Genomic DNA, 144,179 nt, shown 5'->3' with positions numbered 1-144,179 from the left:
ACAGCTATGAGCTAATTCTCCTGTATACTACTTTATAGCTTTGGAAAACTGTACAAGATACTAAGGAAATTAGTCATTCTGACATTCAGAAGAGATCTCTTTTTTGAAAGCTTCATCATTCTGTGTATATTGTCGAAGGTGTACAAGGTGTTTGAGAGGTAGATTACAGGCAACAGGCCAACATCTCCTGAGATAACCTGGTGGAAACTGGTATCTAATTAGTGGATTAAACCATTTCTTATTTATTAGTGCCATCTTCTATTATATATTTATTCATCCCCCATTTTAGATAGGGGAAGTGTCAAATAACAGCAACTTTGTTTGTTACAGAGAAATCAATTTAAAAATGCATTGACAAATCAAAGACTTTAGAGGACATAAAAGTATTACAAACCATTTAACAAACATAAACTATGAGGAAATGGATTTATTTGCTCAAGAGAAAACATGTTCTTAACAGTTTCCATTTCTAGAAAAAGTGATAACAATGATAGATTATTTTCCATGTCTCCTACTGCTAGAATAATACAGGAATTGCTTGTATTTGCAGCAAATATTTATGCTTGATATTAATAACTTTTTATTTTTTTCTTTAGCTTTCTGGTGAAACTGAGGTAGAGCAGCTACCAGGAAAGGCTGTGGTAACCTGTTTCACTGGATATATTTCAGGGGCTAATTCAAATATAAATAACCCATAGCACAGTACTAAGACTAGGGGAAGATGTTTAATAGCAAAAATGAAAGGTGAGTGCAGAGCTATGAGGAAGAGTCCCTTGAATTTTGCTGTATGCAGAGGAAAAGAACAAATTAGTTGACCAGCTGGACCCCATCCCACCATGATGCATTCATGCTGGGTGGACCTTAGGAATGAGTCTGGGATTGGGATAACGAAGGAAAAAAATAGTGATCAAAAAAGTGAGCTGAGGAGAGAAGAAGATAAGTAGCATCCAAAAGTATGTCACCTTGAACAAGCCATAGCAGAATTTACAAGCAAGTTAGGCAATGAGTCAGCAAACGGGACCCTAGTGGGATTTTCGGAAGCACTTAGACACAAAGAATGTAATTTTTCATCTGAAATTAGAGTCTAAGGTGCTTTAAAAATTTCATTTGGGCTACGTGTGTCTGTAGGGATGGTGTTACCTTAAAAATATGACCTCTCAGCAGCCCACTTTTCTCCAAAATAGAATAAAAACAGCTCTCTTGCAGCTGCCTCTGAAGACAATGTTGTTAAAAAAGGAGTCTGAGATTCTCAGGTACTGTGTTATGAAAGCTACAAAAGCAGCAAAAATATCACTCTTCTTGTCGGTGTTCATGGTCAAGTGTGGGCCCCAAAACTCAGCTCTGCTCCTGGCAGGCCATAGAGACAGAACAAGTCAATTAAAATGAAAGAGTCACTGCAGCAAGAAGACTCAGTAGCCACAGCTACTCTTGACCTTGACATATTTAAACCTGAATCTAAGGTGCAGTTCCTGTTATGAACTATGGTTTTTGATCTGATCTAAAATTGGGTGGGATTTAGCTTCAGAATAACCCATCTGACTTCAGGTATTTACACGAGTGCTTGTATATAAGCTGCTGTTCAGTGGCCACATAGACAGTACTGTCAGTGCAGCCTGGACATCTGTCCTGTTCATCTTAAATAAGAAAGCTGCCTAAATTTAGATACTAATTGCTATTTAAGATATCTTCAGGTTTCCAAAATGTCCACTAAAGGCAGGCAGAAATGCATGAGACTTATGGGAGATTACCTGCCCTGGATACCCCCGCAGTGTCTGAAGTGACATTGTTCAGCTATGTTTAGGGCCTTATCTTGGGTTAGATGGATACATCTGCAGACTACAGAGACTGTGGTGGGAGCCTAAACGTCTCTTGACAGGTGTAAATCCCCACCCAGAGAATGACTGCCTTACCTAACTATATTTTGGGTAGATAATTATGTGATAGTTTCAACTACAACACTTACATGGACCTGCACCTCTGAGCAGCATTTAATAAAAACATACCCTTCCTTCTCAGAATACACCTCTCTGAGCCCATGCAAGAGCACCAGTTTCAGTTTGTTTTGGCTTCTTTCCCTGTCTATCAGGAGATAAGATGTCCAGTTGCCCTCCTCTAAACTTTGGTTCTCCATTGTCCCTCTAGTTAGCACAAGGTGATTCTTCTCCATTCCCAGTACATTATCAGTTGATCTCTAGCCTGAGAGCACAGTCCAAGTTTTGCTGAAAAATTGAATGCATTTACCACTTTTTTATGATTTTCCAAACCTGAGACCTTTATTGAGTCTCCTGCTCCCCACAGAAGATGTTAAAATGCCATATACTTCTGTAAAGAAAAAAGACAATATATAATTTATGTCAATTATTTATACATTTCCTTTTTATTATTTACTTTGCTGATACAATCTGATTGCTAGGGATAGTAAAGGGCAGAGACTTTAGCTGAAATAACTATCATAGAGCACTGGTTAGTGGGTAGCAAAGCAAAGCACGGGTTTTGTGTTCTTAATTTTCTCACTCCTGACAGAAGAACTGGAAATCACAGCCACACGTACTCTCTTAGTACCCTGCCTAGGCATATATCAAAGGCAATCAGTGCCATTTTGGTTCATTTCTGCAGAACTGCAGGGAAACATTTTGGTGCTTAAAAGACTCACTCCGAACACTCCTTATTCCTCATACTTTGGCCTCCTTTAGTTTCCGTAAACATTCCTCTTGAGCTGCAGAAGCAGCAGTCAGCCAGCCTTGGATATGTGTGCAACTATTAAAGACCCTTCCCAGAAAGATGCTTGGGAAGATATGCTCTTGTTTGACCCTTGGGCCCTTCATCTACACTGCAATGAGTCCTGTAATCTGGGATACTTTATTGGTGATTCAGAAGCAATAGGTTTTTCTTCTTTCCTTTTTCTCTATAGTTGTTTTTCTTAGCATATTTCCAGGCCTGATGCAAAGTCATTCTCAAATAATCATGTTTGTCTCTATCATTAATGAAGGCTGTACATGCCACACCGGTGTGTTTGGTGGCAGTTACTGATTGATTGATTTGTTTGCTGTAGAACAAGATTATTTTGTTTACGCTGAACTTTTGGTATCTCAGTTTTCTGAAAGGAAAGGAAGGAGAGAAAGAAGGAATAGGAAGAAAAGGAGTGGCAGGAAATCTCATGGGGAGCCTTGCAGACTTATAACCTTGTTGCAATGGGCCACCAACACTTGTTCCTAGTGCAGGGAAGGCAGGGTGCCCGAGGGGCCAGGGGAGGTTTTGTTCCTAGAGTCTAGGAGTGAAGAAGAAGGCGATGGACAGGGGCCGGTATGCTGTGCCAAACACATTGGAAACTGCAGCAAGAGAGACAGGACTGGGAGGCTGGTGGCAGGCACAGCTTGCCTGCTGGGGGTTACATCCATGGAGAGGTTTGTGCATGTGCTGCTTGGCACATGGAAAAAACTTTCTCTTGTCAAAGCACAACAGTGTGGAGCAGGACTGCCCTGTAGTGGCTCGCTCCATGCAAACATCCCAGCTCCACAGAATGGACCAAACAACTTGACAAAACATTTGGCTGAAGATGCGGAGAAGAGCAGGTTTGAGAAGTAGAAGGCAGGAGATAGTGTAGTGTGTGTTTCAAATACCTGTTAGCTCTCCAATGAGCAGTCTTTCACAAAGGTTTAGTTAAGTACTAAATAACACTTTACTTTTAGGACAACTGCTGTTTTTTCACTGACCCTGAGACACACACTTGAGTCAGGGGCATGGCAGAGTCAGCAGCAGGCAACAAATATGTTGAGATGATGGGGTGAAGAAAGAGTATGGTCAGGGATTTCAGAGTAAATATAAATTTAGAAATGGAATTATTGTTGGATATTTAGTGTTCCTGTGGAATAGGCAACAACACAGTCTTCTCTAAAGGTCTCTGTAGAAACACTCACTCAATAAAATCATGTTGCACCCAGTTTGGGTGAATTCCCATTCATCTGCATCTTTTCTTTTATCTTAATTTTCTGAGCCCCTGATTCAGCACTGCAATTACAGAGACATTTTCCTCCTGTGCTCTGCAGACTTTCCAAGTGATGTCTAATTTTTCTATCATGCTATCCTATTGAATCTACTTGATATGAAAGAGCATTTAAATAACAGGGCTAGTGGATGACAAATATATCTTTTAATACCTTCAGTCACTTTTCACAAGTATCCAGGTGGGTTATATCAGCCTGTTGTGTTTGTGCAGTACATTCAAAGGCATATAGTGTATACATACATGGACACTAATCCCATTCATTTTGGAGAGGTCAGGCTAAAATAAATTCAAGTCAAATGATCAGAGATTTGTTTCTAAGATGAGAAAACAAATAGATGAGATATTACTTAACCTTCCTTTGTAGAATATTAACTGAAACTGGATTTCACTAGATGTCTAAATTCAAGTAGCTAAGTTAGGCAGAAGAAATCCCATTCCAACACTGCCCATCTCACTGCAACAGTGGAGATAAACTGGCAATTTAATGGTGGAAATATCTTGAAGTCTTTGGCTAAAGATAGGGTCAAGAGGTTAGTGGTTATCCTGTAGCTCTTAGCTTTTAATTCAAAAGCCAGGCCATATTTCCAGATTGTAGATAACTCTGTGTGACAATCAGTGATAAATTATGACAATTTAATAGCAACTGCCTTAAATAGAATACCAAACCCCAAATATTTGTTAATGTATCAAAGAACTGCATCTGTCAAAAATATGAGTGGGCCATCATTCAAACTTCTGTTTCAGTTCCAGCACTGCAGAGAGCCTGTGAGAACCACAAAGAAGACAGTGCAGTCCCTGATGTTGTTCCATAAATAATTGACCCGCCTTACTGAAAACATTTTAAAAATAACCTCAGGATACATAGGAATAATAATCATGTCCATTGCGCCGGCAATAACACTTAGGATAGTCTAGACAGATTCAACATGATAGACCTTTGGTTAGTTGGAAAGTTTAAATCATAAAGAATTTTTAGTGAGATAAATTGACAATTTTCTGCTGAAAGTGAAAAACAAGTTTGCCAGCCTGGTCTGTAATATGTAATTGTTGCCTGTGGGGTAATGCCAGGTTACCATGTTAAGGTCAATTTAGATGATATTCAGTCTTCACACTGACATTTGACACAGATTTATTTTTAAGACTAAGGTCAAGTTCTAGTGTAATAACCTATGCTTTCTCAGTCAATATTTATGAACATGACTTAATTCCCCCAAGTCTGTTTTCACTGATTAAAAGTCCCCAAACTATTAATCTCATACTCAAGTCAAAACCTTTAAAAACCAGAAAGCATGCCTGCAGTTATGATGTTGTCTCTTTAAAAATAACAAAGGAAGAGGCTAGAAGATAAACTTGGGATAGGCATGCTGTTTATGGTACATGAAACATTCCTCCTCCTAGTGCAAAAAGTGCTTGAAAGTGTTTACCATTTGATTAGTGTTTCAAAATGAGCAGAACTACTGGGAAAGAAAAGAATCATATGGAACCGCAGTCTCAGTCTTCAAATTTAACCTGCTCTGGTAACCCAGACAGTATTAAACCCATTGTTGGTTTTAATTGCTCATGCTAAATATGTCTTGCTTAGTGACCTCTGCCACGTTGCAGAACCCTGATCAACAGTTTTCAGGTATTGTGAGTCTCAGTAGACATGAAAGCTTGTTCTAGAGCAACTACTACTTTTATATCTTTCATAGGTTGGAATCCTGAACTGTGTTATGCATCATAATTTGATTCAAGTAGATTTAGAAAGTGCAAATATTAGAAGGCAAATAAACAGTATGGAATTCTGACCTGTCATTATTTCCAACAAGCTTTAGTAAGAGATTTATGGGTGTTCAAAAGAAGGCAAGATTTATGAGACAGAGTAAAGGGGTGGCATAGAATGTAGCATTTAGTAATAATGTTAATTTTTCTAGTGAATTACTTCATAATCTGTGGTTAAAAAGGTTTAGTGAAGGAGAATCTGGACAGCTAATGACACTACCTTCAATAAAAGGAGTGAAACCAAAACCTGGGGCATTCTTGTTCTTCAAGTCCTCTAGAAGGTTATACAGTAGGCTGCAGGGAAAGGGATTGAGATAATGAAAAGGTACCACAGAAAAATCAGCAGATGGAGGTTGTCCTAAAATGCTAAATGAAACACATTTATTTAAAGTAATGAGTATTTTATGATGAGAGATTCCACCACGATCAATTTAATGGTTTTAAAATATTAAAATGCATTGAGTCCAGGGAAGGCAAAAGTATTTTAAATATAAATCTATTGATTATAAACCTAAATGGGGAGGCTTTGTACAGTCAGTTCAGAGAGACACAAAGTTAAGGAACAAGAACACAGTCAGAGGTCTTTAAAATAATTGCTTTTGATCTAAGCACTTAACCAAAAATGCAGGAACTTAAGGGATGTATCAATTGTTCAGGATGACTCTTTGACGTTAATTGGAAAATAAATGCAAAGTCCTTTTCTTCTGAATGCACTGTGAATGAAACAAGAGACAGCATCTTAGGAAAGTGAGTACACTACTAAAGGAGCTTTTTAGTCAGTGCTAATCCCCAAATCCCCCCTTCTTAAAGCCAGTTTTTAGGGCTTGTTCAGGTTGTGGTGTTAATTTTTCTTTATTCTTATTTCTCTTTGGTGTTTGCACTATAGGATCAGGAAACATTTTGCCTTCTGTCACGTTTGATTTCTGCTCTGCTTTGGTCCCCAGGTTTATGCATACACACCTTTGCTGGGTTTGATTGAACATCATTGGCAAGCTCCAACATCCTCTGCACAGGTCAAAGTAGTACTATATTCACCTATTTGAAATAGTTTTTGCCAACTCATCATGCTACTATAAGCTTGGTATTGATTGGCTTTATTTTATTGGAATGGCTCATTCTTACCACTTAGGGCTTTTTACTCCCAGAATTATATCTTTCTTAATCAATGCAAAAAAATCCCAAAACAACAAAATGTGAAACTTTCTTGACTGATGGATGGATGCTAGACTTCTAAAGAACAACGGGAAGCTTTCTTTTTCACTGTAAAATGCCATGAATTTCTAGACCTTCAATATAGTCAATCTAGGATGTGGTAAGTAGAGTTTAACTATGTGCTTAGAGGCAAGCACTTGCCTGAATGCTTTGCTAAATCAAAGCTCAAGATATTTGTAGACCAAAACATGCTGTGCTTAAAGGAGGAGATAGACCATTTTTATTACAAATGTTTGTACAGTTTAAAAAGTGTTATTGCATTTGTTCTCTCAGCATGAGTTACTTTGTTGTCTGGTTCTCTCTGCATTGCTTCTGCTGCTGTTTCCAGTCTGTTCATGCCCTACAGGAAATACTTACAAAAGTAAATCTTGCTGTAATTTTATACTATGACATTCTAGGGTTCTGTGCACTTGTTTTAGTGGACTTGATTTAGAAACCTGCAGTTTCTAACTATTAAACTTTTTATTTTCTTAACTTACCTAATTAATGTCCCATTTGGCCTATCCAGCATCCTATTAACTCCTAGTGCTGAAGTGACCAAAAATAGCAGTGGTTGACCATGATACATGAAAACTGTAATAACAAAGAGTGACGTTCACCTCTGTGTTGCAAGTGTTTATCCAGAAATTATAATTTATACTGTAAGCAATGCCATGAATCCTTTGGCCATGTCAGTTAAGTAGTGCAGATATGTCTCATAGCTTTGCCATTAGCTCTGTTCTGCAACCTGGCAAAATTCCAGCTCTCTGTGAGGATGAGACCTGAGCGTGACCATACACCAGTGTGCCCTTGTTTGTTTTGAAAGGAAGTCTGAATATATGGGCTGGGAGAAAACCATGGACTTTTCTAGGAAGTCTCTTGGTCTGCATAGTTAAGGTCCATGGCCATCTCACAAAATGTACCTGTCCAGTGGTGCAAATGTACTGACTGAAACCAGCAGGAATCACACTGCTGTCTTCAATGGAGTATTAGATAAAATAGAATTGGCATTTGCCACCTCCGCAGGAAAGTCTTAGCACATCAAAAGTAGTATACTCACTGTTGCTTGTGCAGGCTGTTCAGGAGTTGACAGCTGTTAGAACATAGTCGACTTCTGTGAAAGATCAGTGAACTACTACCACTCATGCTGGCTTGGTGGCACAGGGTGTGAGAAAACCAGGGATGCTTACAGGGCACTGGAGTCTCACCAGTGCTGCTCCTGGGTGAGTGGCACTGACTACATGGGCTGAACCAGCCCTTCTGCTCATACTGGGGATGCTGCTGCCTCTTGTGTGGGTTAGAGAGCTCCATAACTGGAGTGACTAGATCAGGCACAACTAACAGCCCGGTTGTTGGTGCACTGAGATCAGCTCAGGTCCATCTTGTTTACTCTGAGCTCCTGCAATTGAGCAAATGTCGAGCTGGTTCAAGCTGGCTTAGACAGAGCTGGCTCAGACAGAGCTTCAGTCACGGCATGCTGAAGGACATGGTTAGTGGTAGACCTGGCAGTGCTAGGTTAATGGTTGGACTTGGTGATCTTTTGCAACCTTAAGGATTTTGTGATATTATACCTGACCATTCTAACTAGGCTTGAAGACCTAGACACTATAAAAATCAAAGAGATATTGCCATTAACTTCTTTGTAACTTCATGGCCACAAAACTTTATAGTTTCATACACACATTGATACTAATGTCAGTTTTCCCAGATAGCAACAGAAACAAAAGAAAAACTGAGATCAGTTGCTAATAACACTGAGATCGTGGGTTTCATCCTTGTATGGGCCATTCACTTAAGAGTTGGACTTGATGATCCTTGTGAGTCCCTTCCAACTCAGAATATTCTGTGAACTGCCTTTTTGCAGCATGAAGCAAAATTGTCTGCAGTATTTATTTCTTCAGTACTGATTTTACTGGCATTTGAATTATGCCAATAATTTTTAATGTGTTCATGGAATATGGTTAGAACTTTTATGGAAGTAATGCAGAAGTATTTGTTTGTTTTCTTTCCCTTTAGAATTTTTCCAATTAAAGAAACAGCTAACTAAAAACCATTACCTGATTCTACAATAACTATTGTAATTTCAACCGCAAGAGGGAGAAATTTTTAATAAGAATTTACAGCTTATAAGCATATAAATTGTTTAGTGATATATTTGCAAAAAAGCCCAAGCCCACGAGCTTTAATCAGTCAGATGAACTGATGTTTTATGAAAAACAAATCTCAGGCACTAGTCTTTTATAGACTACTATATATCTGATATGTATAGATTTACTGAGGCCAGGAAAAAGTGGGACTTGTTCAAAGAGCTTGCTGGTTAGACAACCTGTTCTTTCAAGACAGTTTCTTTTGAAAGCTATTTTCCTAGAAATAAAATTAATGGGTTAATACGCCCTTCAGACTTTTTCATGGAATACCTAATTATATTGGAAATGTAAATTCTGTACATGCAGGGCCACCATCTCATTTGACTACAGGAAGGACGAAAAAGGATTAAGTATTTGCCTATGGTTTCCCTGGTGGTCTCATTTTGTTACCTAGTTAATGGTGTTTTACGTTTTAAAATCAGAACAAAGAAGAAAAATCCCTGTTCTGAACATACAGCGACAGAGACTTCATCACTCACATCATTCTGCAATAACAGCAGCTGCACACGAAGACTGTAAGTCAAAGTGAGAGGTAACCCACGACCTGTGAATCACAGCTCTCGACTTTTTCAACTTGAGCTTTAACAACTTGCTCTTCCACTTTTAAAGCACTTTCTGCATGTGATTGCTTTGTGAGATCAACTATTTCTCTTTGTCCTTTGAATAACCACTTCTTTCCTCACGGAAAATTTTCCATTTGAAAGAAGAATATGTAAGAGCACTCAGCCAAGTCAATCTTTTTTTCTTTTTTTTCCCCCTTTTTTTGATCAAACACTAATTGAAGACAGTTACAAAGAAAATACTTGAAGCCTTGTTTCCATCTTTGCCGTCAGAACATTCTTAAAAATAGCTGCAGCTTCAGGGAAACAAACTCATTTCTGTTTATGTTTTATCTTGACTCTCAAATGAAAGACAAACAAAGTAATAGCTTGCTTAGGAAGACATTGAAATCCATGTATTAAGCAGCAATGTTCATATTCCACAAGATAATTTTCATTCTTATAGCTAAGATAAATATTTTCCTCTGACAACATTGATAAGAATAGCAGACGAAATGGCAACAAGCTCAAAACTATTTTATGATCAAATACCAAACAAGTAATTTAATAATCCAATTCCAAATGAAGCAAATGAAACAAGTGTTACAACACAGCACTTGCAACCTTACTGGTATTTGTACATTACATTAAAGAAAGGCTGTCAGAAATCAAATTCTTGCTTTTTTTTTTGTTGCTCATACCAGAATTTAGGCCCTTTGCTATGAATGGTGGTGCTTAGAGGCTTAAAGACATGACACTGGTTTTGGGCTAAATAAGGGATGTTAGGTCTGCAGTTAACACTACTCTTGCCAGGTAGCGCTGGAGCTGCCCACAGGTTACAGCCCGACCGTGAGGGTAAAGAGTACGGCAGAAATCACAGTCACCCAGTGCCCAGTGGAGTCCCAGCCCTGCTCCCCACTCTGTTCTGCTGAAAGGACCTGTTATTGTAGCTGTCTATTAGCTTTCTTCCTACAGTAGTTTCCAACATCTTTAACAAACTACAAATTTTCTGCCAGCAAATCAACTTTTTTTGCCAGACAGATTCATCCTTTCAGTACGTCAGAAATTGTCACCCATAGCTCTTTCGTTTGTGATCAGCACCTTCGTTTAGACTGATGTTGAGGTTCTTCCCTTTGGTCCTGGCAATGTGCAGGAAGTTAACTGCTGCTATATAACACTTAGGCAATTTGTGAGCAGGTACTTACAGGACATGGAGACCTGTGTTCAGGGCGATAACACAGTTGGCAGAAGAGGGGACACATTTTGCCTGCAGATGGACAGTGTGCCACTGCCACTGAGGTCACCGGGAATCGCCTCTGGTTCATTCTGCAACTCAATCCATTTCCAGGGCTGTAATGTGAACAAAATCAGCATTATCCTCTCACTGAAGGGAGTAATGATTTGGCTTATTGTGTGCTTTAACTAAATTCCCATCTCCAGATTCTTCCAAGTATCTGACCTGTAGGTGTCTGCAGGCTCTAAAATGCAGTGTATTTTAAACAGATTTCCTACATCTCCAGCATTTCCTGACCTAATTTTGAAATGAGGTGGAGAGAGGGATGTTTAAGATCCCACAGCCCCACATTGCACGGGTTTTTTTTATTGTCAGGATGTGTATCCTTAGCACTTTGCAGAGAGACTTCCAAGTGTCACAGAACTCTATGTAATGCCTCCAGAGATTTACCTAATTTTGAGCATCTGTTCCCCTCTATCTCACGCATATTTCAGAATTATAAATCTTAGTTTTATTGAATAGTGCTCACTAAATCATAAGTTTTTTTTAGTGCTAGGAGAATATACCTCATAGGTACTTCTCTTTTTTGACAATAGTCTTCTTGCAGTTACTTTATTTTAAATGACTGGTGAATATGAATGTTGCAAATCCATAGCAGTGTGATACTCTTCTCCCTGTGACGGTGTATTCTATAATAAAGTTACTGTGGCAAACCAGAAAATCAAACAAAACTGTTTAATTGTTGTTCCTGTCCCTCAAGAAGCAAAGACTGAACAGTCAGTGAATCACTGATTTTATTCTAATAGCTACCAGTATTTATAATGTTTATTTTCAACATCCACATCCTAAATGTACATTTTAGGAGTAAACTTTTGTTTTGTTTTGTTTTTGTTTTGTTTAGTTTTGTTTTTAAATTTTCTTTTTTTTCAACATATACTCTAAAGTATGTACTCTAAAATTTCAGGTCATAACCCTTAGAAGCTTAAAAAAAAGCAACTAGTTCCTTTGAAGTAGAAAACATATAGTAAAATTGTCCATGCATTTCTAGATAAGGCAAATCTTAGATGTGATGAGCTGATCACTGTGCAGAAAGATTTACTGGATGTTAATTTAAAACCAGAAGCTGAGCTCACAAAGCAAGACTTTCTACATTTTCATTATGGCTTCCTAAATTGCACTCCTTCCATCAAGGTTACGCAGTTTATTAAATATTCATAAAACAGAGCATGGAAAAAAAAATTCTAATTGCAAATAAGTGCAGTTGATGTAGATTATTAATGATGCATTATTTATGATTCCATTTGTTAAATTAAGACAATAGAAATTGATGAAAGACATTAAGTGGACCAAAATTTAAGGTAAATTTAGCACAGAATAATTTTTTTCTCTGTGTTCTCTGATGGATAGAATTTCTTGGCTTGTAGAATAAGTGTAAAAAAGACTGATTATTTCTGTCTGTCTTAAATCACCATTGCCATATGATATACTGACATTATTATTAAATTTTAAGTGTCATTATGAAAAAAAATTAATAAACAGCCTTTCTGTATTTAGGGAGAAGTTCTCAACATCAGACAACAAGGAATTTGTTATATTGACAAGCCCAAGCAGCTGAATTTCAAATTTAGGCCACTACTCTGTGTCTGAGAAGAGAGGAAAGCTCCTGTTTGCTGGGGACCTGAATTGCAAATAGATGCATGAGTGGCCTCAAACTAGTGGCAACTTAATGTCACGTGGTAACAACAATGCAGGGAAAACTACTCAGTTCATTTGGTAAAACCAAATCATAATCAAAATATTTTATTTATTTATTAAAAGCACTTAATCAGCAATCAGTGTACAATAGATTTAGTATCAATATCAACAACACAACAGAAAAGCCACAATATTAACACCTACAGTTTTTTAAATATCCAAATCCATCATTTTTGTTAGGAGGCTAGAGGGGAGAGGAGCTGGGTAGAGGTAAGGAAAGCAAAGGCAAACCCCTTTCCCTTAGAAGGTGCAAAATTTCTTCTGCTGAACCAAGCATGGCAAGGTTATGAACAACCTGATGTCAGTGTGAGTTACACTACTGAATAAAGAATTCTAAGATTTCACTGGAACCTCCTGTATTTGGAGCATTTCTCCTCTTGATCACACAGGTAAAGGATTCAGCTCCTCTAGAAATCTCTACGCATGAAGAGGAAGATTTTCAAATGTTTCAGAAACTTTCTAATTTATAGTCCCACTGGGGTATTAAATATCCATTCCCTTGCACTCTGAAATCTTTCTTTCATGTTTATCCTAGGCTAGTTCTGTTTCCTGAGTGGTGCACAGTACGTCTGAGACATGCCTACCTAGCTAGTGCTAGATTAAGATTGTAACCTCCAGTTTCCTATTCCAGCCTATAAATCTGTAATTAAAATGAATCACACAATATTTCTTCTTCTTCTGCTACCCCTGAATTCCCATGACTAGAAAGTTTAAGAGTTTTTAATTAAGAAAGATAATATACTCACTGAGACTAATGAGACATGCTGCTGAGGGCTGCTGCAGAACTGAAACCCTGCACGAATATTAATTTGTCCTATGATATGAAGATTGAACATTTATATCATGCAGGTTTTTTATTGACTGGTGGAATTATTAAAGAAACTATTGAGATTATCATATGAGTCCTGAGACTGTTGCATTTTCTCACAGTGAGTAGCAAGGTCTGGACAGACTGCTCCAGTTAATACTGGGTGTCATAAGACATGAGTATGTGACTTGTGCCTTTCACATATACTACTGAATACAGCCATGACATGACAGAAAGTAATTACAGTGAGGCTCCCACATTCCCTTGTAGGTGGTTAGGGTTTGAGCTGCAAGGTTAAAAAAGGAGATGGACAGATACTTTATTATAAATGACATGTCTAGGAGGGACAGAACTGGAAAAACTTCAGGGTACATAAGGGTTGGGGAATCTATTAGCAAGCCAAGATATTATATGGTGAGATGCTGGAATGCCATCATGGTCGTTGATACTTTTTGAGAGACACTAACTGAGCATGCTTTACTTCTATCTGCTGTTTAATAATTTCCTCCAGCTTCTGCAATACAGTCAGAAAAAGCTGCTAGTGGGAGTCAGTGATCCATGGAGTCATGTCCTTTCCCTTACAGCAGCAAATCATCAAATTCAGGGGATTCATAGTTGGGAACCTTTTTTTAATTAAACTCTGGATGATGGAGAAGAACAAGGTTGGCTTAAAATATACATACAGTATAAAAAAGGTATTGAGTAAATATCTGGATTAAAAGTTCCGTTTAAAAACATTTAACCAAACCTGTTTTCCAGACTTGATTCTAAGTGAAAACTCTGGATTTCATTCTCTCAGTTTCACTAGTTTTCAGTGTATTACAGAAAGAGTTAATTCAGTTTCACAAGTTTACTCTGTATTACAGAAAATATTATAATATCTTATACTAATATTATATTTTAGACTTTTATTCATGACACCCCACAATTCTTTTTTAAATCATTGTAATGCATTTTTTAAATCATGGAAATATAGAATAATTTTTTTAAGCTCCAAGGTAGATAAATCATAGATGTTTGCAACAATATCCATCTTGTCTTGGATAAATACAGAACAATGCTGAACCAGACTGAATATTGAACAGAGATGAAGGTCTCTCTAAGGGGTAGCTGAAGCTTGGGGAAGGTGTTTTCATTTTGGACCGGTGTTGTTAATTACTGCCAGAGAAATATTGACTCAGAGTTAATAATAATTCATTTAATCAGGCACAGCTCAGTTTGGGTTGCCATTTTCAATTACTCAAGTGGAAATTTAGGGTACTTAAAGCCCTGTTTCATCTCCAGTACAATCAAACAATTGTGGTGATTGGTTTAAGGTTGGACTCAATGATCTTAGATGTTTCTGTGAAATATTTGCTATATGCAGGTGTTTTCCTATACCTGAAACTTTTGCAAGAAGCATTCTGTAACTCATTGCATTCATTTTCAGTCAAGTATATTTTGATTGGCTTTGCCTTTCTTCAGCTCCAATTTCTTAAACTGATGATCAGTAAGAACTGGCAGCATCCAGTAAATAAACTCAGTGAATGCCAGAGCTGGTCATTCCTTTGGTGTGGAGAAAAAGAACATACAACATTAGAAGTAATCTCTAAAATTTGGGAAACATATCTGACTTCACTGTGATGAGGTCATGGTTTAATGTAAGAGAGAAAGTTTGAGGTTTTCTTAAGATAAGGGGCTTTGATGTACATGCCTGTTCTGTCAGCTGTCTCTGGTCATCAGGGTACCTTGGTGAATGAAGTATAATTTTAGTGTTATCCTGGATGAATGGGTAAAAAAATCACATTGGAGCAGGTGTTTCTTTTAATAAAAATGCAGAGAATAAGCTCCATTGTCATACCAGAAAAATAATTTTTCCAACAGTCATCCTGAGACTTTCTCTGTTTGCTATCTCTTTCCTAATCCTTTTTTTTATGGTACATAAATGCCACAGGTTTCTTGGCACTCCTGCAGTGAGTAATGTTCAAATGAGGAAGCCATTTGGCAGTGAGCAGAGATTGCCCTTTGACCATTTGCCCCAGCCTCTGTGGAATGTGTACATTTCTTTTCCTTCTCTTAGAGAGATTATTATTTTTGTGGATGGCTGAGTGATAGCAATTTGAACCAAGTAGTTTCAGACTAATTTTATTAGTATTTCTTTTTGGCCTCATCTGTACCAGTAAAATAACTGTGTCAGGACCTGTTCTTGGCATGGAACCCAGCTGGCACTGTTTGACCACATACACATCATGAAGCCCTTCCATCCTCAGAAGGGTATGACTCCATCCAGACTACCTCTTGGGAATATTTCCTAACAAGTGCTAATTTCCAAATTATTTCTAAGATTTTCTTGGGATGATGTTTCATGGCATGAGCCAAATGTGAAAAGATTGCTCCAGAGACTTCAGGAAAAGGAGTGCTCAAGTTCCAGCAACTGGGCTTGCTACCCACCATAATTAATTTACTAGTGCATGTCTCTATGACATAAAGTATATCACTTAAATCCAAACCTTCAAGGTCAAAGACACCCACAAATTTGAGAGGAAACACAACACTTTAAATACATAGAGACAACAACCCTTCCGTGACCCCTCATCTGGAAATGTAAGTGGAAGTCAGGTTTTGCAAGAGCTACTGTAATACAACTAACAGTAATGTTATCCTGGATGGCCATCCCTGCTTCAGGAAAACTTATAAAAATACACCTCCTTGCTGAAAGCTGACACTTTATTGTAGACCCGTTGTGACAGCAACAAGCCTCATGGATGTCTGTGGCATGATATGAATTCTCTGTGGTCCCAAGACCAGCCTCTTTGTGCCAATTTTATTTTTCTAGCATACTCTAGGAAGGATTATGCAATTACATTGCTCATTTTTAGTGCCTTTTTTCTTTTTTCCTGCTGCTGTTTCTTTGCAAGGGTCAGTTCATGAAGCCACTGCAGAAATTCTGGGAAACTGCACTGTGGCTTGATCGCACACTCTTTAAAGGACAGTGGTAGCTGAAGTAATTTTTTTCTTTATGTTTTTTTCAATACATGAAATATGGCTTTGGAGAGGAATTAGGAAGCAGAGAAGGGCAGGCAAAGGGGGGAAGCACTTGTGTTCCTCTCTGTGTGTAATTGAGAATAAATCTCCTGAATTTCTCCTCTTAGCTGTCACATACCAATAAATTATGTCCTAATGTAGGTGCCAAAATAGATACGGCTTGTGATATTCTGTTTCACCATCAGCCAGCCACTGGGCTTCTCTACAGCAGCAGTCTCCAGACCTGGTTTGATTATTATGATCACTGTTATATAAAGTGAGGCTGGTATTATTATTGCTGAAAACATACTGGACTAAAACATAATGTGTTATTGAACTTGCAATAGGACTGAAACTAATGTTTCCAAAATGAGCTGTCTGGACTAGAGTGGGCTCTTCTGGACCTTTGAGCCAGCAAACAGGAAGACAAGTTCTGAAATCTCTAAATTTCCAAATAAGAGAATTGTCTAGAACTTTCTGTCTCATGTGAACTAGATAGGGGCCTGGTCTGTTTGGCTCCTTACAGGAGCATCATCATCATCATGGCTGGGCTTCACGAACGAAGATTTGGGAAGGGCTCTACCCACGTTTGTTGCAAGCGCGTTGGTGGCTAAAAAGGCCAATATGAGATAGACATGTCTGGTTGCAAAAGGCACAGCAGAAAGATTCCTTAAGTGGTATATTCTGCAAGGCACAATTCTTTCTGCGTTGCCTTTTCTCAAGGGTGATCCTGTGTGCTTTCTCAAAAGCATCAGCAGCGTTATAGATGGTGTGTCTCCAGGCCTCCTGACTGGAGGCAGAGTAGACCAGTTACAGGAGCAGAAGGTTCTTAATCTACAAAATCCTTCACTAGGCAACAAAACACTATACTTATATATTTTTAGATAGGACATAGTCTTGGGGGGAGGTCTTGTGTGAGGGGAAAACCTTTTTGTTTCTGTGTTGCTGAGCAGAAATATTGCACTGTCATGGAATATTTTTTTTAATGGACCTCTTCTCATCTGACTTCTGAATAGGCTTTAAGGAAAATTATGTAAACTTTCAATGGCAAAGAAAGTCTATTAGTGTCATCTTGATTCATCCTGTAGCTAAAAATACCACAATGGAGCTGGAAAAACATATTCGAATGGACTGATTTTGTCAGAAAAAGTAGGTTGCCAAAATGTAAACTTATCATGGGAGAATATTCATTTTGTTCTAATGTTGAAAGAGAAAGTGTTTTAAATATATAATAGATATTATTTCCACTTTTAAGAGAATTGCCATTCAAATTTAAAACCACTTAAATGAGGCCATTTTCCCCCCCATGGGTGCGAATGATTAATTTTTTTATCTTGTAACAAATATTTTAATGTATATTACAATTTTTAATTGAATTTCCATTTATGTGGCAGTGAATATAAACGAGACCCTCCTGGGATGATGGAAAATGGAGAATCCTTTATTAATGGCTGAACAAGTTCCTATATTTGAAAAAAGGCATGGTAACAAAACATGGGGAGGTCAGTGCAGTCCTGTTCAAGCACTTTAAAGCTTCTTCCTGGGACACTTCTAATTGGTCATCTTTTCGCGGGCTTCCATCAAAACTTCAGCTCCCAGCATACATCGCGACCACTACACAACAAGCATCCCGTATTAACTTGCTCGTAACTGCACAAATTTATATTAAACTTCTGTGTTTCTGTGGTAATGTAGACTAAAAAGCGGGAGAAATAAATAAGATGGTTTTATTGAAAGCAGGGATTTCCATGGTTACCTCATGTTCAGATACACGGAGGTCATTTGAGGATATCGAAGAGCCATTTTGTGGTCAGGAGCTGGTGGATTGCAAGTTGTTCTGGTCACTGTTACTGAGCGCTGCTTACTGCCTTGTTTGCTGTTCTTATTGTTCTGGTTGTTCTGATCATTGTTACTACTGCTGACTTACTGTTTTGCTTACTGGTCTAGTAAGAAGGCAAATCAGAAAGTATGTAAGGCAGTGAGACCAGTTTGGGCTCACTGCCAGGGGACCATGCAGCCGGGGGCAGGGAAACAACCTGGTAGGTGGATGGGAACAACCAATGAACTGTACCGAAAGGCAAAGATTGCCTTTTGAGGAAGAGAGGAGCAGGGCCTGGTATGGGAGGTGTGAGGGAGTGGTTATGTAAATTAAGAGACCTTAAAAAGGCTTGTCCCCTCCCAGTCAGGTGTGCTTGAACCACCTCACAACTTCGGTGGGCCCAGCAATAAAGTTCTTTGTTTCACTTTATTTGGCCGTCTCCAAAATTTTAATTAGAGATATTTCTGACAAAAGGTAACTCTAGAATTTTATGTGGAGTGAGTTGTTTGAAGTCTTAGCTCTGTTGCACAGTTCAGTGTGTTCTTGCTGATGAGCTCAGGCTGCACATCACCCCTTCTCCCTGGAGGCTCTACCGCTGGGATTACTGACTTGGCAAATGTTTATAGCGAGAAAATGGATTGCCCGGCCTCAGCCTTTTGTATATTCTCCACTCTGAGTAAATTGAATTAAAATGTAACTTCTAGGTATTTACTACGCGACTGAATTGCATGAGACATGTTTACACAAACTGTTTTCCACGTGGATGATTGCTGAGATATAATTAGAAGAAAATCAGATGTGTACTGACTGCTCCCTAGGCATGCCCAGGACTCCTCTGTGTCTCCCAGCCAGCTGGGTGCTCCCATTGCTACTGGGGAGGGATGCTTTTGGAGGGGAGGCATCATGGGCTAATGCCACACACCAATTGCTGGGATTTTAAGTGCACTGGAGTATTTTACATCTGTTTCTGTTTTAAAATACAGCTGAGATTTTTCAGAGGTCTAGGTATATAGGTGTATATAGAAGGAAAAAATTGCAAGAAGTTTACTGTTGTCTTCTGAATATTCCCAGTAATTAGAAAAACGTTTAGAATTCTACCAAAATACTGGGATGGTCTTTTTTTTTTTTCAGTTGTTCCCCACCATTTTATTATATCCTCCCCCTTAATAGCTTAGTTTATACATTGCAATTTTTTTTTCAAAATCAATACATTGGTAAATAAGTGAAAGGAGTCTTCTCTTCAATGGAGAAATGATGGTGCTAAGCACGTTTAGGTGAATGGGCCTATTATTTCATCCATTAACACCAGCTAATTTTATTCAGCTGATGTTAATGAGCCAATAGAAAGGAATCACAAACACCTCCTAACGACTGTCCTTAGACTGGCCAAAGCCACTTAACATGAAAGCTGACCTGACTCATCACAGGCTCACACTATGGCTAAACCTGATCCAGTGAAAGGAATGAGAATGGGCATCAGTGGCTAAAAAAACCACCCATCTAATCAGGAGCAACCTGCACAAAATCTGATTTAGTGTGCAGAGCTGGATCTTCAAGTCCTAACTCTGGGATGCAGACATTGCCTGTTGTGATAGATATTTGTGACAGATATAGAGAGGAAAACCTATTTAGCTGATAGTAAAGCTGGTAAAATTTCAGTAATCATCACCTAAATGCAAAAAATAAATGCTCAGGTAGAAAAAAAACCAGAAAATAGTTAAACTTTTTTACTTGCTAAGGATTATTTTTTGCTACTAAAGTCTGATTTATTCTATGATCCTACATTCAGGGTTTTTCTCTGTTCAAATATGCAAAGAATGTCACTGCACGTGATGACTGCACAGCATTCAGAAACCCTGCCTCAGTTTTTAAAATCCTTTTCATTCCCTGTAGTGTGTGTGCCACATCATTCAACTACTGGCTGTGAAAACTGCTACCGTCTGACGAGGCACTTGAGGGAGTCTGAAAAGAGAATGATTGTCTTACCCAAACGGATGTTTTAAAAGCTAAGAAGGCAAATTGCACCTGCAACCACATGCTGAGAGTCAAAGCCAGCATTTGGTCCAGAGTTCTGCAATGATACTTTAACGTTCCCTCTTTAGCCTTCCAAAGATTCCTCTCCATCCCCTAAGGTAAAAAGGATGAAGTCCATACAATTCTGCTATAAAAGAAAGATTTTAATAACCAGGAAAAGAAGCAGCACAACTACATTTAGTAGAACATAAAGTTTATTTGGGGTGCATAGACATAATATTTCTGGATTTGACAAAACACCCATAGAACTGAAGCTTCACAGACATGAAGTCACAGAGATGATGGACATTAAAATGATATAACATGATATGTTAGCTCATCTAAACAGAAAAACAATATCACCCTCACATTGAATTGTTGATCTTAAAAAAAGCAATGGAAACACAGAAAGTTAGAATCCAGAAAGAGGGGGAGTTGTTTCAAAGGGGGCTGACATACTGCTTCTGAATTTCAAGGGCCATTAACTTATTATCAAATACAGTGAGGCACCTGCCTTGACATCTGGCTTTTCAAATCTATCTGTAATGACCAGAGAAATTGAATTTAAACTCTACTGCTACTGACAAGTGCTTTTCTTAAGGGAAATGCCCCAAGGATATTTATCATAGGTTAAAAAAAGAAAAAGGCTGCATTTTATTGCTACTACATCCACTAAAAACTTTACTGTTATAGAGCAGATTTTGCAAAAAGCTGTGTAAATTGCCATTCTGGTTAGCTTGTTTTCTTTAGTAATTATAAAGGGAAGGGATGGATGACTGATGACTTTCAACAAAGTCAGATTATTAGAAGTCATATACACAAAATGATGTAGTTCATTTTTAAGATGCAAAAAAAATTTGTCCCAGCTGTCCTTAATGTTTGTAAACTGTGGAACTAAAATTTATAAACCATAATGTAATATGAGGTCTAATTTAGGCTTTTAAGATGAGCCTAAATTCCCAGTATAGTGAGGGGACAAGAGTACATGCCTTTGAATGCCTCAGATGAGATCCTGTCTTCCTACCTTAAATTTAATGAGGGAACTTTATTTAATCTTTAGCCTTTCTTCAATACAATCTTGGCCTCTGAAGTCAATATCCGGGGACAATGACACATACAAAATCTGGTTAGCTGGTGAGCTGGACAATTGTATCAAGAGTCTCACTCTTGATTACTGGATACTGGCACAATCCAGAAGAGCTTCACCCTGGTCTGATGGATTTAAGAAAGTTTGGTGAAGGCAGTAATGAGTTCAATAGGACATATCTGAACATGAGAAGTTAGAACATAGTTAGAGCATGATTCATTTCTTTCAGCTTGTAATTTTTGAAAAGAAGTACTTGGTAAGTGATGCCTTAGAGCTTTTTGGATTTTTTTAACCTTTGTAGATTTTAGAAGTAGTTGTGTAGTAAATGTAGATTTTAATGTACCTGTATTATATCCCTTACCCTGTAGCATAATGTTTATACATACCCAACCCTATTATCCCATTCCATATCAATCCCTCTACATTCTGTTAGTGTGTTTAGTCTTCTTTTCAAGACAGAATTGTAGAAAAGCCTGGACCAGAAGATATCACACAGACACAGTGATCTTCAAGCCCAGAACTTTGGAGGAACTGCAAGGACTGTACTTGCAGTGAAGAAGATGAAGATGAGGAAGAAGGAGTCCCATATGCCCCCCAGACCCAATTCCCAAGGAAGCGTGCTGGGAGGAGGCAGAACTGGGCAGAGCCAGTGGGTGGACAGATCTGGGATTGGATGGTCCTTATAAAATCATAGAACCACTGTCTGGGCAGGGAGTGTCATGTGTATTCCCTGGCCTGTAGGCTTCATTAAAGGATCTACTCTCTTTATTTTGTCTTATACACTAAATTGACCTGGAGTCTTCTCCACAGTCTCTTAAGGCAACATAAGCACAGCATATGCCTGTCTATCATTGTGTCACTAGTTAATGTTAGACATGGCTGAATCATTTTAGGAGAGGATTATATTTTTACATTCTTGTTAGCAGATGCTGTTAGATAACAATATAATACTACTGGCACAGCATTTTGTTGTGTTACACTTTCTACTTTTTTCTTATTTTTTATCTTTCTTCATGAAATTATGCTTCTGCTAGTGATGGATTTTGCAGTAGAGCATAACTAGTGCACATTGTTTTGTTATTTCATGCAAAATTTCATATCTAAATTGCATAAGTTACCATTGCCCTGGCATTCTAATTGCATGGTCCACTAGACTCCAATATCCTGCAGCATGAAGCATTAGTCAGTATAGAAAAAAACAAATGTTCAGCTGCTCAATATGAAGCTAAGAATACAGTCACTAGTGTGTATTAAATGATGCTCTTCTTGCAAGTAGATGAACAGGGCATTTTTCTGCAGACTGTACAGTTTCTTTGAGATTTGTATCACAAAACATCTTTTCATATGGAAGACATTTTCTGTGATTTAATGTGGTTTTAGAATAAAGAATTTTTTTATGGAACTGCAACATCTTTTATTCTTTTGATGGATCTAGGTCCTTCACATGTATATGTCACTGTAGACACTCATGGACTATTGCATCCTTCATGTCTTAGTTATGGTAAAGTAACTATAAACAGCAGAATGTAGATTTCCCTGCATTTGTTGGTTTTCAAATTTCTCTAACAAGGATGAATTTCTTGCCTAATTCCATTAGGCAAGAATTCCATTTCTTGCCTAATACTTCTTCCACAGGATTTAATGGTACAGCTCTGGATGATTTCTGAAGAAAGTAAGTCGGGCCAAGATTGATAGCTTATTCAAAACACCTTAAAAATGGGACATATTATTCAACTTTAGATGACACTTATCTAAGCCTGAGGTTATCAGCCATGTTTCTTTATTATAGACTTTATCCTTTTATACTTTTCAGGTACTAAAAGACAGACAAATTGAATTCTACCTCAAGCAACTGAAAGGCAAAGAAGGACAACAACTTGCTCAAAACTAATATTCTCAGGCTGAAATCCTGCAAGTCTGCAACCTGTAAAACAACAGGATGCACCAATTGTTGCAGTTGAATGGAAGCACTTCACCAACATCCCTCAATTTGCTAAAATCATGGACACAGGCAGTGACTTGTCAGAAGTCCCCTTAGCTCATATATAAAGGTGTGTGCAGCTATGTGTGACCGTATCCTGGACACATGAAAACTAGTATGAAACTGGAAATGAAATGAATGTTTTCACCTGCTGGCTCAGGAACATCTTTGTACATAGTTATGCCGTTTCTGGACTTGTTTGTTCTGTCCTGGTCTCTCTGGATTTATTAGTTTGAATCTGTTTCTTAGGGATTTCTGCAGTGTGAGACACAAATGGTCATTAATAGCTTGCCTGGTTGATTGGAGGGGAATCCCAAATGACAGGTTAATGGTTTTGAGATGCCACAGACATACAAGATGCATTCTATTCCCACCCTCTGCCAAATTTTCCACATACTAGCTATTTTTCTACGTAACTGCCCAAACGGTACTTATCTCTGTTCTGAATGACATTTCTTTTAGCTTTATTCAAAACTAGCTAATTCAAGACTATGTAGATACTCTCAGGAAAGGATGCATAAGAAGCAGGAAGCAATGCAATTATGAGAAGAGGTATAGAAAAGCTATCTTCTGAATAGTGCCTTCAAGAACTGTTGAATATCTCCAGTTACCATGAGTTCACAGACACATAGAAAATATGACACGTTTTAGTGGTATTACCACAACTAAGAACTGATTGCATGCCCACTTAGTGAGGTTCAAGAGAAGGTATTACCAGCAAAAGTCTGATCCAGGCTAAATCAGTCAAAATATTCAGACACCATTGCTACAGTTTGACTTATTTGCTATATGCTTGGCAAGACAGTCCTGATTGTTATGGTATGGAGGCCGTGTTATCAAAGTTGGGTTTGCTATCCAGCAGTTTAGAAATTTTTTTATTGCAATAATTTTTCTATAATTTCTCTGTCATTTCAAGTTGTACAAGAGCTCTATTTTGAAGAGGTGACCTTGGAAAAAAAATTAAACCCCAACCAATCAAAAAACAGCCCAAACAAGTGAACATTTAGTTTCAATCATTCCACAACATGGTTTACCATGAGGCCATGAAAATACTTGTAGTGGCGCAGGGAGAGGCCAGTGGGGTGGTCAGGCAGCTTCTCTTGGCACTGTTAGTTCTTGCTAGTTTGAAGGGACCACACTTAGAGCCTTGGATTTAGGGGGCTATAGAAAGGAGCACTCTATTCACAAGACCTTTCCGTTTCTGAACAGCAACTGCTTAAATTTTAGGAGGTTCATAAGTTTCTCTACAATCCCATATGCTTTTAATAGGATATGTGTTTTTAAGTCAGTAAGTCAGCTAAGTTCTTGTAAATTTTCATTTTTGATAGAATTTACAAATAAAGAAACATATGTAGAAACATTCTTCTAAAATAAAGGTGCAACAATATGTTGAAGGCTTTCACGAGGTTGGAGTTCTAGGACTGCAAAAACATTTTTTTTGAAGGAACTAATTTCTGTTGTCATCTGTTCACAGAATGATCTGTGAGAAATGAAAGATGCAATTAGCCAAGCACAGGGAAAATCAAATTGCAATAACCAGAAACCAATCCTGAATGTTGTAAATTTTCCAGACAGCAATCAAAATGAACATAAAGGGCAGAGACAAAAGAAGCACCAATGTTAAAAAGGAGAAACAGTAAACTAATTCGTGTGAGGCTGTCAGTTATTGGCTGTGATCATGCAAAGCAGAAATGAATTCTTTTTGCCTCTGATTTTTCTGATATTCTGATTATGAGGAATGACAATAAAATGAACACCTTATACAGAGAAATGCAGATTTCCGGTGAATCTTGTTTGAGCTTTAAGGCTGTGTGACTCATGAATTTCAATTGAAATTAGAAACTTTGATATCCACTGTTCAAAGCAAGAGGAATGTAAACTTTCTTTTGCTCAGTTGCATTTGTGACATGTGACTTTCTGAAAGCAAGTTGCTGATTTCAGTTAGGAAAGTTCATGATGAAAGTAAGTTTTTCTCAGGCAAATTGTCAAGGCTGAAGTCCGTCTTTTAGGGAAGCTAAGTCCAAAACTAAAGAAGTCATATCATAGTTTCTTAGATTTCAAAGAAGGTAAGAGATTTCCTGGTGGAAAAGAATTCCACCAAGATGTGTGCGTCATGTTCTTTGATATAACATACACATCCTTGAATGTGGAAACCAGCAACTCTCATGTTCATATCAGCAGTTTGGCATTTGAAGGAATTGCCAAAAACATCTACGTTAACAATTAGGCATAGGACTTTGCCAGAGCGTAGATGAGGTAGCCAAGAAATGCCTCTTTCTACCAGCTAAATGCTAAAAAACTCAACATCTCCTTGAAGACATTAAGCTCTTGGAAATATCTGCTTGAGTGAAAGCCCCAGTGCAGCAGTTCCATAACTCTCTTGTTCTGATACCGTATGTATCCTGAGAACAAACGCAACTCACTAAGCCAACGTGTCCAACCTGCTGGTACTTGCCAGTGTCCTCCCGGTAGCTGGAAATCTTGACTTGAAATCATTGCTGTGGACAGCTGAAGCAGATGTTCAGCCAAAATTTCCCATTTCCTTTTTTGTGTGAAGTGTCAGTACAGAGAAGTGTCCTCTTCTGGGGCTTTTCTCCAGCTTGTGTACTTTGCTCAGAAGGCATCATTTAAACCTGGAGCTCTGTAATCTTTCTTTTCCCTCCCAGCAGTACCTATACTACTGGGAAATGAAGATCACACTGACAGTGGTTCAACAGCTGAGGTGCATTCATTCCATGGATGTGGGAGACCTGGGATCAAATAGGTTTGGTATGGAAAACACAATTCAGTTTGAAATGAAGTGAGTCTTTAAAACGACCTGCCTGATGATTTCGGTGAGAGTACATCTTGCTTACTTAAATCACATTTACAAAACAGAGAGATTTCTAAAAGCATAATTGATTTCTCTGCCATTAGCTCTGTTTTATTTTTTAGTCTCTCTCTTTGAGCACATTCCCCTTCCCGCTCCAGAATAGGAGAGTAGGATTGTTCACAGATTTTAGACACAAAAGGGAAATATTTTGATAATCCACCTCTCACATTCTCTGTAATGCTTTAAAAAGAAAAAAAAAATCAAATAGCTGTGATTGAAATTGAACATATTTAGAAAACCACATCTAATTTTAACTTAATTTACAGTAAAATATGCCCTCCATGTCGCCTAGTAACTTTGTTAAATAGCCTCACTACTAAATAAAATATCACACCTGAATTTACACCTTCAGTCAAACACCTTCACCAGATGTTGCAGGTACTTTCTGGATGAGAGCCTTCTCAGTAATCATATTTCTGTTTCTTCTCTTGGAACTCTTGCATGTCAATGATGCTAATTTTCTCATTAATCATGTATATGAATGTATATGAATGACTCTTTCCTGAACCTTCTCAAAAACTTCCTGCTTGAATTGCAGATATAAGATGTAAAGCAAGTGCTTCAATAAGAGCACTGTCAGTGTTTAAAACAGAGGGATGTTAGACTTGCTAGTTCTACTTCATGTTTTCCTGCATATACTTGCAAGACTGTATGAGCTTTTTTGGTCCCATAATTGGCAAATGGTTAAGGCTCACCCAGGCCTTAGCAAGGGAAATCCATGTTGTTGACAAAGTCTAAATTATAAGTGCCTTCATATGTGACTTTATACTTGGCTTTTTTGAAAATTCTGTAAGACAGTAATTCTGTCTTTTATATTATTTACATCTCTATCTCGCAGACCTTATCAGTAATGGCTCTCAGTAATGATTTTTTCATTTGTTCTGGGCTAATGATCAAAATAAGTAAACAGTTTAGTCAAGATTCAGTCCTCATTGTTCAGCCTGGAGAAGAGAAGGTTGCATGTAGATCTCATAGCAACCTTCCAGTATCAGAAGGGGGCCTACAAGAAAGCTGGAGAGGGACTCTTCATCAGGAACTACAGCGATAGGGCAAGGAGTAATGGGTATAAATTGAAAGAGGGGAAATTTAAGTTAGATGTTAGGAAGAATTTTTACTGTGAGAGTGAGAAGATACTGAAAAAGGTTGCCCTGGGAGGTTGAGGAAGCCCTAACCTTGGCAGTGTTCAAAGCCAAGTTGGAGAAGGCCTTGAGCAACCTGGTCTGGTGGGAGGTGTCCCTGCCCATGGCAGGGAGGTTAGGACTAGATAATCTTTAAGGTCCATTCCAACCCCTTAATATTCCATGATTCTATGATTCTCATTGGAAAGCACTAGGCATACATCTATTATGGATAATCCATTTCAAATTAGGCAGCGAAAAGCACCTGCTACTTAAATTGCAGTATGCATCATATAGTTTTATTTTTAACTCTAAACGCTGCCTGGAAAAAAGCTGTATTTGCTGGTAAAAATTTTTGTTTGCCACCTTCATTTAAGAAATTTACAACTCTAAGCAAGTCATTGCCATCCGGCTTGCTTCCAAAAGGCCCTGGAGGGACTCTTCTATTCTCCTATCAATAATAGTGAAAGGCTATTTTAGGAACATTAATAACCCTACCAGTGTGAACTACTGACTACATATACAATAAATATCTAAAGATGGTTTATAGCCTCCTCTTTTCTGAATACTCAAACCAGAAAGAACCTGAATTGTATCTTAGTAAATAGCCAGCTTTTAGTTAGCCAACTCTAGGAATGCAGTTCACTCTGCTGAGTTTCCTGTGTGTTGACCAGGGAGCCTGGGGCAGCTATAAGTGCCCAAATATCCAGCAGCAAGAGGGTCAATGAAACCACACAGTAGGAAACAGGTGACGATTGAATCTGAAATGTTCCTTATCTTCTAAACTTTGGTACCATTCACACACCTGAGTTAGGTACCTTGTGAAACTTGGAATGACCTCAAGCTGGGACAGAATGAGGAAGTGACATCCTATTCATCTTCAAAAGCTGAGTAGCTCTACAAATTTCACAGGTCTGTAGGGAGAAAAAGCAAGAGGAAAGATGACCACAGCTCACAGTAGGGTGTGCATTAGCAAAGGGGAGAATGGTATCTGGTCTCCAATGTAAGCTTAGGTATTTAACATTAAATAGCTTTTCAAGAAAAGAGTCCACAAATTCCTCATTTTTATTCTGCCTTGGTAGAGGTTGATGCAGACTGTGTGGGCTGAAGTACCTGCTTTATTTTCCTCAGAGCAGGACTTTGAAGCAGGCCGTGCAAAGCGTGGTCAGTTGGTATTCTTTGTTCCTCCTGGCACAGAGCAGTGAGGTTGCAGATGGGAACACCTGTGCATGTAGACAGCTATGTGGTTGTCTATTCATGTTCAGAAGACATTTGGCTCTTTTCTGGTCTCAGACTAGGGGTGCTTCTGCATCCAGCTTAGACCAAAATCAAAAAATCTTTGATATTAGGGGGGTTCTTCAGTTGTTACTCTTAAATAAGAAAAAGAGAAAACTAATATAATCAGAATAAATGTGTGGGTGCCACATAAACTTACTACTTACAAAAGATATGATGTGAAAGACCAAATCTACAAGTTCTTTGCAAGCAACAAAAAAACAGCTTGGTGGTAAGCTTCGCTCACGGTTTTCATACGATCATGAATGGTTTGGGTTTGAAGGGACCTTAAATATCATCTAGTTCCAACCCCTCTGCCATGGGCAGGGAACCTTCCACTAGACCAGCTTAGTCAGAGACAGAAATGGCTCTGAGTTTCTCAGGTTACTCAGAGCCAGAAACAGCATGCCAAATGGAGGATGGCACTCCACCAACATTGCTCCTTCTACAGCTTTCTTATCTGGCCCACCCATGGTGCTGGAGTTCTTATCTGCAGACAAAAGACACCATTATGGTTAGAGCTAGGGTTCAGAGAATCAGAAAGTCAAAGCTCTAAGGACACTGGGTCTGGGAAAGGCATACCAAGGGGAGCATAGCACTACACCAACATTGCTCCTTTAAGTCTTGGCCACCCATGGTACTTGGTACTTTAAGTCTTCGTAGACTCACGGGGATCTCAGCCTCAGCTCATAGCAGTGATTTAGGGTTCAGAAAACCACAAAACCTACAGCTCCAGGGACACTGGTGCTGGAGAACATATGCCAAGGGGAGCTCAGCATTGTACCAACATTTCTCCTTCCACACTTTTTAGATCTGGGCCACCAATGATGATGGGCACCTCAGACTAAGCTCATAGTGGCCATTACAATTAGGGTTAGGGTTCAGAGGTCCAATGAGCCTACAGATCCAGGGACACTTGGGCTGGAAAAATCCCCTTTTCTGAGTCTTCTATATAATGAATTACAGATCATAAAAATCCCAAGAACATGTGACTTTGCATTAAATCCTCTAGTACTTCTAGATCTTTGTGATCAGTAGAAACATGATTTCCTGACACAAATTGCATTTCATGACAGAAAGATATGCTACTGTTCCCTGTAATTTGTTAGCATACCATATGCATTATCTCAGGCCTGAAAAAGCTGCAAGCCACTTTCTTTTCACTCTGCTTGATTTCACTTTTGTTGTTTTAAGTTAGGGGGTATTTTTGCCCTTTTTTCCCCCTCTGCAGTGAGGAAATTTCTTCACTTGAATCATATGAAGTAAAGGAAAAGTCGATAGCTCAAATTACAAGTAATGGGAGCCATTGATTTAGTTATATAATTCATAAACTGAATTAGCAACTAAACAGAAATATCCCTGGCATTGTGGCACAGGTGAGTGTATAACTCATTGAGGCAGAGATTATGCTGATTGCATAAATCCTTGAAGGTCACATAGCTCACAATGGACATTTTTTCCTTTTGATTTCCTTTCTGTCACACAAGACTGAGGACAGTCTATCCCAGAAAGGATGCCTTGATAGTCAGAGATGCTAAAGTCATGTGGATCTAGGAATCAAATATTCACTTGAAGAACTAAATCTATTTAATTTCATAATCTCAGACAAGACAGATTTTGTGGGCTTGTGTATGTTTAACACAAAAAGATCAATAACTCTATCCAATATTTGAGGCTAGTGCAATGTGAGTATTGTACAATGCTGGTGGTACTACACAATGGCTTCTCTATGTCACTGTAGAGAGAGGGAATCCTCTCATTGACTTTGACTATCTAAAATTTAGTTAATTGATCTCACTAACTCCTTTGAACTCTATCTATCATCAATGTGAGAGACATATTTCCAAAGAGCAGTTCCTCTGACCTCTATGAGATTTGGTTTAGGATGTGATAAATCATCATCTGAATGTACATATTTCTCTCTATTGAATAGAGAAGGACTGCAAACAACTAAATTATAGTCTTAGATTTCTGTGTTAAATTTATGTAAAAGCCAACACTAATCAGGTTTTTATTACCTCCCATATAACAGTTACTAAATTTTTAATTTTTTATTAATTCTGGTAAAATACTGGTCAACTTCTTAATGCCAGGAATAGTAAAATTCTATATTGTAAAAGTTTTAAAAGCTAATAATTCCTATAATCAGGTCTTGTTTTAATTAAATTTTGCTAGCTTGCTTGAAAAATTAAAGTAATTTAGAGAGTCACAGGTTTCCTCTATAAAAAGCAATAGAAGGTTGCCAGCATCACATGTTCATCTAGGTAATCTCAAATTTGATTTCCATTTCCCCCTCCATTTGCCCAGTGCTGAAGTAAAACTTACTAGTTTGTAGTTCTGGATCACTGCCAATGCAGTTCTTAAGGACAATCACAGTACTTTCCATCCTCCAGTACTCCCTGATAATAGCAGATTAAAGTAAGGTTTTGGGTTTTTTTCCCCTGGAACTTTCTGGAGTGTTTCATCTGGCTTTCAAACCTTGCAGCTGTTAATCAATTTGTTTTAGCACTTCACTGTTAACCTGTTCTCTGACATTGCCTGTATATTACTTGTACGGGTCTGAAGAATATATCTTACCAATCCATTCTGAGACTAAACTCAGCATAAAGAAATTGCTGTATTACTTTATAATCCCCTCTGTCGAGCAGCCATCAAAAGAGAGGCAAAGTGAAGGAAGGTCAGTGGAAAAGTTGTTCATCTGTAAAAAATTAAGGATTTTTTTTTCTTTTAATATGCACAATGGTGGTCTCTAGATTGAATATTGGCATTAAGAGAAAATATCTAACTTTGTAACAACTTTGTGAAAACATCAGCTTAATGCTCATTAAGATTCAACAAAGCAAATATATTATAGGTATTTTAGAAAAGGAATAGAGAAGAACCCATCAACTTATATCACTGTAAAAATATATTTTATGCTCACATCTTAAATACTACACATAATCTGGTTTTCCTGTCTCAGAAAGTCTATATAAAAAAATGCAGAGAGGATCATAAAGATGACTGAAGCATAGGCGGAGACTGGGAAGAAGTTGTCTGGGAGAGGCAGGGATAAGGATAACATATAATGAAAATCTTTCAGATTTTATAGATCCTGAGTGTCATGCAGAAAATCAAGAAAGGCTTAGAAAATTCAGCTGATTCCAACAGGGGATGGGTTCAAAACCATCATGCTCCACATGGTGTGTAGTTTAGGTGCTAATTCCTTCTCATGGGTTATTATAGATGATAAATTTTATGTGGGTTCATGAAACATCTCAAAAATCCTATAGTATTTATCGAATATAAAGAAGCCAGATAAAAGGCTTTCTAGCTCAGGAAGTCCTCAAGTTACAAATTGTTGGAGGCTGGGAAGAAGCTTTGGGTAAGCTACAGACTTGCTGTGCCCTGATGGTTCTCTGTTGTTGGGCACTATTGACAACAGGCCAATATTTGTATCTTATATCCAAGCATTTACAACTTTTTTCCCTCAAGTACAACCAGTGCGGTTATTTATTATAAACAGTTTTTCTATTTCTGTATTTCAAAGGTATCATAAAAATATTTATTTTTCCTCCCCACCCCCCAGATTTCTTTTCATTTGCAACTTACATTTTCATTTTTCTATCATTTACCTGAGTTACCATTCCCTTTTTTTTTCCAGTAAGGATATCCACTTGACTTGAGACTTTTGTTATGATTGGACCCCAATCATCCTTTCCCCCACCACAGTCTGTATTTTTTGCTTTCTTCTGTCAGAGTGTTTCCCTATCTGTGTTGTAATGAAGAGAAAATAAAACACTTGCTGATCAATTTGCTCTGCTTGTACCACAGAACTTAAAAGTTCTCTTCAGCTTTTTATAAATTAAAGATTATGTGACTCCACAGGAATGTTTCTACCTTAAACTTGTTCAAAGCCTTTGTTTTATTGCTTCATAAAAGAACAATCATTGAAAACAAACAAAAAGCTGCCAATCAACACCCACACTGACCACAGCTGCAGGATTGGGTTTTTGCATTCTCAATGAGATTCTTTTCAGAACTAATTAGTGAAATCGATATCAACTCATTTCACTAAATGTCTTCTCCTTAAAATTACCTTCCACATTGTAGAATTAAGTGTTTTCTTAAGATAAGAGGTATTAAAGTGCTAAATAAAGGAAAGCATATTAACAATCTCTAACAAAGGGATGTGCCATGGAGTTTTCAGGATGTTCTTAGCAGGGAAATAATTTCAGTTGCTTGAGAAAAAAATTAATATAGGTGTTTATGGTGGAAAAGCACTTAGAAATTTAATTTTTTTAGAAATTGTTTATTTTTGAGCTTTAGAATGCCAAGAATATTAAAATACTTTCTTAGACCTTTTTTGGCTTTGTGGTAGTTTAGTCTAGGCCTTCCTTGGTGACCAATTTGTAACCAAGGAAGTGCCCAGATTTACCCAGTATTCCCTACGATTTTTACATAAGCTAGGGTATAAGACGAAAGGAGGAGAAGCCTTCACCCTCTCTTTCCGTCCGGTGGCTTTGGAGGTGCAGGTTCCCTGCTGTTGAGTCTGTCGTGTTGGGGAGTGAGGCCTGGTAAGGCCTTGCCGACCTTGGGAGACAGAGGTTGCCGGCAGTTGTTCCAGTGTGACTTTCCATTGTCCCAAGGAGAGTAGTAAGATATTCTTTTGCTAATTCTTTTAGTTGCTAGATCTTGGGCTATTGATAGTGTATATTTTATTTCGTTTGTGTTCCTTTTTCCCTTCCCCCTTCCCTTTCCCTTTTCCTTTTGAAATTGTATATATATTTCAATTGTATATAAATGTAATATAAGTGTAAATATATTTATATATATTGCTTTAGCTGTCTCTCTCTCGTTTCAGTTCTCTTGGTTTTTTTTCCTCTTCTTCCTGAGGTTTGGTGGGGGGGGGACTTCTTGTGGTAAGGTTTGGAGACTTGGCAGGGAGCCAGCTTGAAACCATATCAGGCTTATAATACACTTTTGTGGAAATTAATGTTCAAGATCAAAGGAGCATAGGATAAGTCAAATTGGGAGGGATCTCAGGAGGCCTCTATTCCAGCCTTCTGCTGAAAGCATGATCAGCTATGAGATCACACTAGGTTCTTCAGCTATTTGTCCAGTTGTGTCTTGGAAACCTCCAAAGATGTACAACCTCATTAGTACCGATGCTTGACTGTCCTTGTGGTTTTTTTTTTTCCTTATTTTCAGTCTGAACTTCTCCTAGTTCAACTCCTGAGACATGGTCTCGGTCTCTTGCCACATACACCACTGTGAACAGTATGGCTCCATAAGCACCTCAAAGTTACTCATAATCTGCTGTTATCTCTCAGAGCCATCTCTTCTCCAGATTGAATATGTTCAGTTCCCTCAGCCTCCCATTATAAACTAACTGCTCAGCCCCATGACCACCGTGGTGGCTCTTTTTTCAACAAATGTTTGATAAAATATTGATTATCCCCAAAGATTATGAATGAATTAGGAACCAAAATTATTCAGGCTCATATTAATAAGCTACTTAAAATTTTTCACATTATCTATAGCAGTGGCCAGCAGATAAAAAATTGCAGTGCATATCTAGGAAAGCAGTATTTTAAAAATAATTCAAATGAGCAAGACAGCCTGTGATCATCTTTACATTTTATTCTTTTTCTCTGAACAAATCCCATACCCCTCTCAAACTCTGCCTTAGCACCTGCTTTTCCCCTCATACCTTCCTGTACTGATATCAGTTTCAAATAAACACTATGCATATCAATATGCATTCTTCAGTGTGCTGCAGAGCTTTATTCTGTCATATTGTTGTACTAATGAAAACAACAGGGATGTCTGGAGTGGCATCAGCTGTGTAGCTGTGTTCATACATGCAGGCCTGATTACTCAGCTCAGTTGTGAAGAACCACAGCTTTCATGTGCTGTAAAGCCCCATGTGAAGCCCTGAGAACCGGCTGTGGTTCCTGCACATCCACCCTGCCACAGGTGTGCTACTATCAAAGTGTGAGCATGGTGGATGTCTTGAATACATCCACATGTGCTAAAATTACACTTATAACTTCTGGAGGAAAATTATTTTAACTTGAGAGGAACCATGATTTTTTGTCATACCCAACTTCTGTAGAACATAATGTGTGTTTATTGAACTGCACTTCCTACCAAAGTGTAAGCCATAGGCTACATCTATGAGTCTGCTGTGATTGTAAAGACAATTACTCCTACTGTGATATTTGGTAAAAGTTTGAACTTCAAGCTGTCTTGGATGGGATCAAGATGGATGAGGTCTGTACCTTCAGACTCACAAAACTGGATGTATGATACTTTCATGATTTTTTCTCACCTACTTTTTAATTTTTTTTTACATGGGATACTGCCAGACCTAGCTATCCAACATAATATAGTACAAGTTGACAAGCTACGACACTACAATACTAGCACTGCAATAGTAATTTGAACTTACAGGAGTACATCAATGATTACAGACTTTTTTATTAATAGTATATTTTTTGCAATTTATACCTTAGAAGCCTGAATCACAGCTTCCCCATTCATCAGGAAAATGATCACAATACCAAAGAATAAGGAAATTGCTGCTTTTACTAAGGATGCACAGAAATTTCAGCATAATAGATTTCGTCAGAAAACATTTACTGAAATCAGATGTGCAAACAAGAAAAGATCAGGTTTTTATTTTTTTAACGTTTTTGTTCCCATTGTATATTTAGTCTATAGATTATTCTACATCAGCCAAAGAGCCTGAGGTTTATGCAATACGATCCTTTGTATTAGGCTATTGCTATACACACTGTCAGGTCTGTGGTGCTAGTAGTCTTCCAAATAATCAAAGGTTTGTAGAATGATTTGGGTTGGAAGGTGTCTCTGGGGATTATGTGGTCTAATTTGCTGGTCAAAGTGGGTTTCTCAATGCCTTGTCCATGGCTAATCCTCTGGCATGGTTGGCGTGGTCTGGGGGTAAGGTAGTCAGCACAGCAAATCTGTTGAGAAGGTAAGAGAGTTTAGTGATACAGATACAAACGATTCACATCAGGTTGGCTCACAACCAAAGACAGTCCTCTGACAGTTTCTGTTACAAAATCTGTTTGTAAAGAAAAACTAAGTTTTCTTTAACTCCAGTAAAGAAATTTGTACACATTCAGAATGTAACTCATCTCACCTGTCTTAGACACACATCTTAAACATTTTCTGCTTTGACTTGCTTTCCCCCTGTGATAACAAACTAATTTGATTTGTGTGCCAGGAAAGGATAAGCTCAGAGGTGAAGCTACCTCTTTAGGTAGCTTAATATCTATATTCAGGTTTTCATCAAGCAGTGGCGCTTCATTATGACTAAGAAGAACAGTCCAGGAAATAAGTATGTACAGTTTCTGGAGAGGTCTCTGTTAAGTTCTATGTAACTCGCAGCAAAATTTACCAGACCAAACGCTGCAAATTTCCTTTTAACATTTCAGAAAGTACATCTTGCAACATTTATATCCAGGGACATTCTTGTGATCTACAGAGTATTCTGATTTTCCCAATGTCAGTTTTTTCATTGCAGTAGATCAACAGAAAAATGATGCTGCTATCTATTTCAACTACATTTTGATTTATTTCTGTGTGCAAAATGCCACTACATCAACAGTATGAGGAAAAAATTTAACAAATGAGAAAATTATCCAAAGATAAAATTCTCTCTTTGTATAACTGATTAACAAATATGCCATGAACCCATTGTTTTGTTTTTATTGGATTATAAAAAAGAAATCACATGTCTTTCAATATTGGAAAACATGCCATAGAAAGCAAATCAAATACATACAGCACATTCCCCAAAGGGAAATTCTTCATGAAAATATCATCAAAAGTTTGCATCAACAGATGGAACAACATGATAACATTAACACTGTCAGTATAGATAGACTATTTTCCTGACATGTTGAAAATACTAAAGTTTTTATAGGTTCATAGTAAAGGTGAAAAAAAAAAAGAGACAGTGTTATGTCCTTAAGCCTAAATATTCAGAGCATAAAGTGGTCTAAATGCTCTAACATTCAAGGTATGGAGTTCAAAAGTTCTGCTCATCTATTTATTTTTTAAAATGCCACAGCACTGAAAAATGTTCCTAAAATACTGAAATTGAATGCATTATTTATTTTCCAATCCTTACATGTAACCTAGTCATTCATCCCTTACACACTTTTCACACAATGCAGGATTGCCATGGGATTTTTTGGAAACTGAAAATATAATGAAATGTAGAAAGACATTGAACAAACTCAGAGCAGAAATTCAGAAAAAAAAGAAAAGAATCTGAGTGTCATTTTCAGCTCAAAAAACCCCTAAATTGTTGTTTGCTAGAAGCTGAAAACAAAATACCTGGGGGGAAGAAAAGGCTCCATGCTCTTATTCTATATTCTCTCTCTAGGTATTATTGATGCTTATGGATTTTCAGTTGCATGCAGCTTCAGTGATGCCCTCTATTATTTGGTTTGGCAAGGTGAGTCCTGCACTTGAGTCATGATAATCCCGTGCAGCGCTGCAGGCGTGAGGAAGAGTGGCTGGAAAGCTGCCTGGTGGAAAAAGACCTGGGGGTGCTGGTTAACAGCAGCTGAACATGAACCAGCAGCGTGCCCAGGTGACCAAGAGGACTTGTATCAGGAATAGTGTGTCCAGCAGGACCAGGGCAATGATTGTCCCTCTGTACTTGGGGCTGTTGAGGCCACACCTTGAGCTTTGTGTCCAGTTCTGGGCCTCTCAATTCAGGAAGGACATTGAGGTTCTGGAGCACATCCAGAGAAGGGCAAGGGGTGGTGAAAGGTCTAGAGAGTAAGTCTTATGAGGAGCAGCTGAGGTAGCTGGGAGTGTTTAGCCTGGAGGAGTTTCAGTTTGTCGCTCCTTATCAGAAGTTGTAGAGTTGGCCTCTACTTCCAGGCAAGTAGATTACAGGATGAGAGGAAATGGCCTCAAGCTGTACCAGGGGAGGTTCCGGTTGGACATCAGAAGGAATTTTTTCACTGAAAGCTTGGTTAAGCATTGGAACAGGCTGCCCAGGGAGGTGGTGGAATCACTGTCCCTGGAAGTGTTCAAGAAACAACTGGATGTGGCACTCAGTACTGTGGTTTAGTTGACACGGTGATGTTCAGTCAAAGATTGGACTCGGTGATCTTGGAGGTCTTTTCCAGCCTTAATGATTCTATGATTCTATATTTTATATTGCTATATTCCTATGTCCAGATATGATTCTTTCATTCTATGTTGTTGGAAATTTAGAAGGAAAGATCCATGAAGCCATACTACTACTCTGTGCTGGTTTAAAGGTAAACTTGCAGGGGAAATGGACTCAACTCAAAGGATAGATTATAAATCAGAATAACAATTTAATAAAATAATACAATAAATACGATTATACAGACAAACAGTTGATTTTAATCCACAAAATCCAAATGTATAACCCAGCACCCTGGAGCATGAATAGAGTGGTGTTCCTTGGGCACCCTGAGTCCAAAGTAAAAGGAGAGGGAAAAACCTGTTGGTGAGAGTGCTGTTGCAGTCTGGTCAAGAGTGGTGATTGCAGTCCGGTTGAAAAGTGGTGGTCTGCAGTCTTCCTCTGGATCCCACGAGTGGTTAAAAAAGTTCCAAGATTCCAAGATTATATATATCCTCCAGTTCAGGCAGGAATGCCCAGTACCTCCCTCAGGGCAGGGAGTTCCACAATGGGTGTGAGGACAGGAGCATCCTCCTATCTCACAGGCCTCTTAACACCTAGTTTGTAGCCTGAGGAGTCAGGCCTGCTCTGGGCAGAGGGTGTAAATGGTCTATTGATAACAGTTTCTGGGAAATGGCATGAAAGGCTACAGAATACACAGTTTTGGGTTACACCCATCCAGTGATGAACTGGTCCCAGCTGTTCTAACTCATCATCATGGCTGGGCTTTGCGAATGAAGATTTGGGAAGGGCTCTACCCACGTTTGTCACAAGTGCGCTGGTGGCTAAAAAGGCCAATACGAGACAGGCATGTCCGATTGCAAAAGGCACAGCAGAAAGACTCCTTAGGTGGTAAATTCTGCAAGGCATGATTCTTTCTGCATTGCCTTTTCTCCTCAAGGGTGATCCTGCGTGCTTTCTCAAAAGCATCAGCAGTGTTATAGATGGTGTGTCTGTTCTAACTAGGACATAGTCAAATTCATGTAGGTAAGTAGGTACTTCAAGAAGTTATCTAGTAGTATTGTCCAGAAGCAGAAATCTCAAACTTACCTTCAGATGGGCTAATCAGTGCTATAAATCTGAATAATTTGAAGAAGGCCCATGGTAACTTTTATCTTCAGGTTTATAAGTTTTTTTAAGTACTTTTTAGAGTACTGACCTTGCTCCTGAAAGCATGAGCTTTGTATGGATGGACTGCAGTTACATCTATATGGACCGGTACAACAAACAGTGCCAGGACTAGCCTTGTAGCACAGTCTGGACACAGGCTACAAAACAGGGCTGTTGAATGCAAACTGCCTATGGAAACTGTTCCTGGTCTGTCTTAACTCCGATCTGTTCCCAAGCATTGCTTAGGCTGTCCTGGCCAGAGGAACACTGAGACCAGTCCACAAATGTGGTGGTGCTGGTAGCAATTCCAGTGACTGTCCCCACACTCTGTTACAAGTTAGTGTAATACTACACAAATCTTTGTAGGCATCTGCACATCTGCCACATTTGGTAGGGAGTGAAGTATACAGACTTGTTCTAAGGCATTAGAACAAGGACAGTTTCAAAACCAATGGTGGCTTGAAAAATACAGATTACACATTGACTTTTTCATATACCCTGTGGGTAGGAATGATTACATGCCAAACTTTTCATTTTCCTTTTTTTTTTATGGAGAGCTTCAGTTAAGCAGTTTGTGACTATCAATTATAATAAAGACAGAAGAAGATGAGCTAGATAATTGAATATGCATTATTACAGAGATTGAACTATACCGTGGTTGTTACAGTGGGCTAATTCTGTAGGTTAAATTGCTTGATAGCACTTTACAACTAATGATTAATGATAGTAGCCTTTTACTGGATTTCATTTATGGAAGCATTAGGGGCTGTTATATGTTAGTGATACTCAAACTTGTTCCTGCAATGCAGTGGCTGAGAATTCTTACAGGAAATATCTCTATAATTTCCTTTGTTCAATGGTACTAGTGTACAGTAATTGTCCTATGAGTGGTACAACATATTCTGCAATCCTTAATTTGCCATTTTGCTCTCAGACAAATTGATTACAAGTTATAATTTATTTAACTACATGTATTTTTATGCATTAGTGACTTTTTTTGGTAATTTAGCAAGCAATTAATAGTTTCTGGTTTGTTCCTTACCTGCAAGAGAGAATGCCAGCAACGGGGCAGATGAACTACCATAGGTAGGTTCACATAGTATGGCTAGAAAATAAGGATCAACAGACTGTGGTTGTTTCTTGCTTACTAGAAAAAGACATAGTTATCTTGGCATCAGCAAGGTTCCCTATTTACCCATCGTATGTGATTAAATAGAATCTGCTTGCAGATATGAACAACATTCCAGTCCAGAGGCATTCCCCACTCAATGAGCAGAACCAGCTGTCATGTCAGGTACAAAGCTGTACAGGTGGATGTTATAATATAGTGCTCAGGGTGAGCCTGTACTGCAGCCAGCACTTAGGATGTAGCTAGTACAGTCATATCTGAACTAGTTTTACTCTGCTGAGCACTGGTAGTAGTTGCAATAAAAATCATGTGAGTTTTAAGATAGCTTAGAAACCGGAGTTGATACTCAGGGTCCCCTGTGGCATACTGTTTTGTTATTCTCGGTTAGTCTAGTTTGGGTATGTCTACTACAGTAACCACGGTCTTCTGCAGGTAAAGTTACTTAAGGTATGGGTATTTCTCTCAAAGGTTAATATTTCTGGGTATGTGGAGGAAGACAAGTTGCCTAAAATGTTATGTTTTATCATGGGATCTGAGTACAGCAAAGGTGCTACTCTAATGCAGCTGGCAATTTTTGAATTGTCATCATAACATATTTGTTATTAACAGCTGCAAAGTACTTGCTAAACCTAAGTCTGTAAGTCTGTAAATACTCTCCATCCAGTTTCCTAAGAGCTGACTCTACATTTTCCCTAATATCCAGTTGTATAGCCCTACAGGATGTTTGCTGAGCAGTAGCAAAAATCTTAAGTACATTCACGTTTTGCATAATAAATTTGCCTATTCACTGCAGAATACTAATAGTCTGGTTGTGCATCTTAGTTTTTTCTAGAAGAGGAAGCAATGAACTGAAAGTCTGGTAATCAACAAGGAACTGAAGCTTGTAGTTCTGCATTCATCTGCTGCCAGTGGCACAGTGATTATGATTAGAGTAGGATATCTCTGCTGCAGTAGCAACCACAGCCTGAACTCAAGACTAGAGTGTTCTCAGCTAGTATAAAGTATGATGCTCTCAGCTACTAAATATCATATTATATCTCATTGACCAGAGCTACATTTGAAGTGATTTGTTCTGCTTTGGTAAAAAACGGGTATTAAAGTCATAATTAGATAGTGAACTACTGTTAATAACTATCTCCAGTTTTCTCGCTCCTTGGCATTGCTGTCACCTCTGCTTATGAACCATGTTGCCTGGAGAGCTATGAGGATAACTCCTCTTTCCATGCGGAAATCACCATCCCTGACTGTGCAGCAAACCTACAGTCTATTTTCAGTCAAGCATTTTTCCCAATACAACTCTGACCTGACCTTGAGCAAATCCAGGTATTTAGTCTATATAATGAGTTGGGAAACATACCTTCCAATGTCTTTAGCTGTTTGAAATGCAGCAACTATGTTAGACAAAGAGAGACAAATACTATTTCTGAAATCCTAAATAAACTGGAGACTACTGAAAGTTGCCATCAATTCCCACACAGTTAAGAGCACAATCGGTGACTATCATTTATTGCTCAACATCAATAATGTACTTGGCTCTGTAAGGTAAAAAAGCTCTTGGAAAATTTCAGACTTCATTGACTTCAGTGGATATTGGTTTTTGATAGTGAGGACTGGATATGTACCCCGGGGAGGGAAGTTCAGAAACATAAACAGCTGTAATGCTTTCAGTTTTAATACAAAATACCGGAATTTTAAATGAAGAATGAAAGGTCTAGAAACAAGACAAGGATTGTATGATCAGTACAGTAAGACACAAAAATATGAAAAGAAACAGAAAAAAATTTCATCGTCTGATGGAGAAGATCAAATGTATAAGAATAGAGAAGGTGGTTCTTAGTACAAAAGACTATCATGGTTATTAAGAAACTACTACCATTAGTAATCACATCAAATGAAGGAACACAAAAGTAACATGTGGTTCCAGATCTTCTACTCTATTATTCATACATAATTTAAAAAATTTTGTGGCTTCTTATGACTCACAAACACTGATTTGTACATTTGGAACACAAGAAATGATACCTGAACAATATTTATTCTAGTCTAGCCAAGTCTCAGTGACAGACAGACATAAATATGTGATAAGCCATAATGCCAGATGATTATTCTAGGAAAATTTAATGCAAGTATTAAACACAAATGTTTATACAAAATGATTTTTACAGTAACTTTCACAACATGTAGTAATCATTTGAAGTATGTGCACTTCATTAGCAAGTCTATTTGAAATGTAATTAGAGTGGTTTCTTCTTCATCTTTGATCCCATCTCCATGTACTTTTTCGGATTTTTAATGAAAGTTTATTTGTTTGACTGAGCTTTGGTTCACATCGGTTTTTCCAACTTCATTATTATTATTATTATTATTTAGAGCATGTTTTCTTAAGGTGCTAAGTATTGTAGTTACAAAACATTATGCAAATCTAAAGACATATGTAATTATTATTACAAAAGCCTTTTTTCCTTCAGACTACTGCTTTTTTTTTGTTTGTTTATTTTTTGTTTTGGTTTGTTTTTTTTAAGGACAATCTTCAAACCTGTTTAAATTGAACATTTAAAGCTGACCTACAGTAAAATGGGAATCAGTATTATCATCAGTGTTGCATATATCTTCTCAAGAATTCTGTTACACTGAAAGGTGTGTAAAAGTTTTAAGTACAGAAACAAATATATGCTTATTATATATGTTAATACAGTCAATGAAGGGCAGTAATGCTGATTTTCCAGTAAGCCTTCTTTAGCTCTGCACCTTTAAAGCACTGATCTCCTGCTTGTTGCATTGTCATTTATAACTTTACAAATTAAACACAACTTGGAGAGCTTCACACCTGAATTTAAGTTACAGGTTGTGGGAGACCAAGAGAAGTTTGACTTTGAAATGTGGAAAAAAGAAATAAATGTCTGCAAGGAGATCCGTGGAACTCCTGAAAACAACACCTTTAGCACATTTAAGTGACTGCTTGGACTGTTGTGACTCTGTACCCAAGTTTATATTTTAAGCACATTGTATTTCTACCCCCAGTTTTACCCTATTTTACAATTCTCATAAAAATCCCCTTTGTTCTGTATTCCCTGTTATTCACCTTTTCCCTGATTGGCTGTTTAGTGCTGCATTGCAGCATTTCCTTTCCATTTATGGTTATGTCCAACCCCTACTTACTTACTTTATATGTCTTCTATCAGCATTCTCCTCCCTAGCTCCACCTACCCTTCCAGCACCTTCCATTGTTTCATTATATAAGCCGGCGCTGCCTTTCAATAAAGGTCCATTTCACCCTCTAACTCCAGAGTGGTCGAACCCTTTATTCCCCCAGGCTGTGTCAATAGATCTTTTTGCACATGTGTAAATGAAGTTTGAAGCAGTGAGCACTGCCAGAAAAATTTATGTAATATGAATTCCTGCTAGGAAACTCTGACAATATGTCAGGTAGATGTGCAAAAGAAAGAGGTGAACATTTCTCACTAACTGCTGCTGAGTTCTGTGCAGAAGGAGTGAGGCAGCTTATAGGCTTAGGGAGACCTTGCCCCAGGATTGGAATCAGCAGCTGACAGGTACGCGAGAGAAGTGATGGCTGAAAATTCAGCTCTAAGCTATTTGCTCTGCGTGACCAGGTCTGCTCCACAGGTGAGCTCTGCCTTCCAGCTACAGCTGGACCAACATGAAAAGTTTTTAGCATTGTGTCCATAACATTGTAGAGCCAGAACAGGAATCAGGACCATGTTAGGTACAAGCTGATAACAAAAGGACTGCCCTCCTCAGTCTGAGCCTTGAGAGATGCAGGAAGCCAGTGCTAGAATGAGAGACAACAGTAAGAACATGGTGTAGAGAATAAGAAGAGTTAGTCAAAACACACCTTGCAAACAATTTTAATGACGTTGATGATAAAAAAAGTGCTTTCAGGAAGGATTTGAAGAAGGAACAACAGTCATGTGGAAGGCGATGGCTCTCTTGAACTTTGTCCTGCTACCTCACTCCAATTTTTATTGCAGATCTCCATAGGCACATATATTTCCCTACTGGGGGCAAGTCATCTGCAATTCCAAGCAGAAACAGTCTGTGATTATTGACTATTTTAGAAACTGGAGATGTGTTTCCTGTTGCATCTGCTAAGTTTTCAAAGGAACAGCCATCCCCAAGGTAAGAGGGCAATTGCTGCACAGTACAAAATAAACAGAAACCATTTAAATTGAAAGAACGCTGTTGCTTATGGTAGCCTTGAAACACAACCTATGTCTCAACAGCAGAGAGTTTTATAACATCCTTGATACAAGAAAGGTCTTGATGTCTATATTTATAGATTTGAGTACAATAGGTTCAGAATCTTAACCAATACTTTGCACGTCGGTATGAAAGCAAGAATTTGTACCTGCAACCCAAACACAAAAACACTGCAAAGCTTTGTCTTGGCTGCTGCACAAAGATGATCTTGACTGCTGAAACTGAAGAGACAACACAGTACAAGCTGAAAATACTCTTTTGTAAGCTTTAATCTTAGTGTCAGGTATTGCTCAGCTACTAAAATGTACCCTTTCATGCTTTTTCCTCTCCAAAATCTCGAATAAACTTTTTCTTTCTTTTTCCCAATAGCCCAAAGGCCAGAACCCTTGTTTGTACAAACATTCTGGTGCCTGAGGAAGTTTGAAGCTGTGTTATAACTCTGTATTATGGCTTAGGACAGCCTCACTAAGTTTTATGTGAATTTACAGAAATGGATGTTCTCCCAGGGGGAATGTTTTACATGCCATGAATTAGAAAACGTTCCCTGGAGTCAAGCTCTGCTTTTGCGTTCTTTGCCCTAGGCAGAGTTTTTACTATTAAACACTCCCTCTTTTACTGCAACTTACATATTTTGTAAACTATTGAAACAAACACTCAACAGGAATTCTGTGTGCAGAAAGGAACCCTCTGGCACAACTTCAGTGAATCTTCTATGTCAATCTTGACATAGAAATGTCAGTTTTAATGTCTGTTTAAAGGTAAAGCTACTGCCTCTGACTGATGAAATAACTGAGCCAAAACTTACTGGAAGGTGGGAGTCATGTTGGTGAAGTTTTGCCATCTAGTTTCTCTGTTTTTCATGTGACTTCCTAAGCATCCTAGGCCATGCTCAAAGACATAGTCTTCAGATTGATGAACTTTGATTTTTGATGATTTTTTTAAAAAAATCAGGATCTTTGGATGTTGAAATAAAAAAATTGAATAAATTAATTGTTTTTGAAATTTTGCCTCATATTTGGGTAACAGCATTAATCGAGATACTTAAAATTGACTCTAAGTCAATCCTTTTTGGGGAAGACAATTTAGCTGCTGAGTCTGTACATGAATGGAACTACCAGCCCTGTCCTTTCTGCTGGTTAAGACCAATGTTAAAGATATAAATTTTGCTGCTCTATTATCTTGGTAGTAAAAACTCAGAGTAGTTGCTGGCAGTCTGGACTGGATATTACCTTCTTTCCTGTTAAGCACCTGATCAAAGTTCTGGTTAACTGAGAAACTATTCTCACAGATGGAGAAAAATGTTCTCTTTCATAAGGAAAGGGTATTATACAGATAAAATGAAGAACACTGAGATTTCTATTTCTGTCCACTGAGTAGAGGAAAAGGCTAAACAACTCCATAGATTATATACATACATTTTCAGACACTGATGCTGAGGGAGATTAATTTATTCTAAGTGGAAAATAGTTCTGGTTACCAGTTTCAGAGGAAGCTCATACTTTCCACAATTATATATTCTGCACAGCATGAATAGGAACTATAAAGACTAATAAAATCCTATTCAGAATGGAACTTCCTGCCCACAATGCTTTGACATGAATTAACTCTGTCAAAGTACCAAAAGAATATTTTCTGTTTTGAAAATTTGCTCTGACTCTTCACTGGGATTTTGCAACTGAACTCTGACAGTTTGCAATCTATAGGTTTTACATGAAGTACTTGATTAATTAGGAAGTTTTTCTATTAGCATTTAGTAAAAATGATTATTCATTGATTTTACTGGCATTTTCCTTTGATGACTCTGTAGTATTAAAAAGGTAAAATATTTTTCCAACAGAGTGCTGAAAAAACTGAAGCCATTTGTGTTGTCCTTTTTTTCCAACTGATTATTTATAGTTAAATTTCATGAGAACCATGAGGAAATATGATACACATTTAAACAGGGTTTTTCAAATTAAACCATATGAAGGCTAAATCACATCTGGCAGAGACAATCTCCTTTTGCCACAGGGCTTTCAGAGGTTTGGTAAACTGTAATGGATCATTATATATTGCATAGTATTGAATATATCTCACATACATTGTAGTGCTTCCATTTCTTCTGTGAGTTACAGCATATCCCAGAGGACAAGGCTGGATGATAGTGAGTTAACATATTCTATACAAAATGTGCAGGTGGGCTTTGAGGGAGAGAGCCAGCTGCCTGAAGTCCTATGGCTCTTGTATGGCAGCACAATGCTGCAATGAAAAAGTGCACTATGGAAAGTGTTCAGGTTGGCTCAGGAAGCAGATGCAAACTTTCTAATGCTCATTGGCCTTCCTCTGGGTGACTGTGCTTTGGTGCATATGCAAACTGGCTGAGTAAAATAGAAAAAAAAAATCCAGACTTCCATTGTTTGTACAACTACGCTAATTTTTGGTAAAGAAGAATACCTGAGACTTCAGTACACTGGTTATGAATTAAACATATGAGCTTTTTCCTAGCAGTTAGTGAGAACAAATGTAGTCTCTGATTATTTATACTTCTTGCTGCTCGGATTTTTCATTTACCCAGGAGTTACTTTTTCTTCAGTTTTATTTTTCTGGAGGCAACAGTGAATGCAATATAAGCGCCTTCTACTTAATGATTTCGATGTACTATGTGGTTTATTATTGCCTAACATCATCTTTATAATAACAAATACATACACATTAAACTGCTGGGGACAAATTTGTGACAGAACACGTGAATTTATTCTGTCAGTTTTCTCCTTTTCTGTGTCTGTTTGTCTTTCACTCCCACGCTGTGGTGTGGGTTAGTGGGAAAAAGTACCTCACTAGGTCCTTCAAGTGAATGAAAGACATTCTCTGTTCTTGGAAAACTTGTCATAAAACTACAGTCAATGTTTTTTCATTTTTTTCTTTGTCAACACAGAGAAACCACATCTTTCACTTATTTCGTGCTATAGCCCCTTGTCTCCATGTTGTGCTCAAAAATATTTTGGCTTAAAAAGATGTGCTTATTCAAGGAAGACCAAATTTCAGAGAGTCCTTAACCAGCCTATAGTAAACCCAAGCAACCACACTTCTAGTTCAAGGCATCTTTTCAGATGTGGTAGAAATAAACCCTTTAAATAAGCAAAATGACGCAAAATATACCTTCCCTATAGTGAGATATTTTAGGCATCAATGATATTTTCACTTGAGTTCATGACCTCTTGATTCCCTAAAGCAATTAGAAAGAGCTGTGTGGATGAAAATTTGACAGAAACATCTTCACATCTGTGTAGTTAGTGCATGGGACAAAATTTCCAGTGGCACAGACTGGCACAAGTCCAGCACTTGTATGGAATTGCACCAAAGTTGAGAGTCAGAGCCTAGGCTGAGAGTCAGAGCCCTTTTATTTTCCTTATTTTGTGCATAACATGCTTTTCTTAGAAAACTCATAGCATCCTGTTTACCAGTGGGGTGGCAGCTAGGACTAACATTTTCTGCAGTCTAAAAAGGGATAAAAACCATCTGCACTGACTGCTTGGTAGCTGTGCTTTTTATCTGGAATTTCTTTCTGTTAAGTTATACTTCAAAAAATCTTGAAATGTTTACCCATATAAGTGACAGTTTTTCTGCAACATTTCAGTTTCAGAGCAAAAGCCAAGTTTTAGCTCAAAAATGGAACAAAACATCATCCCTTACAAAAAAACCCAACAAAACAAAACAAACCCCAAATCAAACCAAAAAATGTTTCCCTTCCATAACGGAGATAAAAAGTGAATTAAGAGACTGACAACTTGTAAATCTGATTTTGAGCTGATGCAGTCTTAAATGGCTGAGTTATTGACCTCTGAAAAATGGACCTTGTAATGGAAATACTGACAGACTATAAACTACAGCTATGCTACTGGGAAGGGGGCAAGGGGGGGGGGAAGGAGAATACTGTAATCACTAGTGTATAAATATTGTTCTATGATTACCTTCACAGATGAAATCCAACAAGTCAAATACAAACCTGTCATTTCAAAATCCTAAAGCTCCAACCAAGCTGGTGGAAGCCATGAGGTGCCTTTTTGTTCTTCTCCTCTTTCTTGTCACACCCTTGTGTCTTTCCTTAAATTCTTAAATGGAGTGTGAAAGGCTGCCAATTTCTAAAGCAACTACGGTTCTTAAAAATTTATATTTCCCCCTCCTGAATTGGATGGCAATGAGTACAGGTGAAGAGTGGAAAAAGGCAAAAGTGCAACACCTGGGAAGAAAAAACCTAATAGGAAGGAATGAGCAAAAGAACTAATTGAAAGATTAGAAGAAAAAGGCAAGGAGAAAGCTTGTGGAGAAAACAATGGAATGATGAAGTTCAGATCAGTGCAGTGATGGGGGTGAGTTACAGGGATTTGGTTTCATTGACAGAATAGAAGAGGAAACAGAGTTGCAAGTGACAGAAGTGAACAGTTATTTCCCAACAAGTTCTGTGAATAAACAAAGGCACTAAAATGGACAGATCCTTTCTACACAGAACTGCTATCGTAAGGAAAATTTGGCTTCCTAAGATTGAGGAAAATATTGCTTTTCCCTTGAAATCCATAATCCAAATTTACCCGAGCAGAGGAAAAAGCTTCTATGCTTTGTGAATGCTAAGATTGGCAAGATTATGCATCCACAACATAAAGTGGCTAATTAATATGAACAGGATGTGTTTTAAAATTAGTCATACAAACCCAGTACAGAGTAATGAAAAGTTGTTAGATTGACAATTTTTTTTCAGAATGAAAAGATATTTTCTAAATAATTGTTCATTATTTAGTGAAGGACCTTGATCCTAGATTTGGGAATAACTGCAAAATCATCCAAGCTCTCAGTTAAAAAACATGTTATTTGACTTGTAATAGATTTTTTTTTTGTGCCAAGTAAATCCATTTTTAAGTAATATAGTAATTATTTTAGTCCCTTGATTTCCTATGCAGTTAAAACCTGCAGAGTTTCTTAATGTATCAACATAGAATGTCTCAACAATCATGTGGAACACTTCACAGGTGCTCGGGCTTACACCAAATGACCATCAGAAAGTCAGGACACATTACCTAAGGTGGGATGGCAATTAAAAGACCTCAAAGAGAATTTGAGTTGGATGAAACTAATAGCCTTGTGTTAGGTTTCTCCTCTTTGGCAAAGTTTCTGCAGAACACTCAGGTCAATAAGAATCTAATACAAATGAGTGCACTATAAATGCCTGCGCTTTCCCAAAATGTCTTTCTATTGAGTGGATTTTTGTTTTGTTTTGTAAAGCCAAAGATTGTATTGTATATGGCATAATGTCAAAGTTGAAATACTATTAATAAACCTTGGAAAGTGAGCCATTACGTTAGACTTGACAACATGAATGAGTGTCATAGACCTTTTCCTGAGAGATATAAAATGTGTTATTTCTTACTTTAGATTCCTCTCTCACAAATGTAATACATAGTTGGAAGGCTGGTGAATCCCAAAGGATGATATAATTTAAAGGGACAAGTATCTTACATTTTAAAAGCAGAATAGTGTCTCTCGACTATTAAAGAATGAATGTTTATATGTTAGCCTAAATGTTAGAAATTAAAATGGGCTCCTTGTCTGTGTTCAGTACAGCACCGTCAGTGTGCTACCAGTGCCAAGTCACGAAATCCAAAACACTGGAAATCTGAATTCTTCATTGTGAAACCAGATATTAAATCACAAATTTGCTTCATAAATATGCATCTACAGTTTTGGATTAGTTCTAGTGGAATGGGACATAAGGGTCCCCATCTAATCTTTGTGTTAGCTCTGTGGAAGACAGCCTGGGGGGCTTGGTGGAGGACAGCTCAATATGAGTGAGAAATGTGCTGCGGCAGCAAGGAAAGCCAACAGGATGCTGGGCTGCAGCAACAGGGACATCACCAGCAGAAATAAGAAAGTCATTATCCCACTCTGCTCAGAGCTTGTCAGACCACGACTGGAATATTGTGTTCAGGTTTGGTCTCCACTGTACAAAATAGGTGTGAAGAGTGTTCAGAGAAGGTGCACAGAGATGTTCAAAGGACTCGGGAGTCTGACACAAGAGGAAAGGCAGCAACAACTGGGTTAGTCTTTAGAAAAGAAGGCTTAGGGGAGACCTTATCCCCTTATCTCTTAGGGGAGACCTTCCAGAGTTTAAAGGGTGGCTATAAAGAATATGGACACTCCCTTTTTACAAGAAATCACATGGAAAAGATGAGGGTTAGGATTAAAAATTACTTCTGGGGAGATTCCAATTGGTCACAAGAAGAAAATTTTTCACAATTAAAACAATCAACCACTGGAAAAAACTGCCCAGGAAAGTCGTGTGTTCCCCAACACTGGGCACTGTTAGTATTCAGCTTGAAAGAATTCTGGGCCGTCTTGTCTTGACCATGCTTTCTCCAAGAAAGGCTGGATCAGGTGATCCTTAATGTGCCTTCCAACCTGATATGCTATGATTCTAGTGTATAACTAACACGTTTTGACCTTGAAAGTTGTTGCAAAGAAAACTGTCCTCTGTCTGACAGCTCTTCCCACCATTCGCAAAGAATCTCGACATCCAATTAGCCAGCCTTAGAAAAGACAGACGTTAAAAAATGTTCAGCATCTGTTTATTTTATTACTTTGTAGGAGGGGTTCTCTCTTTTGAACTTCTTTCTGTTGTTTGGATATTCATTTCAGAAAGCTCACTTAGCCTGAAAAATCAACAAGGTTTATATTAGGATAGAGAAGAGAGAAAAATTATCATTAAAGCACAATTTATTTTGAAAAAGAGGTGATTTAAATTACATTTATTCTTTCCCAGTGGCTAAAGCTTTGATGAAATTCTGGCAGAAAAACAGCAAAATAATAAAGACACAATTTTATTCAACATTCAAAAATACTAAATTACATTTCGTATCTTGATAGCTCCACTTTTTTATTACTTTAATGTCATTTCATGTTGCATCAGCGGTATGCAGGACATAACAATAGTGAGAAGGTGATGAAAAAATAGTGAAAATGATGCACTGGATGAAAGAAATTGAATAATACATTTGTTGTTCAGTAGGAAGGGTACAGGGTAAAATAAACACATCAGGAAGGTAGTGAGAGTTAAAATTTTCTAAATGCATTTGAAATAAGGAGAAAATTTAAATGATAAGCACGGTTAGGTGACATGAAAACCTATTTAGAGTACATAGTGTTAAATAAAGAGAAATAAAATTTCTGTTCTCTGAAAATACAGTATTTAGAAGATGTGTAGATATGGCATTTAGGGACATGGTTTAGTGGTGGACTTTGCAGTGTCAGGTCAATGATTGGACTCAAGGATCTTAAGGGTCTTTTCCAACCTAAATGATTTTATGATTGCGGAACAATAGGAGTAGTCTTGGAGAGACAGAGCGATGAAAGCCTGAGACACACACTGTGTCTGTTTCACTGGGTTTCCTTCAGATTAACTCCTCTCTTTTTCTCTGCACCAAATGCTCACTCATGGCTGGAGTAGGCTTGTTCTGGTCCTCAGTTTCTGGCCTGGTTTAATCTGAAAGGAATCTGGTTTATATGCTTTGAGACCTTTCTGAGTACACATGGAGGACTGAGAGGTTTACTTTAAAAATGCATTCCCCATCTGAACAAAATGCTGCTGTCGATGCCACCTATGTGATGACAGCACAGTGTGAGTACTGCACTCCTCTGCCCTTGACCTCGCATGCAGCAGGCTCCAGAGAGCAGGAACAGTCACTGTGACTGAGAGGGAAGCTTCTCATACTGTTTATGGGGACTGCTGGTGTGGATGAGGGCCAAGATGGACACAGCTGACAGTAGACTTGCAATAGCTCCAGCTGAGGTTTTAAAGTCCTGGAGGCATCACCAGCTGGTCAAAAGAGGTGATTGTCCTGCTCTACTCTGTACTTGTGCGGCCTCACCTTGAATATTGTGTGCAGTTTTGGTCACTACAATATAAAAAGGGCATCAAGCTACTAGAGAGTGTCCAAAGGAAGGCAACGAAGACGGTGAAGGGCCTTGAGGGGAAGCCACGTGAGGAGCAGCTGAGGTCACTTGGTTTGTTCAGCTTGGAGAAGAGGAGACTGAGAGGAGATCTTACTGCAGTTACAACTTCCTTGTGAGGGGAAGAGGAGGGGAAGACACTGATCTCTTGCCTGTGGTGACCAGTGACAGGACCCAAGGGAATGGCATGAAGTTGTGTCAGGGGAAGTTGGATACTAGAAAAAGGTTCTGGAACAGGGTTCCCAGGAAGTGGTCACAGCACCAAGCCTGACAGAGTTCAAAAAGCATTTGGACAAGACTCTCAGGCACATGGTGTGACTCTTGAGGATGGCCCTGTGCAGGGCTAAGAGTTGGACTAGATGATCCTTTGTGGGTCCCTTCCAACTCAGCATATTCTGTGATTCTGTGATTCTGTAAAGTCTCTTATTCTGTTCAAAGCTGCTGCTTCTGCAACTGTGTGTTTTGGAGGCTTCAATAAGTGGTTCTCTGAATAGTGCAGATGGAAAACTGAGATTGAAGTAGAGCCAGTTTTCATCACAGGACTAGAGTTTGTCAAGTGAAAATGCATGCAAGATTTGCTGCTGGCAATCCACAAAACTGTGAAAAAACCCCACCTCTAGCTCATCCATGGTTTTATTTCTCTGTGCTTGTTTTGATTTTATAAAGACCTCCAAAAGGACCCATACCTTGATACTTCTAAAGAAAGTATAGCTACGGAAAGTGAAGGAATTTCAGGTAACCCATCACAAAACTCATTCCCTTCCTTTCCCCACCCCAACAGTAATTCTTTACTACATGATTACAGTTCTCTCTAGTGTCTTCAAAATCTTCCTCAGTAAAAAAGTCTGGTGAAAAAATGGATTTTGCAACATGCCCTGAAGATTATTTCATTCACAGTACTTGATTTCATAGACAGGAGCAAATTCTAAGGTAGCGGCATTCCTGCGAGAAAGCTTCTGCCATACACAGCAGAGCTGTTGCATGAGTACTTTTGCTGATGTATGTTTTCATATGCCTCAATTTATCAAATATCCAGCAGGAAGTTTTCATCGGAAAGCAAAATTTGTCCATATTGCATATAAAGGATTGCCTGTCACTGAATTCATTATTCTCCAAGCTTACCTTCTGGCTCCTAATCATCATCCCACCTAGGATGTGGTTATGCATCATTTGGCTTTAATGTCCGCTGTGAAAAAGCATTTTCAACTCTTAACAGTGAAAAAAATGCATGAAAATTTAAAACCCATGTTGAACGATAAGAAGTAATTTCCTAATGGTGATGACTGTATCTGAACCTGGAAAATATAATTTCTTCTACTTCCAAAATGAATCTGATAAAAAGTTTACATTTTCACCTAGTATTATTTTCAACCTACAATAGATTAGACCTAGTTACCAAAAAGGTACTTCTTCATGTGCATCCGTTGTGAGATGAAACAGAACTAATCAATGGAGTATAATAACAGTAGAGACAGATTTATCAGTTAACTTAGCTGGAATGACTTGTGGTTAGGACAGAAAAGTTTAAAAAGAAAAGAAGTGTATTATTTCTATGTTTTGAACTAGATTAGAGATGAAAATGCTTCTGCCACTATATTGACCTGTGAAGTGAGGCATCCAATTCATTGTGTGCATATTTATATTTTGATTCCTTATAACTATATAACTAGGGCTTACTGGCTCCTACTGGAGCCAGCTGCAAGAGTATTCTCCCTGGAGAACTCCTTGGGCCTTACATCTCTTTGTATTGTCTGGTACATGATTTCCCTCTTATGAAAACCATTAGAATCTTTTAATTGTCATTAATGAGTTATATCAGCTCCTTAAATCAGGGTGACTGTAATAGCCTACTTTCAGCCTCAAAGTGAATTCTGCACATATAAAGCTGCAGATCATTGCGTAGTCACTCTCAGATCATATTGCATCTTTGGCAGGATAAGGAAATTTTCTGAATGTGACTGCTTCGAGGCTTACAATTCAGGGTTGGAGAGGAATCACGAGTTAAATCTCTTCTTGTGAACTACAGTAGTGCTAGAGGATGCTTTCTGGATCTGTGAGCAGAAGTGCCATGGCCAGACCATAAATTAGTAGACTGTTCTGGGTCCCAAGACATGGTGACTGCTTGCAAATTACTGTTAGAAATGGTCTTAGGTCTATGACAGTTCCAAAATTGTACCTGGTGTAGTTTTAGAGACTACCCATATCAAAACATTGCAGGAGGTGCAGTGTAAAAAGGCAGCGTCCACATTGCAGCTCTCACACCTCTGCCCAGACTGTTTAATTTCTTAACAGAGATGCACTCAAAGACCTTTAGGACTTATCTGTACAGGCAGCTGTATGCAAAATATCTGCCTCCATTTTAGGGTCCAAAAAGCTCTCATGGAAAGCAGGATGCTGCATTAACATGACACTGTGCCACTGCCTTCAGCAGCCTGGATGCAGTATTGAACTGACGCAGCCACACTGCTTCCCAACCTGGATCATTTTTGCCTAGCATGGAGCTCACACAAAACAAGGTCTGGATAACTCCTTTGCTCACAGTGAGCATGTCCCTAAAGGCAGAAGAACCTGGTGGAACATGTTTGTGCCTGTGATTTTTATTAGGTGAGGGGATGTTTATACTTGAAGGAAGAGCACACACAGCTGAACTGATGTTTATAGTTGTTTGATGTCACTGAGCTCTGTTCAGTGGAGTTATTTCTGTTTGATGCTGGTGTGACTGAGATCAGACATTAACTTAGCGCAGGGCTGAGAACTAGGAGAAACATGTAGAACTCTGGCAGAGACCAACTGTGACCCTAAATTCTAATGGGCTGTTACCAAAACAATAAGTGGATGATTTATCATCATCAGTGAAATTCACTTTTGAACAATAGCATTTTATTTATGTTTCATTAAAGGCCGAGAAGGTCCAAATGTAATCCCTTTTCTCCTTAAGTTTCTATGATTGCTAAAATGGCATTCTTATTCATTTGAGTTGTAGTCATCTACTTTTCTTATTCAGGTGACTTGTTTCAAGATTGGTTGTGGATATAAATTAATTTCCTTGGAAAAGATTAAATTAAAATCAAAAACATACCTTGAAAGAAAGAAGTAGAATTTAATCTTAAGGGAGATATACATGCAAAGAATCAAAGATTTGAAATATGCCTATTCCACTCAACTTTTGTTGGAGTTAGGAAAGAAAATAGTACCTATGCATATGTATTGTGCAATGTGCATATATATTGAGCAATGAGCAAGTGACTATGTTGTGACTATGCTGGGTGATGCACTGATCTGCTGTAGGGTGTGTTCTCTGCAGAAATCTGTGCATTGAATTTGAGAACATGATATGCACTGATTGCAAGAGTGCCCTTCACTCCAGAGCATTTCTTGGGCTGGTAAGCTAAATTCCCTTAAGAGATGCTACTTTGCTTCCAAGCAAGTATAAGCCTGAAAATTGAAGTGAAAGCTCACTGACAGATTTTCTGTGTTTTCTTAATAATTTTTTATTTAGGATTCAAACCAAAACAGTCTGCAATCCTGAAATCGTGCATACAGCTGGCAGTTCTGCTTTTGCTGAGCCCAAGTGACATACACCAACAGGGAAAGAGAATATTTTCTCTGTTCAGGTGCTTTCATGCAGCTTTCAAAACCAGCAGCAGTAAAAGTGAATTCCTCATTAAGAAGAAAAAAATTACAGTGGTCTAAAAATTAAGTCAGATCCTCAGTAAGAGTTAATTGACAGCACCTAATGGAAGTCAGTAATAGTTGATTTGAAGCATCTGATTCACCATTTGATGTGGAAGAAAGGAAGAATAACATTGGATGACTAGAGGAGCCTATGCAATATAGGATTTTTCTTTCCTAAAATACAGAGAACTGGGTAACAAATGTGGACATTTGTTCAGTGTCATGCTGCCTGCTAAGGCCTGACACACCTTTAAGCACCTAAATGACACTGAAGTGTTATTTAGAGAGGGAACAAGTGAATTCAGAGTGATGGCCCAAAAATGCTGCTTTTTAACCCTTCTTCCCTTTGCCATCCTAGTCACTAAACAGACTCTCATGTCTTCTTCCTGTGTGTTAAGTTTTGATTTTCTAACCAAAGCAACTTTTGTTTAGCAAAAGCTTTAACTGCTAGATTTTATATATTATCATCAATAGCAGTGTTTGTCACCTGCAGTTGAGCTGGAGCTTTGTTAGAGGTTCAGAAGAATGTGCAAAGGCACCATGGAACTATGCTTTTCTTCTGCTTGTGTCCTGAGGATAATTTCCCAAGTGTTCTTGAGGGAGCAGTTAACTTCAGTAGGTGGTTAGAAAGAATTACAATTGTGCAGTAGATTTAAGAACCACATGCAGCATCAAAGTATTTGAATGTCCCATAAAATAAAGAATAAAACTCTTATAAAGTTATGTGGGCATAAAAATAACTCTAACCTAAATATTTTATTGTTAACTCTATCACACTGTTTCATTGTTATGATGATAAAACTTGATAAACTTGACTTATGGGCCGTACTTGCTGAGTTGGTTAAGTGTGAGCTGTAGGTTAAAGATTATTATCTTCTAGCAGGAAATACAACCATATATAAAATATATGACAATATACTAATGTATTATATAAATGCATACATATATATGTTTTATATAAAATTTAAATAAAAATATTATTGCTTGAAATATAATAATTGAATTTAGTAGTGGTGCATTATGGCTGTACTATACCTTTATCCATCTTTTTCTCCTTTTTCAGATATGTAGCAGCCAACATACCAAACTAAAACTAATCTTCTATTGCAACTCATGAAGAGTTAACATTTTGCAGTATTTTTAGGAGTTATTTGAGCCAATTAATGGGTTGATATTCATCATGTGTTTGTGTCCACTTATCCTTTGTGCTATTTTAGGCTTGAAAGCAATAATAAAAGAGTGAAACATAAGATTAAGCCTATCTTTAGAATTTATTAATGGGAAAAAAAGCTCAAATTAAAAATGCTGTACAGTTTTAGAAGGAAATTCTGCAAGATATTCAAATCAATTTTAATCAAGTCCATTAATTTCTTCAATAAAAATGTTCTATGACATGCTCTGTGTCCAGCGCAGAAACCCTGCCAACATACTAAGCGGTAATTTAGGGTCTGACCAGGGAATTATAGATTCTGATATCTATTTTAAAGACTGCTTGTGCATTCTGTATAGAGTAAAACACATAGTAGTCCTCATGACAAAAGCTAGAATCCCAGTCTTACCATTTGTTGTCCCCAAATGCTTCTACTCTCGGCCCAGTAAACTTGTTTCTTTTTGCAAAGCAGAATTGTTGAAGCAGATGGTATTCATATTGTAAACAAGCCAGATATATTCTCCATGTAGGTAGAAAATACAAATGTGCGTCTTCTTCAGTTTGATGAACTGTGAAACCCATGAAAGTATGAAACCCATCCTAAAGAATAAAAATTAATCCCTAATGGATGGGTTATGCAGCGATCCACTGAATACAAGGAAGAACCTCCTCACTCTCCTTGGTCAAAGCAGAGCTCTCTTTTGAAAGGTAAAATTTAGAAATCTAAATACAAGAAAAGAATGTGAATCCCAATCTCTTTTTGGCACCTGCTTTTCTGTACAGCAGAGTTAGGTTTTGCATTCATACCATGGTACATAATGAACCCTCCTTTGAAATTCCATGAACACATTATATTCAGCAGCTCTAATTAAGGCTTCATTGCAATGTCATCACGTAGTTTCACTTTAGTATCTATTTAATTTATATAGCAGAGCCCAAATCTCTGTTTTGCTTTACAAAGATAAGTACTTTTGCGCTAGAATATTCTTCCTGGCCACCAGGAAACTTGCCAGAGTGCTGTAGTTATCCCAAAAGCCTCTGGCATTTCTGCTGGGAACTCTGGTCCAAGTATCTTGGTTCTTCTAGGATGCTTTAAATTGCACCACACATTTTTTAGGACCTAATTAGTTTCCTTTACTTCTTAAGATCATTGTTTTTGATGACCTGGTAGTACCTAGTAAATTCCTGTACAGGAACTGCTAGGATTGAGTGCAAATTAAGACTGTGAAGAATATCACAAAATTGGCATAAGGACACATTTTTTATCCTTCCTTCTCTTGGTGATATGTAAGAAGAAGAATCTCAAAATGAAGATGTAAGATTTTTTTTGCCTTATTCATTGAAAAGAATATGAACAGGCTATGCTAGCTAGTGAAAGAAAAAAGATTTAAAAAAATCCTCATTGAGTTCATTAGTAAAAATTAAAGCTGAATGTGACACCTGAACCACTTCTCTACCAAGAAGTTTTTATCAAGCTATCTATTCTTTTTACAGCTTAATACCTTCAGCTCTGTGCAGTCACCTTCTCCTAGTGATTCTTTTTTAAGGGGGCACTCACTCTTTGGTTTCCAAGGGTTATGATGTGGGTTTTTTATAAGAAACAATACACTAACAAATTCAAGTAGGGTAAAGTATTTGTTGCTGCACTAAAACTCAAACAAGAGAGAACATTTCACCACTGTTACCTTCAGGTATTTCTTTTCCTAAAATAAAGCATTAGTTTGTCTACAAAGGGGTTCCTGCAAGAACCCAACCATGCAGAATGCAATGGTTCACTCTGCTCTGGCAGGAGGAACACAGCCCTGTATTTATGCTCTGGATCTGCTGTAAGTGCCTTCCTGGCACCAGCCCCAGCAGCAGAGCTCTCAGGACCTGTCCTTGTGCAACAGCCTTGTGAAACCTCTGGGGAACCAATCAAGCTAATATTTTCTTCTCTTTTTGACTTCTTATGAATGAAAAAACACAGTGCTTTTTCTAGATTGTTCCTCTATAGTCCACACCTAATCCATTAAGTTTGCCATTCCCTATTCCATAATTTCTCTTGGGACTGGGCATATGATCTGTACAGACTCAGTAAAAAGAGCAAAACCAGGGAACTTCTAATTCTGTGTTCATAGGCCAATGTTATGCTTGAACAGGGGGCAACCTTCCTTCACCACCCATGAGAATGGCAAAAACTTTTCTGAAAACCCAGGTTGAGCAGCATTTTATTTCCTCTGTGCATCCAGCTATGCTCATGTGTACATGTACATATAGATAACTTTATCTATATGTAAATAGTTTCTGGTTACATCAATCTATGTTAACTCCAAGTGTATAAAAATAATTTAAACTTTTACAGAGACATTTTTATCTTTGTATTCTGAAAAGCAACCAATCTATGGCTCCCTAACTACCAATGAGAGGTAATTCATTTTCGGGGTGGGGGGATGGGAGGGGGTAGGGAACAAAAGCTTATAACATTGTTTTGACAATACCACTAATTATGACTAATCTGTAAGCTGAGGTGGTACAAAGTGTTGCTCCAGCACACATACATGACTGCTAAGTGCAGTGCTTCAGAGCTCTCTGATGTCTTCTGTGTCTACTCCTTTGTGATGTGCTGAAATGAAAAGTAACCTGTCCTTCACATCCATCTGCTGGCGAACAGGGTGATGAATGGAAGTGCTCTGAAAAGTGTAATTAATGTTGCAACGCGCTCTGTCACAATGCTGTTCTGTTAGTGCTTGAATTCTAGTTATTGTCTGTACACACTTGTCTAGTACGTGAACGCTTGTGATTTTTATGCCTTTTATTAGTTGAAGGAGAGCACCATATAAGGCGAAAAAGATGCTGTTTTCTCATTTGAGGTAGGGACAAAATATGTTCCCAGCCCACATTCTCACGATGAAGCACACACTTCAAACCTCTTTCCTTCACATTTTTTTAACAAAAACCTTCAAAATCTTCTGAATCTTTCAGGCTTCAACTCTCTCTCTTGCAAAGATTGAAGGGCAATAGGAAACTTGCTTCTGCCATTAGATTCAGTAGTTTGAGTTTTATTTTATTGTTATCTCTCTTGTAGTGTGTAAAGGTTCATGTGTAAATTTAGATTGAGTTCCACTTAAAATCCACTAACAAGTAATGCATTTATACTTATTACTGTAATTACCTCAAATATTTAGAATATTGAAATAATACATATATAAATTCTGTGATATTAAAAATTAAGACGTCAGCTTTGTCCACTCATAGTGAATGGCCACGGATTTTTTTTCAGGAGTATAGTTTTTATTTTGTACATGGTAAGAAAAGTTTGAAGTCTCTAACCCATCATGGCTTGGAAGGAAGCTCGTAGTTCCTCAGAAATGGGTTGAGACGAGACCTGAAATGATAGAGCTGGTTCATTCTTGTGCTCCAGCAAGGAGAATAATTCTATTTATGACACACAGCTGGGAGAGGATGAGGACAGGAGAGATGGTGGAAGGGAGAAGAAGGGGTCCTTGGCTTATTTTTTTCATAGAATAAGAGATAAGCACGAGAGAAAATTTGTGAAGTTTCTCCTAACTTACCAGGATAGCTGGATGTCTAACTTTGCTCCCATAAATTGTATTTTACATCTTTGTCACAATGTAACTACCTAGTGACATCTTGCTAACAGTGATATTAGCCATGGCAAATATTTCTTAAATCTGTCTCTTTCTAGAACTAGGTTTTGGTCTATCATGTCAACCTTGGCTCCTCCAAAGCACTTGGGACACTCCAAGTTGCAAAGGATGTGTTGACAGACACAGATGTCCAGTAGCAGACAATGTTGATCCAACCTCACCCTTGGTCTGCCACTGAGAACTGGTGTTACTGGGTAAATAAATGCTTGTCTATACACAAACCACAAACATCTATCCAGAGGTGGTCAAAAATTGATATTGACTTCATGTAATATTGAAAAGAGAAAATGAAAAAGTAGACATTACTCAAGGAATATTTATGCGCTTTCAACTCATTCAGGGTTGGTGTGGCCACACTTTGAGCACTGTGTGCGGTTCTGGGACAGAGCGATGTGATGGTCCTTGAATGGGTCCAAAGAAGGCAACAAAGCTGGTGGGCTTGAAGGAATGTCCTGTGAGGAGCAGCTGAAGGCTCTGGGTTTGTTTAGTCTGGAGAAAAGGAGGTTGAGGGGCCTCATTTCTCCTGTAGCTTGCTGAGGAGGGGAAGTGAAGAGGGAGTTGCCAAACTCTTCTCCTTGGGATCCAGTAACAGGATACATTGTAATGATACAAAGCTATATCAGAGGAGGTTTAGACTGGGCATTAGGAACCATTTCTTTACTGAGAGAGTGGTTGAACACTGGAACAGGCTTCCTAGAGAGGCAGCCAGGCTGTCAGTGTTTAAGAGGCATTAAGAGGACAATACCTTTAAGAACATGCTTCAGCTTTTGGTCATCCCTGAAGTGCTCTGGCAGTTGGACTGGATGATTATTGTAGGTCTCTTGCATCTGAAATAGTCTATTTAATTTTTTTTTCGAAGAGAAATCTAACGAATGCAATCAATCACAGTTTGAACATCAGTGAAGATCTTACACTGACAAAAAATAAATATAACGCCAAATGAGAAAAATGAGTGATTGGTTTATACATAGAGTTGAGTCTGAATCGATTAGATAGACCAGGGATAACATTTATTTTGAGGCAAGATACAGTAGTAATATTAAACTCAGTAATTGCCTATATTCCTGTAAGGCAGAATTTATGAATGTTGCTGCTTATGGCTATTGACTGAAAATAGATATGGAGGGTCAGATTGATCTCTTGTAACTTTATTTCTGTGAAGTTAGATGTCTGGTCTGTTAGTTAGTCATTTGTACTACTTCTGTTTTCAGATTGTCATAGAAATAATGCAGGGCATCTGAATGCAACTCTCACGACTTGATGTGTACATGTCCCTGAGTAGGTATGTGAGACAGATAATGTCTCCTCTTTGACTGTATAGAGAGAGGGTGAAGACAGCCTACCTAATCTCAAATTTAATTTAAAATTAAACTGAATCCCATTCTGAAACACTATCCAGATAAACTTTGTATGAAATAATGTCTTATTCTTCAGTCTCCTTTCTGAAAATTGTAGAAACATGTGGAGATGGCAGAAAATTTACTAATGTAATGGTATCTTTTAAGGGGCAAAAAACGTACCTTTTTAGTTTTCCTGGAGCATGTTACTATAGTATAGATCCTCCAATGTGACTAGGTAGAAACAGGCAACTTGCAGTGCTTAACATGTGAAGGTCTTCGTTTATTTTGCTATAAGTCTGATGAGGAGAAAAATAGCTTTAAGAAAAAATTATGTTTGGAAAGAATACTATAAAAGGAGCTCACATTTCTACACGCTCTTTAAACTCTACTATCCTGCTTTCATGTGGCTCTGGCATTATAATTACATATAGAGAACTTTTAGATTTTAGGAACACCAGCAGAACTCCACAAGTGCATCCAGTAGTCTAATTTTTTTGTCAGCTCGAATCTCAATTAAATAATTCTTTACCCCAGAATCTACATAAACACAGAAAAACATAATGGGTAGGATTGGAAGGGACCACTAGTGGGGTCATCTGGTCCAAACTCCCTGCTCAGGCAGGGTCATCCTAGAGCACATTGCACAGCATTGAATCCAGAGGGTTCTGGAATATCTCCAGCGAAGCAGATTCCACAGCTTCTCTGGGCAATCTGTTCCTGTGCACAGTCACCTGCATAGTAAAGAAGTTCTTCCTTATATTCAGGTGGAACTTCCTGTGCATCAGAGATGTTATGAAAATAAATTAAAGCACACTCAATCCCCAAAATATTATCTCAAAGGCGCATCCCTCAGTGATGGCTTTTTTTTTTTACAGAAAAAAAAACCATCTAGAATTGTTCATAGGTTTAATGTCACATCTTCATATAAGAATCTGTGTCCCTTTAACCCTTTAACTTGAGCTTAGCTCAGACTTAATCAGTGGCTGAAAGACCATACTACTCTGCAAAATATAAATTCAAGCCATGCTGAGCCACTTATTTATGGAAGAGGAATGTTTTTCCTCTCTTTTATTGGTGATGAATGGAATACACCTCTTCCATCTATTTGGCAACACCTGAAGCAAATACTGGCTGGTCTGAATTGTTTATTTGATTTTAATTGAGCAAAATGTGATAGATCAATGTAGTACTGTTGTAGCCTGAACAAGGAGAGATTCTTTCTGACTCCACAACTTGGGAATTAATAAATTAATACAATGTAGAAAAGCTGGAGCTCACATGTTTGGGCCATGAAAATGAGTTATCCATCAGTCATTCTAAGCACATTCTTACATTCAGCATTTCTGAAATGTCTACAGATATACAAAAGGTCCAAATTTTCACATTATTCTTTCACATACAGTTATAGTTACAGCATTGCTGTATAGATTTAATATACAGCAGAGAGCAAGAGTGCAGTTAAAGGAAGGAAGAAAAGACAGGTAACATAACTCTGGAGCCACCACTGAGAAAGTTACTGTGCATCTGCTCACCTTTTGGAACTGCTCATGGACATGATCTTAATCTGAGGGTGTACAGGTTACTTGTCATTTACCAAAATATTTTTTATTGCACACAATTATTGCAGATGCTGAGAGCTAGGAATACATAAATGAAATGTTACTACATGTGAACTGGCATTACATAACTTACCATAGCCAACTGTTAGTGTGTCTGGGCTGTTGGATTAATGAAATAATTGAGGCAAACTCTTGCTATCTTAAGAAAAAAAATAATTATCTAAAGCAAAATAAAGACTATGGATCAATTCCAGCTCCCAGTTAGATCACCCTACCATGGCAAAAGGCAGGAGTTATTTTGGCTTCTCAGAGTTTGATGAGGTCTGGAATTAGTCCATACATGACCAGAATTTGTATAAATTAAAATACTTGAGAATTGAGAGTTTTAGACACTTTTCGATCTATATTTCTAAACTCTCCTGATACATCCACACATGCTTCTTTCCTAATGAGGATGCTTATTTGATGATTTCAAACGTTAACTTTATAGTCTTATTGCAGCTGGAATGGAAATTAAGCTTTTCCCCCATGCTCACAGAAGAATTTCATTTATGGTGCAAATGCGTGAAGTTTAAATTGCCAAAAATGATTTAAATGACTAACATATCTGATCCCACCTCCAGCTCATTAAACACAAGGCTAACACAGATACACTATTATTGCATAAGTTTGGCAATGGTAAGTAAGATTTTTGATTTCAAGGTGGCTGGTGGAACTCCACGCGTTCTCTAAATGAAACACAGAAATCAAGCAATACTGCCATTGACAATTTAGCAATGATTCCCTCCCATAGCATCCCTGTGGATTTCAGTGAGACTGTTTATTCAGTCACCTAATTTTTATCATGAATGGAGGGAATTAATTATCATTTTTTCATATCATAACCCTGGGGGACTCTTAGCTCCATATAAAAAAAAAGTAATTATAACTAAGAAATTGGGCAATTTTAAAAAGTAAAACAATAATTTCAAGGTTTTGGTTCAGCTTTGGAAATAAACTCAATTCATTTGTGCATCATCTCTAGATGATGATGGTTCATGCCAATTCTTTGCATTTGAACAAGGAATGCATGGATTCACATTCCAGAAAATTTAACTTAACAAAATACATGATTTACAGTCAGAAATTGTCATGGCAAACTTAACTGAGTGTATCTATTTCATTGCCACTGGCTCTGACTTTCAATTTCAGTTTCAAGTCTCTCCATGTAGGGAGCACTAAATGTCTGGTGCTGAGAAAAATATCCGTATTAAAAAAACAGTGACCCTTAAGGTTCATATAGCTAAGAAGAAGTAACAGTAACAATAATAACAACAACAACTATAATAAACCATTATTGGAAAAACTATTTGTTTTGTATGTGATGCACTGCCAAAGACTGTTCTGAACATGGGCTTAGGGATGCAGTTTGTTTTCATTGGCTTATGTTCTTTGTTACAGTGAATCATGTTAAAAACATAAGGATCTCTGACATTAGCAGGATGAACTGCTATGGGAACAGCATTTGAATCTGCTGGAGCAGCTAAACATCAATAGTCTTGCTCTGTAAGGAGCAGGAATTATCAGGAAAGAAGCCTATCATCTGAGCAAAATTTCCCCCATTCTCTATCTAACAGACAGTGAGAAATTAATTGTTTATTACACTAAAATCAGTAAGGATGGCAGAGAACAAAACTCTATTTTATAAAGATTTAATTATCACAATACCTTAAAGGATAATTTCATATATATGTTTATTTTTATAGACCAATCTAGGCAATAAGCCATAGTTTTTAAAACATCAGCATAACATTTAATATACAGTAATCAATCAGTAACATGCAATATAAGCAAGTAGACCTGGCCAGCTAAGATATTAAAATACCATTAAATTGCCTTAACACTGTGCAATTCAGTGTTGACATAACCTTGAGAATGTAGCTACTGGTCTGTAAATGTTTAGTCTCTCACATAACAAATATCTTCGCACACACAGAGCTTCAATTTAGGGATTTTCAAAACAAGCAATTGTTATTTATGGCAGGGCTTAGGCTGTCTGTAAAACCAAATTCAGCTCAGTACCAGAGGATCCCATGGATTCCTGCACCACTGAAGCCAAATTTGTCCTTTCCTCTAAACCAGTCCTTAAAGTGGAGAAATATTGTAAATTAGAGCTGAATTTTTTGTTGTTGTTGTTGGCAAATCTTGCACGCTCCAGAAAAGCAGACAGGAAAAAAACCCCTGGGAATTTAGGAAGAATTGGATTAGCACTGCGTCCCTAGCTCTAAACTGGGAACAGCTACAGACTCAACTTTAACATTCCTGAAACAGAACATTCTGATTTTTGTTAGATTAGGTGTTATTCAGGGAAATGAGCTGATCAAACAATGTCTTTTTTCCCCCTGTAACTCAATTCAATGATTAAGGTAAATAATTTCCAAATTTCAAACTATTTAGTAAAAACTACAAATCATTCAACAATTTAACTCTTCTAACATTGTTTCCTCTACCCCAGTAAATAAAATACATCCAACAGTTCGTCCTTCCTCTTTCATGAATATGTGAATAAGGACTACAGTTAAGCTAAGTCTAGGTTATGGATTTGCAAAATGATGAATATCTGTGTGGATTTTTTGGTACCGTACTGGTTCATACTGGGATGGAGTTAAATTTTTTCACAGTAGTTGTATGGCCTTATGTTTGGGATCTGTGATGAAAACAGTGATGATATCACAGGGGTGTTCTATTTATTTATTCCTGAGCAGTGCTTACGCAGTGTTGAGACCCTTTCTGTTCCTCAAACTGATCCACCAGTGTGCAAAAAGTTGGGAGGAGAAAAAAAATCTTAATTAATTTTGAGTAAGCATGAGTAGATAAAAGAATCAGAATATTATTGTTTCACGGATGTGTAGCTTAGAGCAATTACTCCTCAAAGTTAAGTTTCTTTATGGCATCATCTGAAGGAACTGTACTGAAAGAGTTGACAGAATGTCTATTTAAAAGGGACTAGTCTTTTAAGAAAGTAAAAATCACTTTCAGTATGCCTATGAGTACCCGCCGCAGTCACTGAACTTTTTCATCAAAATTCATGAAGAAATTTGACTCTAAATACTCAAGATGGATACCATTATCTCCTGCTATTCTATACCATGGATACCATGCAGATCATCTCTGTATGGAAGAGGTATACCATCTGACTGCTGCTTGGTGATGTAAAGGAAACATTTTACAGAAGTTTATCACTGATATTCACTTAGATAAGAAAGGAAATCAATTCAAACTTTCCTCAGATGAAAAAGTTGGAAGTATAGAAAATCATTCTTGCCTCCCGACAATCGAAAATACTGAAAAAAGTCCTAGGCAACATCTATGAATGCTCAATACTATCTTGATTAAATATCCAGTAGTTCTATTTTTCAGTATTGCACAATAGTGTTCTGGAGTTGCAAAATAGCACATTTTCCTAACTCCGTCATGGGGAAATTTTAAGGTAAATGCAGTATTCACAGTGGTTGTATTTTGTAACATTTCAAGTGAGTGTCAGTGATCTGTCCATCAAAGCCTTGCTGAAATACTTGAAAAAGCAAAAACTCTAATGACAATGCCCTTCACTACTTCATCCAGAAATGTCAGCTTAGCAGACAGGAGATCTTGTAGTCATTACCCCACACGTCATTTTGAGAAAAAAAGAAAAAGACTGGATAAAGTGAAATATTTCAGTGCCATTGTCTGTATTTGTGTTTGTTGGCTTTGTCATACTGTGAGCTTTTATAGCACACTTGTCCTCCACACAGTACTTATGTATGAGGTGAATAGCATTATTCCATTGTTGCAGTAAGAGGAGGGAAAGGACAGAGAAGTGATTTGCTTAAGGCTATTTCTCACATCACAAGGAGTGAGGAGAAGTGCCCCTATGCTTTCCAAACCTTTATTCAGTCTTTACCACTGTAAAGCATGACTCACTGTGCTGTTCTACTCCATCATTCAATTGTTCCTATTGAAGTCAAATGTAGACTCCTATTGCCTACAGGGAAAAAAAAAACCCAACCCAACACAAACCAAAACAAAAAAAACCCCAAAACCAAACAAAAAATCCCCCCAAAAACCAACCAACCAAAACCTCAGATTCTTTATGTGTTTCTTAGGTTGTTACCTGGCTTCATCTTTGAATTTTCTTTGCTTTTCCTTCTTTTTGAAGTTTATGAGACTTTTAAAAAGAAATAATTTTTCTTCATGACACTTTACTGAGATAAAGAATGCTAGCTATAGCTTAATTTTACAATAAATAAGAACTATAGAATTCTGGTGATTTGCTTATGAACTAATAACAAAACTTAGTAAGACTGAGAACTGAATTGGAGATCACCAGTCCTAACCACTGAAACATAATTTTTAATAAATGTCACTTCAGTTAGCAGAGCTATTAATTTATTTTTTTTTAATGGAAGTTTAGAGTTTGCATGCTGGGTCAAAGACTTCTAGATTTTTAAATTATTTTAATTAGTTATGTACTTTTTAAATGCCAGGAAGACATCCAGAAACTGTCAGAAATCTTGGGACCTTAGGTTGAAACTACTTACTTCACCTCATGATATCCTTGAACCATGACCTTCTTCAAAAGAAAAGGATTCTTTCCTTGTGATACAGACTGCCTTACATGGTGTTGAAAATATGCAACTGGTAAATTGTATTAACATTGGTAAATAAAAATATTTTTCTTGGTAGTGCCCAATGTTATGACAAGCATTGGTGGTTCCTAACTGCAGTTAGGTTCAGATTTGATATTAGGAAAAGTTTTTACACTGAGAGGGTTGTGCAGTCCTGGAACAGGTTTCCCAAAGAGTCTATGGAGTCTTAATCCTTGGAAGTTTTTCAAGATTTGGCTAAGCAGAGCTGTAGCTGACCTGATCTAGTGCCAGCAATGGTTCTGCCTCAAGTGGAAGTCTGAGCTACTTCTATGACTCCATGAAGAGCAAATCAAATTATTTATTTGATAGCATACTTGTATTTGATTTCCTTTAAAATGTCTGAATGTACTTGCTCTATAAATAGGCAATAATAGGGCACTTGCAGTTCAGAGCATTGCAATATATGCCAAATTAGTGTTCCACAAAAAAAGTGAGAAATTGATTCAGCAGTCTTAAGAGAATAATGAGGAATTTCACTGAAAATATGAACCTTAAATACTCAAAAATAACAGACTTTAATCTGGAAAGCCAGTCTACTTAAAGTCTGCATTATAGTGCTTACTGACCTTCATTACAGTGCTTACTGACCTCACTGAAGATATGCACAGCCACTCAAATGGCCACGTAGATGACAGGATTCACCCAGCAGATTCTGTCAGCAATGTCTCAAAATTAACTGTCTACAACCTGTTCTCATAAAGCTTTGTCAGGCAGGGTTTATTTATAGGAACATGGCTAAATGGTAATGTTTACTGGTCACAGGCACTGCAGTTACTTTTGAAAATGTATTTGAAGCAGGTTTGATGGGTACTGGCATGCAGCTGGAATGACATTCTTACTCAGCAGACATAAATAGCAGTTTAATTTAAGATCCTTAAGTCACACTGCATAACTTTAAAAAAACAAAAAAACAAACAAAAAACCAAACCAAAGCCTTTTGTTCCAGGTCAAGTAATAAGTGTAAGTATTGCTGCATCGAACTTTCAGATCCCTTGCTTGCAGTGAAATGAATTACAAACTTGCCTGCATAATGAGATCTGAATTTCAGTTAAGGTCATCACACAGGGTGAAAACTGACAATTTGAAAGTCCTATAAAAAAATCCAGGAAATATTTACTAACTGTAGGTGAACACTGATAACAAGGTTCCATCTGTGTTAATGTCCATCCTCATGCCTAGGTATTTGAGGTATGTCCTAAGGTAAAAAAACCCCAAGACTATAAGCAATATTATGACAAAATAAATTCTCTCTGGCAAAACAAATTCTCAGCTATTACCTATTTGGTGAAAGTTTACGACTTCTTTTGCATAGATAATTTTGGCATGAAGCTTTCAATTAATTATATTGCATCATATCGGCGGCGGCAGCAGCACTGAGTCGAATACAAATTTGGGTTTTTTTGAAAACAAGTCATTATAGTCTGAAACACAGAGAGAGATGGAGTCTTTAATGCACAAAACCCCCTTCTCTGTGCTCTCTGGCAGATACTTGAGTCTCAGAGCCACATGAAATCAATTGACCTCTATATTGCAATACATTTAACACTGATGTTTCTGCTTCTATTGTGTGCTTAATATCAAGCAACCTCCATTTTTCTTTAACTACATAACAGAGAGCAAAAATGTTCTCTGCTGCTACTGAGGGAAGCTGATGAAGGACAGAAGTCTCAATGAGACACAGATGTGTAGCTGCAGTCTTGTTCACTGAGTTAAGGTAAAATATTAAGGAGGTTTTTCCAAGCCTTGTGCTTCCCTTTGGATCTCTGGTGCACCCCTTCACTCCCTGTATCCTTGGTCTTTGGATTTTTTTCCTGTCCATAGTTGAAGGAAGAGTAGCTTTAACGAACTGTATTTCGGAGCAGCTTTAGAAGTGATGCTCAGACACTCGTCGTCTGTAGTACATTTATACAGCTGAAAATGCTAACCTAGGTATTGAGTACTTTATCACTAGACAGTAACTGAACAATTAGGAAGATCTGGGGAATGTGGGTAGGAAATCAGAACTTCCCAGCTCTCAACTGAGAAACCTAAGCACTGGTCCTACACAGTGGTATACTTTTACTCTCTTTCTTCCTGCCCTTGGTAATTTTGAGAAGATGTGTTTGAAGTTGTCAAGCAGCAGAAGGTCTGGGTTTCCCTCTCTCTCTCTTTCCCTGGAAATGTAGACTATTATGTAAGAAAGGTATTCTTTAAGAATAACTTTTGTATTTGACTTTTGTTGACAAGACCTATCCCTTTCACCTCTATAATCTCTGTTTCTACCTCTATCTTTATAATATGTCTATTGCTAATTGCTGAGGTATCAGTTAGTTCTGGTAAAATTAGTTATATGTTGCAAAACTGCTTTGTAATGCTAAGGTCAGCTCTGGTAGTGCTGAAAGGTTTTTTTTTATTTACTTCTAAATTTAGGCAGGTGCTTAGAAGAGGTGTTTTAGAGTGCAGTTTCCAACTTGAGCTCCCTAACCATTCCTTCAGATACTGAATTTGCTTTTATCTTCTGAACCAAAGTGACCTGGCTGAGATAGTGCATGAAATCCTGGAGGAAGAGTCCCTATGTACACAGACAGAGCTGGCAGGTCAGTCAAGGTAGGGTAGGTAGAGCACAGGTGCTCAGTCATTGTCTAATTCACAGCAGGTCTGAATTCAGCAGCCTCTGAGTACCAGTTCCTTCAACCTGCATTATTTTGGTTCTCTGAATAAACAAAGGCTTTTATTCCTTATAAAGGCAATGCCAACTACTCAGTCACCTGACTGAGCCTCTTTTCCTATATCTTTAGATTAGTCAGTACTTTATATGACACATTATTAGATATTTCTTGTGATAATGGAAAGCTAAAAGTGAGCAGGCAAATTAATAGTGAATGAATTACACAGCTATAACTACAAATAATGAGATTTTTTTGTTATAAGCAGAGGATTGCTCATAAGGGGTCCAGTTCAGGTGTTTTTTTTTCCCATTTGATAACTTTTCCTCATCCTGATACTTGAATTCATTAGAGGACTTCCAGAACAAATTCAGGCAGAAAAATCTATCAAAAAAGATATGAGAATAGGCTGCTGATGTTGAGAAGGTAAGATTTTGGTTTAACAAACTCAGAAAATAAATATGCAAGCAAATATTCTTAAGAAAGAATAGTAAAAGTGGCTTAATAAAACTGCTCAGACAGACTTGACATTTATGGAGCTTTACTGTGGAATGATATATAAATAGATAACTAAGATCATCAACCAAATACATTTGCACTTTTTTGCACCTGCAAGCTAGCCATGTGAAAGAACACATAAAAATAGATTATCTCTTTCAATTTATTAAGAAAAAGAAATGACACACTAATTTCTTTTACAGAACTAGTGCTTAAATCCACACCAGACAAACAAACTAGGATAATAATGCATAACATAGATGTTTAGATGTTCTCATTATTCATCACATTTACGTTTTAAAACATGAGAAGTGTAAGGTTTATGGTGCTGAGCTGATATCTGGACATTCAGACTGTCTGGGTGCTGTTCAGCATCATTTCTTGGGACTTTCCACCCACAAAGACCCCAGAGTGCTTTCTAAAACGTGAAGCTGATGCAACTTAGCAGGGTGCATAGTCATGCAACACCACTGAACCTCAACCATCTCCGAGGGATTCAAGGAGATAAAGATAACACAGTGGACAAGATGGACATTTGGAAGGGAAAATGGCCAAGGGCATCAAGACAGCACTTGCAGTGCTAAAAAATATCAAATATCTCAGCAGAACATAACAGGCCTTGATATGCTGAAGTAGCACTAGCACTAAAACCTGTCATACATCCTATATATCTGCAAGATAAACCTGTCAGAATTAGATAATTTTTTCATCCTTATGAAAAACACTCCAATTTTCCCATCACAGGAAGTGAGACCTACATCAGGATGTATCATTCAGCAAAGCACTTAAGTATATGGTTAAGTTTTTATCATATCAAAACTGCCTGTAAAGCCTCCATGTAATGTGCTGAATGGAAATGAATTATTCTAATATCTTAAAGGGTTCCCTTTTAACTTTCTGACCATAATACAATTTATCAGGGAAGATGTTTTATACAGTTCCTAACTAGGTCAGCTATTTCTGGTTTTCAGTCTGTGTGTTTGGATCAGTATTTTCCTTTGGCTTTATACAAAGATTTTAGTAATGGAACTACATTTTGTCATTTAAACTATCATAACTGTTATAGTGACATATCTTAAAATCCCATGACCCAGAACATGGTGTGCTCTATATTAAAGAATATGTAACTGTCCTAATTAAAAAATAATAAAAACTAATAATAAAAACTATATTACTAATTTTCCTGCAGGCATCCTAAATAGTAGGGTACAGTCAAATATGCTTTTCATATTTCTTAATATCTCATAAGCTAGATATACAGTGAATTAGCTGAAACCAAAATGCATCTCTGCATGATCTAAATAGCAAATAATTACAAATGTCTAATATGTATGTATAAATGTTCAGCTGGTAACTTTTTATTACCTTTTACTTAGTAGTTTAAAATATAAAAAATTTTGCGTGAGTTTTCACACGAATCTGTTTACTACTACTGAGCACTGCATCCAACTCTGGGTTCCTCAGCATTAGAAGGACATGAACCTGTTGGAACAAATCCAGGGCGAGAGCAACCAAGATAATTAAAGGGATGGAGCACCTCTCCTATGAGGAGAGGTTAAGAGAATTGGGCTTGCTCAGCCTGGAGAAGAGAAGACTTCAGAGTGACCGAATTGCACCTTTCCAGTACCTGAAGGGAGCCTACAAGAAAGATGGAGAGGGACTAGTTACGAGAGCATGTAGTGACAGGACAAAGGGGGAATGGCTTTAAACTGCGAGTTGGTTTAGATTAGATATTAGGAATAAATTCTTTACGTGGGGATTGTGAGTCACTGGAACAGGTTGTCCAGAGAAGCTGTGGATGCCCCAACCCTGGAAGTGTTCAAGGCCAGGTTGGATGGGGTTTTGAGCCACCTGGTCTAGTGAAAAATGTCCCTGTCCATGTCAGGGGAGTTGGAACTGAATGATCTCTAAGGTCCCTTCCAACCCTAATCCCTTCTATGATGTTATTAATAATCGAATGGAAGCAGAAGCAGAGCTCAAGCTCTAGAATTCATTTATTTATTGACAATAAAAGGATATTCATAATAAAGGACATTCTTTTTGGTACTGAGATAACATAAAGTACCTGACAATATGATCAGAGGACTTGTTCTTCAAGTACATTGATTTTAGTATGGGATTCAATATTACAGAAGAATGTAGGCAGTATGACATTGGTGTGAGCAAAACTGTATATTCCTTGAAGTTCTTCAATTATTTAGTGCTATTTAGTAGTTAAAATAAACATTTTCCAGACAACAGGATTTATTGCTTGTTCTAAATGACTGTAACTTACTATGACCTTTATTTATTGCAGACAACTTCAGTAGGGTTATTATTGTTACTAGAGGGGATATCTGATAGAGGATATCAGATAGAGGATGGGAAGCTCCCAAGGATTTTTTGACTAGTGACAGCATAGGTCTTTTTGAACTCAAAAGGAACAGTAAGCAAAGCCAAGGTGAGATATTAAACCGCTATTGAAAGTGAAATGAACAATTTAGTGAATTCATTGAATGAAGAGAAACAATCATATAAATATAATTCAGTGTTGTCATTCACATACCTATGATTTTATTACCACGTGTCAACTTTTTCTGAAAAATCTCTATCATCACTAAAGGCAGAGCTTTTTTCAATTATACAACTTTCAAGTAAAAAATGTTAGTGAAGACCAGTGTATGTGCCAGGAAAACGTTGCTGTTCCCTGAGAATGTTCTAGAAGAAAAACCGTTTTGCTCTTATCTGCATTTGTCTTGTTGCATCAGCACCAACTTTTTAAGTGTCTTTCAAAATACTGTCCAATCATGTCTCCCTGTGTGAGGAGATAATGCAAGAACAAAAAAAAGAATTCTTTTGCCTTTATTTAGTTTTCCACTCCAGAATTTTCCAAGCAATTGAAACTTAGAAAATGGAAAAATATTCACATCAAGACAAAGGAAAAATTGTGACTCTTTTCATTAATGTTATGATACAGATCTTGAAAGCAAGGTAACAATGAAGGGGAAAAATAGTAATAAAAAACATATAAAAGCAGAAGGGTCTTTTTCAACAGCTTTCATTTTTCAACAGGTTGTTGGAATTTATTTCTGTGATTCATTTTGATTAATTCTTAGTAAAAGCTTTTTCTTAATAACATAAAAAAGTAGTACTGTATACCTTCTGCAAAATGTTCTTCATCCTCTAAGAGGTCAAAAATTCATTATTTAAAATCTTACTGATATATTAGTCAATGAAGCTAGAGAACCCATCTCCCCACCATTTTTAATGATCAGCAGAACACTCTGTAGTGGCAGGAAATCTATCCTCACCTGATATCAGAGATACAAAAGTCAGAATTGAGAGCCAAGATGTGGAACATTTTAGAATGGGCCTAAATACAGAAAATATAGATTGTCATATAAAATAAAGGGACATGAAGGATACTGGTTTGTCATTTGATATAATTTTTTCATCTGTACTGGCAACTTGAAGACTGAAACTGCTTATCCTGGGTTTAGTTTTGAAGACTGCACATTGAAGGGAAAAATGTACATAAATCTAATAGTATGGCTTTATAGATTTGTTTGTTTTTTTTCTTTTTTTCATATTTATTAATTATGTTATTGTCTCATAGTGAAAGCATATTAAAGATATGAAAGTATATGAAACCCAAGAAAACCTGCTAAAACTAACACTGCAGATATATCAACCTCATATTTAATCCACTCGAGTGGAACAATAGCTTGAAAATATGGAAAATTTCTCAAAAATAATCTATTATGGAAAATTTCAATCTACTAGTTCATTGAACCCATGAAATCTTGAACATCATAAATTATATTGATACCCATCAGAATGCTGTTTGCCTTTTGAAGTCACATGCTGGTTGTTGAATTCACACATTTGAGTGTGAATTTTAGTACACTTAACATGTGCACCATGATTCTACCGATTTTAAAAAAACCCTTTAAAACAAAATTCATATATATTCATTCCTTAATTATCCCACTTTCTCAGTTGTCTGTGTTCTGTGGACAGCTGGGACCTGAAATATATTTGTACTGACAGGAGACTTGGCCTCCCAGCTGCCAATATGCTTGTTTTTTCGGGTTCTTGTGCTGAAGGATGAAGGGTTCAAGCAAAAGCATAAAGGCTGGCTTTGGCTTCCACCCCAGTTTTACACCAGGGTAATTTCCCTGGATGTAGATCTCAGTTCCTCTGAACAAAGCTGGAGTTTCCAGGCTCTGATGAAAGCTTCCTGTGTGAAAACCAGCAAGTTACTTTAAGTGTGAAATCCATCACACTGACACTGTAGGAATGCAGACTTAAACTTCTTCTGTGCCACTGAAGTGTGGTTTAATTTTTATTTTGAGTAACTAATTTTTATGTTTTCAATTTCCAATATTAATTTATATAGTACAAGAGTACAGAGATTAATATTTGCCCTATGAGACCAGAGGTCAGCAGCACAAAACAAAAACTACCTGAAAACAGACCGCCAAGAGTGTCAAAAAATAAAACCCGTGAAAGCCTCTGTTATCATCCTGGTGAGCTGAAACACACAGTGGTTTTCTTAAAATGTGAAACATTACCTTGTATTTAGATAGATAGCAGTGACACCAGGAAAACAGGCTTTCCTGGGCAATGACTGAACTGTAGAATTTCCTTCTATCTCACGTTAATGGAAAGCAATTAGTGTTAATTAAATTGCGCCTGACCCGTTAGTTACTATGGATTTGGTCTAGTGCAGATGTCTGAACACTAAACATTTGGGATCCTGATACCAGAGGCCTTTTTAATGGAGAACAGGGGATAAGGGATAAAATTACCTGAGTTCCAAATATTATTGCACAATCTTATTTTTGAAAAATCAACTAGCACACACCACAGGGTGAAATGTCTTAATTAATCCTTTGCTTGAGATAATTAGTTTTACTAAAGATATGGGGAATGTGTTCAGGTAATACATGTTTTTAATTATAATAATCATATTTTCCATATATTTTTTCCTGAAAAGTTTGTTTGTTTTGATTATTATCCAAGATAAATACTTATTTGGCTTTAAAGTTCCTTTATCCTATTTCCTTAATGGTAGCAAGTAGATGAAAAAATTGTTCTAGAGATATCAAAATATATTAAAAGGATTTTACATAATTTTAACTTCGTGTTTTCAGTCCATTACTTAGTCAGCATGGCATGGTTGGATGCAAAATATAGTTCAGCAGAAAATAAAAGACAGCTTGAGTTTTGCATCAGTAGTGAGAAGGATGCAAATTGATCAGGTCATTACAATCTCTTAATCACTGAATAATTGTTGTCATTTGACTGTAAAGTTAATGGCAGTTTTCATCCAGCATTCTTCGTCCATTACATGAGATATAGAAATGCCCACGACTGCAGACATACTGCTTTTACATGATTTACAGCCTTTTAAAGTGTCTTGTATTAATTAATGTGTCAAAAATACACCATCTACCTCTGTGGTTCAATAAAATAATATTAATTCTTGTGTTTCTCACTAAAAAAATAAAGTTTTAAAAAATGGGTTTTATCTGAACTGTTCATAAATTTTGACTAGTTTCAACTAAAAAAAAACTATTTAGAAAAGACTGCTGACATTTTTCAAATTATTTTATTGCTTTTCAATTTAAAGGGTGATTTTTTTCTATCTTTAAGGAATTTTTTTTTTTTTTTTAGTAAGCAGGATTGTTGTAATTCAACTGAAATTAAATTAATTATTTTTGCTCAGTTGTTGACATTGTCTGAATTTGAGTTTATCTAGGCAACTTTTTCATTTTGGTTTAGTAGTTTTATTGCAAATGTCATTCATTTTTTTTTCGTTTTAACTTTGAAAAAAATTGTATTTACTGACTACTCTGAACTCTGCCCCCAAAACCTTTTTTTTTTTTTCATCTTTTTTAATGTGTTTAATTTTGGACATCATATTGTATCATAAACTGCCATAAAAATCCCACAATGGCTAACATAGGTCCTGGTGAAAAGAGACCCAGGAATAAACTTCATCTGCATGAGGTAAACAACTCATTCTGTTGGAGCAAAGGCATAAATCTCAGTGGAAGACCTGCCCCACGAAAGGTTTCAAAGGGTCCCCCTCTATGAGCTTACCTTAGAGCACAGGGTAATTTATCTCAGCTCTGCAGTGTCAGGAGAGAAAGCAACAGCAGGAAGGGGAGGCTCACAGCTCTGTAAATAGTCTCTGCTGAAAAGCCTGTTTACCCAAGATGAACCTCTGGCCTTCTTGAAAGTGGTGACAGAATTCCCATCAACCTTATCTGCGCCAGAGAAGGTTTTGAAAAATGTTCTCTTGTTGAATGCCACGGAGCTGCGTTTATCCTAGGACAGGTTCAGTACCAGCACTTTCAGCAGCACATTCATTAGACTTGGAACTTGTTTCAACACTGAAATTGCTACACTTCATTATGATTAAATGAGGGCAGCTCCCCTATCATTGATTCAATTTAATGAAATTTAAGAAAGTGTAGCTTGTTCTTCTTTCAGTAAAAGGTGGAAGTCACACTGGAATAAAACACTTTTCTACTGATTATGCATCTACTTTTTGTTTGTGTATCAAACAAGACAGGCAGGGAGTGGAACTGGAATTTGATTTTTGGGTAATAGATGGTATATTTCAGCAAAATATTTATACCAACCAGAAAACTATGATTGCAGGCTAGGTTAGAAAATGGAGCATTTAGAAACATGGCTAATTGTTAAACTTTGACCAAGGCTAATTTGCAAGCTGGCTGTATTGTATTTCCAAAGAACTCTTCAGAGGTTTGAATGATGTCGCTGGGACCTTTACAAGGCAGCAAGACTACACAGTCCTTCTCTCTCCCAGTGATTGGGTGGAAAACATGCTTCAGGAATGGTGGGAATTTTAAAGGCTACAGAAATTGTAAATTCAATGGTCTGAATTTTCTGTGGAGTGTTCTGGCTGCCTTTGGTCACACAGTGCCAAGTGTAAACTTCTGCCTTCCCTGGGGAGCAGGGGGCAAGAGAAAAGCTAAAAGTCAATGGAAGTTTAGTAGCAAGGGAAAAATTCATCACAGTGCAGACAGGCTGTGACACCAACATAGTCCTCAAAACAAATCTCCAATGGTGCACATACTTGCAGTCAGATGACTTTTGGAATAACGTGAGACTTAGAGTCACAGAGGCAAGAGAAAAAATTTTAGCAAAATAAACAGAATCTCTATAACTGCTACGGGCAGGACAAGAAAGAATCTTAGAAGCCCTGTGAGCGACTCAGGCATCCCCTTGGGTCTAGCTGATGGACTTTACAGACAGAAAATTATATAAATTAATTACATTTGCGCTAAATGGGAACATCTGATTTAGGTGGAATCTGGCTTTATTCACATTATTAGAAATTATGTTGCAAGTAGTGGTTTCAGGAATTTTTCAACTAAGATCTTTACCCTGTAACTAATGTATGAAGGTAATCACAGATAGAAGCATCTGTTTGGTCAAACATGCCTTTTGAATTATATTTGTCTCAGGAAACATTTTAAAAGAAATAGAATAAGTATCAAAAAATACAAAGAAACAAAGAAAGTAAACTTTTAAGTAAAAAGTTTTGCAGTACTCAGCTCTTACCTCTGAAATAGTGACCCAAAGATGGGCAAATTAGGATTTTTCAATGGTGACCAATTAAGACCAGTGGAGACCTAGGTCTTAAATAAGACCAAGACAGATGGTAAAGATGATCACTGGTCACTTGGAAATTCTAGAGGTATAATTCTACCATACAGTTTATTTCCAAGAACACTGATATATTCTCAATAATACTTGAATTACCTGCCAAAAAAAGCTGGGACTAGAAATCAGAAGGAGATATCTCAACACTTTAATTAAGACATTGGGCAGAAAGTCAACAGTTCCCAAACATTTTTTACTGAGTGACTGTATTAATGATTAATTGCTTTAGTTTTCTACCTGCAAAATGAAAACTGCTAAAAAAATACCAATGTATTTTTATCCATGTAGCCCAACATTACTATTTGTCATAGACAGTTGTTGAGATTAGACACATCAGCAATAAATGCTGAATTAATATAGTAAAAGCTGAATTCTCTCTTTTTCCTTAATGCAAGACAGCTAGTTAAATTTCAGTGTTCCCTAAGATATGTCTTAGTTGATTCATTGGTATTATGACATATTAGTACCTTACTATTGAGTTATTATATATTGCCAGTGCAAATTTGTAATGTTTTAAAAAGAAAAAGCAAATATAACTCCATATCAGAAAAAAGTAGCTCAGGTTTTCCATTTATTCTTCTCAATTCTTTTATGTCAGTCAGTTGCCACAAAGTCCAATGTACATATACAAAAACAACAACAGGATGGTATAATTCACATTGCTATGAATTCTTAGACAGGAGAAGGAGTAAATCATAAACATGATTAATGGTATGACCTCAGTTTTCACCTTGAGTGTCAAATTGACACTTATTTCCCATTAATTCTGTTGAAAGTCAAAAGCAAAATACAGAAGATACATCAAAAAAGACATTTTAAAGACATATAAAATAGCTGTTTGGAGTTCTGTGTCATGCCAAAACACTGAACTGTATTAGATCTAGGAAAGGGAAAACCATTATTTTTTATTACAGAAAAATTACCATAGAAAAAATGTAAAGGAAGATAGTCATGCGTCATCCAATCTTTTTACAACTTTTAAATTATTATTTTATCTTAGTTTGCATATATATAGGTTTTTTATATGAATGTGTATACACAACTGTAATTAATACATGTACTTCTGTACTTTCTTACAGAAATCATATACACACCTGATGAAAAATAAAGTTAATGTAAGTTTTAAGGGACCGCAGCTGTGACTGTTCTTTGAGTAATACAGAAGATTTATTGATATTACTTACAAACAGAGAATAGTTTGTTATTAGAACATGGAATTCCTGTCCCAAGAAATATGCAATGAAATAGATTTATAAACAGAGCAACGTGCAAAAGAAAATACTGGTAAATTTTGAACAACGTGGCTGCTGTGAATTAGATTTTTTTTTTTAGAAAAAGAAAAAAGTAGTATCAATATAGCAGATAGGTAAGGTTCCCCCTCACTGTGCTAATTCTCTCCACACTTATCCTTCCCTTAGGCTGCTGAATGAAGAGCATTTAGTGGCTTTTGTAGATCAGATAATTATACTGCGAAAATGACCACATGTAAGTATTTAACAGAGATCTGTAGAAGCAGGAACTCCAAGAACATATAAAACTCTGAGGACTGGCCTCAGTGACTTTTGCTAATATTTACTCACCGGCCACAGTGACTTTTGCTAATATTTGCTCACAAAGCACTGAAGAAATTCTCTAGGTATATCAATTAGACAGCATAAACCAAGAAAAAATCAGATCACTTTTTTGTTACAGAAGGAATTGTTTATAACAGGAATTAGTCCCTTAAAATTCAGTGCATTCTAGATAATTCAAATCTATTTTTCAGGAAATATAAAAACAATTATAGTTGTATAGGTGACTATTCAGGAAATGCACGTGCACTTTTTTTATTTCAAGTGACATAAAATTTTATAATTGGTAAGTTTTCCCTAATACTGTTTGGGTGACTAGAGAGAAACTTGTGCTGGAAAACAGAACAGATTTGGTAGATACGCTAAATTTTTGACCCATACCTTGAAAGGATAAAAAAAAAGAAGTGCTGAGTGATTCTAGTTTTGTTCTCAGAATGACGACTATCCAGTAACAGCTAGTGATTAATCAATACCGCACAATAAAATCAAGGTCACGGTGAGTTATTGTTAAGCATTAATTCATTTCTAAGCATTATGCATGCAGCTATATTTAGCTTGTTCTACAAATACTACTCTTACCTGTCTTCAGAGCTTTCTATAGCTATCACTTGAGATATATGTTAGTTGAGACATTATCCATATATCAGGGAAGAAATTCTACAGTAGGGAGAAACCTCATCATTTTTTATATCCCATCATGAGAAAGGAGAAGAAAAATGTTAATGAAAAACTTCAATGAAATTGTCCAAAACAAGCTACCAGCATGTAAAGCCCTTTGCATGCTGCAGAGAGTATAAGGCACTAAATGGACAGTTTCACTCACTGTCCTCTAACGTCACTATTTTTACTACTTCATGAAATCAAAAAAAATGCATTCTCTCTATAAATGGCTAAAAGTTGCCTTTTTGGTCCATAGTTACTCTTTGTGTTGTACAGAAATATGCATTATCTACGAAAAGCATCTGCTGAGTAAGGGATGCACCTAGACAGTAGTGAATGAAAAGACTTGGCAGGTGTTTAGTTTCTTTAGAGAAAAGACTTCCGTAGGGATTTCATGTTAAAAAAACAGCTTTAAAAAAAATCTTCTGAAAAGCATTAACAATATATGCTTTTTTATTTTTTACTTTATGAAGCCATATGCACTTTCTCCTAAAGTCTAGGTTAATAATTTGAAAGCAATAAATAGTAGAAAAAATGCAATCATGCTTTATAGTCTTTTTCTTAGAAACTGTTAATTATGTTTTTTCATTACTTGAAGTAAATTCTCATAAATTCTGAACACTTTCTGTGGCTAATACAAAGGTACCATTTTTCCCTGTGAAACTAAACTAAAACTAGTTCAATTCATGTTGGAAAGCAAAGACTATAAAACGAAGTAATTGGATAAAAAAATCAGGAACCGATAAGTGATGAATCCCTCCTTGGATTGGTGTCAATTTTGTGGGTCGTAAACTTTTTGCTCTTTCAGTATTGTGATTTTATTGAAATATTCACTTTGTTAATGAGGTTTTTAATATTGCTTAGTGTAAGTAAGCTACTCAGTGGTATGTCTGAATAATTTTTGGATAGCTGACTTTTTAAAAACCTACCACTTCAGTATCTGGGAATATTAGCTCTAAATATTATTATCTTGGGCACTTTTTTATCCCCATCCATTCAGTGAAGTACATCCATTCATTGAAGTGAATCCTAAATCTATGAGTTTTGCCAGTCATACAAATTAAAATTTCTTGAAATATGACAAATGAAACCTGTGCAGACAGAGCATCTCAAGGAGGAATGAAAGAAGATGATTCAAATATTTAAGTATATAGCTATATGTATCTCTAAGTATCCATACATGTTAGACTAGCTTGTAAGTCTGGCCACCAAGGTTTTTGCTGGCACAGAGTACAGTTTCTGTAAAAGTTACATTTCACTGTTGCATGTTCAGAAGGAAGTTGGCACACTGAACTTCTGAACCTTTTGTGTCGTTGTAGCTCCTCCATAAATTCATTCTGCAGACCTTCATGAGAAAAACCTTTCTAAGTAGTGCTAATCTGCTTCAGAGGCTTCTGCTAAAACTTGGATTTTTTCACAGATGCTTCAATTCATCACTTTGATTCACTTTTATTTTCACTTATCTTTGCTGTGATTCTTTTTGTGCTTCCTTCACCATTTCTGAGTTTATCATAAAAAATTGTGTCTTTTTTATTCCAAGAGATAAAATGCAATTGGGAACAGCATTAACCAGAAAATGTTTAATGGTTATGCTGTTACTTGACATAGGGCAATCTTCTACCAGCATGGTGATAGAATCATCAGAGTGTTCAGTATCAAAATTGAATATTACCTCCCTGATTTTTCATCCTTGGGTTTCTAGTTTTGTTCTGATTTTGGACTTTTGTTTGGTTTGTTTGTTTATGTTTTTCTGCCCTGCTTGGAGGTTAATTTTATCTGCTAAACATCATATTTTATATCTATTACAGGATCTCTGGATTTTTCATAGGCATAGGCTACAGATGACAGAATATTTAGTCACTCAAATGAAAACATAATAATTGGCTCAATCAGAGAGTTTTGCAGTGGTTTTTGTACTATCCTTGCAACAGTGGATGTAGTATTGCCTTCTCTTTCTACGATGGACAGATGGCACTATGGTTATATATTTAACATGCCCCTGAATATCTCAAGAGAGTTCTTAGATGAGCTAAATCAGAAAGTTATTTGAAGGTCCTGGTAAATTACTGAATTTCTGTGGCAGACACTGTGGTAAAATTCCTCTAATAGCAACCAAATACTGAGGATCATCTGTGTGGGAACTAACCATTTCACCACCTGAGTTGAATGACAGTGTTTGGTTGTTCAAAATTCAAATCCCAAAGACAGATATTAACGAAGTGGTATTTGTTTCCTTGAAAGTCAGAAGATGTATCAGTTTTTGTCTGAGAAGATGTTCACTGAATATTGCTGAAAGTCAAGTAGTAGAGAGTCTCTTTCTAAGGATTTAAGCCCTACAGTTGTTTTTTTCTGTCATAATCACAGAAATCTAGGGCAAAGCATCTGGTCACAGTTGCGTATCCAGTCCTCACAGGAGGGAGATTTCCTGCCATTTTCATCAAAATCTATAGGGGTTATAAACACTGTCATTTAAAGGATGCTTTGCATTGTAGGAACAGTGCTGTGTAGCTTTTGTTTAAATAAGAATCATACTCATCGGTTCACTGTATGCAATTATTAGTGAAGTTATACCTAAGAGTCCTCCTCCCTTCCAGCAGATCAACACTCCCCCCACAACTTGCTGTCATCTTCAAATTTGCTAATGGTACACTCTACCTCCTCATCCAGACCATCAATAAAGATATTAAACAGAACTGGATCCAACACTGATCCCTGGGGGACACCACTAGTGACCAGCTGCCAACTGGATGCAGCCCCATTCACCACCACTCTCTGGGCCCGGACATCAGCCAGTTCTTAATCCAGCAGAAAGTGCCCCTGTCCAAGCTGTGGGCTGCCAGCTCTTCCAGGAGAATGCTGTGGAAGATGGTGTCAAAGTCTTTGCCGAAGTCCAGGTAGACACATCCACAGCCTTCCCCTCATCCACCAGGTGGGTCACCTGATCATAAAAAGAGATCAGGTTGCTCAGACAGGACCTGCCCTTCCTAAACCCATGTTGGCTGAGTCTAATCCAGATTAGATTATGATTNGCTTTGCATTGTAGGAACAGTGCTGTGTAGCTTTTGTTTAAATAAGAATCATACTCATCGGTTCACTGTATGCAATTATTAGTGAAGTTATACCTTGTAGTTCCAAAACTGTCCAGAAGTTGGAAACTGGAATGGATAAGATGGAAAAAAAATCTACTAGTTCTTTGGTTGTCTCTGTCGTGTTTTAAGATCAGCTGGAAATTAAACACCACGCAGCCACTTGCTCAGCATTCCTCTTTCCCCACAACCCCAGTGGAATGGGGAGGAGAATCAAAAATAAAACTTGTAGGTTGAGATAAGAAAAGTTTAATAATTGAAAACAAAGTAAAATACAATAATAATTGTAAATAACAGCAACAACAATAATAATAAAAAGGGAAAGTGAAAAAAAGCCCAACCAAACAAGTGATGCACAATGCAATTGCTCATCACCTGCTGGCTGATGTCAAACCCCCCTTCCTGTACCCAGATCGGCCCTCCTTTCCAGGTAACTCCCCCAGTTTATGTACTGGGCATGATTTTCTACAGTGTGGAATATCCCTTTGGCCAGTTCAGGTCACCTGTCCTGGATAGTTTCTCCTTCCCAGTTTCTTTTGTTTACATCCTCAGTGGCAGGGCATGAGACACAAGAAAAAAGAAAAAAGAGTTCTTGACTTAGGATAAACACGACTTAACAGAAAACAACACTATTCTCATTCCAAGTCCCAAAACACAGCACTGTACCAGCCACAGAGAAGAAATAACCCTATTACAGCAGAAACCAGGACAGTCTCAAGTAAAAGTTAACTAATGAACTTTTTCTAACAGAAGCCTTATTCATGAAAAAAATGCAAGGAATAGAAATACCATATTCCACATCAGAACTGTTTATGCAGCAGATGACTACCGTCATCATGTGAAAGTTTATATTCAAAATTCACCTAAATCTCCATCTTCTTTGAGATGATTTTTCACATAGAAAATATGGATGAAAAATATGATAATGTGCCTTTTCTGTACAGAACAAATACATTTTACTCATGCCTGAATCTCCCATTTGTTTTCTGTTTTTCCTGATATACTCTGAAGCTCTTCTATCTTTAATGGAAGTGACTAATTGGAGTTTATGTAAAAAAGTTGATCACTGTAAACCTATTATCAGTGTGGTCCACTAATGCACATGTGAGCTTTATATACAAGCACAGTATCTGGTATCTCCAAGGATGTTTTTCCAGTACAAAGGAAATAGTCATGTCATTGATTTATCTGGTGTCATGCCCTCTTTACAAATCAACTTCATTACTTANATCTTGTATCTCCAAGGATGTTTTTCCAGTACAAAGGAAATAGTCATGTCATTGATTTATCTGGTGTCATGCCCTCTTTACAAATCAACTTCATTACTTATCAATTTCTTTTGGGAGATTTCTAATATATTTTTAACTTTTTTTACTATTCTTTTTCAAGATAAGAAGTTATACTGAACTACCACTAATACCCTTGCTTATACTTTTAAATAATTCCATTACTTATACATTTAAAATCAGGCACTGGATTCAATATTTTCTAGTAATCCAAACCTACATTTATTGTCTAGTAACATCCAAAGCAATCATTAAAATCCCAGAGATCCATTCATTGTGTGTTATTAGTGCTTACACAGTTTAAACAGGAAGGGAACAAAACCACAGTTGTCAGAGTACACTTAGCAAGGACTTTGATGGGATTTTACAGGAAACCAGGTAAGATATTGAGATAAAACCCAAGAAAGAAGAGGAGGTACCCCTCTTATTCTTTTCTTTTCTCAGTTCTTCAACACAGTAAATCTAAAGCAAAGCAGTAAAACCTTGTATTTCTCCATGAATTCTGCAGATGTTCTAAGCTTGGTATTTTAAAGCCAATTTTCAGGCTGACATCACAGTGGAAGATAAAAATATACCTTTCATATAGGGAATTTATTATAAAGAAGGTTATCTTTCCAGAACTTCATAATGAATGTTGGTATTTTAAGAGTTTCATAAGATTATTGTATGTAATAGAATTATTTCATCATAGATTAGATCAGATATTGTAAAAGATAGAGAGTAGGTGCATTACTGGGAGCAAAATAGCAGTAAGGAAGCACATTACTAGCCTTACAAAGAAAACACATCACAGAATCATAGAATCAACTGGGTTGGAAAAGACCTCTGATCAAGTCCAACCCTTGATCCAACACCACCATGGTTACTAGACCATGGCACAAAGTGCCACATCCAGTCTCATCTTAAAAACCTCCAGGGACGGTTGGGCAGCCCATTCCAATGCCTGATTACTCTCTCTGTAAAAAATTTCTTCCTAATATCCAACCTAAACCTCCCCTGGCATAGCTTAAGACCATGCTCTCTTGTCCTACTGCTGGTTGCCTGGGAGAAGAGACCAACCCCTACCTGGCTACAACTTCTTTTCAGGGAGTTGTAGAGAGTGATGAGGTCTCCCCTGAGCCTTCTCTTCTCAAGGCTAAACAACCCCAGCTCCCTCAGCCTCTCCTCACAGGACTTGTGCTCAAGTCCCTTCACCAGCCTTGTTGCTCTTCTCTGGACCTGCTCCAGCACCTCAATATCCTTCATGAACTGAGGGGCCCAGAACTGGACACAGCACTCCAGGTATGGCCTCACCAGTGCTGAGTACAGGGGAAGAATCACTTTCCTGGACCTGTTGGCCACACTGTTCCTGATCCAGGCCAGAATGCCACTGGCCTTCTTGGCCACCTGGGCACACTGCTGGCTCATGTTCAGCTTCCTGTCAATCCAAACTCCCAGGTCCCTTTCTGCCTGGCTGCTCTCCAGCCACTCTGTCCCCAGCCTGTAGCTCTGCAGGGGGTTGTTGTGACCAAAGTGCAGGACCCGGTACTTGGCCTTGTTGAACCTCATCCCGTTGGAATCAGATCAACTCTCCAGCTTGTCCAGGTCCCTCTAAGAGTCCTCCTCCCTTCCAGCAGATCAACACTCCCCCCACAACTTGCTGTCATCTTCAAATTTGCTAATAGTACACTCTACCTCCTCATCCAGACCATCAATAAAGATATTAAACAGAACTGGGCCCAACACTGATCCCTGGGGGACACCACTAGTGACCAGCTGCCAACTGGATGCAGCCCCATTCACCACCACTCTCTGGGCCCGGACATCAGCCAGTTCTTAATCCAGCAGAAAGTGCCCCTGTCCAAGCTGTGGGCTGCCAGCTCTTCCAGGAGAATGCTGTGGAAGATGGTGTCAAAGTCTTTGCCGAAGTCCAGGTAGACACATCCACAGCCTTCCCCTCATCCACCAGGTGAGTCACCTGATCATAAAAAGAGATCAGGTTGCTCAGACAGGACCTGCCCTTCCTAAACCCATGTTGGCTGAGTCTAATCCAGATTAGATTATGATTTACAATCATAAATTTTATTAACAATGGCATTCTGGTTCTAGGCTACTAGAGAAAATTGCCTATTGCAGTAATGTATGTAATGGGAAAAAGTTTGAGGAGTGGCTTATGCTTGCAGTTAGCCTTTTTCATTTTATGACTGTAATATTTTTATGGTGCCTTATTCTTGGTCAGAATTTCAGGATATTGCTTAAATCAGTAAAAAATAATACAAGTTACCTGATTTGTTTCTTCATTTTAGTATTCTATTTGGAATAGAACAGGCAGAGGTTATTTTGTGTCTATATTTATAGATAGGTTTTTGACTGGTCAGCTTTGCTGAGCAGTTACACGCAGACTTGACAGGTGCACATCTTTCATTAAAATTCCACTGGGCATTGAAATTGGGATTTTCCAGACACAACAGCAAGCACTGTGGCATTCACAGCATAATGAAATTAAGTGACCTTTGTATTTGCATTCTTGACATGGAGTGCACCTGGGACTTAAATGATTGAGCAGGCACTGCTGAGGAACCACTTTTGCAGTTACAGAATTGAGTCCAGAATAGTGGTTGTAGGGACTGTGAAGTTTCTTCATAACCTCAGCAAAAACTACAAGATTATTTCTTTACCTTCCTTCAAATGATGCTGAAACTCCTGTTGCCCAGGTGAGTTTTGCACCAGATCTCTTCTATTTACTTCATAGAATCATAGAGTGGTTTGGGTTGGAAGGGACCTTAAAGATCATCTTGTTCCAACCCCCCTGCTATAGGCAGGACAACCTTTCACTAGACCAGGTTGCTCAAAGCTCTCTGCAATCTGGCTGTGAACTCTTCCAGAGATGGGGCATCCACAGCTTCTCTGGGCAACCTGTGCCAGTGTTTTACCACCTTCACAGTAAAGAATTTCTTCTTAATACACAAGCTGAACCTGCCCTCCTTCAGTTTAAAGGCATTATCCCTTCTCTTATCACTACATGTAAAAAGAATCTTTCCATCTTTCTTGTAGGCTCCCTTCAGGTACTGAAAGGACCCCTCTGGGTGCTGAATTGCTTCATTAAATAATTGAAGGATCTTATTTTTTTCATTCTGAAGCCTTTTGGAGCCTCTAACAGATTTTTTTTTTTGGAAAGTGCTTTGGATCAGATGCCACCAGGCACAGGTTTGACAAGTGTCCATGCCCTTCAGTGTGGGCATACTACATATTGGTAGTATGGCCAGAAACAAACATGAATAAATAAAACACCTGGCAAAATAATAACAGCAAAATAATCTGGTGATTGAATTTATGGGGATCATAAGAGTAGAATCTACGAAAAGGAGTGCTTTTGACAATTAACAATTAAATTACTTCTCTCTAAACTTTTTTGTCTCTAAAGGCTGGTCTAATCCTTGCTTTCTTCCAGAGGAAACTCTTCAGATTTGAGTATGTTCTGTGGTCTATTTCAATAGGTTTACAGTAGTTCATATGGAAAAAGCTTCTCTTTGAATAAGAGAAGATAGCGAAAGGTTGTAGAGCAAGACTTGAAAGCTGAAGTATGACAGAGTCTTAGGGAAATATTTCTTAAATCATGTTGCATCTATTAACATTAAAAACTCTACCATGGAAATTATTATTCTGTACCAACAAAATGTGTCTTACAATAATGCTTGAAGTCCTCATTTCTGCTAGAATCCCACTGGGACAAGCATAATACAAGTGCATGGAAGGGGGCACTCCTTGTCCTCACATATCTGATCAAACTTTCACCATGTGAGATGATACAAACATCCTGCACTACTTAGACACCTCTTTTAGCAGAGCTGCAGTTTCAAGACACAAACTTTCAAATGGATCGTTTTATGAACCCTATGTTTTCCCTTAGTCAGAATTTAGCATTTAATCATCTGTGGTTACCTGCCTATTCTCTAGATAACTGACTTAAGGTCACAGCTTTATAGGCTGTACTACTGCACCCAACAGACAAGGCTACGTTGTCTTCCTATGTACTTGCCCTTCAACTTGCTTGTATGGAAATGTGTTTTGATTGATGGGGCCCAATTTACCAAATAATCCAGACTGCACTGTCTAATTGTCTTTTGTCAGTATTTTAGTCTTCCATCAGTTTTCCTTAGATTTATGGTCTATGGCTTTGTGATTATTTGCTGAACATATAGAACAACCCCAGCTCAGAAATAGCCTCTTTAGGATGCCAAAGGAAACATTTTTATTTTGCAACCTTTTTTTATTAATAACTTCTCTTTTGGATCTCTTAATAACTTCTTTAATGTCTTCACTAGGGACTTAATTCACATTAAACAATAATTCCTATTTATGCAGTTGCGGGTGAATCATCCCACCAAAGACTCAATACCAAGAAGTATTCCTTATTTGGAAGTAATTTTTTCTACCTTTTATACTTGTCCACTATCAAATGGCATGGTGCAAAAGGAGTGAATTTGTAGAGGTTGCAACTCTGAGGACCTGTCACCTACACTAAAAGCATTTCAGTTGCTTAAAACTAGTTTTAATGCCCGCTGAAACCCCAGAATGGCTGGTACACGTGGGTACAGTAGGTGCACAGCAGAAACCAGTCCCAGGCATCCCCTAGTAAAATCAGTCTATATGGAATTCAGTTTGCACACAGCTGTGAGATGAAAGCAATAAAATGAGGCTGGCTGCTGATTTGCTTCAAAGTTTGAATCCTGACCTTATCAGAAATGCTAACATAGACACTCCTTTCTTTACAAAACTAGAAAAATCAGCTGAAAATATGTTTATTTGGCACCATAGTGTCTATAAAATCTTGCCAGCTACAAATCGTTTATTCTTCATAGTCTAAATCCATTTTCCATTTTCCTCATGTTTGATGTCAAGTTTATAACCAGCCAAGTCATCCTGTTTGGCACTTTTAAATAACTGCAAAACGCTGACACGTGTTGAGCCTTTTGTTATACTCTGAAAAATTGTGGGGATTATCAAAATTAAACATCAAAGACTAGAGATTCCCAAGCAGTCTCAGTTAGAACTTCTGTCTATAACGTATATTAGGTTGATAATTTGAAAATAGTTTAAATGTTGCAGATTACGTCTCATATGCTACTAACGTCCTGGAAATTTTTGTAAGCATTACAAATTTAATAACATCTTTTTTCTATTTACTTCTTTATTCCTCTAAAACAGATCAAATTTTTTTTCCCCCTTTGGAAAAGGGGAAAATTGAATTTTCTAATCCAATCAGATTTACCATTTTAATCTGATAAAAAACTGGGACTATTAGAAGTTTTTTTGCCTTTTTTAGTTCTTAATGGACTACAGTTCCTTCTCCCTTCTTTTTTTTAGACACTGCAGTATTAATTTGTCTGGATTTTCCACTGATGACTTCAGCTTGCCTTTATTTTGTTGATTCTGACTTTCTTTTATCATGTCTTTTTAATGTAACTTAATATATTCTATATACAAGCATTCTAATTTTTGTTTTTATTTCCTTTTCCTGAGATGTTTGTATTTTATTTACACTTTCTTCATTTTGGAAACTTTGACATGTTCAGCTCTCTTAGTGAACTTCCCTTAAAAAATCCTACTTTTCCATTTCTATTCTTTCCATTTCATTGAATTTTACTTATAATACTCTAACTTTTAAAGCTAATCATCTTTGATGATGAGGTTCATTAAATATTAGGATTGCTTCTATTTCCAAGAAAAAATAATAAAAAAATTTTTATGAGTTTATATTTTGTATTTCCTTTGTCTTCCAAACAGAAACTGGACTAAAACTCTTTAGCAGTTTGCAGAAGAGATATTTTAAAGATGATGCCTGATCTGGGCTGGATTAAAGCTGCTGGTTTAGGGCTAAAAGAGACTATTTAACTGGAAATCTTCAGTCCTGGTTCATTGTCTGTTTAGTTTACAGCTTTCAAAAACAAAGGAGCCAGATGGTGCGGAGTGGAGACACACTGCTTGCCTTTAACACCAGATTTTCTGCATGTAAATTTAGATGTATTATTATCTTCATAATCACTATAAGAGCTCTTTTGCAAGCTGTATTAAACACTCATGTTTACTGAATATGTATCCATGTCCTGAGGACAACTTTGGGGTCACATCACCCTTCTGCAGAACTTGGACTCTGAACTGGGTATACAGATAAAAACAAAACAGACAAAATCACCTTCATATTTTAGGATTAGGACCATATCCTTGGTTAACGTCTGCTGGTGTAAGTCTGTTAGTTTTGGGAGACCTGTGGCTGCCTGGGTATGCCATCCTAGAACTTTTACTTTGTTCATTAAATGCTTCCTTGCACAAATACTCAAGTTCATGAAATAATTCCTTGAGTATTTGTAAATGTAAACTCAATTCAGTCAGCTGTAATGCAGAGACACTTGGATTGCTTCTGACTTGCATCAATTTTTCAGATAGACCAGTTCTTGCCTCCCTGATATCCCCGGTGTAATTCACCTCATCAAAGAGAGGAATCAAGCCCAAACAAGGTGCTTCTGCTACGTCCACAATGAGAGGTAAACACAAGGGGAAATTTGTCCTGTGTTTTTGTATTCATTTTCTTTTTCCAGTATGTGTTCACTTTATGGGTTCATCACTACCTGGACAGCTCTTAGGTGTTTAGGAAGAAAACCCAAACAAAATCAAATAAAAAACCATCCACAAAACCTCAAACAGCGATAGCACAGACCACTGATTTTTGGCTAGTACAGATGCCTCTTTGGGCAAGACAGTTGCCCCAGAATAATTAACTTAATAAATTCCCCACATCACAAATTCTTGAGTCAAAAGTAATTTTGAAACAATCACTTAATATATCAAATCTTCAAAGTTAATTTACAGTCATAAATGTCTATCAAGCAGAAAGTTCCAAAATCATTATTTGGCAGATTCCAAGGCCAAGGATAGGTGCAATGAGGCCTAAAAAGCCTTTGGCTGGCAAAATGAGCAAGAAAGTAAACAAATATGCTGGTCTTGGCATTTGGAGTTATAGGCACATTTTAAATAGAATTGCCTCTAAACACAGCTGCAGAACTGAATCTCTGATATAATAAAGCTGTCTGGTTTATGGCAGACATACATCAGCACTGCTCTGATGGCTCAATCCCTTAGAATCACAGAATGACAATAACTTCTTTGTGTATTACAAATAAATCATTGCTATCACTCAACATGTTTAAAAAAATTGTAATTCATCTTGTGTAAGTTTTCCTCGAGAAATATAAAGCTGTTGGAGTTCGAGTGTGTAGAATTAACAGAGAAAAAGGTTGAAGATTTTATCTATTTCCTCCATCAGTGTTTTTATTTCACTCAAGGGACTTAACCACATGCATTTGGAAAATTAAAGTCAGTAAACTAAGGCTTTAATAATTTTCTCCTACATCCAGACTCATCAACAAACCAATGAACTGTATGTGTAGAAGGTTTTTAAATGGAGTAAAAAAAATTAAAAAGTGTAAGGTTTAGGCAAGTTCTTTTTATTGGTGTTCGAATCCAAACAACTTCATCCTCAAATAGAGTTGTAAACATGAAATTTTCAAGACAAGTGTTCATCTTGTTTCTAACTACATTTGTATATTTGCACATATAAAAAGGAGGAATTTTTGCCCCAATTTGGCCGTGAGATTTTGTTTATTTAAATTACTGTGTCCATAGTTGTTCTCTGAAACCATTAAGTGAAGTTGACAGAAGTGCTTCTACTTCAAAGTGCAAAACTGCACCTGGACCCACAATGTCCTGTTCATTCTCTATTGACATATATCTTCCCATGTTTAGAGATACGAAAAGAAGTGAAATAAGTGTTATATGTACACAAACATATACATATATAAGCATGTGCTTGTACATGCACATAGGCGGCATAAAGTTGCTCTTGTGTCAACTTGCTGACACATAAGAATGAGAGTGCATGTGCAATTTTTCAGTAGAAATTTAATTTCTTCTGCATATTAAAACAAATCTAGAGTTTTTAATTTAATCAGCTGGGTATTGTGTAGCTCCCTGTACGATACACAAGCAAAGTTTAAGCTGAATGAGATGATTGGAAGGACTTCCTTCCCTGATTGCAAAGCATTTGATGTCCAATGTAAATCAGATAATATTTTGCAAGGCCTTTATCTGAGCTTTTTTCTTGAAAACATACCTATGCCCATAAGATGTTATTTTTACATGATGAGGCTTTCTTAAACTGATATTAAAGTAACAAAAAAAATTAAAATAAAGAAAGTTCAGTAAGAATAATTTTTCTTAAAGTCCAAAGTTTGGACTAGATTATCTGTTACACATTACAAAATTGCTTTATGTTACAAATGTGTTTCTTTCACCAGTTTTAAGCCAAAATCATGTGGTTCTCAGCCTGGTATAGTTTAGAGTAGACTGGGAGGTCAGTATGAGTTTCTTCACAAGTTCTCAAGAGCAACCTGGAAAGAGTTTTGCTCAGCTTTCCACATGCTTGATGTCACATCCAAGCAGCACTCATAGCTGTGTAAGTGTGATTTGTTTCCAGATTATTTCACTGTACTTCCTGGAGAAGCTGGATGGAGATGAGAGAACCAGCTTGGTACTGTCAGCCTGTTCTAATTTTTATTGGACAAGTTTAGAAAACTGACTTAATCAGTTAAAAACTAGTTAAAACTAGAACTCACAAAAAGGATCGCTAGATTTCTGTTGTGATCCTAATTGCAAATTAGCTCCTGTTTCCCAAAAATGGACGAGAATCAAATTCTCAGGAGTTTCACTGAGTTGTGAATAAAGCCAGCAAAAAGTAAAGTCATCTTCCATTAAAGCTGCAGCATCTTAGTCACCCTTGATTACTGAGAAGGTTTATTTTTTTTAGTTAGGTTCATGGAGACAGTGAGGCCGGTCTTACATCATCCTGATCCCAGAAAAACCTGAAGCCTCAAGCAAGCTGCACCTACTGGTGTGAGCTGAATGCCTCAGTCAAGACAAGCAGCATCACAGCTGCAGCTTGGTGAGTCACTGTGCAAAGCAGAAGTCTTACACTAACACTTACGTAAATGAAACACAGCTCACTTCGTCAAGTAAAGATTTTAAAGACATTTTATGCAGTTATGGGTCTCTTTTGGTGCGTAAAGTCATGAAAAAGCATGAGCTGATTCTTTGTTTGCTGATCAGCTGATTCAGCACTATTGCTGCTCAATTGAATTATGTTACACGTGTCTTTTATACACTCAATTCTAGAAAGAGAAGCCTGAGCCTGCAAGTACCAAAGATACTGATAAGTAGATGGACATTTTTATTTGTTACCATATATGTCCCACTTGCCATAGCTATGTCTCTTCCTCTTTTTTTCCCCACCATGTTTCTTTTGCTACGTTATGACTCCAATCTCTATTGCCAGGGATGGTTATCTATAACAATCTTCTCCATGAAAACAATAACATAAAAGCTGTGAGCTGAAAGACAAACAATGCCTTCTCTGAATATTTTGAAGGAGCATGATTGTACAGAGTGGCTTTTGCCAGAGGAAAGGAGGTTTCTCAGAGGCTCATCCAACCTGATCTTGAATAATTCCAGAGATGGGTCATTCACAGCTTCTCTGAGAAATCTGTTCCAGGGCCTCACCTCTGTGCAGGACAGTGTCTCATTCTGGCAGGATTCTGTCTCATTCCATCTGATGTCTGTCACAAAATGTCTACAACAAAAAAGATAAATGCTTTTCTCAATGCACTAACAGAAATATCAATGAAGTTTGTTATTGTGCATTGTTCAGAAATATCTGAGAGGAACAATTTAGTTTTGGTGGATTTTACCTAATAAAGTGTAGTACCAGAGAAGCATATGATCAGTACATTAGTGATCATTGTGCAAGGAAAAATTGACTAAACAGACATTCTTTTGATATGCTTTTCACTCAAAGACTTCCAACAAGACATAAATATATGAAAATTAAAGGGCTCCACAGGCTGACACTTACACATACACACAAACTAATTTCATTTTTTTTAAAATTATAAAAAAAAAATCGTGTTTGAAAGAACCAATTTTCCCCTTAAATCTATCTATATATAATTAACCTCAATGGCCTTCAGTAGTTCATATCTGTATGCATTTTTTTCCCAATTGTCTTTGCCTCAGGACATGGCTCAGTATAACTGAGACTCGATCTTCTGAAATCAGGGCTGAGATCTGGCACATTACATAGAATAATCTTTGATGGTTGATTAGCATCTGTAAAATAATAGCAGTGAAATGGAATTGTCACTTTCCAGACTGAGGTCTTTTGTATGGATCTCATGCTTTTGGAAAAGTGGCTGTACTGCCATCTACTGTCCTCCTAATCGGCAAAGTATATCCCCAGAAGTTTGACTATAGTGCTAGGAACTGGTTATCAATATAGGAAATATATTGTTTAAGCTCACAGAGGGCTCTATTCTGGTGTAGAATAAAAATAGTAGGGATTAGGGAAGCACAAAGGACAGGTTTTTTTCTCTGTAACAAGTGTATTGATATGAAAATCACAACAAGATCCTGAAACTGATATTCACACTGAACACAATTATTTATGTGATCCTATGAGTATTTGTGTTTCTGAACTTCTTCCCTTTTTCCTCAAGTTATATGCGATGTGCTGATTTTGGCTGGAATAATCTTCTTCTTATTGTCTAGTTTATTACTTTTTGTAATTTGTGCTGAAAACAGTGTTGTTAGCACAGAGATGTTTTCATCATCAATGAGCAGCAATTACACAGAGTTAAGGCCTTTTCTGCTCCACATCCTACCAACAAGGAGGCTGTGGGTGCACAAAGACTTGGGAGGGGACACAGCTGGGACAGCTGATCCCAACTGACCCAAGAGATATCCCAGACCATATGACATCATGCTCAGCATGTATAGCTGGGGGAAGAAGAAGAAGGAAGGATGGAATGTTTAGACTGATGGCGTTTGCCTTCCCATGTTACCATTACAGGTGATGGAGCCCTGCTTTCCTGGGGATGGCTGAACACCATGGGAAGTGGTGAATTAACTCCTCATTTTGCTTTGTTTGTGTGCGTAGCTTCAGCTTTCCCTATCAAACTGTCTTTATCTCAACACATGAGTTTTCTCACTTTTACCCTTCTGATTCTCTCCCCCATTCCACCATGGGGAACTGAGCAAGCAGCTGCAGGGGGCTGTGTTGCTGCTTGCGGTTAAAGAACATCAAATAGAAAATAAAAAAAAAAACAAAACTCCACAAAGTAGTTTTGGTATTATGAAGAAATCTAGGTGGAAGAAAGAGTCACCAAGATAGTTTGAAGAAAGACCTGAAAGAACAAAGATAGAGAGTAAGGCCAATGCAATGTGCTCACTTTTCCATTACTAGATGCCAGTATTGCAGTTTAGCTGTGGGTCTCACTATTCTGCAGTCTTGGGTGAGGCTTGAAATCCCACCTGACTTTGGAATGTATAGGAAGAGACCTCAGGCTAGGCAGTGTTATCATAGAGCAAATGAAGTATACCATGTGGCATAGCCTATCTGCAACTAGCTGGAGATTTGGACTGACAGGAGTAGCACAAGCTTAAGTTCTCTCCTTTGGTAATTCTTGAAGATACTATGTCATCACTGCCAGAGTGACAATGTAGATGAGAGATGACTGTGCCCATAGAGAGAACCTGTATTTACAGTTGTCCAAAATACTCTCTATCTTGTTTATTAATGATATGTTTTTTGAGGTTTCTATTAGCACATATTTATTGGATTTTAATGGTTTTGCCAAGTTTATGAGTGCCTTGGCAGGGGGACTTGATAAATTCTTTCCTTACTATTGCTGACTTAGTCTAACTTAGTAAGATGAATTTAATCATGATGGTGACATCTGGCAGTTTTTTAAAATAAAGCTCATTAGAAGTCACTTCTTTTTAAAATCTCACTGTTCTTTAAGTATGAGCAATTACTCCTCTTTAAATCTTTTTAGCATACTCATAACCAAGATTTGCAATAACATCATTCAAATAATTTGTCATAAAATCAGGTTACACGCACCTGAACACATACAGATTATGTGTGCATCTTGATCCATTAAAATTTTGTTTGAGGAGTTAAGGTACTTTAAGGTACTTTATTATTGTCTATTTATGCTGCAAATATTATTTATTATTTCTTGCATTCTGTTTTCAAGATTTTAAAGGTCAATGTTATATATTATTTGGATAGGTTAATATTTCCAACATCTTTGGAACATCTAGTTCCATATTAAAACAAGACATTCTCAATTCTGTCATAAATTACAAATAATGGTTGTATTCCATGAAAAAAAAAAAAAGCAACTGTACAGCTGATGACATTTATGTGCCATAAACTATGAAATAATGTGTTATAAAAGCAAATTAATACGATACATTTATCAGAACTGGGCAGATGCAAAGTAAGGATTATGTCACTGTTACTTCCATTTCCTTTTATAAATTAAATACTTTGGATTTTTAACATTCTGAAATCAAACATGAGGTTTGCCTATCTCTGGCAATCAGCAGAACTTCTACCTTCCCAGAATTTGGTATGCAATCATCATCAACACTTTCTGAATATCCTTATGAGTTCTTGACCATGCTGTCTCTTCCAGCATGAAAGTTTGTACAATACTGTAGCCAAGCTTCTTTCTTCAAACATACAATCATGCAATCAGTATTAAAAAAATGGGTAGTGGAAGTGCTGCTTATGTCCAATTCCACACTTCCTAATATTGATAATTCTTTCACAGGGCCTACCCAAAACCAGCTACAAATTCATATAATTAAAGACTATGTTCCAGGTTTAGAACAAGCTATCTGAAGATCAGACCATCTGTCTTGTTACCAGTGCATTAAGATAAGAAGTCTGTTTGGACAGATTTGGACTTCTTTGTGGCTTTTCATGTGAGAACAGCACAGTATGGTTTAGTTTGTCATGAAAGAAAGAATCATAGAAAAGCAGAGTGATTGATAGAATCATTGAATCACACAAACATTCAAGTTGGGATCTCCAGAGGTCTCTAGATCAATACCTTGTTTAAAGCAGGGTCAACACTAAATTCAACATGTTACTCAGGGCTGCGCTCAGTCATTTCCTGTAAAGCTCCAAGGATGGAGCCAGCACAGCCTCCCTGGGCAGCCTGCTCCACTGCCTAACTGCCCTCATGGGGAAAAAGTTATTCTTCATTTACAGCCAGAACCTGTCTTGGCTCAATTTATGTCTATTGTTTCTATTCTTCCACCACAGACCATATATAAAAATGTGCATTTATAGATATACGTATGTGTGTGTGTGTGATGTGTATGTCTATATATATTCACACATCTACTTTTAATTTATAACCACAGTCTCCTATTTTCCTGCTATGTCCCTTCATAAAAAGCCTGGCTTAACCTTCTTGGTAACCCCCTCTCAGCCTCAATTCACACTTCATGGAACCATTCCCCTGACCGGGCTCTAAACTTGCTCAACTTCATCAACATCCTGATTGCCCTGGGGAGTTCAAAACTGGAGGTACTATTCCAGATGCGGTCTAGCAAGCACCAGGCAAAGGGAAGCAATTGCTACCCTCAGTCTGCTGGCAATGCTTCTGTTATTGCTGCCAAGGATGCTGTGGCCTTCATCAGTGCCAGCTGTCCCTCAGGACACCCAGGATCTGTTCAGCATAGTTACACTCTAACTGCACAGTCTCCAGCCTGTAACAATACAATTCCATTTGCTGAATTTTATGAAGTCCCTGACAACCAATTCTTTTAGCTTGTTTAGGTTTGTCCAAGTGGTTGCCACGTCCTCAATCATATTGTCTACATCCTATGCCTTCGTGACATCTGCAAACTTAATGAGGGTGCATGAGAAACTCCATCTCCAGAACTGCCAGTGTTAGGGTCTGACTCTTCTCCTTTTCAGCCTTTAAGGCAGACACTATAAAAAAAAATGACCAGAAGAAAATGACAATTAGAAGTTAATGGCATACAAATCCCTAGTAAACATTCCCTGGAAATGATGTCATGGATTCTAACAACATATTCCAACACTTCAGCAGTTGATACATTTCCAGGAGCTGAACCGCATGAGCAGTAGTCACACCAGTGATGAGGACACTAAAACAGCTCTGATACTTTGTCTCCCCTGCTGTGACCAGGTAGCTGGGCCAGCAGGGTCTATGGGAAAGTATCTGCATTTCTTGCTCACTCTAGACTACAACACAGCAGTGTCACACTCCTGTGTCAGTAGTGAGACAGACAACTCTGTTTCACTCTTACAGCAAATTGTTTGGCTTTAATAACTCCTGTTTTCATCACCCTCTCAGCCTTGTGATGTACCTGGTTATAAAACAAGGTACTATCTGAGTGGCATGCAAGGTTACTCAACTCACCTCCTATCTTCTCTGTGCTCAACAGAGCAAAATATGGCTCTCTAAAAAGAGCAGGAGATCAGCAGAGGCAATCTGAAGTACTTTCTTCAGGAAGCTGTTTATTTCCATTGAGTTCAGCAGGGTCTTACTGAGTGATTTAACTATTAACTGTAGATGTCTAAATTTATGTAGTAATACATATTCTTGAGGTCCTTTACTTTCAGGATATTCCTGTGAGAGAAGAATATATTTGTCCTTAGCCAAGCCATAAGAACACAAATATTTCAGATACATTAAATTTTTTCCCAAGTTTTATTTCAGCTTCCCATAGAGCTTTTGAGCATATTTGGACTCTCAGGTTTTCCTTTTGAACTGGTCTATAGATTAAGATTAGTGTACTGAAGAGACAGCCCGAGAGGCTGAGAAGATTAAACAGATAGCTCTGTTGCACTGGCAAAAGACTTTTAGAATAAGGTTGAATCCAATCTGTAAAGAATAACTTTCTTGGATGCAGCTCCAGAAAGCAGAAGGAACAATGGCTGACATGTATAGGTTTTAGCATTGTCTCCTGCAAGCACGGGATGGATTTTAGCAATCTCACTTTGTCTAATGCTTAATAACAAACATGGTCACAAAGAAACCCCCCTAGAGAGTTCATCGAAATCATGGTATTGACTGCAACTATCTAACCAAGGAAATCACTTTATTTAGGTTTATCTATACAATTATTTGTGTAGAATTAAAATTCTAACTCTATTATATCTTTTATTTTATCTTATGCTATAACCTAAAGATGAGGACTGCAAAAAATTATTTAAAGAATAAAAGAAATTATTTCCAGGTACTCTATAAGATAAGCAATAATTCACCTTGTTACTGTGGTAAATAATATCCAAAATTCAATTGAATATAGGATTTCATTTATATGGACCCAAACTGATCTATATAGGCATTATTTCTATGTCTATCTTTAAAGATTTTATCAGTTCTTAGGTTTCTATTTAGATAATTTGAATGTCTACAAAAACCTTGCAGACTCAAACCAGACTGCAATTACTGTGTCAAGTGTAGTATTAAAAACAAAGTATTTGCAAACTCACAGATTTGTTGCCCTCAAATAGGAGAGATTTTGAGAAACATATGTGCAGTATCATTGGAAGCCGTAGTCAGTCTTCTTACGGCTGCCCAGCTTCAGCTTTACTCAGGGAGAAGCTTCTGTCATTATTATTTCCCGAGCATTTCCAATAGAAATCTGTAGACATATAAAGAGCTACTGGGAGATGAGATTTTTTTTTTCACTCCTTCTAACTCCAAATAGCTTGTGAGTGTATACTGTAGGTTGTCATTTGTTCATCAATAATACAATCCATGCAATATCCTAGTACCTTGTACAGGGTTGGCTTGAAAACTGTATGGGAGAGAGTGTACCATGAAATTCTGTATTTAACAACTAAAGCCACCTAAAATAACTGGCCCCAGGGGGTATATAACTTTCAGAGTATGCCAATAGCCAACTGGAAAGTAAGGCTTCCCTATCTATTGCATTTTAAAATATACTCATAATTCTTAAATGCACATGCTCTACAAAAAGATTAAACTGTAGTTCTCATCTCTCTTGATGATAGAATATGAGAAAAGGTTGCAAAAAAACAAAAATTCACTGAAAAGTCTGTGCTATCTTATTTTTCAGCACAAAAATTAGAACTACTCAAAATACAAAAATGTAATTTGAATGAAATACCCCACTTGGGTGAAAAGCTGCAACACTTCCAGAAATGTATTTAGAATTGTTCAGTCCGTGGAAAGATTGATTTTTTTATTATTTTATTTTATATGATTTTGTTTTATTTATTTTATAAAAGTAAATTTTTAAATGCTAGCTATACCACCCAAGAAAAGAATTTCCAAACAGCTGAATTTATAAGCAACGGCTTATGATAGTGGGATTGGTAACCAAGTTTCCTATAAGGCTAGTATATCTTATATATATGGCAACATGAACTAATGGATTAAATTTATCATAAATGATGTTATTTATCTAATCTAAATCACCATAATGTTATCTAACCATCAAAGAGCAACTGGATGTAGTACTAAATGTATTTCAGAGTAGAAAATTAAAAACCACATCTAGTCTTCCGTTTGTCCAGCTCTCTTACAGAGCATTTCTTATCTCTTCCTCTCTCTTATTACACAGTTTCATTTGGCAGTTATTCAAATTAGCTAGTGGAAAAGTATCATTAATGAAGTTCTATAATTTGTCAAGGAAATAAGAGAATCCTAAGGATTTCTTCATAAGGAACTATTACTCTATTAAAAATTATTTTTTTAATAGGAATTAGGGTAGATGTCTGACAACCAGACCTGTGACAGGCTTTTAAATAAGATTATTAACACAACCAGGAACATCATAGACTCTGTGGCTCTTTGCAGTTTTGATTTAGGGATTGATACACAGTTGTGCTATCATTTTTAAAATGTGTGAGATAAAGGACAAAATTAAATGCATTTTTAGGCAGTATTATGCTAAGCAAGGTTGGGTGTAAATAGTAGAAATGGCAAAAATCCCATGGTAAAAGGTGAAATCTTACAGTCCTCAGATGTCATTTACAACATTTATAGGCAGATGTTAATATGTAAATATGAAACCATTCATGCCCAACCTGCTCGCAGGACTACACTCCATGAAATGTGTATCAGGCAGGTAGATTTGCTTATGCAAGTTGAAGGGCAATTTATATGTTGCAGTAGAACACAAATTCCTCATCTTTCCACACACACATGCAAAAAACTTATTACTGACTTAGCTTGTTAAAATAAAATTCTCATTAATAATCAGGCAGCACTTTTATGTCTCCAAGGTAGTGATTTGACAGTGGATGCTTCAAATTACTGCTAAGTGTCCGGTGTCCTATTTGATATATGGCTTGTAATTAGCAGGGGATTATTTATAGTGTTCTGGATTGATCTCTCAAAGCCCTTCTCCATTACTCCAGGAAATTTTTATTTTTAGTTTTGCCTTGAACACAGATGTCATTTTACATTTGATATTGAAGAATATGTGTTCTTTAAGTCACACTGTTTCAGCTAAAAGAAGAGGTAATTGTCTTGATACAACCCATAGTTCTTAGAACTGACTAGAGGTATAAAAAACATCATTTACCTTGATACTTTAGATAGATTAAATACAAACACATGAAATCTGGTGATTGTGCAATAAATATATAACAAGAAGTTCCATATAACATATCTTCTGTAGATTATAACCCCCCCTGTTCATCACTGCGCATTAAGAGAATGTGAAAGCCAAAAGCAGCAGTTCAAAATTCATAAGAGAATATAGCAAAAAACCACTTGACAAAACCAGAAGAACTGGTCAAGTGTGCACTTTCCTTCCTTTATTGCTAAGTAGTTGTCCTTGACTAATTTCACTGCTTGGCCTGAAGTGTTTAACTTATATTCTTAAAATCTTGTTGAGATTCTTCTGCACACACTGCACAGAAGGAAGATTTTTCTTATGTACTGTAGAAACCATGGATACTTTTTAATTACACTCTTAGCATCAGTGTAAATCAACCTGTAAATTACATTATCCTGTAACTTTGGTTTGGGTATCATTTTAGGATAAACTGCTTCCAAACCTGCATCTTTATTTAGGCTTTGTGTAAAAAGTCACTAGGGAAACATTTGCTTTTAGAGAAAATCGGTATTTCTTGACGTAGTCTGAAAGGAGGAAATTTATATAAACAGAAAGGTTTTAACACCTTCACAGTTCCATTTGCAGACTATCATTGGTTCCAGAAATTTCCTGAGAAAAGAGGTATCGGTCACTTTCAAAATATACTTCCCATAACTGTATCTCAGAAAGAGCTGTGAGATATACAGAAACCTGAAGGCATTACCAGCTCTGAAGAGCTGTAGTTTTGGCTAGAATCATATATATAAAAAGTGTCCTACAGCTCTTATGGACAACACTCTGTATGATTTAATCAAGTCTGTTTTGTCCTACTGCTTAAGCAAACACTCGTAGTGTTTTCACTTTTTGTCCTAAATCTCTCAGTCCAGGTTTTTCCCCAAAAAAAGTAACTAGAAAAAGTTCTAGGCAATGTTTGTTGCTGGTTTGTTGGGTTTTTTTGGGGGAGGTGGTTGTTTTTTTGCCTCATTGGGGTTTTTCCATCTCGTCTGCAATCTAGTAGAAGCCAAAACTTTGGAATATGAAGTCAAATTGACCACTTTTTGGGGGGAGAAGAAACCTCACATCACCTCACACTGCTGAATTTCTTTTCTGCAGTGACGAGGGTTGCCCTGTGTCAGCAGCCACCCCAGGGAAACATCCTGCACACAGGCCCACAGAAGGCTCTGGTCTGATCTGAGTTTTGAGGTGCCATATGAAGTAAATGACCTAAACCTGGATAGTTCTTACACCAAATAAGTGTGTTGTTCACACATCTTTACTTGAATCACCTATGAAAACCAGTTTCCATTTCATTGCAAAGAAGGAAAGTAATGATACTTCAAAGAATTGGAAAGCTGTTTTCCTACAGATTTGCTTTAGGAGTGGATTTATTTTTAAAGGCTTTTTAACAATCTTTGCATCAGGACTTCAATTTATACGGAAGTGTAAATGCAGATATTGTGCTTTTATATAACTTAATCACAACATTCCTTCAGTTAATATATATACACATATACACATCTAGAATGCTGACATTCTACTGGGATAAATAACAAGCATACAGACCTTCCAAATTCACTGTAAACTGGATAATGATAGAATGTAAACTTAGATGTTTTCATTACTGAGACTAACAAAAAAGAATTCTGAAGAGAACTTTGCTAGCCTTTTATTAATGAAGCTATCGACTCATTGCCTAATAGTCCACTTTGGAAACTACCTCTACAGTTTGCCAGTCAGAATTGTTCAAAGAACAGAAATCAGGGGAGGGTGACAAAAAGCTGTTTTAAGGGGTGATCCGAAGAGGAAAAACAGAAAGTGCTTAAATTCTGGGAAGTAAAGTGAAGCAACACCATTTGTGGGGATGATTACAAAGAAAAATTATTTTTACATTTATTTTTGTGATGTAGTTCAACTGTATGCTTAATCATATATTCTGCTAAGTCCAGAGACTATGAATAGATTTTTTTTAATCCAAATTTCATTTACAAGGAATATTTTAACATGACTTTGAAATCTCCTTTTTACCCTCCCAATAATCCTATCACAAAAAATTCTGATGAGGGCAAAATTTTGCCCTCATCAAGGACAAAATACTTCCTTGAGTGTAGTGTCCAGTGTTGGTTGTCCATAACAGAACTTCTTAGGATCTGAAATACATAAATAATATTCCTCTGATTAACAATGTTGTAAGAATATTTTTAAAGACATACATGTTTTATGGATGTTAGTATTAGGTCACCATCAGAGTTTTCTCTGATGAGTAAAGTGTCCAAGATTAAACACCTCTTGTCCAGGAAAAAAATAAAGATGAATTATTTTTCTTTCTTCTTTTTTTTAAGAGAAACTCCTTAAAAAAGGGGGAATGAGAGAAATAGTAATGAAATTGATAACTAACTCTCCAGGCTACTTTCAATGTTGTTTCTCATTTAATCACAGAGCAGCCTCAGGTTAGACATTAAAAGTTATTGCCTTTTACATGATTTGGAGACTATCCATATGAAGTGAAATGCAGATTTATTAGTCTATTTTCAATTAAGCTGCTGCTACTAATCAAGACCTTTTACTGTTGACTGAAAACATTTAATTTATGGTGAGCAGGAAAACAAATTATTTTAATTGGCTACAGATAAAAACACTTGAAGTTATAGTTTACTCATGCTAAATACTAATAATAGACAACACTGTCTACACAGAAGATATTTCATACAGGTAAAGAATTGTTTGAGATTCCCCTACTGTTAATTTGACACCGGTATATAATGTCTCAAAATCATAAAAAAATGAGTTCTTTTACAGTTTTATCTTTAAAAAGAAACCATTAAAGAAAACGCAAAACCGTCTCACATAAGTAATTGTGAATCTGAAAGTTTGATCATTCTGTTTGGTTATGCTGATTAGTTAAACAAAAACAATTATTTTCCCCATTGAGAACTCTAAATCTTCAGATGCTGCATATAAACAATTTAACTGCATAGCACTTCTTTTTGACCCATGAAATAAATTCTCAAATGCATGAATTGTCAAAGAATGGATGCATGTTTTAGGTAAGAATAGATATAATTTCTATACAAATGCGAAATTCTTCAGTAAGCAAAAAACTAACTCCAAGTTCTCATGCTTTTAATTAATGGCCAGTTAAATAACTTTCAGTGTTTGTACAGAAAATTCTGAAGTGACAGAAAGCATTAGAAATAAAGAGTTCTTTAGTCAAACAGTTTACACTCCCTGTGGGACTTGCTCTGACATAGTATAAACAGGGCTTGCTTCAGTGTAAGCAGTCAAGTTTCTTGTTTGGGCATCAGCGACAGAAGCTGTGGATGGCTGCTCATGCACCAAGCAGGGTAAGCAAGAGGTGGAGGTTTCCTTGCATAACACCAAAATACATGACCCTCAGCCACATTAACCCATTTTATTAAGTTTATTTCCAACATTTGATACAATTTATAATAGCATTGACTGGATTGTTTTCAGCCTCAGCAATGGAAGAGTTCTGCTGGGTGAAGTCACCTAGTAAAGATTTCCATGAAGACACTTACACAGGTGTCATTATGTGACAAAAAGGACACCATCAGTCATTTTAAGCTTTTTTTTCTCTTGTATTATTCACAAAAAGATTATTCATACATATATTTCAGTATTTTCCATCATCAGCACAATGTTACAGTATCCTTTATGTGCATTGCTTGACTCTATTCTAATTTGAGAAGCATTTAAGCTTATAAATTGAGTTTTATTTTATCATAAAAAGATGAGAAAGTATGTGGAATAAAGACATCAAGCAGTTCAAACAGAAAATTAGAGAAAAAGAATAAGAATATATAGCAAAGTATAATTCAAAATCATTGCTCAACCTGGTGGTGCTTATGATAAGGTATAATGTAATAGCTCAGTAGACTAAATATAATAATATAATAATTCAGAAGACCTAAGCATTGAGATCATCATATCTTAACCTGACAGTTTAATAAACTTAACTATATTCATAGTTCTATTTATTATGCTAATGACTACATCCTGGACAGCACTGATAGACATCTGAACAGCTGTCCAGATGTCCACACATAAAGTGTACCTCTGTTGCAGGATCCTATCTTGAATAGCAGTCATACGTTGATGACCAAGGAAGAGTAAGAACAGAGCAAGCATATATACTTTTTCCCCCTAAGATTCTCCATCAACCAAAAATTTTCAGCTTGGGTCAATTGTGACTTTAAGACCTGATACAAAGGCATCAAGATAAAAAATTTACACTAATTACAGTAGTACTGCTAAGGACTATGGAGAATTTTGGTCTCATTTCATTCTCAGATTTCATTAAAGGTGATTTAGTGAGAAATTATTCATTACTGACTAGTTCTAGATAACTGGTTCTGTTTCTGTAGGTCATGATCCTGTAAGTCATTTGAAGGTCAGTTTATATTTAAAAGCTTATTTTATAGTCCTCTCCTTTGAGAAAGGTATTATTTAAAGCATGATTCTGTCTTTTAAAGAAGTTCAGAGAATAAATTAGTTGGATTCCCTTGCAGAGCAGTTCTAGAAACATAAGTTTTAAAGCGCAATGCATTAAAAAATTATTATTAATTATTATTATTGAATACATACTTTAAATTAATGAAATCTCAATTTCTCTGCTACATCATGAGAAAAACTGTTTCCAAAAACAGCCACATGTAAGCCAAAGGTTTTAAAAACTCTGTTCACAGCCTCTGGCTAACAAAGCGTGCCTTAGAGGTCTTTAAAGTAGAGGGAAAAAAAATCTTTAAAAGCTCCCAGGAGAACAAGTAGGCACAAGGATATGTAAGACTCACTGGTGTCTTTGACAGAGTGAATGGCCATGGCTGGATTCTGGCAGAGAATCCCTCCCTTCCCATGGTGGAGACCAGGTTACAAAGATGGTTCTTGTTCTCAGCCCCCAGCAGTATGTTAATCAGAGTAGATTCAATAAACTAGAGCTGAAGATCCTCACAGATCTGGGGGTCTTTGACCAGGTCAACCCAATGGTGTGAAGTACAGATGTCATTGGAAGGTTTAGGTGATTTTCCATTCATTTCTTTGAAACACTTTGAGCTGCTTGCTGTGGTCACCTCAGCACTCTGTGCCTTGCACCTCAGAAAATCGATTCTTCCTTCAGCAACGTACTTTTAGACACTGCATCTGCAGCTGGTGGGAAGCAGAAATTGAGATGAGTAAATCAACAGTGCTTGTCTTTTCTGAGTTTTGGCACACGCGATATTTACTCCTTCGCACATCCCCATGAAGTGAGCGGTTACTTAGTAAGCAAAGAGGAAGCACTGTGTGAAACAGAAGGATGAAGTGTTAAACTGTGCGTCGGAAGATTAGAAGCAACTATTCTATATCTGTAAAGTGTTGCTAGTGCATTTCAGTGTCAGTTACAAACTGTATGGCATTATTTGTTAAAGTGTTATGGCTTTGCTTTTACTTCTGCAGATGCAAAGGAAATTAAAACTATCCAAAGTACCAAGTGTTTCCTCACACGAAACTTACAGTCCTGTGAAACTCGTGATTTCCAGAGAATGTCTTGTACCTTAGCATTAAGTGAAGTGGTTGTAATGATCCACTGAGGGGTCAGACATAAATTTCATGTTATTACCCTGGTGCAAAACACAGATAAAACCAGAAATATCTGTCTTCCTCAGACAGACAAGGTCATTCAGGCAGCAATGTAGGTGTGTAACCAACACCTAGATACAGACCTTGACATCAGATACTGGATTTTTTCCCTTTGTTTTCTGCTCTTCCACTTTAATAGCCTTATTTCATGTATTTCTGGTTCTCTCTTGTGTAAGATGTCAGACTGGGGACCTCTGATCCACACTATATGAAGCAGTTAAGAACCTTTTCAGTCATGGGAAGCAGCAGAAATCTGTGCCACTCCTTATTATATTGTAATATTATATTGTTTTTCCATTCTCTTCTTAGTAAAAAGTTCCCAGATTATATTTCTTTAGTCTTGTGAATACTGCCTTGCAATAAAAGCAATTAAACAGCAGTCTCATTTGGATCCACTTGTATCCTGATGTATTTTCTTCTCAAGTGCCAATGAAAGGCAAAGACCAGCTGTTATCTTTGTTCTGCAATAGCTGCCAGCCAGCACTGCCATCTCCACTATAATAGAAAAACTTATCTGCCTCCAGGCACTTTTTCCTAATGAGAAAAATTCAATTGCAGACTCTTACTTATATTTTGTGTGGTATCTAACTCAGTAAGACTACAATCTCAGATGGGCTTTGAAGGTGCTATTATAATTAAATAACAAATACTACTTACTCCCTGGTGTACATTTTGCAAAGAGCAACTCAACCACATGCGAAAATGAAGCCATAGCCCCTGCCCTGAAGATTTCACTATCTAAAGATATAGAGCAGTCACAGATAAGAGAGGTGATGGAAAACTTGAACAGAAAACTGAACTGCTCTTGTGAGATGCTTTCTTTGTTTTTCTAAAAAAAACCCCACCAACTTTGATATGTAAATATTCTATGTTTAGTCCCTGCTCTTGGTTCATCTAATCTAATAGAGCTGAAAAACTTTTCTTCTGCTGTTAATGGTTACATGGGAAATAATGCTTTCCCTTCATAGGAAATTTTCTTTGACATTTCTAGGAATTGTGCTTTCTACAGTTACAGGATTAATGAAGAAGAAAAAAAGAACACACAGAAAGATCTAGGTTGCTAATTCCATGGGTTGGGATGGAATTTACTGTTATATAGTAGGGTCCTAGTTTGTGACCAGAATTACTGTGATATACCATAATGCCACTAAAATTCATATGCACTGTAGAATTTCAGAAGTAACCAAAACACCAAGAAATATCTTTTCCATTGCTGCAATATGAATGAGCTGAATTTCAATGCTGCATTGCCAGATGTATAATAACAAAATTCTGATAACTAAATGCATGATAATTTTGTTTAGCCAGTTAATGCTTTCCAGTTTATAAATCAAGTGACAGCTGGAGGCAACAACACATTCGAGAGAAAATGAAATTGCCATACATAAATGTTCTCGTAAAGAGATGCCCTTTACCTGTAACGTGAACACTATATCTGTAAATAGTGACAGCTTAATTAAAAAAGGCTTGAGTTGAAACCCACTGGAAACCTGCACTTTTCCTGTTAATGTAATGGTCTATACACATTTTACATGTAAAAATCTTTTCGGAACATGAATCCAAGTCTCAAAGAATGCCAGAGAAATTCACCTTTGTCTGCTACCTTCACTTACAGAGTGCTTTTCACTCTGTCCCTCAGGTCCAGATGTTATCACCCTTCTTATTTGATTATCCTTGCTTTGCTGTATGGGTAGTTTCAGATTTCTTCTTGCCTTAGCAATTATACAATACTATTATGCAAAAGCAATCAAAATGGAAATCTCTAGTACAAGGGAAAGCAAATACTTTTCTCATGAAACTACCATTTTGTTCATTGAAATGAACTTTGGATACCAAGGAACAGGTTTTCTTGTCCTGAGCTGTATTTTAAATATTCTTATCTCCAGATCAGGTTCTGCCAAAACCAAAAGAAGTTTCTGATAAAGTTAAAACAGAACTGCTCAATTTTTCCTCTCAAAAGATTTTTTCCCTGCTCTGGGGACCTTAGTTGCTCCTTTTCGAATGGCTCAAGTGTGGCCTTCAGTTTTCAATGAGGCTTAAAAAATAATCTTAACTAAAATGTAGAGGAAAATTACCATAAAAATTACCATAAAATATCCCTCCAAAAGATTAGTTGCAAATCTGTCAGAAGTTGTTAATGACTAGGGAAATCACCAAGGAGGGGAGGGGGTTGGTGAACATTTAAAAAATTCTTTTGTTTCTTTAGATACATAAAATCATAGAACAATTTGTGTTTAAAGGCCCTTTTGTGGGTCATCTTGTCCAATGTCCTTGCTGAAGCTAAGTGGAAGTTCAAAATTGGATCAGGTTGCTAGTATCGTTTTTAGTTAAGCTTTGAATGTTTACTGGGATGGAGTTTCCAGATCCTTTCTAAGCCTTTGTTTCAGATGCATACAGACAGAATTGGCTACAAGTATCAGGATTTTCTGTTTCAGTTATTTTAGTCACACCTTATAATTGTTCATTTCCTTGGAAAAAAAGGTTGAGAGGAAACTATATTATCTCTTGGACATTAAAAAGCCTTTTTAAAAAGTGAGAGCACCTCTCCTACAAATAAGGATTTGTTTGAGTGTGAATGCTCCAGACGTTGAAAAACTTTGTATTTGGTTATGTTTTAGAAACTGCACAAATCTCCAGCGCAAGAAAAAGCACAACTGTATTATGCTGTCTTCGCAATTAGAAAAATGATACATCGACTATTTCACAATAAATGGTTGGTAACCTAATTCTGAAATATGAGCAAAATTGTCAGTGGTTATAATCTAGGATAAATACAAGGAGGAAAATGGAGAAATTCTGCTTTACAGCAATAAAGCAAAACAAAATTACTAATTATTGTTAAACTTTTTATTACATCAAAACTATCACATTCCCCTCCGTTGCAGGAATTCTTTCACTAACTTTATATTTACAATGGATTGTATTTTCATTTCATAATGAAGATTGCTTTATTTTCCTAATGCTTTTGACTACACCTAGTAGAAATTACATTTCAAATCATACTTGGGATGACAATGTTTGCCTGTCCTTTGCCCATGTAGGTGGACATGCAGAGTGTCGAATGCATGAACTTCTTTTGCATTTGTCTTCAAGGTCTGGAACAGTGCCTATATGCTTCAATTAAACTGAAGGATAACCTAATTATTCACAGTAAGGCATAGTTAGGTCATTAGGGAGTTATTCTATAGCACATAACAAGTTGCCTTTGGAAGCTGTATTTATAATAGTAACTCAAATAATTAGCCATCATGAGCTGCTTTCTCTTCTGCTGTATCTTTTATGAAGCCTCTCAATGCTATTTGTTCTGTGCAGCAAAATTAGTTCACAGAGCAATAGAAAAGTTATTTTTCTGACTGCTTTGAAAGAGTTTGTCATCTTCATAAACATATCCACATGTAGGAAGTTACAGGCAATATAAATTACAAACAAAAGCAGAGGTTGAGTGCTCTGCAGTGGGTTCAGTTCAAGGACCGAAAATCGTGAAATCCAAGCAAAATAAAAATGCAGGTAACAAAGGTCAATTTTGGCTCCTACTTACTCAGTGTACTATCCTTGTAAGAAATTTTTCCCATGTATATACATGGAAATATAATATACCTAATTGCCACTATGCTAATAAATTGTTTGGTAACCTTCTCAGTGGAGGATCACACACAGATCTAGTTCTAAAACCATTTATCCATGTGGTTAATTTTCTGTTATCCATGTGGTTAATTTTCTGTGGGGCCTCTAGTGGTCTAGTGGTTAGGGTGCAGGACTCTCACCGCTGTGACCCGGGTTCGATTCCCAGCCCCCCGGGCAGATGGAGCTCGTTAGCCCTGTGAGGCAATCCATCTAAGAGAAGGTCACTCTAAACAAACCTACGTTCTGAGACCCTCACTGCCACTGTCCAAGCGTGCTTGGCCCCGGCAGATGAACCTCAGGATTAAAGGGTGGGCTCAGTTCAGCGCACGCTGGGTCTCACCTAAAAAATCCACTGCGCAGGCTCGAAGGGTCAATGACCTTTCCCAAATCTTCGCTCGCGAAGACTGGCCCATTATTTATTTATAATTTTCTGTGGAATGCAGTTTGATTCTACACACCTACAGATCCAAGAATGCAGAGAAGATCCATACAGTCATGTTTGTATTCCAGAAATCATGTTTGTATAAGCGGCATACAACAGGTTTAAAAAAACTCCCAGTTTTGTTAGATTTTCTGGGCATTGAAAATAATTTATTTCTCTCTTTGTCTTGTCTTTTTTAAAATTCTAGTGCTTCAGAAAAAGACTATGGTCCAAACAACAACATCTGACACTTCAGTTCTTTCACACAACTTTTAATTTTAAGACGCAAGAATTGCTGACTCATTCTGAACATTAGCTCTCTACATTTATTGCTTTTAATTAAAAGCAGGAAGAAAAATGCTGAGTTGATTTTATTTTGGGCTCTAACCTATGTATCACAGGTAAATAATAAAATACTTTCATCTTCTACTATAAACAAATTTCTGTGTGTGTCAAAGTATATCATCTGAATATCAGCTTCAAAGAGAAAGTGCCAATTTGTGAAATAGTCCCTCTGCACATGAGGGAAATGGTCTGTCATCAGTTTTCTACTCACTGTTTAGGCTGCATTTTAGTGGAAGGGTAAAGTATTTGTTCTACATTGATATTAGGAATCAAAAGACAACACTAACGAAGTAGACAGACTGGTATCACAACTTCATTTGTAGAACAAATTTTGCAGATAGATCACAATAAATGCCAAGTTCCTACATGTCTTATAAATCACTCAAGGAATATTCTTATAGAAATCCAATTGCTTTCTATGAAATAGAAGAAGCATCACTTTCATAAATGCAAATTAATTATTTTCTTGAAAATAGAGATAAAATAAAATCTTTCCACTGTAGGATGCTTCATAAAAAAAATCCCACCTAGCAACTGCATTAGAAGGCATGAACAAAGTACTGGCGAGAGATGAGAAATAAGCAGCCTTGCCAGTGACCCCTTCTTTTGTCACAGGTGTGGCATGCAACTTCTGCCATATCTCACTTCTTAAGTGCTTGTTCTGTATTTATAGCGAAACAACATTTTGTTACTATATCAATTGAAAGTCAAATATTCTGTTTCTTGCAAAAGGAGCAGTTGTGTCCCACGTCAGGTATTTTATAATTTTAAGTAGCTTTGAAATGTAAATGCATCTTATAATCTTGCTTTGGTGAGGAAATTGATGAAAATATACTTTCCTAGTTAGCCTCAATTCAAACTGTTTTCCTGTCCCAAGGCAACTAGCTACTCAAATAGTCCCACTTGCAATGTTTTTCCTATAGACAATTGGATTTGAACTTTGCTTTGAAAATCTTTACTTCAAAATATAAAACACTGCCTAATGCCACCACATAAAATACACAATGACATTCAGTTCATTCCAATACGGCTAGCTTGGATCTGGAGGCTTTCATACCTACTCTCCTAAGTAAAATGTATCCTGAAAACTGAAAATTTCATGACTCAGATTGATCAGCTCACTAACTACTTACAGTATTCTGCTGTCCCAGAATTTATTGGTGAACCATCTACTTATCTAACATGTCTGAAGATGTCATAACTTGTCTTTACTCAGAGTCATTGTCAGAATTGCATCACTTAGTGGCCTTTGGAATTTCTCTATGCTATTTAATTTGTCATATCTCCCTCAGAGAACATCAGTCAGAATACCCCCTCCTTTTTTTGCTATTTCAGTCATCCCTTTAAGACTACACCAATCACTAGGGTTTTGCAGCATTTTAACACAAAAGGCTCATATTTCCCAACACTGTTCAATGTCCTGTATTCTTTTTCAGTAGACTGCAAAAAACTTGAAAATTACTAAGGTTAACACAGGGGTAAGGATCATGGGGAGAAAAGAACAGGTCCACTGTAGGGGCTGCAGCTGAGGACAGGGAGGGAAGCAGGGAGCCAAGAGAACGCTGGACATTTGAAATGAAGCCTAGAGATTGAAGGCAGAACTGAGGTCATACACTGGAGCTCAGTTGGATTGCTCCAGAGTCTGGATTTACTCTGAATTGCTTGTCTTGATTTGCTGCCTCATATCTGTCTTTTTGAATGAGAAATTTAAATTATACATTGAAAATTAAGTCACAAGAGCTTGAAATGTATCAGTAGGCTTATATTCAACCACCACGACATTCCCTTAATGATTTTCCATTCTTCTTTTGCTGGACTGGAAGAACATAATAATAGCAGAAGAAGGATCATATATGCTCCTGTGCTCTTCCCTCTGCTGCCTGTTCTTGTTATAAATGCTTCAACAGTCTCTCCCTCAGACAGTGAAATTACCTTGGTGACATCCAGGATATCAAGACTATTGTACAAAGGCAAAAGTACATACTATTCCTAAATGTCAGCCAGTAGCCAAGTTCTGCTTTTACCTTAAACATTGCTTTTTCTAAAGACACATGGAACTAATATGTACAACAAGAAGTAGAAAACTGATGTGCCAATAGGATACTACACCCCAAACAGACTTGATTAAAAAACTGGGGCCAAATTCCTCCTCAGGAGGACTTCTAATAGGGATACATGAAATAATGGTTCTTCTTTCTGTATTACAAGCATCAAATAATATTGCAGATTACTGTGAACAGCCATGCTCTTGCCTTCTAATACTTGCAATTTGTGACCACCTTAGAAAACAGTCATTGTTCTAAGACTCTGAAGATTTTGATTCTTCAAGTACAATAAGGTATTATAAGAGGGTTTCTTCACAGTCTGACATCAACCCTGCTGTCCTCGCAAAGAAAATAATGTGTGATAAAAAAAAGCACACAAAAATCCATTAGTCTTTTCTTAATTTAACTTTCTCAGCAAAACCCATACAAAATCTGCAGTCTACATTAATATTACACTGTTGTTTTACCGATTTCACTTAAGTGTCTCATTTTATTTTACTTTTACTTCAGTTATTGCTTTTTTCCTCTGATGAAAATAATCTTTCTGCTTTCAATTTCTTCTGTAATTTCACACCAGAAACCACACTTTATTCCTACTTGAAAGGGTGCTGTCTAATGCTGCCACCACAGAATAAATCATAGAATAGAATCATAGAATCAACCAGGTTAGAAAAGACTACCAAGATCATCAAGTTCAACCCTTGATCCAACACTGCCGTGGTTACTAGACCATGATACTAAGTCTCATCTTAAAAACCTCCAGGGACGGAGAATCCACCACCTCCCTGGGCAGCCCATTCCAATGCCTGATTTCTCCCTCTGTAAAAAATTTCTTCCTAATATCCAAACTAAATCTCCCCTGACAGAGCTTAAGACCTTGCCCTCTTGTCCTACTGATGGTTGCCTGGGAGAAGAGACTAACCCCCACCTGGCTACAGCCTCCTTTCAGGTAGTTGTAGAGAGCGATGAGGTCTCCCCTGAGTCTCCTCTTCTCCAGGCTGAACAACCCCAGCTCCCTCAGCCTCTCCTCATAGGACTTGTGCTCCAGTCCCTTTACCAGCCTCGTTGCTCTTCTCTGGACCTGCTCCAGCACCTCAATATCCTTCCTGAAAAATCACTGAAGTTGTTCAGCGTTTTCCCCATCAGTGTGATTCAGAACAGACTTAGAACTATAATCCCCACTGCCCTGTATTTTCAAACACTTTGCTAGTGTCTTAGCTAAGAAGTGAGAGCACTGGGTAAAAAGTGGCTAAATCTCTGTCCTGTACTAGCTGGCTGGGCTTAGATCTCTGTGATTTAAGAACACTGCTTAGCATGTAATCTGCATCCCCCTCCCCTGTATATGGCTGGCCATAAGAATAAACTGTTTGAGAATGGAAGGAGAGAGGGAGTCCTGTTTTGTACAAGAAGGAAATCACGGGGTTTTGAAACATTTTCATACAAATAATGAGCATAAAACATGCTGTTGCCTCAGAGTAGTTAATGTAACCTTGATCTTCCATATCCCTTTAAATCATATCACAGTTTATCTTTCCCTTCCTATTACTGTAAAGTCTTCCTTGGATGTGAGAAGCTCTGAGAATATATTTCCATCTATGCTAGTGAAGGGAAATTTCCTCACAAAAAACATTTTCATAAAAATTCCCCTTTTTAAGTTTACCTCAGTTAAAATAACATATAACTTTGGTAATGCATACCACCCTAAGAAATTATGCAAATGTTAGACTCAGGTTCACTACTAATTCAAGTTTGGGGTACTGTAGGAGTAGCTGACCTGTCTTGTCACCTGCCAAGACACAGATAATAGTTATCACCACAAACCAGCACACATTTGCGACCAAGTAATTTCTTTCTTTATATCCAACATTGTACTAAATCACATCTAAACATTGCTGGTACACACATACTGCTTGGAAGACAGCTTGCTAAAAGAATAATTGCAAAACTGGCCATGAAGTTATATCTAAATATATTGAATATTTTATCTTCAGAGAAGATTGAAACTTGAATATTTTTCACCATGATGCCCTGATGGAACATGTTACTCGCAGAAGAGCTAGGAAACTATAACCAGAGAGAAGAGATAATTCTTTCTTCTCACAGTTTCCTAGTGCTATTCAAAAGAGGATAAACACCCACAAGAACAGGACTGGACATGATGTCTTGGAGCAGAACTACATTTAGGGCAGCACTGAACTAAGTGCTGTATTAAGGGCCAGAAATATTTCTATGTGCAGTTCTATCAAATAATCAGAATGGAATCAAGGAGACTATCAACGTCTGACACACAAGGTCTAAAGTTATATCACAATACATTTCTTAATCAGTCTAAGATGGAAAATGATTCTTTTTATGTAAAGAATGTTTAATATTTCAATTTCAGTATGTCAAATTGTTTATGAAACATAGGGGAACTTCTTCTGCAACACTCAGAGATGTCCAGATATTAGTCTATTACTTTGCTTTGTATTGCATTTTGCCCAATTTATTGGCAAACTCAAACCAATGATTCACACCAGGATTTGATAAAATCCTTCATACAACTTTAGATATGTACTGAACTTTAATTTTCGCTTTTCTCCTGGTAATATTTAAATTAAGTAATCTGCCATGATAAAACAAATTCAAAGCAATGGACATTTTGCTGTTAGGAATTGCAGCTATTGAGGTTAACTCTGAGAGTAACACCACCTATATTTGTTTGTTTTGTGCAGCGACGATTTTCAAGCTAAGCCTTTCTGAGCAGCAAATGAGCATTCCTGGTTGGGTAGAAACCACCTTGTGTATTCTGGATGCTGTCAAAAACTTGATGATTAATTATTATACATACTGCATCTCAGATTAGCTTTTCGGTGCCCTGTTAATGATATATAGATTTCTCTAAAACTAGCTTGTTTTCCACTGCTGATGCCCATCGCCACGTGTGGTTTGAACTGCAAATTCCAACCATTTCCATAAAAATATCTCTCCATCTCAGGAAATCCCAAGTCTATTCCTCAGGCTTTTGCTCCCCTTCCACTTGGGTCTCAGAAGGAGACCCTGCTGAGAAGGGGACTCATCCCTCTGGTTTCTCTGGGGACATGATAAAAGGTGCTGGAGCCAGTTTTTCTCCATTTTCCCATTGCTTGCCTTGCCCCTTTTAACTATGTTTTAAGAGCCAGGCCTACCTATTGTGTTGACATAGTTATTAAAACAGAAGAGAGAGAACTTTGCTAAAGACAACTGCAAGGTTTTTATTCTATTTGCTTTAAAAATGGCAATCATTAATTCTAGTTATCGTAAAATTATATTGCTGAAAATTGAAGTCAAATAATTCTTTAATTTGAATCATAAAGACTCCTCATAAAGCTCAGAGAAAATAAAATTGCAATCACTCATTTCCTTCTTTCTGAAACATTATATTGCAATTTAGCAGATCATCTTTGACTGTAGAGAAATTATTAATTTAAACACTATTAAATCAGGGAGGTGTCATGTAGTTAATGTTTTACAAAAGCAAAATCTACTCTAGCAAAGTCATTTACCTCAGAATCATTATCATTAAATGATCGAAGCATATAATCTCAAAGACTTAGTTGCTAATTGCAGTATATGTGTGCTCTGTTGTTGAGGGGGTGATATTTGATTTGTGACTTCTAACTGAAGTAAACACCCTGTCTTGGTTTGGGTTTTTTCTATCTTTGTGGTAACTGAAGTCCTATTGAGTAACCAGGCAATATTAGTGAATATCCATGATCTTTTCTTTCCCTGTTATTTCAGCACATACACATTATAGTCTGTGGATTAATGTCTAAATCCCAATTCAACACATAATTTTGAGCATCTGTGCAAAAAGACACCAATAATTGCCTGATGGAGCTAGCAGAATTTAATACATCACAGAGGATGCATAGAGGGGAGAAAAAGCATGAGTAAATGTTAACACCCTCTGGCACAAAGGCCAACAGAGGCATTCACCCTCTGTTCTCTGTCCTTCAGAGAAGGATCCTCTCACTGTGATACTCCTTTTCCAAGAAGTTTACAGCTTTGACTCAAGCAGGACACAAACTGACCCCCAGTGCAATGTGGTTAAATGCTGGCTTTGCAAACACACAGAGTAAGTTAGAAGGAAAATTTTTCTTTTTGTCATTCTTTTTTTCTAACAACTAGCCTGAATCTTTGCCCATGTCTTTAGATTGATGATGAGTCCTTAGACTGATGATGAACTGTGAGCCACACAAAGCTACAGACCCTTAAAAAATTGTTTACAAAGATAAGACAACCCTCATTTCTCTCAGGTACACCTGGGTTTGCATTCGAGCCTCCCTGATGTTTCATGTTCCACTTCAAGCCAACCAATTAAAAGGATCTAGCCTCAACACAATAATTTATAACCCTTGTCTGTTCTTACACATAGCACTTGAGTGTCTAACATGGACTTGAAGATCTACAAACGAGAGAAAAGCAACTTCACAACTACAAATTAGGTTTTACTTAATAGTGATTCAGTAAATGATGCAAAAGACCAGACTGCTGGAGAGCCTGATTTGTTGAAAGGAAAAAAATGCCATTGACAATATTTTTGTTTTCCTCTTTTAATTTGAAGACCTTAGTTGTTGTTTGTTGTTTTTTTTTTTATTTTACCATCTACTTCTCTATGCTAAGCAAATAATAATCTGAAAAGGCAGTGAAATTTAACTGTTAAATTGATGCTGGACCTTAGCTTAACCCTGAGAGTACAACAAGCCTGTACAGGGACCTGCTATTCTCATCTCTAGAGATAAATGATTTTCTAAGGAGAATTACCTTTCACTGAACCAGGATCAACAGCTTCTAAATACAGTATGAGGCACTACAGCAACAATCTGGCTTTCAGTAATTTTTAACATGTACACAATTTTGGTACTTTTTAGTAATTCAGGGCTTTTTTGTTTTATTTTGTTTTTAGAAGCACACAGGCTTTTTAAATTTGCTTCTTGCCATTGCCATTGATAGAGAAATGAGTGTTCTAACTAAATGCCTGAAACGGAGAACTGCTGCAAAACTCATACCAGCATACTGCTGCTGCCCGTGTTGTTAAAATTCTGGTAGCAAGTTCAGCTGGATGTCAGCTGGCACCACAGGCATAACTCATTCATCAATCTGTATTGTGCAACAGTTATAAGAAGTGAAAACATAATGCTAATGTGTGGAAATAGAGAAAAAGAGTGGAAAAAGTGCCTGCTTTCTTATTCCAGAGACACTGAGAGGGTAAGTGTGGAAGGATAATTATGCTTGCCATGGATAGATCAGTTATATGCTGAAGACCTCCATGAATTCCACCTCTGCTTCAGAAGCTTTGGGAACAGGCCCATTTGCCTGCCTGTTTAAATAAATATAAAGGCTGGAGGGTCCAGTTACCACCCTGATGAACTCATGTCTCCTTGGCTTCCTCAGAGCAGGGAAAGGAGAACACACAACTCTAGGACTCCCCAACCAGAGGTTTCATTCCTTGATAAATTCTTCTATTGACTACCACAAACAGTTGTTTTAGCATCAGGGAATTCCTCAAAGTTTGACTTTAGACTTTCTCTGAGGAAAAAAAGCAAAGTTTACTTAGCCAGGTGAATAAATCCTCTAAAGTGATCAATACTAGCAGTTAGGAAAACAGTGTTGCCTTCCCTCTCATAAGGCCGATGCGAAAATATTTTCTGTCAAAAGGACATACTTAGGTTGAAAGAAGACACAAAACATTCTCTTACTTAACAGAATGTCTCGACTAACCCTTTTGGGAAAGAATCCTCATCTCTTTACTACTTCTACATCTCTCTCACACTATGAAAGTCTTTCTGCTCCTACGTAGAGCAACACACCTTCTCCTATAAAGTCACCACAGGACTAAACTCTTTCTTCTTCAGTAAGATGGGATAAAGTTATATAGTATTGGCTGGCACTGACAGTATGCCTGAAAAATAGGGATGTTTTCTTCCCCTTCAAAATATATTTCTATACAGCTCAGAATCTCACTGAATGATGCTTGGACATAAAAGCAGAATTTCTACTTCAGATGCTTCACAATTTTATCACGGCACCAGTGAGGTCTTGTTTCTAAAAGGCTTTCACGAGACTTCCTCCATCTACTGTCTGGACGCTTTATCAGTTCAAGAGAACTCTTCTGCAAGAGTGACAAATATCAGCCCATGAAGCTGCCACACTCTCAGCAATCAGCGAAAATTCACTGCCGCACATCAAAACAATTTGGCCTGAGGGAATTGGGTAACGTGTTGGCATATTTTGCCTTTTGAGGTAATTAAAAATCACACTTCTGAGAATCCATTAATGACACAACTGAGATCCCAAAGGACAGAAGTCATTATGTGTATGAATCATGCTCTGTCATCCTCAGTTTTAGCTATCATTGATAAAACTCTTTGAAATTTTTGGAAGATTAAGTCCACAATGTGAATCTCTTTAGTCATGATCTGCTTCCTGATTGTGTCTCAAGGAACGACTTTTGTGCACTGAATCAAGAACTGAGCAAATTGTCAAGTGACTGACTATTCTGTAGCTAGAGATGAAGCCAAAGACTACATCAATTTACATCTTGTTGGCACAAATTGGCTTCTCTCTTCTTTTGGTTTTCTAGAAGGAGATCCTTAAGGTAAAAGTAGCTGCACACACACATCTAGAGAGTAAATAAAAAGAAAATCAAATGAGGAAATATTCTAAAATCTAATAGAGAAGAAAAGAGAAAAAAAAAGAGAAGGAGAAAAAAGGAATTTGCCTTAGTAAACTGGACATTATTCTGAAAAAGCAGATGAAGGCTAGGTCAGAGATTAGGAGAATAACTCAGGATCAGAGTCCAAAAGTCTGTTCTGCACCTCTGGGCAAGATGATTGTGCTCACCTTAAATATTTAGAGGTAAATAATGAACTGAAGAAGTACTGCTTGTTGTGATAGGAAGAAAGCAACAGCTCTGTTAGCTATTTGCAGTGTTTTCCTTCTTTCCTTATCTCTCCTGTATCCAGGAGATGGAAAATCCAAGTAGGCATGCTTGTTATGGTTTATTTAGTAGTTTTGTGAACTTCAATTGAAATTTGGACAAGTTTATGAAGCAGAAATATACTTAAGTTACTATGCCTATAGAAACCATATTTGTTTCAGGCAGACAGTAAATTGTAAGTGCTGGGAGATGTGAATATTGTGAGGCATAATATACGTGCTTAATCTGTCCTTATATTCTTCCATAAACAGCCTCTTTGGTTTTTAACACCCAGCAAAGCTTTGAATTGACGGGTTTCTATCCTGATCCAGTGGCACCGTTCAGGGATAATGCTGAACTCCGTTTTACTTTAATAAAGCTGCAAACAACAGTGAATGCTGAATTATTGGCAGTGACAAGCACGCTGTACAAAGTCCTGTAAAAGCCTTCACAGCTCCCTTTGAAAGTTGTACTTCAACTCACTATTCAGTCAGGTTATATCTGAACACAGGCAGAAAAAACCTGTGTTCCAGTAACATAGAGGAATAAAAATATGTGCCTTAGACAAGCATACACTTAATACAAATCTTTAAATCCAAATACGGAAATATAATTTCAAAAGACTTAGAATTATGCATGTGGCCTATAATACAATAAACTCAGTTTGATGTGTCTTCAGTTAAGCTGTGTCAAAGGTCTTTGCATTTTGGGTCAGTCCAAGGAAACCTCTCAACATGGGATCATCATTTGAATTTGTCTTCTTGGCAGTAGCAGCCTACTGTGGCTGGAATTGGATGATCTTTAAAGTTCCTTCCAAACCAAACCATTCTATGATTCTATGATATCGCTACAAGGAAGAGAACATTTATTATTATTGTTGTTGTTATTATTATTATTATTATTATTATTACTAAATTCAGTTAGCCTAAAAAGACACACTTGTTCACGCCCATGTCTGTACTTGTCATCATGTGTTCGGTGACAAATAAAACATTGGTTTTATATGCCTGATCCAAGGGCCAAAGTGGACTGTCAACATTTCTGTAAATTGATAATTTTGCTTTGTTTACCTTGATTTTCCTCATCCCATCATGATTATGTGGGTCAAGTGGTTAATAATCAGGACACATTATTGTTTAATTGTGGCTGTGAATTAAAGTTCAACTTGCATTGCAAATATTGCCTTCACCTGTAAGCACCGTGACAAGCAAAACTGGAGCTGAGCACATTAGCAGTGAAGCCAAGAGTGCAATGGATGGTAAAGATGCTTTTTTTGCCATCATCATGGTGTGCGAGGCTCACTGAAGAAGAGCTCAGCTGTTGTTACTCCTTTCCTTGTTCTGAGAACATGTGGGGAAGTTCTGTCTCCAAACTTTTCCAACTAACACTGAAATTTGAAACTGAGTTAAACAAATGTGCTGTAGTATGTCTCCAGCCATACAGACTGAGTGAATTACATCTGTTGGGGAATCTGGACAGAGACTGTAGCTGTGTTCATGGATTTGGGCTCTTATGTGGATTTGGATCGCAGCAGTCTCAGTCAAAAAGAAACATGAGCTGACCAGGAAGTGACTTGAGGACTCATGATATAAATCCAAACATCCAGTACAGTAAGTCACTAGCTCATCAGTATAATAAATCTGGACCAATTCAGATACTAGACTTTACAGGGAAAATTTATTGCCATTTCTATGCGATAGATATGTCAGCGGCACAACAGTGACAGAAAGAGCCAGCGTTTGTCTCAAATAGCAATGATACTGTCCAAGCTGAGCATGGCATACACTGTTCCTGCATCAGGACCTCATCTTGGATTGCCATGAACCTCACAGAACCACAGAGGCCTTGAGATCACCTCACTTCTGCACGAGCAAGGAACTGAAAGACGTACCAAAGAATTTGAGGATGAAGATGGGATTTTATTTGGTGTGGGAAAGATGCACACAAATAAAAAAATCTCTCACGAAGAAGGAATGGCATTGGGAATAAGGTTCAAAAGATTTACTTCAATAGGACTGTCATGGTTTAACCTCAGTGACTACTAAGCCTCCCGTAGCCACTTGCTCACTTCTCATGGTGGGATGGGGGAGACAACTGGCAAGATAAAAGCAAGAAAACTGCTGGATTGAGATAATAACCGCATAATAATTAAAATCAAATATAAAAAATACTTAAAATATTATTAATAAATGAAAAGGAAAATAACGAAAGAAAGGAGAAATAAAACCCAAGAGAAACAAGTGATGCCGCCTACTGACCAATGCCCAGGCTTTTCCTGAGCAGCAGCCCCTGGCCAGGTTTCCCCCTAGTTTATATGGTAAGCATGGTCTGGAATATCCCCTGGTTCAGCTGGGGTCAGCTGTCCCTGATTTGTTGCTTCTTCACTTCTCCTGCACCCCCAGCCCCATCACTAGAGTAGTGAGGAGCAGAAAAGGCCTTGGCTCTGTGTAAACACTGCTCAGCAACAACTAAAATATCAGTGTGTTATTAACATTATTCTCATCCCAAATTCAAAACACGGCAGAGTACCAGATACTATGAAAAAAATTAATTCTATTCTGGCTGAAACCAGGACAAGGAATCTTAAGAAATTCTCCCAAAGATGCATTCTCAGAATCAAAAAATGCAGAATAGGGATTTAGTACCTACCTCTTATGTAAGCCTGAGTCCAAGTATCCTTTAATAAATTGAAATAAGGGACAAATGAGTAAAGGTCATAAGGGAATAAAGGACAAGTAAGTAGGGTTTTCTTATCACATTTTGAATTCGTATTTCTTCAGTGAAGTTAGTATTTTTCTTGGTTTTCTACTGACAACTTAATATCTGCAATAAAACATTCTTCAGTTAGGTACCTAAGATGGACCAGAATGGAGCAGAATACTGAAAAGCCATCAAGCATGCAAATAGTATGTTTAAAAATCAACGCATTTGTTAGAGCTCTGTGATCATAGTTATATTCTGCTGCCCTCTCCTGCCACTTGCACATCATTACAACATTATAATGGCTATATACACGAAAATTATGAAGATTCACATCCAATTGCATAAAAGCAAACCAGTGCTTTAAAATTTTTCTAGGTCTGTACAGATCGTTTCAAAAGACCCTTTGAAATTTCCCTTTCCTCACTGCTATGTTTCTGTATTTGGAAAAAAATGAGGAATTAGATTATGAGATAATTCTGGATAAGAGCTTCTAGATGAAATCATGAACCCATAGAAACAAGAAAAAGTTCTGATGTCTCCAAGGAGTTCAAAGTTTTACTTTCTGGCTCTAAGGAGTGATGTTTACCAGCAAGTGAATCTAACTTGAACTAACTTATTGCCAATTGATTATAGTTCCTTAACTTTGCCCAGGATGGATTGCACAGTCTGGTAGTTAAGTGTCTCCAGTTTTCATGAGCAAGTAAACCCAGAGTGATCAAGCTAGTTAAATTTGGTGCACTGCTCCAGAAGCATAGGAGGCAATGACTTGTTACTGCTGGAATTCAGATTTTGGATCCCAAACAGTTCATGCTCAGGCCATTGGATCAAATTGACAAGACAACTACTTCTCAGGCAACATTTGGATAAGAAAATTCCTTCCTTTGTCTTAAAAGTTCTTATTGACGCATCTTATTAAAGATGTCAAAGTTGAAAATATTTAAATTACTGCATGGAACTCAACACACTTAGGAAAATAATTTCATTTTGCATAGAGTGGGTTGTTTAACATAATTCTCTGGAGAACATGTACACTTTATAGCCATAACCTTAATCCATTGAAGGACTGTGTAGAAATGCTCATACTGAAAGAAGACCACATGTTTAGTGGAAGACTGTATGTTCAATGAAAGAACACATGAACAGTGAACTCAGCAAGGCTAACAGAAGAAAGAAAAGAACAGAATTTACCTAGCTTTTAATTTTTTTTAATCCTGCAAAGGGATCCAGGGATTATAAAACCCAAAAACATGTTTAAGAAATGAAATGGAGTAAGGGGGTTTACACACTCATACAGTGTAAGACAGCCTTTACCTTCTCATGTCTTTCTGCACACTGACTTATTCTGTCTGTAAGTAACTTTGCTCTGTGTATTTTACATCTCAGTTTCTGAATTTTGTTAATACTTCCCCACTGTGAAATAAGAGATGACTTAGTGTTTTCTCTGAGAGCTGTGTCTGTTGCGTGTTATGAAACACCACCACAGTTTATGAAATAGGTGTTTTTACATCTGAAGTGGAAAATTCTTTTTTTAGTGTATGTGCAAGGGTCTGTAGTGTCTACATGATCTAGCTCTTTAGAGTTGAATCTCCCAGGATAACTTCTGGTACCAAAGGGCAAACTTTGGTTCTACTTACACTGTGGAAAAATCCAAGAATTTTCTTGAATTCATGACATTTGTGAAATCTCACTGGTCTTGTTTTCCACCTACTAATCTATGACTACAGAAAACCAGGAAACCATTCCTCTTGCTTCTGTTTGCTTTCCATTGTAAAAAGAATCTGAGGGATTGCCTTCTTTGTGGTGGTTTGGGCTAGGCCTTCCTTCGTGACCAGTTTGTAACCAAGGTAGGGTCCAGATTTACCCAGTATTCCCAACGATTTTTACGTAAGCCAGATTATAAGAAGAGAGGAGGAGAGGCCTTCAGTCTCTTTCCTGCCGGCAGCTTGGAGGTGCAGGTTCCCTGCTGTTGGGTCTGCCGTGTTGGGGAGCGAGGCCTGGTTAGGCCTTGTCGACCTTGGGAGGCGGAGGTTGCCGGCAATCGGTCCAGAGCGACTCTCCGTTGTCCCAAGGAAAGTGTGAGATATTTCCTTGCTAACTCTTTTAGTTACTAGATCTCGGGCTACTGGTTGGGATATATATATATATTATTTTAGTTTTGTTCCCTTTCCCTTCCCCCTTCCCTTTCCCTTGTGAAATTTATATATTTTAATTGTATATAATTGTAATATAAGAGTAAATATATTTATATATATCACTTTAGCTGTCTCTCTCTCGTTTTGGGTTTTCTTAGTTTTTTTTCCTCCCTCTTCTCCCTGAGTTTTGGGGGAGGGGGGACTTCTGGTGGTAGGGTTTGGAGACTTGGCAGGGAGCCAGCTTCAAATTATGTCAGATCAATATGATAAGATGTTTCAAGGAAACAAAGCAGTGTCAGGACCCATCCTCTCATCCCAATTCTGAACACATTGTATCTTCCTTTAATTTTTTTTTCATCATAATTTGAATCTTTTGCAATAAAATACTCTACTATTTATTATAATTGAACCTAGCATGTTCTTAGATATCCTTTTGAGTTCCTACTGGTTATTATCATTCTAAGTGAGAGATGGGCCAGTTTGTCTAAATGGTGATATGAAATTCGAGGAAATCTGTCTATATTTTCTTTCCACGTGAAACCATTATTGATTCTATTGAAAAAAATCAAAATACTTCAGTATGAGAGCAGTGGGACATGAGAATTGAGTTTGTAAACTTTCCAGTTTCTGGGCTGAGTTGGAGCAGCATCTGAAGGGGCACATCATAAAACACAATTTTATCATAGGAGTTTTCCTTTCATTAACACGGATTTTGTTTACACATGAAAATCTTACCAGTTATAAAAGCTTAGTTACACTGGTGTTACTATTGTAATCTAACTCATTATGTTATTGTTTACAATATTACTAAATTACCTTCCCACTGGCACAAGAATCCTGGGCACAAGGTGTTCCAAATCTGGAGAACACCGCTAGATGGGGATGTTTTCTCATGCTGGCCTCATTCTCTGGGTCTGTCAGGCTGCTATTGCTTACTATAAGTATTTTCATTTCTGATGACTGCACACTAAAAAAAGAAAATGAGTTCAAGTAGCTTTCATGTATAAGCAAGTGTCATGTGTTTGAAATGTTTGCACATGATGATGTACTAACACTAGTACAACTACTACAACTAGTACAACTAGTACTACTAGGGTACTAACTAGTGTACTACTAACAGTACAACTAGTGTATGGTTGTTTAGACTCAGAGGAATACATAGTGTTGTAAGAGTAGGCAACTTTATTTTTGTAAAAAAGACCCCAAATTATCACTTATTTAGCTTATGTCACATGGTGAAAAACATCTTTTAGCAATATTTCTTATCCACAAAGCAGCTTCCAGCTCCAGAGTACTTAAATGTATTCATCCCCAAGGAAACAACCCAAAACACAATATGGGATGTGCAGTCAATGCTGAAGTGACAGCATGTGTTGTCTTTCTACCCTCATCAGTATTAAATATAATTGCAAGGATAAAGACTGATGTAGAAACAGTTGAATAGCTGAAGCAAATAAGGAGATCTAACTTAAACCATTCTGTGATTCTATGATCCAGAAAGACCTGCCATTCAGATGAAGATGGAGAAAAAACTGATCAGTGAGGAATTGCAAAAACCTTTTAAAAAGTGTTTTAAGGTGCATTTTTAGTCAAAACAATGTTATTTAAAAACACAGAAATTTTTAGTTTAGTATTTCCTACATATATTATAATTTTTAAAAATTTTGCATGAAACAAAGACTTCTGAATTATTGTTTTCAAAAATTTTATTACTGACATTCAAAAATAGGTTATCATTCTTAAAATCATAGAATCATAATAGAACCATTGAATACATTGGGTTGGAAGGGACCTTAAAGATAGTCTTATTCCTATCCACCTGCCATTGGCAGGGACATTTTTCACTAGACCAGGTTTCTCAGGGCCCCATTCAGCCTGGCCTTGAACACTTCCAGGGATGGAGCATCCAGCAATTCTCTGGGCAACCTGTTCCAGTGCTCACCACCCTCACAAGGAAGAATTTTGTCCTAATCTCTAATCTAAACCTGCCCTCTGTCAGTGTGAAGCCATTCCCCCTTTTCCTATCACTACATGTGATATCACCACGTGTTTGTTTTCAGGTTCTGAATGATTTTGCCTAAACACACAGGTGTTCACACATATCTGCTTTCTCTTTTAGTTTCTGTATCTGTTGCGGTATAATTGCAGTTAGAGTAGATAAAACTATTACAATTAAAGTTGTCATCCTCTGTATGATACCTTGCAGCTGGGAGCTGTACAGACACCAATGTGAAGCGTTTTGCTACCCTTGCCCTATTCTTTAATTGCACTGTACCTGTTGCAGCTGCTACTGCCTATACAGCACTTGAGCACTACATAGTGATGACAATATCAAGCATCTGAAGAGGTCAGGGACAGGGCCTGTTTTCTAATATCTCTAGGACAAGTTGTGCCAGGGGATGTTTAGATTTGAAATTGGAAAAAAAAAAATTATTCACTGAACGAGTTGTCAAACTTTGGAATAGGGTGACCAGAGAAGTGGTGGAATCACCATCCCTGGAGATGTGGCACTTAGGGATATGGCTTAGTGATGAACATTGCAGTGCTAGAGTAACACTTGGACTCAATTATTTTAGAGGTCTTTTCCCACCTAAACGATTCTGTGATTATCTGGTGCTATTTCCTGGTTCCAACAAAATTACCCTGGTTAGCTGTACAGTTGCCCTGGCTCCACAGTCCCACTTAGATTACCTGCAAATGCATCACAAAGGGAGTGTGGACAGACAAGGAACACAAAGAAAAGTTAAAAAAAAATCATCAGTGTAATTGACATAAGAATGGGACCGCTTTCTTATGGGTTTGTTTTGTTATGTTTTGTTTTGTTTTCACATATCAGTGACCTAAAACTGTGGATTTAAGTTTGAGGAATAAGAATTCTCATATGAGGTTAATTAAATCTTGACTCCCTCAAAGCTGTTTTGGCCATTCATATTACAGAGCATATCAAATTATAAGCAGTTTCTAAAGCTTTAAAATTTCTATCTAGTAAGCAGAAAGAGAAATAGACATTTATAGGTAATTCATGTTATGCATAGCTATATTTTTACCTTTGTATTAATAGACAGAAAACAGAGAACATGGTATTACCTCTACTCTGTGCAGGTCTTTACTGTTTCTTCTAAACCACTTAACATAAATGTACATCCCAGACATCTCTGGCAGGGACTTTTTATGCCAATAATGAGAATTAAGGGTGTGTATGTAACCCCATTTGGAGAAATCATCTGCAAAATGTATATGGCTCAGAAACAAGTTGGAAGCATAGTGCATCTGTTTGAATACACAGAAAAAAGACTTTATTCAATTGCAGAGGTAAAAAGTATTTTCCAATGTACTTAGGTGATTTAGAAGCCTACTTTCACCGACATTGAAAACCCAGAAACTAATTACTAAAGGGTTTTGATTAACTTTACTTTTTGAAATTCTCTCATTCTCATAGTTACTTTTTTTCTCATATATTCTGCTATATAAAAAATTCTGAAACAGAAAACCGAAACAAAACAGAAACAAGAACTGCGCATTTGCTCATTTGTAATTTCTCTGAATTCAGTTAAATACTAAACTAAGCTACTAAAAAACTTACTTGTAATGTGTTGTACTAAATCAAAGATTCCCGCTGAGTCAGAAGGCACACAGTTTATAAATCAGACCGTAAACATGGGTAAGTAAATCTGGGCAATATATAAAAACTCTGGAGTTAGCACATTTGAAACAGAAGCTTTAAAAGTAAACCTTTATAAATCAAGTCCTTAAATCAAAGAGAAAGCAATGATTTTTCTTGTAGACCAGGGAAAGTTACTCCCCAAGTAACTTGTGCAGATAAAGGCTCTGTTTTTAATACAGGTTGATGTATTTATGTATGGAGAAACTACAGACCAATGTTAAGCAAGAAACATAAAAACTCTTAAGTACCAATCCAGAAACATTTTGACACCAAATAGTTTAACAGTTGGATAATTCAGAAGAATGTTTGGACAAATACAAGGTCGGGCATGACCACACAGCAAATGACAGTCAGCAAGGGGCCTTCATCTGCTATAAATTATGCGCAATTTAATTAGAGAAAAAGTCATTAAGCCTAAAGTGAGCATTTCCTACCAGTTTATACAAAGTAGCTTTTAAAAGCTTGTTAAACTTTCAGCATCGAGGCCTACACATTCATCTCTTGTTGGGAAACTTGTTTGTGAGTATTTATTTAAGTATACATTTGTATTGCGAGTTAAGCTCTAGCTTTGCAGGCTCTGGCAGGACTTTTATTTCTTTACAGGGACTGTGCTGGCAAATGAGGTGTTAGGGTTCAGATGGAACATAAAAGTGAACATTTTACACATAGCATAACATTATTTTGTAAATTATTTTCTTCTCCAAATTTAATAATCTTTCTGAAACTCTCAAGGTCAGAAATTTCTCCCTATAGTAGCCAGACCTCCAACCATTATTAGAGACGATATCTAATGAGAACATTTACTCAGTGAATAAGGAGAGATTATTATAAAATGATATAGTTACTAATAAGTAACTGGGAAAAACATAGGATTTTAAAAGAAATATTTTCTTCGTATTTTACAGTTAGAAGCTGGACAAAAGTGAGTCTTTTTAATGTGGATTTCACCAGGATTTTTTCCAGGACCGTTTCTGTCATTCTAGGATTTTTAATGAGTGGAAGTATACACATATCTATGTGCATACATGTGTATATATATATTTATATATGGCTAGCTACACCAGGCCATACTTTAACAGACCAATCTGTTGAAACAACACAAACTTTGCAATTCTATTTATGTTATACATCCAACTTTATCTTCAGTGTGAATTACAGCCTTTCTGCAGTTTCCAGATGTAACTTTTTTGTTTCAAAACTGGTAATGAACCAGGTCTAAGCTCCCTTTAAGACTGCATTTTCATCAAGGACCTGCCAAGACTGTTGTTCCTGTCAAAGCCCAGGCATATAACAGACCCCAGGAGGAACCACAGGAGACCAGAGGACAGAGCACAGTCATTTGTGTATCTGTCTGCTGCATGAACTTCCAGAGAAGATTAATTGAATCTGGAATCTGACTGTCTTTTAGAAAAAAAACCCAAAAACAAAAACAAAAACAAAAAAAAACCAAACCAAAAAACAAGTAAACCTGCAATCCCTTCCTCTTTGATAACACTTTTGCTATAACCAGTGTTATGTGCACAATATAAATCACATATCCTCTACACTTTTTTAAGTCGTATTACAACAGAGAATTCTATATCCTACTAAGGGAGAAGAGCAAGAATCCAAGAAACCCTTTAGAATCTTTGCTATCACCCTGTTTTATATGGAAGTTTCTGAGTGGAGGGTAGAAATCCATATATTAGAAACCTTTTCCTCTGTGTGTGCAAGCATGCATATGAGCATATATACAAACTTTTATGTAGTCAATTTAAGCTGTGTATTTAAACTTTATGTAGAATTTGATATGTGGATTGCATTTGAAGGCATGTCAGACAGAAGTGAATGTGTAGTTCCATACTGTAGACTTTTACTTAACTATCTCTAAACAGAAGCATGTGAAATACAGATTTTGTAATAAAGGTAAACTGTGAAACATGAAGGTAAACTTTAAAAACGTAAAAAGAAAAACAGAAAAATAATATCTTTTTGCCTGAGGAATTGTATTTTCAGTTTCTCCAAAAGAACTGTATATCCTATGTAGAAGTGATCCGCACAAGACTCCTGAATTGAAAGAGAATTCCTACACGGCATATCAGCTCACTGCTCCTCTTTGGACATCAGGTCACAAAATGTTTGGCTGATTAGTTCAAATTTTTGATACCTTCAGCGTATCAGAAGATATGATAGGATAGAATAGCCGAGCTATCCTGCTGATACCAAGATTGTGTTAAATCTCTTCTAAATAAAGGAAAAAACAAATCCGAATAATAACTAAGTATTCCAAAGAAAGTGTTTTGGTACAAAGGTATGACAGAAAATCAGTGAAATAAAATTAATATGTTTTCATAATTACATTCTCATCAGGATATTCAGAATTCTATATGACACCTAATATTAGTGCCCATTCTAGTGAAAGTGCATGTGCTTGTGTTTTGCTCCCTCAGTTGTAGCTGACTGGCTAAGCTGAACAGAGGTAGATCACCCATTGGTATGCAATGGATCAGAACAGCTAATTATTAAATGTTTTTCCCACAGTGCAGGTGATTTTGCTATTCCTATTATTCATCTTTTTTTTCCTTATACTGTATATACATTATTTGGTGTTGTTTCTTTGGACCATGGGCTGTATTTACTCAAGTCCTTTAAAATATGCATGGCATAGTACATTTCAGGTCTAATGGAAGAATTTGGATCCCTTCTTCTTTCAAATAGTATTAATTAATTTATTACTAGATTGTAAACTAGCTTTTGATCTCTGCATCTACTTGTGCAATTTCTCTTATGTAGTATGTTACATGGGTTTTATCACCACTGTAGAACTTTCTTTTTTTTGTACTCGTTCTGAATAAATACAAAACCAGATAAATTTTAATATTTGAGTAAAGAAACGTTGACAATCCCAGAGAAATAGAACAAAAACATCCTTTCAGTCAGGACCTGTGTCTATGTTATTGAATGATTTGTGACAAAGGGAATTTATTTCTGGAAACTGAACCTATTTAAATTTTCTAAGCTTCCACTGTCCCAATGGAACTGGCCTATTAATGTTCCTACTTCTCTGAAGTCCTTTGTAGCAGCTTCCAGCAGGAGTCTGAATGACTCTTCTCATATCTAGATCAACCATTACTCTCCAATTGCGGTGTCTGGGCTCTTATGTGACACAAAAAATGGTGGATGAGGAGTGGAAAGATGAAATAAAGATGAAGCAACAGCATGATACAGAAACTTCACATCAAGCTGGTGAATAAAACGCCTATCCAGAGTTTGGAGGAGTGCACATGATATATCTGTGACATCTTTCTTATTCAGAAACCCTTTTCCATTTTCTTCATTATTTACAGGATTCAAATTGCTCTCTGCAGATGGGTTCAAGCCTTGGTTTTCCCTTTGAACATATGAGAAAGATCACCTTTTAACAAGACTTGGTATTTAAACCATGTGCTTCTTGTGGAGCTGAACTACAAAGGACTTTTTTTGTCTGAAGTTGGTTTCAGACCTGAGAAAGAAGTTAGCACCAAAATTGAGTGGTGCACATAAAAATTAGTGTGTTAATATATCATCTTGTAATAAGATGATAACCTATAAAGGGTCTACACCAATGGGTTTCTCAGGAAAAGAAAGGTTCTGCTGCAGTGGTTAATTCCTCTTTTGCTCAGGGTGAATAGGAATTTGAAAGAAGGGATTCTTCTCATACAGATTTGAAGATCACAGTCTGGTCTGAGATTTAAAGGATTGAGCCTAGAAAGAAGCCCATTCCCCTTGTCAGCCTTCACCCAAAAAAGCAGCTGTAAAGTCCTAAATTCAACATGAAGGTAAAGAAAAGACATGGGAAGATGAAGAGGAAAAAAGAACTGCATAAATCCAGTGAGAATTGCAATAAACCAGAGATCTCGTGTAAACATTTCTAATATTAAATTTCCACCTGTGTTATTTTATAGACTTAGCAGGTATTCCAAGCATCCAGATTTCTGACTGTTTCTCTGAGATGAACACCAACCAGACAAATGTGTAATGTACTCTTCAAAAAAATAAGCTGAAATTTTACTCAGGTATTTTTGCTTAGTTAATTATTTTTATGAGGACCAACCCGTTTCAATGAAAATCAGTGGGAAAGATATCTCCATATATACACAGGTCATGCCCTCTAGTGTTTTTTAGCAGCTGAAAGAGAATATAGGGTATACAGTTCCTACTAATTTTAGAAGCTGAGATAAGATAGAGTACTGTATAATATAACAGAAAAAGATACAAAGAGATACTTCATATATTAAATTTTTCCTTTTCTCTTTAGCATGAAGAGAAGTTGTCAAGAGTAAGTAGAGATGTTTGAAAGACATTCGGGTTGCTAAAAATATATAGTTATCAAAGAATGCTCTTAACAGCCACAGGGAAAGAAATCAGTCAAGCTCCCAAAAGGAGAGTGGCATAGTGGTGGTGGCAAATGCAGCTGAAACATAATTTTATTTAATTGTCAGTCTGCTTGAAAATGCTGTCTTCCAAAGGGAAGCTTTTTTTCCTCAAAATTTCAATAGACTAAGGTGCTTTTTATGAATGCACCCATGTTATCAATTGTATCTGACATTTGTATGGTATCAGGCTTCTCAATGTTGAGATTGGACAGTTTAAGGAGGCACAAAAATGTGAACTTTTTCATGATTTTGATTTTCATAATTGGTTATCCAGATGTGTGCAGTGGGGAAGAATGGAAGATGATTACTGCCTCTTCATTGTACATTGGCTTACCTGGGAGCTAAAATGCTGTGGTGGTGATGATTTTGTGCTGGACTTTTATAGCAACCATTTTTTTGGTGGGTCCTCTGCCAAAATTTTGATAGATCTGACTTCTATGGGCCAAGTTCTTGTCTGTTACTAAGCTGTGGAAATTTAGATATCAGGGCTGCAGAAGAAGAGCTATGCAAGTGTAGGAATTGAGTAGGAAACCAGGGTGGGACAATGTAGACAGTGACATGCTTATCATCTCAGAAACTAAAGTGGATGTCTTCGGAGTCTGAACATGGTCTTACAATTTTTTGTGTGTTTTTTTATCTTGTTAGGAGCAAGATCAATGAGCTAAAATTTTTTCAATTTATTAATGGTTCTAAAGGACATTGACCTAAGCTGGATGGGATATAGGATGAAAAAACATGGGAGGACAAATAGCATCAGAGTGATGCATACACTATATAGTATATATATGTGTTTTTTTAATAGGGATTAAGAAATCTGAGAAGATGAGGATAAATATCACAAAAAAGTTTGGATTGTTATCTTGATCTTATCTGAATCTTAAGATTGAACTGGAAATCTCACAAGAATGGGCTTTCTCACAGTATTTCCAAAAGTTCCAGACATCATAAATACTTGTGGTATTTCAACAATTCCTTTTTCAGCACTGACTTTAGCCTGGAGTTGTAGAGAGGAAAAAAGTGAAAATTAAAGGGAGAGTGGGAAAGCAAACTTAACCTTTTAATTATTAGGAATTCTAACCTTTTTAGCTGAGGAAAGCAGTGGCGGAAGAATCTATTCCAAGGATGAACACAGTTAATGAAAGAAAAGTCATCTAGTAATAAAACAAAACAAAACAAAAAAAAGACCAGGTTAGGAAAAAGCAAAATTCAAGAGAAAGATGAGTGAAAGGAAAAGAACTTCCTGATAACATTTTCTGTTTAGTTGAAGAGTTGTGCCCCAAAGGAAATAGCAAAGGTCTTATAGATTAGGACCTTCAGGACATAAACCCAAGTCCTTTGAAGATAACGGGGAATCCATGGCATATAAATACAATACATACTGGTTGCTGAGCATAATCAGTGTGGCTTAGTACTAGAGAGACTGGACAGATGGCTTTCTTTAGAAAAGACATAATTATATTGCATATTTCTTCCACAACTTCAGCAATAAAAGGTATGGTTTTAATGATTTTCATTCTCACCTCTTCCTGGAGTCACTGACACCTCTTTTGAGCTGTGGGTTACTGTGTTGATTTCTAATGGAATATGGTTACCTAGTTCACAGGTGCTAGTTAGAAACTGCTTAACATTTGAGCACAAGAAAAGTGGAAAGAGCATTTTCCCAAACTTTTATTACAGAATGACTACAGAACAATCTCCAGGGGCAGAGATTTTGAGGTGCTCAGTTTAAGACATTTGAAATACTGTGGCTTTCACCTCTACTCTGATCTGTGGTTTGTGAGCCTCTAATCCCATGGAGGTGAAGAGCCCAGCAGGATTTACACTGCCGTCCAGAAGAGCTCAGACCACGCTGGGCCTGGGTTTGCCAACATGAACAGATGCAGTGGTTAGCATTAAAATGGTGCAGATGTCTGTAAATATTACTGCAAACACATGCTTTTCTTGACCTTTTGAAAAGCTAATTTCTGATCAGTTAACTGTGTGAAAGACACCACACAGTTTCAGTAGTTTATTTCCTTCATCCTTTCCTTCATCCTTTCAAAGATCCTGTAGGTAAGTAATAGCTCAACAGCACGTGTGTTTGTGTTATCCAAGGATATTCATACAGTTAAAGGCATAGCTGACTGGCAGATGATTTACTGTTCTTGTTTCTCCATCACGCAACTCAACTCTTATCTCATCATAAGTCAAGTGAATTGCTTATGGTGTGCTCTGCAGATGAATCAGCACCAGTGGTCTTGCAGCTGGTTTGTATTTGACATACAGGTACAGCATGTTTGTATGTAATTGCCAGCGAGCCAGCATTGGATTTTTGGCGGGGTCCTCAGGCAGATGTTTTGCAGATAGTGGTCTTCATAAATTTAGCTGTCCACATTGCCTTCCAGGTCATTCTTATCTGCCATGTATAACTATGAGGGAAGGAGATATACTTGAGATGCTATATCTACTGTGAATATGGTTATATGATATGAAAATTAACAACCCAAGAAGCTATACTCAAAAAGGTTTTGTGTCCTATATAAGGCCACTGCTGGAACTTCAGCACTCAGAAGATATTGTAGACGATGGTTAATAACCATAGAAATTACTGTTTTGGTTTAGAGTATTCATTTCATTCTAAGGAAAGATCTACTTGCACCCTCAGTTAAAATCTCTATTTAAAGAAAGGAAGCTTCTTGAAAAATCTGATGATAATCCAATTTCTCAGTAAGATTACATAGTGAAGATAGTGGGATAGCCTAGAGAACAAAAGCCTGAATAGATTATACTGCCAATTTTACGTTGTTCTATAGTTGTACTAGATACTCCTTTTTATTCTCAGAGTAAACCAGAAGGAGGTTAAACTAACATATCTTTAAATATCTAAAAGCAATACAACTACTAGATATCTAATGCTTTTTCTATAATCCACGGAGAGAGAAAAGAACTTTTGAAGTGAGATTCACCCCATCTATATCAGATATTTCCCATATATCAGATATATGAAAATGTCCAGAGATGGCTACATCTCTGTTCACAGATATGATTCAGCTAGAAGTTGAGCTTAGAGAAAGAAGTAAATATTTCAAGTATCTAAGGATGCCCATCAAGTGTCTTCAGACACAGTACCTAACTCAGCAGGTGAAGAGAATGGATGTGTGAGAGCATCAGTCTGTTAAGCTTTCATACAATCATCACATTTGCTTTGCCCTTTAATCACTGTAGTTTTTCACTGACTTAAAGTAATGACATCACTGCAGCACAGAAGCAGAGTCACAGAACAATAAATATAAATTGAGACTCCTACTTTTAGTTCAAAACCAAAGATATATAGAGGTTTTTCCCAATATATATTCTCTTTAAAACAACTTCTTTTGATTCTTGATTTTGCAAATAACTTATAGAATCATACCTTTGTGACTGTAGTGGATTCTATAGAAGCCACTCAAGCAGAAAAAGTCTGAAGTTCTGCCACAATAAATCCTCAGGCTTCTGTTGTTCCTGTCCTCCGTAGTAATTGATTTTCCCCAAAGTTGAAAGGGGTAACTGGTATGGAGCATGTTTCCAATTTGTCTCATGCAAGAGTTTTGGGACCATCAAGGTCAGCAGGACAAAAATATGCAGTTTCTGTAGATTAAGGTTCCTTCCAACCCAAATGATTCTATGATTCTATATTTCCCGTGGTGCAAGATATCACTACCAGTATTTGCAAACAGGAATTCTTTGTTCAGAGTTAAAGCAAAACTGAGATTGTTGCTCATTGTCTGGGAGCAGGTCGCTTTACCTTGCTTTATAGTAAGCCTTTCAGACTAACTTCTTGTCTTTTTCCTCCTTCTATTAGTTTATTTGAAAATATGGCAGCAATCTGAAAGACTTCCAAAGGGAATGTGATAGACATGCAATCAACCATTAAAGCAGTGCTTAGCACATCTGTGGTAGCAAAAGCATGACCCTGTATTTGTTGACCTGTTTTAAATCATGCATCACTTTGCTGTATAACATTTCAGTGAAGTTCAAAATAGTTTTTATTGAGAGTTGCTGCATCAGAATAATGCAAACTGGTAGAGAAACAACTATTGCACTATTTTTGCAGCTATTTCATAATACTTATAACGGAAGATGCAGATTTTTTTTTAAAAAACTAGTAGACTTTATTAGATTTTACTGAAAAAAATATTTTTTTCTGGAGCCCATTTCATTTTCCTATGCTGTCATTCTTTATTTTTAAAACTTAAACATGAGCTGTGAAATGTTTATCTCTCTACATGTGTAAAATAAGTCATATTTTTAAAATGTAAAAATGTAAAACTACTTCCTCATCTCATTAATTTCTTTGTCACCTTTATCTGTATTAAAAGTCATTATTCTTGTGCATAATGGAAGGGACCTCCCTGAAATTCCTAGCAGTGTAGCATCAATAACCAATACAGTGATGATACAAGTATCAATGCACCTTAAGGACTTCCTGGCCCTTCTTGATTTCTGTGACCCTCTACAAATCAGTTTTGACTTGTACTGACAATAAATGTCTGGAACTTTGCATTTTTGCTACTGACACTGTACATCTTATTTATATTCTACATTACAGAACACTGTAATTCCTGTAGAACATGAAACTTCAGAAAAATAGCAGCAGCCAGTAAAATCCAGAAAGGAAAAACAATTAATATAAATTATATGGTTCTATAACTATAACTACAGCATTTTAGTGGGCAGGCTTCCAGTTTGGAAGGCAAGTCAGAATGCCTCTTCTGAGAATTGTTTTTATTAGTACAAGAACACAGCTACATCTGAATGCAACTAATGCCAGCCCACCATTTTGACACAATCAAGGTAAGACATCTGATTTACTACTAAATGGTACAGGAAAGGTGACCAGGCCATTTTTGTTTACCGAGAAGTCAGTAGCCTGTCTTTAATGCTTGTTTTTACTCCAGGGTTGCATGCATATTTTAGTTAATCCAAGTAAAAAATCCATAATTTTTAGCGTGGAAGACAAGACCTGCATTATTGTTTGAAAATCTACATTAAATAGTATTAATGCACTAATCTCTTAACATTGTCTAAGTAGTCTAAATAAAAGCCTCATCAAGAAGCAAACACTGCATTAGTCTGACTGTACAATGTGACTACTGTTACAGTAGTTTAAATGGAATTCCAGTAGGTCAAAGTTTCCTCTAGTACCTCTGGTTTTTTATGTTATAATTTCAACAATATACCTTAAGAGACTTTTTTTTAAACTATCCTCATGGACCAATTCATCTGCAATTTGCTATACTTTGTAGGTTTAAAAGCCCCCACATGTTTAAGCTAGAAGAAAAAAATTCTGGACACATCAATAAAAAGGTAATATAATCCAAAACAGCTGCATGTAACATGCCATTACACAAACTGATACCACATTTCACCTCCATTTTGTATTATTATGCTATGTTAATCTCCAATTCTGGCTGTCAATATTTTATTGAATAAAGTAAAATTAATTGTATTACAGAATAAATTTACTTCTAACTAGATGAAAATATCTCACCTCTTGTACTATTACTTGCATTCTAAAATACTGTAGCAGTGTTGGAAATATGTTACCCAATAAACATTATGATTGTATGTTTACATTTAGATGTGATTATTTATATTGTGTGATGATGTATCAAGTATAGAACTAGGAAAAACATTTTCTGTAAATTATTTCATTTGAATATTGGTGTTCAAAAGATTGGTGTTAGGCATTCAAATTATAGAATCTTTCCTAAATTATTAGGTGTTAAAAATGATCTGTCTCTCTGCAGTCTGAGCTATGATTTGTTCAAAAATTTATGAGTTAATTATTTGACTTGAGGAAAGTACTATTTTAACTTTTTGATTTGTCTTTTCCATGATTATTCAACCACAAAATTGTGCACTATGTCTTTGCAAAAGACCTCTTCATGTTCCCATTCAAATTATTTTCACAATTGCAATGGGCTTCAGCGCTTCAGAGTTATATCAATTTAATCCCAAAATGAGCTTTCTCTCTTAAACAAGTGAACTGTGGCTTCTGGAGAGAAACTAGTTTTTCGTAGATCTTTGACTGCACAAGTACTCAAGAACAGAGAATTAAAAAAGCTCTAACAGACTGAATTTATTTTAGAAATTGACCACAACCCTTATAAAAGTAATTTGAACTGTTTCTATAACTAGTTATCAAATCAAAGAGGACCTGACAGTTCAATACAAATGCATTTTTATGACCAGTCTAAGTTTTAATCACTGCATTTCCTGATATCAGCATCCCCTTATGTGGCAATGATGAGGACTCAGCTGCAATTTGTTTATGAAGGGAGAATTTCTTTTATCTACTCATTTTTCTGGATCTGGTGGAATTGATTAGGAGGTGGCAGACCTCACCTTTGAGGACCCACAGTGCAAAGTTGGTGAGGGACTCTCTTTCAAGAAACTATGCTAACTGAAGGCCAAGGTATTCTGCTGGTAGCTCAATCTTCCATTTAGATGTTCCTTCTCAGCAGAATGTCTCACAGTTCCAGTGAGCATCACAACAGGCTTGGTTTAAAAATGAGGTCTTAGTGATCTTTATGCTCTGGTGTGAAGCTTGTGTCCCTCAAACCCTGTGACTCATGAGGTGTCTTCACAGCGCACCAGGTTTCTTCCTATATCATGATGCCACAACAGAGACAGGGAGATATTGAGCCAAATGTGGGTTTTTCCCCTCCTGCATCCCCAGCTGAGAGAGATACCTTTCTACAGTCTCTAACCCAACTGCAAATGTCCCTTCTGCTGAGACACAGGCATGTGGTCTCAACTTGAACCAAGCTGTAAATGTCCTCGTGATGCAAGATGGACTTGCAGATGATTTGTATGTTATCCCACAGAGGTCTGTTAGCAAAAGACTCAATCATCTCTACTGATATCAAGGAAATTTTTCTACCTCCATTGCCCAAACGAACATGGCAGAACAAGTCTTCATTCTGCTAAATACTCGGTTACATGCTAGGAGAAAGATTACTTGTACTTGGAAGACTATTTGTAACAGACTGTTGATTTTTGCTGCAACACTACAAAAATGAAATCTACATAAATATTTAATTTTAAAAAACAAATCAACCAACCAAACCCACCCCACCCAAAAAAACTCCCCCAACTTAATACAAACCCCAATTCATTTAAATAATTGCATAGTGATTTTTCCCCTCTAAAATTTGTATTTAATGTGGGGGTAGAAAGACTTTATGCCCATCTGTGTATAAATTACACCTAAGGAAAAGAGTCCAGAAACTTTAAATCATAATATAGATGAACCTTGCACTCAAGTTAGTCATCACACACTGGCAAAGAGACACATCCTTTTGTTCTCTGCTCTCACATTCCAAGATGGATCCTGTATGGATTTTTCTCACAAGAAATATTAAAGCTGTAAACTTTTTTCCCCTCCACATTCCCACTGACCCATAAATAGGGTGGCAAGTAAAAGAAGTGTATGTCAGAAATGCTCCAGCTGTTCCTCATGCTCAGTGTTCATTCCTTTTCCAGCATACTCCTCACCAATTCTCTTTATTCAAAACACACAATAAAAATACCAGCTAAAGTGAAGAAAATTTCTCACAGAGGCTTATACGTCTTCAGCTCACACTCTTCTTACTGCTACAGCCTCACACAGCCCTTTTCTAATTCATCTGTAAAGTGCACACTGTACTGGTGTATGAAGAGCTACTTTCTTTCAAGCACTGCCTAGTCTGTCTTCTGGCCCTCACAACCCACCAAAACCTGGTTTTAAATATTCTTTACTTAAACAACTCTTGTCAATGTTGTTCACAACTTTTAACTCAGAGCTATGAGGCCTCCAGACTCAGTTTCCCACATCCTTGATAAGTGTCTTTTCTACCAGTCATCCCCTGTTTTTCTGGCTGCTTCCTCCTCTTCCTCTTCATGTATCAGCATTTATTCAAAATGAAAGATGTCCAGGAGGAGGAGTGCCAGCTGAGAAATATTTATTTAAAATTCATGCAGAGCAGAGGTTTAACTTAATTTCTGCTTCCTGTCTTCCATTTCTACACAGTTTTGAAACGTGGGGGCTTGTCCCTCTGAAGCACATGAGACTGAAAAGCACCATGGTCTTGAATAGCCCAGCTTACAGTTCTCTTTTTCAACCCTTGGTAAAGGCTGACAATAGACTCATAAGCTCAGGTCACACATTTGTATATGAAGTAACTTGTGTAATTATTGACCAATATGAGGGGGAGAAACAGATGGGGGAAACCCAGTAAATATGGACCTCTCAGTGACAGATTTTTGCACTGATCTCTTATAGTCTGGCGGCTTGTAGAGACCCAGACAGCTATTGCAGTCTGCCAGGTTCTGCTGAACAAGACCTGTGCCTGGTGCAGATGCTACATCTCGCTGCTTCTTCGGGAATCCGCGCTCAGGAAACACATAAACACACATTTACTCTGTGGATTCCTTTCATGAGCCAAGGTTGTAAAGATTCTTCCCTTTGAAGGAAGCCCAAAGGCCTGGCCTGGAATCAGAGCTGTCAGAAGCAGAGGTTCCTCCTCAGGCCTGTTTACAGTAGAAATGGGAGAGAGAGAGACTTTGCAATTAAAAACTTTTCTTAGAGGACTCAGTCAGAAGCAAAGCTACGAGTTAAGTGACAACACGTTGTACCAGCAACCATGAAAACTGTTGCAGTTTCAAGATGAACACTTTGCTTCCATAGCTAAGTCTCATCTAGTCTGTGGGCAAAGGACAGTATCCAGTGGCCAGCTCCTGAAACTTGGATTCACAGTGGTACCTCAGAATTCAGTGGCAGCCCTAAACTGTGCTTGAAATAGTGAATACAACGGGGGTCTAGGTGGTGGCTGTCCCAGTCCTCAGCTGACTCTTCAATGACAAATCCTGTCCATTTCTGACCATCACAGAAGCCCAGTGAACTGAGACCTCCAACACAGATTGTACAGACTGATCTAACAGTTTATGCTGGTTTTAATTTAAGATTTATGTCTGTCTGTCTGGATAGTTCAGGCAACTGACATGAATAAAAAACCTCAAAATAGTAAGCACACTACTCCCTAAAATGTATATCCAAAAAAAAAGCATGTATAGGGAGTTTTCCTAAACCTTTTCCTCAGAGAC

At 37.2% G+C, this 144,179-nt stretch overlaps 1 long non-coding RNA gene across 1 annotated transcript; it reads left to right on the top strand.

The window, feature by feature from the left end:
• Positions 1-33,046: 33,046 nt before the first annotated feature.
• On the top strand, positions 33,047-94,659 carry LOC108502175. The gene is made up of 3 exons (XR_001876354.1): positions 33,047-33,244; positions 92,108-92,209; positions 94,528-94,659. It is a non-coding gene; the product is annotated as an uncharacterized LOC108502175 (long non-coding RNA).
• The last annotated feature ends 49,520 nt before the right edge of the window (positions 94,660-144,179 follow it).

The sequence above is a fragment of the Lepidothrix coronata genome, unplaced genomic scaffold (genome assembly GCF_001604755.1).
Source record: "Lepidothrix coronata isolate B3197 unplaced genomic scaffold, Lepidothrix_coronata-1.0 Scaffold113, whole genome shotgun sequence".
NCBI classification, from domain to species: domain Eukaryota; kingdom Metazoa; phylum Chordata; class Aves; order Passeriformes; family Pipridae; genus Lepidothrix; species Lepidothrix coronata.
This window is presented reverse-complemented; position numbering and strand designations above follow the sequence as displayed.